This window comes from Notolepis coatsorum, assembly GCF_963971535.1.
Source record: "Notolepis coatsorum genome assembly, chromosome: 2".
Lineage (NCBI taxonomy): Eukaryota > Metazoa > Chordata > Actinopteri > Aulopiformes > Paralepididae > Notolepis > Notolepis coatsorum.
Window position 1 is genome coordinate 148,501,340 of NC_140166.1, and position 144,179 is coordinate 148,645,518.

General features: G+C 43.6%; 1 protein-coding gene across 1 annotated transcript; it reads right to left on the bottom strand.

The window, feature by feature from the left end:
• Positions 1-40,318: 40,318 nt before the first annotated feature.
• LOC311224037 (uncharacterized protein) lies at positions 40,319-101,332 on the bottom strand. The gene is made up of 4 exons (XM_084308839.1): positions 101,240-101,332; positions 77,139-77,363; positions 55,853-56,009; positions 40,319-42,224 (listed from the first exon to the last, which is right to left on the bottom strand). Exons 2-4 carry the CDS (start codon positions 77,262-77,264, stop codon positions 40,729-40,731), a joined length of 1,779 nt encoding a protein of 592 aa, XP_084164965.1. The 5' UTR covers positions 77,265-77,363; positions 101,240-101,332; the 3' UTR covers positions 40,319-40,728.
• Between the last annotated feature and the right edge of the window lie 42,847 nt (positions 101,333-144,179).

The following is a 144,179-nucleotide window of genomic DNA, read 5'->3' on the forward strand; positions in this document are numbered from 1 at the left end:
CATGTGAGAGAGAGGAAAGTTGGTTAATTTCCACAAACTACCAGTGAAAAAAACAGTGTTGTTGACATGTTGGCTCGGGCTGCCTGCACCCAGACGGCGCGACCAGCCTGCTGGACAGGGAAGGAGGATCTGCAGCGAACACTTCATTGCCTCGGATTATGTTGTTGGGGTGGGAGGTTTGTCCAGAAGACCACTAATCAGCTGAAGCCCGATGCGGTTCCCTCTGTCTTTGACAGACAGACGCAGGCAGTTCAGCGTCGGGATCATTTAGCCTGCTGGCTACCTAGCTCCACTTCAACCAGCGTTGGGAGCTCCAACGTTAGCTTGCCGATGCTACCAGCACATCGACAAGCTAGCGTTGGGAGCTCCAACGTTAGCTTGCCGATGCTACCAGCACATCGACAAGCTGCTGGAGCCAGCTAACGTTAGCTTGCTGATGCTACCAGCACATCGACAAGCTGCTGGAGCTCCCAACGCTGGTTGAAGTGGAGCTAGGTAGCCAGCAGGCTAAATGCTCCCGACGACATCGACAAGCTGCTGGAGCCAGCTAACGTTAGCTTGACTGGTTGCTGGCTAACTAACGTGGCTACTCGTCCCGGGAGATAACGGCGCTGCCTGGCTGGTTGTTGGCTAACTAACGTGGCTACTCGTCCCGGGAGATAACGGCGCTGCCTGGCTGGTTGTTGGCTAACTAACGTGGCTACTCGTCCCGGGAGATAACGGCGCTGCCTGGCTGGTTGCTGGCTAACTAACGCTAACCAGCCAGGCAGCGCCGTTATCTCCCGGGATGAGTAGCCACGTTGTCGTCGGGGAGCATTTAGCCTGCTGGCTACCTAGCTCCACTTCAACCAGCATCGGGAGATCCAGCAGCTTGTCGATGTGCTAATAGCCTCAGCAACCTAACGTTAGCTGGCTCCAGCAGATCGACAAGCTGCTGGAGCCAGCTACCGTTAGCTGCTGGCTACCTAGCTCCACTTCAACCAGCATCGGGAGCTCCAGCAGCTTGTCGATGTGCTAATAGCCTCAGCAAGCTAACGTTAGCTGGCTCCAGCAGCTTGTCGATCTGCTGGAGCCAGCTAACGTTAGGTTGCTGAGGCTATTAGCACATCGACAAGCTGCTGGAGCTCCCGATGCTGGTTGAAGTGGAGCTAGGTAGCCAGCAGGCTAAATGCTCCGCGACGCTGAACTGCCTGCGCCGGTCTGTCTGTCGAAGACCGAGGGAACCGCGTCCGGCTTCAGCTGATTAGTGGTCTTCTGGACAAACATCCCACCCAACAACATAATCCGAGGCAATGAAGTGTTCGCTGCAGATCCTCCTTCCCTGTCCAACAGGCTGGTCGCGCCGTCTGGGTGCAGGCAGCCCGAGCCAACATGTCAACAACACTGTTTTTTTCACTGGTAGTTTGTGGAAATTAACCAACTTTCCTCTCTCTCACATGGTAAAATTAGTTTGAACAGCCAGGAGCAATACAAACAGAACCACCGCGGTCCCGTTGTTTTGTAGGCAACATTTTATTTGCTGACCGACCCATTCAATATAGGCAGCTAACCAGAGTGTATACACCCAAGCCACGGTATGACGTCAGCCATGACGTCAGCAACAAAATGGCGGCGCCCATGTTGAAAACAGGGATATTATATTATATTTTTCAGACAAATAAGATGGATTTCACATTTGATTATAGAACCCTGTCTTACACAAGGTACACAACAAACAAACTAGGATCACATTGCTCACTGCTTCATCTCCACTTTAAGCCTACTGCCAGCAGGCACATTTAAAGAAATATAATCTGATTGATTGGGGTAATGAGGGACTTAAAGGGGAACTATTTTACTATTTCTTTCACTATTTGGGCACTTTTACACAATTCCTGTGAGTCTATGGAACACCTCTGTAATATATATATTTTTTTTATTCATTGTTTTGTATTTCTAATCAAGTCCTCAAAAACAGCATTTTTCTACCTCAAGATTTCGAGCTGTTTTGCAGCCGCAGCTGCAGGTGCCACCTAAACCACTGTGCAGCGTCGTGTTCGCCTGAACATTAACATGCAGCAGTGACTATATGACATCACATATAGGCACATTTTCAAACGACTCAGTTCAGTGAGGGTGAATATTGTGAGAGGAGAATTGGAAGAATGCGCCAATATGAGAATTTTGAGACATAGATCATATTAATATAAGTTCACATAGCTAGGAAACAATGCTAAACACTCAAAAAGGCCATTTATAAGATAGTTCCCCTTTAACATTTGCCTATAGATATGCATTTAACTTGTCGGCAAGGATATTGAGCCGTACTGTATTGTACCCATTCTGCAATCTGTTAATAAAGTTTTAAATCAATCAATGCCGTTAGAAAATCAGAATTTCTGCGATCGACACCTGCTGTCTTTTCAGGTGAGGCGGCCACGCGCAATTATCCTGAGTATCAAGTCTGGTTCGAATTAACGAGACTGAAACAGCGTTCGAGGAACGGGGAAAGCCTGGATTCAAACATCGGGTTAATTGAATCTGGATAATGGGACTTTTGATCTACTTAGTTGAACCAGGTACGGGGAATAGGGCCCAGACTTGGGATTTGTAGGATTTGTAGTTCTGACATACACAACCTTTTCTGACATAACGTTTCACCTTTTAAACCATGCTGCCATCTACTGGACTACAGAAAAGTACTGTATGGAAGTTGATTTGTAAATAAAGGCCCCCACCAGGCCACGTGAGCGGATCGGCGCGGCCGAGAAATCCGCTCTTCGCTCTTTAAAGCTTGGTCCGCTCCGCTAATCGCTCATGTTGACCCCGCCCCCAAGTCGCTCTCCGCTCGCTCCCCGCTCACCTTGAATTGAGCGCTCCCCACTCCCCGCGCCAGATCGCTCAGCAGTTTTTTTTTTTTTTTTTTGGAGCATGGTGTAAATTAGCTCAAACTACAACAGTCTACACCCCCTGGGCCCCTTAACAATTGTTTGTATTGAGCCGCATTGTAATTGTAGCCATTCTGCAATGTTAAATAACGTTGTTTATCCATTCACTAGTTCTATTAAGCGATGATAGGCTAGCCGAGCCACAATGCTATGGTCGCTGCCATTAACGTTAGCATGTAAGCTAACGTCAACAACAATGGCGTCGATATACTTTTTCTAACTGGAGTGAGTGTGGGCGTCTCTACAGTGACAAAGCCTGAACAGGCTAGCCTATCACAGGTTCACCCTTCTCATTGGTTGAAAATGGCCTTCATGTTTGTACATCGCCATCTGTTGCTTTGGCATTGTACTGCATGTATATATTACATCAGTGTTAAACCACTGTGAGCGGCCTGGAGTGGATTGGAGCGGAGGAGAACTCTCGCTCCGGACGTCGCGCCGACTCATTTTAAAACCCACTCCTCGCTCACGTCAAAACCGGCCGCTCCGCGCCCCGCGCCGCTCACGCTCCGATCCGCTCACATGCACTGGCCCCCACAGGCCATTTTCAGTTCAAACCCCAAATGTACTGTATATGGTTTTTTTAATTACTTATTTTGGTTTCAATGGTAAATATATATATTTTTTAATGGTAAATGATTTAGATTCATCACTGCTAACACTGAATTAAAGGAAAACTCCAACATTTTGGGAAATTAGCTTATTTAACATCTTCCCTGGAGTTAGACAAGAAGATACATACCTGCATGCATTAGGCTTAGGGAACGCCTGCACCGTTAGCGTAGCTTAGCTTCATCACTGGAAGTGGGTCAGACTTTTACCCTGAAGTCCCCTACAGTCACGAAATACACTCCAAATACAACTCCAAAACGTTCCTGTAAACATGTTGTGACCTGTGTATTTACCACGTGGAGAAATAAAAAATAATTGAATTCGACATTTACGTTTTCTAAGCAAATATACTCTGAACGATTTTTTGCCTAACCACTCCTCTCTGGGCGCAGTGATTTCACGCAACGCAGTGCTACTTTCTAACGCTAACGCCAGTGTTTGTTTACATTTTCATTTCATTCAAAGGATACGAACCGATTGAATTTATGGATACCATGACCCCTAACCCTAACCGCTAGAGGATTGAGAGGAGCTCAGAACTGTGTGTGAAGGCTGCAGAGGGGAAATATGATTCCGATCACAGATTTTTGAAATATTGATATCAAAGACGAGTTACGGCGTCCTAGGCAACTTGAGCATGGCTAGGAAAGACGCCTAAACACGTTTTCGGCAAGTGTTAAGTACAACAACAACAGTACTGTCATTTATATTTTCTAACAAACGAATACTAATCACAATCACTTAAGTCACATTAACATTAAAGGTACGTGTTTCGAAACAGCCAGCACTTCATAACATTTTATAAACATAAACAATTGAAAACAATATAAACGATTTACAACACAATACACCATACATACATTTATTCATTCATACTCATTCATCCAAACACCAATAGCACCAAAAGTCTTCGTCCTCCTCCCACTGTCACAGTTGTCACACTGGACCCACGACACTAATAGTCCATGGGCCAGAGCCCAAAATTTCACTCGTCAGTACCACTCAAGGTGACGAAACGTCATAGATTTTAAAGATCTGTCTGTAGATGATATTTTGGTATGATAGCCCTTCCTGAGTGGTAGCTGTATCATAATGATCAAGTCATCAAGTATACTCACCCCCTCAGGAAATTGCATTTCAGATGCTGGTGCATATCCTGCTTTAGACTCACGTAGAGGACATCTGTCAATGTTTCACAATATTGTCTTTGGTATCATTTTAAAGGGGACTGTCATCTTTCATTCAAGCTAATATGTGAATATTTCTGACCAATATAGAGGTCACTGGAGCTCTTTGAACAGTCAACAACACACATTTTACACGATTTTCGCCTAAATGATATACTATATTTTAGCCTTGTGTCATCTAGGAGCAACAGGGACACAAAATACAAAATCTACAACACTCTCAGGACCATAAGGATTCAGGAAATGCATAATATGCCTATACTATTTCTTGTCAGGGGTGATTGTGAGCCTTAAATTAGAAGAGCAGTACTAGGCTCCTATTAAACTATACAGAACAGCCACTAGGATAATGTCACAAAGTGGTCTGTCTTTATCATACATATAAAGGACACCACAATGAGATAAGGAACCACTTAGTTTTATAAACAACCTATTACAGAACAACATTATAAACTAAATTAACATTGAAAGTGAATTATACATTTAATCCCACAGTATACAGTATCGTTATTAATGGGAATAGGCCTATGTCAAGATCTGATTATAGTCAGGCTATCACGATCTGTGTGTACTTAAGATAGAGTTGAGATGGGTAAAAAAAAAAAATCTTTTAAAAATTGCGCTAATTTTCATAACGCAATAATTTGCTGTGTAATTAATTAATCTAATTAACGTGATAAACTGACAGCCCTAAAAATAAGTGTCAATTTTGTTTGGTTTGGTAAATATTGCGCTATGAACAGTCAATCAGTGTACTGTATGTGTGTAGGGGCAGGTACAATAAGAGTTTTCTTCTTCCTGTTCCTTTCGGCCATGGAATTTAGTGGATGATATTACGTTTTTTATTTTTTATTTTTTTAGAGAGAGTTGTTCATTTGCACTAATATTTGTGTACCATCTTAGACCAAAGGAATAACATGTATTAATTCTGAAATTGGGCGTAGTTCCCCGTTACCTTGTTTGTAACATATCTGTGTAATTTGGATTCATAAAACGGATAACTGAAGCCGTCCATAAAATAATTAAGTGACCGACTTAAAGTGACCGAAGCTAAAGAGATTGGTTTTATCGGGTATCACAGTGGCTAAAAAGCTGATAGCATCCGGAAAAAATGTGCCAAAAGGTCTGGATTATTACATATCTCGATGTGATCTATCAAGAAATATCTACAGCAAGAATTTTGGGTCTCAATGAATCCAAAATGACATTGTGGTTAGAAGTGGTGGAGAAAATAAAAGCTAGCATATAATGGTAATGTCTGGTTAGGAGCGAGGGAAAATGGATGGATTATCCAATGGGGGGTCCGGGAGGGGGGGTACGAGCTAGAGCATATGTGTGTAGGTTTTTAGATAACAGGTATTAAGGGTATATCCTGTATAAGACAATTAACTAAAATGTGATTTCATTGGATGTGCACTGTCAACTAATGCTTGTATATCTTATCGTGTGTTGTCATGTTTGTTTATGTGTTTGTTTAAAAAATAATAAAAAAATAAAATACAAAAAAAAATTATTACGTGACATTAATAGCTTATTCTATACAAAATATCACCACACATACCATGGTGAAAGAGCGGGGCAGTGGGCACGGCTCTGAAGAGGGATAAGTACATTTTGATTTAGCATATATACATTTAAAATGACAATGCACGACATATTTAAAATGATAGTGTCCCCCACAGTTACAGCATGTTTGAAAAGCTTACGTGGGAGGGAGAGGGAGTTTGCTGAGATCTTCGGCGGCTGGACTGCGGTGGGACTGCAGGCTCTGAGAAATAGTTAAGAAAAGACGATTAACATCACTACATGACAATAAAACATGATTATTTATTCATATGAAAATTAATACTCTTTTGCTAACTGAGAATGCTGTCTCCCAAATAACTGTTAAGCGAAAACAAATAAATAAATAGCATCCATTATGGCTGTTGAGGAGGAAGAGTTGGAGGGGTGGTGGTCTTCCCCTCTCAAAGCAGGCAGGCGAGTGCTGGTGTGACTGGTGTGGAGGCTACAGGCGGGCAGCAGACTGGAGGCAGAAGAGGGGGGCATGGAGGCTGAGGGACCGGCGATGGCAAGACCGGAGCTGGTGGTGGGCGCGGCCCCGGGGGACACTCCTCTTCTGCGGCTGGGGAGAGAGCCGCCACGTGGCGTACGGGAGGAGGCTGTGGGAGTCCGGGTTCTTTGTTTTTCGCCCCGCTGCCGCTGTCTGTCTGCCCTGGCCAGAGCTCCTGCCTCTGTGCGGGCGGCACAGTCCTCTGCCTCTTCGATGACATCCGTCATCTCCTGTGGGCGGTGAGCAGGCGGGCCTTGGTGGTGTTCCTCCTGACCTTTCCAGATCTTCGAGTGAACTCTATCTGGGCCAGGAGTTGTCTCAGGTCCGCCGTGATCCTCCCTGCTGTTACAAGGGGCTGGTTGAGGTAGGGGTTGGGGGGTGAGTCCTGGGCTGGAGCACAGGGGCTGGGTGGGGGGCTAGGAGCACGGGGGCTGGGTGGAGGGCGAGGAGCACAGGGGCTGGGTGGGCGGCTAGGAGCATGGGGCTGGGTGAGGGGCTAGAACATGGGGGCTGGGTGGGGGGCTAGAACATGGGGGCTGGGTGGGGGGCTAGGAGCACGGGGGCTGGGTGGGGGGCTAGGAGCACGGGGGCTGGGTGGGCGGCTAGGAGCACGGGGGCTGGGTGGGGGGCTAGGAGCACGGGAGCTGGGTGGAAGGCTAGGAGCGCGGGGGCTGGGTAGGGGGCTAGGAGCACGGGCTGGGTGGAGGGCGAGGAACGCGGGGGCGGGGTGGGGGGCTAGGAGGTGTTTATGACTCTGGAGGGATTTTCTTTCATATTCTGTGCAGTTTGCGTACCATGCTGTGATGGAGTATGTTAATGCTCTCAATAGAGCAGTGGTAGAAGGCCTTAAGCAGCTCAGCAGACAGGTTGATTTTTGTAAGTGTCCTTAAAAATTAAAGACGCTGTTGGGCCTTTTTTTACCAGTGCAGTGGAGTTGGTGGTCCATGTGAGGTCCTCAGTGATGTGGGTCCCTAGGAACTTAAAGCAGAGGACTCTCTCCACTTCCTCACCTGCGATGAGTGGCCGAATTTGGCTATGGGCGTTCCCAGACAAAGAGAGGGACAGAGATTGGCTTATGTTCCTTTACTCAATAGGATCCCCATGTACTTATACTAAGCAGTATACTCAATAGGATCCCCATGTACTTATCCTAAGCAGTATACTCAATAGGATCCCCATGTACTTATCCTAAGCAGTATACTCAATAGGATCCCCATGTACTTTGTTTTAAGTTGCTCCCCGCCACTGCGGGGCACAGGCCGATTATGAGGTAACTATCACCAGAGCCAGACTCAGAGGATTTGGAGCAGCTGTCGTGTATTAAGCCAGTGGTTCTTAAGGATTAAAGAGATTATGCAATATATCAAGATACAGAAGATACAGAACGGTCTGTTTTGAGATTGTATGCAATTTGGCAACCTTTCTTGACATTTGTCGAAAAGATTTAAGCAGAGAATGTAACCCCATGTTTATTTCTGTATGTGTGTCTCCTCATCAATTGTGTAAAATGACTTACTTTAATTGAGTAAAACCAGGAACCTTCTGATTACCAGACGACCGCTCTACCTCCTGAGCCACTGTCACCATGTTTTGATATTAACAGCAAACCCGAGGAAATTAGATGCAGTCATACAGCTGCTGCCTAGAAATGGTCTATAATATCTATATCATAAGGGAAAGCCAATCAGGCAACATCTGTTGCTGTCTATCGCTTTATAGTACACACTCACGTGTTATTTTCATTCATCAGATAATACCTACAACTTCCAGAAGCAGGACACTAATAACCTGGACTTTCCGTATGACTACTCCTCCATCATGCACTATGGAAGGTAAGATGAGGAGAAAGGTAGAGAAAGGCCTACCGCTAGGCTAAAGAACAATCTACATGTTTCTCAATCTCAATTCACATAAGAAAGGAATGCCTGTTCTTCTCCAATCATCTTGGTCTCCATCTCTGCAGGACGGCCTTCACCAACAAGCACAGAGAGGAAACCATAACGCCCATCCCTGACGCCACCGTTCCCATTGGACAGAGGAGGAGCTTGTCTGACCTCGACATTATCAAGCTCAACAAGCTCTACAAATGATGTTAGTGTGACCAGTGTAGCCACAAGTACACACAGACCATGTCTAATGTCAAATGCATAGTTTGTCCCTAGTATAGCTTCAAGAACACTAATAATATAATGTATACTAATTAGGGTGTAGTGATTAAGACCCCCTATCTCTGGAACCATAAGTACAGCCCTGCTGGGCTGGCATGGAGTCCCGTCAGAACGTTGTGTCTGTGTTTCTGCCTACTCTGTCTCCCACTTCCTTAGCCTTCCAAACTAAATAGACATTGTGCAACAATAACATTCAACTTCATTGTGTATGCATGCACTGCATATAGAAGAACAATAATGCAGAATAGTAGGGGTGGGAATCACCAGAGTCCCCACGATCACAATACTAGACTCATGATACTGTAATATCACAATGTTTTACCTTTTTTGAAAATATACATCTGTTTTATCTAATATGATACAGTAAGGTTGTTAGTCTGTTCACCTCACTCCAATAATTCTTATTGCAGCACAATGGAATTGATACTTGCCATCAGTGTATCGATATAATATCGGCATGCAAAATATCACTATCAAATTGTTCCCCCACCCCTACAGAATAGAATGTAGCACGATCCAGGACCGTATTGCCAAATGTACCTCACACACATTGTAGCTGAGGGGTACAATTCCCTGACTGTATTGTTAGATATGATATTTAATACCACTACCTCATGTACTTTAACTTCTGGCCACCCAGTACAAGATATAAGTATGATGAACACTTTCCCACCTGATGAAACGAACCAACACAAATGGACCAAATCGAATATTTAATACAGCAAAGGGTGTACACAATATTCACTTAATTACATTTATGATTTGAAATGTTAAGTATGCACTTTTATGGCAAATGAGTATTCGTAGGTAAATCAACATTGAATGTCCAATCTCTGGTTGCGCAGGGAGTAAGTATACAACCTGGAATATTTAGGAAACGATAGCGATAGTACTTAAATAATTATAGCTGGATACACTAAGGGGGGGGGGGGTCCCGCTGGTTGTAATACAGTAGGAGGGGGGGGGGGGGGGGAGTCGCTGGCGGTATCCCATCTGGCCGACGGTGTCTTGGGAGAATCCAAAGTCTTAGACCCAGTGCCCACAGAACCTCGGGCCGTAGACGAACACAGCTGGACCCTCTGTGGAACGGTATCTGCCGGTCCACAACGGAGAGACGTGGTGCGACCTCACGTGTAGAGCGCCGCCTCACCTGTAGTCCTCTCCGGGGGGTAATTCCAACACTCGACAGTGTTGGCCTTTATCCATGGAATAATCAAAGCACATAAAGCATAATCCAAGAGCCGTGGAAGGCTCGCCGTCGTCGGGTAGAGTAATCCAATATACAGGTCCAGTCGCTCTTGACCCGGAGCTCCTCGGATGCAATCACCACTAGGGGTCTGACCAGCCTGGATAAGCGTCCAGATAACGTCAGGAACGATGGGGGTACTGATAACTGTAGAACTCGAACCGAACGATGCACCATACATAAATAGACTATTATTAGCTTAATAGAATACGTCCAACTCGACGGTATGGTGCCAAACTATGACCATTCAACTATTAATCTACACGATATCTCAATGCCTATTCTGGGCCAAGTAGGCCCTACTACACCGCACGTGCTTCGTGGGGAGGCTTTTGCGTCTGTCACTCTGTTGGAGGGTAAAGAACTGGACTAAAAGAAGTTCTACTTTACGAGCGTCATATATATATGCGCTATGAACAAATAGTACCACACGTATTTCGCCCGGCATATTACTGCGCGGAACCGGGGGCTGCCTCGACATGTTAGGCGGCACGATTGAACTTGAACCTAGGGGTATGGCAACCTGGCGCCAGGTTCTAGTCCAATGGTAGAATGAAACTATTATGGGCTGTTCAGTAGAAACGGGGATATTCAATGCATATTGTACAAGGAATATACAGGGGATATCAAACGATATACAAATACAATTAAATATATATATATAAATAAATATACATATTCGGTTTAATCTGATCCTTCACAACAGCCGCCCCCTAATTAGTCCCACCTAATTAGCTAAACAGAGACAGATTAACCGCACTGTCTTCCACTCAAGGTCCGCTGTAAGGTCAGTCAACTCACAAAGTCATAGGGTCATGGTCATCATCGATAGTATCTGGGAGTCGGGGCAGTTCTATGAGCCTCGCCACGGGCCGTGTGTAGGTGCGCCCTTGGACGAGTACTTCAGCTGCTCGGACCTTGCCATCGGCACCGGTGATCACTTTGCTTACGCGGCCAGCCGGCCACATAGCTCTGGGGAGTGACTGGTCAACTATCATGACGACTGTTCCTTCTGTCAAATTGTCTCTCTCTTTTACCCACTTCTGGCGGGTCTGTAGAGACGGTAGGTAGTGAAGTAGGAAGCTGCTCCAAAACTTGTCAGCTAGTACTTGGCTGTACCTCCACATTCTTCGGCCATTCGCTTCTTCGGGCCTGTACATTGTCTGGGGTAGCGCGGGGTCCAGCCGCCCCATTAGGAGTGTGTTGGGGGTGACTGGGTCGACATCTGCTACATCACTGGAGACGTAACCGAGGGGTTTGGAGTTCAATACTCCCTCGATCTCCGTGAGGACTGTCATTAGGACTTCCTCTGCCACAGTCTGGGCTCCGAGTACGGCATACAGGGCTGTCTTTATCGAACGTACTTCTCGTTCCCAGGTTCCACCGAAGTGGGGTGCGTTCGGGGGATTAAACTGGAAGTCAACCTGGGCTGGAGCGAGGTGGGTCTTAAGTTCTGGGCCCATAGCTTGGAAGCTCTCTCTCAGCTCTCTTTCTCCGCCTTTGAAGTTGGTCCCGTGATCAGACAACAATGTAGACGGTTGTCCTTTTCGTGATATGAATCTCCGGAAGGCCATAAGGAATGAGTCTGTGCTCATGGTCGGAAGGAGCTCGATATGTATCGCTCTGGTGGTCATGCATTTGAATACAATACCCCACCGCTTCTCGGTGCCTCTTCCTCTTTTTATATACAACGGGCCAAAACAGTCCATGCCTGTGGAGTGGAATGGCTTGTCGCCGATTCGGAGGCGACAGGGGGGTAGGTCAGCCATCCGTGGTATGCTGGGCTGCGCGCGCCACTTACGGCAGTCTAGACAGGTTCGCTGGAAGCGCCGTACTGCTTCTCTCCCTTGTAATATCCAATAACGACGTCTGATCTCCGCGAAGACTCTCTCTGCTCCGGCGTGGTGCACATCCTCGTCGTATTTCTTTATGATCAGCTCTGTGACCTTGTGTCGGCTGTTCAAGACGATCGGGTGCTTAATGTCATCTGGTAGATCGGGGGCTCTCCGCAGGCGACCACCCACTCTGATGAGATTATGTGCGTCACTCTCTGGTGCCAGGTGAATCAGTCTGCTGTCTGGTGGGACGGGGTTTCCTCCCTGTAGACAGTCTAGCTCATCGGGAAACGAGTCTCTCTGGGCTCGTTGTAGTAGAAGAAGTTCTGCTTCTTCGTAGTCAGCTGCTGACATGTCAGTGGTGGACTGAATCTCTGGGTGGTGCCGCAGGAATGTCCTTTGTTGCGCACTCTCTAGGGTAATGCAGTCATCTATGTTCGGGTCTGTGGAGGCGACAGTGCTCAGTCCACAGAACATAGGCTTCTTGTTCTCAGCCTCCTCTCTACTTGCTTCCCTCGGGGTGGGCGTAGGCCAATCTCCTTCCGGGAGCTGGAGGAATGCTGGTCCGTCACTGTAGATGTTGTGACGGGTTAGGTCATCCAGGGACATTCCCCGGGTGATGACGTCAGCTGGGTTGTGTTTGGTATCCACATATCTCCAGCTTGCTTCTTCTGTTAGTTCCTGAATCTCGGTGACTCTGACTCCCACGAAGACTTTGTATCTGCATGAATCAGACTTAATCCATGTGAGTACTGTCGTGGAATCTGACCACAAGATTGTTCTATGCACCGGAATGGTGAGTTCACGTTGGATTAACGTGGCTAGATGCGCTCCTGCGAGGGCTGCGCAGAGCTCTAGACGTGGGATAGATTGTTGCTTACGTGGGGCTATCCTTGAGCGGGCCAGTATGAAAGCAGTGTGTATCTCTCCTCCCATCTCTTGGGCACGCAAATAAGCAACCGATCCGTAGGCTACTTCGGAGGCATCGCTGAAGACGTGTAGCTCAATCTCGCATGTCTCTGGCCTCACTGTGGATGGGAAGTAGCTGCGGCGTATGTTGACACCTGGGAGTGAGCGGAGTTCCGTCTCCCACTCTCTCCATGTTGAGGCAAGGTGTGCGGGTATTGGGTCGTCCCAGCCCTGGTCCTTGTCCCATAGTGCTCGTACAATCATCTTTGCCCTGGTGGTGTAAGGTAGAATACATCCCAACGGGTCATATTGTCTGGCGAGTGTTCTGTACACACTCCGTCTGGTGGTCGGTATCGCCGCCGACCTTCCTTGCTCTGGAGCCAAGGGTTTGTGTCTATAGTGGAGCGAGTCTGTTTTGAAGCGCCAGACTAATCCTAGTGTCATTTCTTGGGCTTCTCCTGGGATTGTCGCCATCCAGGTCTCGCTGCTGGCAGCCTTGTCTGCGGAGGAGAGGCTGCGCAATACGTGCGGGTCACTGCTGGCCCACTGCCTGAGATCAAAGCCTCCTTTGATTAGGGAGGCGCGTAACTTGATTAGGAGAGCCTCGGCTTCTTCTTGAGTCGAGACGCTTTGTAGACAGTTGTCTACGTAGAAACTGTTCTTCACACTGTGTTGGACCTCTTCATCTGCTGCTGGGTCCTCTGTGACGTGTTTCTGTAGTGCAAATGTAGCACAGCACGGGCTGCATGTGGTTCCGAAGGGGAGTACTTCCCACTGGTAGATGGATGGGTTCTCATCTCCGATCTTCTCTCTCCATAGGAACCGTAGCAGAGGCTTGTCCTCCTCTACTAGTCTCACTTGCAAGAACATCCCTTTGATATCCCCGCTTATAGCCACCTTGTCCTGGCGGAAGCGCAGTAGCACGCCTAGTAGGGAGGGGCCGAGTGTGGGGCCGGGCAAGAGCTCTTTATTCAGATTTTGGGATCCGATCTGGTAGCTGCAGTTAAACACAATGCGATCCTTGCCATTGTGATGGACCTTGTGATGCGGCACGTACCATGATTCGGTCGTCTGATCGGCCTCTTTAATGTCAATCTTTGTTACGTGTCCCGCTGTGATTAGCTTCTCAATCTCAGCTCGGTACACACTCTGTTGAGCGGGGTCTTTGGCTAGGCGCCGCTCTGTGTTCAGTAGATAGCGCTCCGTGGCGTCTTTCTTTGCGTGAAAGGGGGGCATTCCCTCTCTCCTCAGGAGTGGAGTTGCGTATCTCATCACTCCGCCGACTGTGACTCTCTTTGTCCCCTGCTCGAGTAGGTGGATGGCGTAAATGTCTTCTTTAGAGCGAATGTCTTTGTTTTCGTTCTTAAAGGGCATTGTCTCTAGGGTCCATAGCCTCTCGACATGCTGCAGGAGAGTGGTGTCTTCTTCTGTCGTTCGGGAGTGGAAGCAGCTAGTGGCTGCGGTTCGGTTGAGAGATTTAGCGAGGGGGCCTTGTAATGTCCATCCTAAGCGGGTCTCGACGGCTGCAGGACAGCCTCCGGGACCGGTATGGACCCGGTCAATCGGGACTATGAGTTCTGCATGGTCGGAGCCTATCAACAGGGTCGGGGTAGCGCCGTCTATGAGCGGGATAGGTAATTGGCGCAGGTGCACATATTTATCCATCAACTTGGTGACAGGGTAGGTGTACTGCGAGAGTCCTATTTCTTGGCTGGTGAAAGCATTTGTGATCTTGTACTGTCGCTCTGGCTGCCCGTTGGCTGCGATAGTGAAGGAGACATTCTCGCCCTTTATCGTCTTTAAATCTCTTCTTATTGTCCGAATCGTCATTTCGTTCTTGCTCCCCCGCAGTCCCAGTTGAGTCGCAGCGGAGGCGAGCAGAAGGGTCTTCTCTGACCCGTCATCAAGGACGGCGTAAGTGTCCATGACTTTATCCTGGTAGCTCAATGTCACACGGACTACCTTTAAGAGCACTTGAGCTCCGTTGCTGCTGGCGGGGTCAATGTACATGACACTTGCCTTGGTGCCGCTCCGTGGTGCAGGTGTAGGCCGTCTTCCGTTACTATCGTGTAGTATATCTAGATGGGCTCCATCGCACCGGCTGCACCTTTTCTTTAGGCGGCATTCGGCTGCCATGTGGGGCCGCGCACATCGATAACAGCGCCGGTTGGACTTTATCCATTGGCTCACTTCTTCTGCATTCATCTTTGTGAATGTGTCACATTGTGACAGCCAGTGTTCTTTCTCACAGTAGGGACACGCTATCTTCCACTTCTCCTTCCTCGAGGGGGTGCTGTGACTCTTACTGCTCGGTACTGACTCTGATTGGTGCATGACAGTCACCGATCTTCTTCCATCATTTATTCTCCTGGGTCCCTCTCTGGAGCTTGGCGTGCTCCGCCCGAAGGTGTCCAGTCGTAAGCTGCTGACCTCTCTCGCCAGGAAGTCGGCCAGATCAAGGAGGGATGGCTCGGGGCCGTCGGGATCTCGGTAGTCCCTCTGCCGCCGAAAGCGCTCCTGTCTTGCGGGTGGCAGCTTCTCCAAAATCCTCTCAACGTTAGAGTTGCCGTACAGCTCATGCCTGCCCTTCTCCCGTTGAGCTCCCAGCATCCCCACCAGGGACTGCACTTTGATTGACAGGTCATCTAGTGAGCGATTGTCTGTGGCTGGGGGTAGGCGGTCAATATGCCTTATCTCCTGGATTACGTAATCCCATATACGTCCATATCTTTGATCCAGCGCTGCAAGGGCCGCTGTGTATGGGGTCGAGGAGGTAGCATAGGCTAGCGCTATATTGTGTGCTCGCTGTACTTTCAGGTGCTTCAATAATATTGCATACTTGTGGCGTTCATCAATGACATCCGCCAGCATTGTCTCTAAGCACATCCGGAGCTCTGTGTACTGTGCTCGACTCTCATAGGCGAAGTCTGGGATTGATGGCGTGGCGTTGTATGATGCCGTGGATGGCGAATACATCGGCGAGCGTTGGGGGAGAGACCTCCTGGGCGAGTCCCCTCTTGCGCCTCGCTGTGGGCCGGTACTGGCAGGGTACCATGGCCCGCTGGTCCAGGTACTGTTCCTCGGGGCTGGTCGTGCGTCGTGCTCACCCGTAAATAGAGTCGGGGGTCTGTAGCGCAGCGCCGCGGGGGTATAGCCTGGACTGTATGGGACCTCCTGGTCCGGTGGAGTACTGTGCTGTCGTCGGGCTTGGTTCTCCTCTTCTCCCTCTTCTTCTTCTATCAAATCTTCCAGATCTTGTAATCGTTTATTTAGCTTCTCCGCAGTGTAGGCCGCTCCTTCCTTGTAGCTGGATCTCGCTTGGACCGGTATGGGAAGGGGGTCTGCGGGGGGTCTAGACTCGGTCTGTTGGTCAAGTTCAGGGTCGCTTGCTCGTTGCGGTGACGCTGCTCTTGACTGCTGTCTCGACGAGTTCCTTGAGCCCCTGGCGGAGGGAGAGGGAGTTGTCCTTTTGATCAGCTGCTCTATTAGTTGCGCTTGTAGTCTGTCGCGCTCTGCGTCTCTTTGGGCACCGGCAGCGGTGCGCTGGGCGTCGGCGCGGTCTCTTGCCATATTCTCTTCCATCTGGAAGCGTCTCATCTCCAGACTTGTGCGCTGTTCTTCGCTCCGTTGCTGTGCTTGGAGGTGTTCGCGCTCGCTGGTCGCCTGGGCTTGGAGACGTTCGCGCTCGCTAAGCGTCTGTGCTTGGAGCCGATCGCGTTCGGTAGAGGCTGTCAGGCTGACGAGGAACGCCTGTTGTAGTATCCTCTCCGCTTCGCTGGGGGAAGGCGGTAGTGGAGGTGAGCCGCTCCTGCGTGAACCGCTCCTGGGGGTACTCGTTGGGGAGTCCTGGAGCTCTAGTTCCTCGGCGCTCTCCTCTTCTTCTTCCGTGCAGAGTTCTCTCTCTGTAGGGTTGTCTTCCTCCCGGGACGTGTCGGGGACTACTTCTTTAGTAGTGGCGGGGGGTAAAGGCATGTCAATTCCCTCCTGGTCTCCACCGTGGGCTTGGTCAGTTACATTAGGACCTACTAGGGCCTCTGTGGTCGGGGAAACCTGGTCGTTAAGGTCAGACATAATTTTACTTTCTACTTTTACTACGTTTACCGTTTGTCGAAGGCTAGGTAGTTGACTGACAGTGTAAGCCTCTAAGTACTGAGGTGTCTGTCGTCTGCGCCGCGGGCGTTCTAGGTTAGGAGGATCGTTTCGTGGAGTGTTCATCATAGGCCATTTCGATATTAATAACACTATATTAATATTACACTAGTTACCCTCCGGCTCGAAGGACCAATTGTAGCTGAGGGGTACAATTCCCTGACTGTATTGTTAGATATGATATTTAATACCACTACCTCATGTACTTTAACTTCTGGCCACCCAGTACAAGATATAAGTATGATGAACACTTTCCCACCTGATGAAACGAACCAACACAAATGGACCAAATCGAATATTTAATACAGCAAAGGGTGTACACAATATTCACTTAATTACATTTATGATTTGAAATGTTAAGTATGCACTTTTATGGCAAATGAGTATTCGTAGGTAAATCAACATTGAATGTCCAATCTCTGGTTGCGCAGGGAGTAAGTATACAACCTGGAATATTTAGGAAACGATAGCGATAGTACTTAAATAATTATAGCTGGATACACTAAGGGGGGGGGGGGGTCCCGCTGGTTGTAATACAGTAGGAGGGGGGGGGGGGGGGGAAGTCGCTGGCGGTATCCCATCTGGCCGACGGTGTCTTGGGAGAATCCAAAGTCTTAGACCCAGTGCCCACAGAACCTCGGGCCGTAGACGAACACAGCTGGACCCTCTGTGGAACGGTATCTGCCGGTCCACAACGGAGAGACGTGGTGCGACCTCACGTGTAGAGCGCCGCCTCACCTGTAGTCCTCTCCGGGGGGTAATTCCAACACTCGACAGTGTTGGCCTTTATCCATGGAATAATCAAAGCACATAAAGCATAATCCAAGAGCCGTGGAAGGCTCGCCGTCGTCGGGTAGAGTAATCCAATATACAGGTCCAGTCGCTCTTGACCCGGAGCTCCTCGGATGCAATCACCACTAGGGGTCTGACCAGCCTGGATAAGCGTCCAGATAACGTCAGGAACGATGGGGGTACTGATAACTGTAGAACTCGAACCGAACGATGCACCATACATAAATAGACTATTATTAGCTTAATAGAATACGTCCAACTCGACGGTATGGTGCCAAACTATGACCATTCAACTATTAATCTACACGATATCTCAATGCCTATTCTGGGCCAAGTAGGCCCTACTACACCGCACGTGCTTCGTGGGGAGGCTTTTGCGTCTGTCACTCTGTTGGAGGGTAAAGAACTGGACTAAAAGAAGTTCTACTTTACGAGCGTCATATATATATGCGCTATGAACAAATAGTACCACACGTATTTCGCCCGGCATATTACTGCGCGGAACCGGGGGCTGCCTCGACATGTTAGGCGGCACGATTGAACTTGAACCTAGGGGTATGGCAACCTGGCGCCAGGTTCTAGTCCAATGGTAGAATGAAACTATTATGGGCTGTTCAGTAGAAACGGGGATATTCAATGCATATTGTACAAGGAATATACAGGGGATATCAAACGATATACAAATACAATTAAATATATATATATAAATAAATATACATATTCGGTTTAATCTGATCCTTCACAACACACATAGTGAACAGTGTATTCTTGGTACTGTATGTTACCTGCCACTGCATGCCATAAAAGAGAGAAGAACAAGAAATATTTTTTGTTTGTTTTTTGTTTTATAGCCCTATAAATAATATAAACATGTTTAAAATTAATAATATTTACTCATTTTAAGTATGTTTGTGTTTCCAATGCACAATATAACGTTAATATATCAAATATAAATAATCGTTTTCCTGAACAGCAAGTGACTCACTGTCTGTAGCCGCATTTCTCCTAGCCGTATTTCTCTCATCTCGGGCTAGACGCATACATTTACATTCACATTTAGTCATTTAGCTGACACTTTTATCCAAAGCGACTTACAAGTTCTGTACAACAAGCCATCAGGAAGGGCACAACTCTATCAGCTGAGTAACAATGTTCATCAAAGTGTTGAGTGCTACAGTGTAGGTTAGTTTATTAGGACAAGTGCATGACAGTATGGTTAGTTAGGGTTAGATTTTTTTTTTTTTTTTTTTAGATAATGGTTGAAGAAGTGCGTCTTTAGTCGACGGCGAAAGATTGGACGTGTTTCAGCTGTCCTAACTGGGGTGGGTAGTTCATTCCACCATTGTGGGGCAAGGACTGAGAATAGGCGACTTCTCTTTGATGACCCTCCCGGAGCTTGGATAGGAGTAGGTCTGAGGCGGCCAGAAGATGCAGAGCGTAGGGGTCTTGAGGGTGTGTAGTTAGAGACCATTGACCGGAGGTAGGCGGGAGCGGTTCCCTTTGCCGCACGGTATACTAGGTCGAGGGCCTTGAAGCGGATTCGTGCAGCAATGGGGAGCCAGTGCAGGTCCCTAAGAAATGGGGTGACATGGGCCGACTTCGGTAGGTTTGAGATCAGGCGGGCCGCTGCGTTCTGAATGAGTTGAAGAGGCTTAGTGGCAGTGGCCGGGAGGCCAGCGAGCAGTGCGTTGCAGTAGTCGAGGCGGGAGATGACTGTTGATTGGACGAGGAGTTGGGTGGCTTCTTTTGTCAGGAAGGGGCGGATCCTTCTGACGTTGCTCAGGAGGAATCGGCAGGTTCTGGTTGTCGCTGCGATGTGAGCAGAGAAGTTCAACTGGTCGTCGAGGACAACACCAAGGTTCTTGGTGGTCGGGGATGCGGTCACAGCTGCATTCTCGACTGTGATGGAAAGGTCGGTCAGGGGGGAGGATTTGGCCGGCAGGTGGAGCAATTCTGTTTTGCTTAGGTTCAGTTTGAGGTGGTTGGTCGTCATCCAGGCGGAGATGTCGGACAGACAGGCCGAGATCCGCTCAGAGACGTGGATATCTGAGGGAGGGAAGGAGAGGAAGAGTTGAGTGTCGGCATAACAATGGTAGGAGAAGCCATGAGACGTGATAATGTTACCCAGTGATTTAGTGTAGAGGGAGAAGAGAAGAGGTCCTAAAACCGAGCCCTGGGGGACACCCGTCCGCAGGGGGCGGGTGGCCGACAGGGTCCCTCTCCATGACACTTGGTAGGAGCGGTCATTGAGGTATGATGACAGCCATGTCAGCGCAGAGCCAGCCACTCCCATTCCTGTGAGGGCCGCGAGGAGGATCTGGTGGTTGACTGTGTCGAAGGATGCAGATAGATCTAGGAGAATCAGGACAGAGGCGAGGCCTTTCGCTTTTGCTAAGTGAAGTGCCTCTGTGACCGCAATGAGGGCTGTCTCTGTGGAGTGACCAGTCCTGAAGCCTGACTGATTAGGGTCTAGGAGGTCATTCTGTAAGAGATAAGCAGTAAGTTGGTTGGATACAGCACGTTCAAGTGTTTTAGAAAGGAAGGAGAGAAGAGAGACAGGACGGTAGTTGCCTATGACGGTAGGGTTCAGGGATGGTTTTTTTATGAGGGGCGTGACTCTGGCTTGTTTTAGGGAGGTGGGGACCACCCCCGAGTTGAGTGAGGAGTTGATGGTTGCAGTTAGGAATGGGAGGATGTCTGGTGCTATGGTCTGGAGGAGTGGGGAGGGTAGCCGGTCCAGCTGGCATGTATTTCACTCCGACGTTCTATTTCTCGTTCATCCATTCTATTGTTATTATATCCAAATGATCTAAATGATCCAAAGTTCCCTGGTTTCGGCACCAACATTTTTGAATAACTACTTTCCAAAATAATAGATTGTCCAATACGTCGGATTCCAATAGGCTGTACTTTATATAGAACCTTCAGCGCACGTTACATTACAGTTGAATTCTCATCAGTTTCATTCATAAAAACGCTCTGTGCTGTCGGCAACTCAATCACCTAAAAGGACGCAGCTGGTAGCAGGTGCAATGCATCCTGGGACTTGTATTTCTACTAACGTGGCAACTAATGTAAATAATAGTATCTCTAACTAGAATAAACAAACACTCTTCCACTTCCACTTCTTCTTTCAAAGGTAAACAATAATCGATATTAACATATATGAAATATAACTCATAATCATAACCTGGCCTATTAAGTTACAACATTCTCCCCCCCGATGAACTGCTAGTTCATCCTAGACCTCTAAACAATATAATAACTGAATAGGTCTCCTCAACAAAGTTCCTGAGGTAGTGCGAACTGTGCACGACCTCACAAGTCCATCTCGGCTTGGGAACAGTTCCTTGATTCTTCCCAGCTTCCAGGTTTGTCTGGGAGTGTTACCCTCTCCGATGAGTACAATGTCACCCTCTTTCAGAGGGGTGGGTGACGGCGTGTCACAGCGATGTGCTGATTTCAGATCCAGCAAGTAATCCTTACGCCAGCTATTCCAGAAGCTGGTTGCGAGTCTCTGCCTGTACTTCCATCTTCGGTTGAGCTCTTTACACTTAGGATTTGAGCGTTGTGCGTCAACTGGGAATGTCTTGGGCGGCAGAGACGTGAGTCTTTTACCCACCAGGAAGTGGGCTGGGGTCAGCGGCTGTCGTTCATCCACTTCATTGTGCACAAAGGTCAGAGGCCTAGAGTTCAGGATAGCCTCAACCTCCGTTAGGACTGTGAACATCTCTTCAAAGTTGAGTGAAGCTCTTCCAAGCACCTTCCTTAGGCATGTTTTTACGGATCTGACGAGCCTCTCCCAGAATCCGCCCCACCATGCAGCTCGCTCGGCTATGAACTTCCAGGTGATGCCCTTTTCTGAGAAGAACTCCAACAGCTGTGGGTCTTTGATGGCCTTCCACAGCTCCTTCAAGTCCAGCTCAGCTCTCTTGAATGTTCTTGCGTTGTCCGAGTAGATAACTTTACATATTCCTCTTCTGGCAATGAATATTTTCAACCTGGCCTATTAAGTTACAACATTGCTTTTAAGTAGAGAGAAAGACATAAGCCTTGGCCAATGCTAGAACCTAAGCCATACAAAAATAGCGACCAACACAATTTTCACACAGCACACGTCGTATCTCCCAATGCAGTGAAGTAACATATGTTTAGTTAAACAAAGACATCGTTATTAACCAAAAACATTCGGGAGGGGGACACCTACCTGCACCTAGGTACGCAGGACGAAATGGCCGCAAACACAGGTTTGTCTACCACGTTGACGAGGCCTCTCGCTGGCGGGGCCAGAAGCGGCGATGGCTGGAGCCTCGCTCCGGCGCGAGGCCCCCCTCCTGCGGCCGGGCATGACATCTTCTGCCAGAGATGACGCCGTAGTCAGTGTTGACTGATAGCATCAAGCTAACGTTTCTAGCCTATCGTAGTAGCTAGCTAACGACTTAGCCTAACAGCTAACTGGCTAACAGTTAGCTTTTACCGGCTATCGATAGCCACCAGCTAACGCAGTAGCAAGCTAAGGAGCTACTACTGTAGCTGTATAACGTGAGGAATAGCGATACAGGCCAACACTTTAGACAGCCGCTGTCTCTTCCTCTTTTTATCCAAAAGAAAAAGGGAAAAAGGCAACACACGTCCCTCTCTCAGAACGGTGTTTACCAGACACAGCGGCATCGGCAGCAAGCCCCGTTGTATGCGGGCTGCAGCCGTCTTGAGCTCGGAGATATTCTCATAATAAGAATCACACATAAAGTGAGTTATCGAGAACACACAAATACATTATTTATTAAATCTAGAATAATTAAACTTGAAGACATGGTTAAGTTTCAAACAATGTTAATTATGTTTAGGGCAAGAAATAATACACTGCCAGAAAAACTACAAAATCTTTTTCATTTAGAAAGTGAGTTTAGTAGGAGAAAATACAATTTTAAACATCAGTTTGCACGTACCACACTTAAACAGATGTGTCCTTCAGTTATTGGTGTAAAGTTGTGGAATTCTCTCCATAGCGAGCTTAAGGGATGTAGTAGTGTTTATCTATTATAAAAAAGAAATATTTACTCAGTATGAAAATCAAATGTGATCTGAATAGTGAGATCTTTTCTTTTCTTTTTTTTCTCTTTTTCTTTTATTCTTTATTCTTTATTATTATTATTATTTAATTTTGTCCTTGTTTAACTGTGAATTGTGAGTTTCTTGTATAATGGTATAAATTATTATTTGTATAAATTAGGTTGTACGCCGACCATTAAGAAAATACTTCTTTAGTTTAGGAATAAGGGGCAGGTAACTATAAGATTTATTCTTCTTCCTGCTCCTTTTGTCCATGGAATGTTATTTATGATTGTGTAATGAAGAAACTCTGATTGTATGATTCCATGTGGCAAATAAAAACTCTGAATCTGAATCTGAATAATGAAACACCAAGCCTGCATCCTCCGTGCCGGGTGTTTTCGTCTTGAAAAGCGGGGCCAGCGCGGTGGCAGAGGGTATCCGTTTTTCAGAGACCCGGGGACTTGAACCGCAGACTCAGAATCACGGCCCCAGGAAAACAAAGCTACGACTTCACTGAGGAGGAGCACTGTGTTATCGTGGGGCATCAAACTAGAACCCCCTCAATGCCGCTATGGAGAGGCAACAAAGGGATTCTAGCCTGGAGCCGACCTTACACAAGCTGCGCAGTTGTCCCCTCACAACTGCACACCTGCGGCTCGCGTCGCAAAACATCACCCGTCCAGAGAGACCATCAGCTCTCACACAGCCGACCGCCTCTCAAGGCATAGTATCCAGCTGCCTCTAGAGCCGGAGACAATGCCGGCGAGGATTGCTCAGCGACGCGTGCCCCAATGCGAAGCGCCGGTGGAGGTCAAAATGATCATCATCTTCTAGACTCTCCGGTGGTGAAGACATTATCGCTTTATTTTCTCGAAAATCTGTGAGAGAGAAAAAACAAAGATACAATGTCAACGTAGCTCCTTTACTAACTAACTACTTCAGCACTAAACTAAAGTGGTGTATACAGAAAACTTCTCGTGGTGAAAGTAGGGAAGGAGCTGATTGTGTGGCCACAACCCCGCTTATATAGGAGCGGATGTGGGTGTGGCCAGGCGGAGGTGAATAGGGGTGTACATTGGAGAATGTTTTTTCATTATTAGAATGGAGAATGTTTTTTCATTATTAGAATGGATAAAGGGATAGTTCCACTAAGAGCAGAGCGTAAAGCTATACGATCTTTAACTTGGACTAATTGGGGGAGGCTTCAGGCTAGATCTTTCCCATATGGATTGGCTGGTGTGTTTTGAGATAAATCGACCTGGACGTAAAAAGTGGGTGGTATGTGCCCAGACAGAGTGGACAGACAGAACGGGTGCAAAAAAGTAAGAATCGTTATTGACAAATTGAATACAGTAATGCAAGCACAGAAACAATGGGAAATGTTGGCGGCCAATGGCTCTTCTGGTTTAGAGGTGTCAGGAGGCTCTCTGGCTCCGTTACGATATCACTCTCACTACTTGCACAGCAGGGGTTAATCAACTAGCATTAGTCTTGGTGTCACAGTTACATTAGCCACTCGCCATAGGTGGAACACACACAAAATCACTACAATTATAGTATAACCGTCTGTAGGCCACTCTGACACGTCCACACACACTATAGGCCACAAGGATTATGGTCCAGTTTTTAAAGGGGTAGTTCAACCAAAATAATGAAAACAACCGGTGTGCTATGAATCCATCCAGATACATACTGTACACAATGGAGCTGAATGGCACTCAAAGTGCTAACAAAATACATTTGAAAAACTCAACAGTAATGTCTTTTTGTGAACAGTTTCATTTAGGAACTATTTTATACTGAAGTACAGATCGTTCATTCCCACAATTAAAATTTTGAATGCAGAACTTGTAGAGTATTTCTACATTTTACTTACAGTAAGTAAAAGATCATTCTTCCACCACTATTAATGATTAATGAAATCAGCAATGAACCGGAGATGAGAAATTCTTCAAGAAATAAGCATATAAATCGACTAATCAACTTACAGTTTTGGTCGATCCAAGACCAAACTGACCTAATAATTGACTATGAGGGAGGAACCCTAATGGCTGTACAGCATTTCAGATTACAACACTCATGATGAGTCAATACAAGGATATAATCAGAAATGTTATTGACTACATAAAAATAGGAGGTACAGACACTTAGTATTTAATATGAATGAAGATAAAGGTCACAAAAGAAAAACAAGTCAAGACTAAATAACATTAACTGTTCACTGTTGACAATATGTTATTGTTGAGACATCTTAGTCATTAGGTAGATATTAATGAACAAGGATCCAGAATTATATGCATTCAAGATGACAAAGAAGTTTTCAAAGATCCTTTGTGTTTGACAGAGCAGTTGAAACCCTCTGCTCAACAGAAAGGTGGTTAATATGAAACACAGTTACCTATTTTGCTTCCATATAGCATATTTGCTTTCTCTTTCTGCAGCTTTAAAAGCGGAATAAATAAAGTTACAGCACAAAACTGATGGCCTGAAAATACACACTCTGGAGTTTCTTTGCCCATAATATTTTATGTATTTTGACGTGCAAACTATGTGGCATTGTTTCAGCAAAAGCCAATGTACGCCACAATTAAAGGAAAGCCACACATCTCTCTCTCTCTCTCTCAACATGACAATACAAATCATTCTACATTTTTCCCACATTCACAATTATGCCTAATGTTAGCATGTAATTCTCAATTTAGAGAGCTGTAAAAACACCTTTCATCCTATGGATTTTGGCACGTATTTCAGCACCATGGACAGAGAGCGGAGTTCTAATTATCATCATTAGTCATTTGTTTAAACTTCACAAAAATGTAAGATATGGAATTACATCATTTCTAGTAGGTAAGCAATGGGTGTTCAAACAAGTCTCTTATCTCACAAGCCTATTAATGATTTAATCAAATGACCCAGTCCACGTTCCTATTTCTTTTGTCCGCAGGATCATTTTGCAATAAAGATAAGCAATAAATGTGAAAATATACTTGACAACGTAGACATTCTTATGTCCTGTTGCAGCGTTTGCTAATATCAATAACTGACAGGAAATAAACTTGAGCCCAAGCTGTTCCTATAGCAACACAATTCCACTGAAAAACTCAATAGGCATATGTATTTATAATGAGTATGTATATTGTCAGTTCAAAATGATCAGTAAGGCAAAATGACAATAACTGGTTGAACATTTGTCCAATATGTTTATTAATGTGAACAAATATATTTAATCACTACATGTTTTACAGGCATAGTCTGAAATTAACCAGTTTGGCTCACCTGCAGGCGTGTAGCATAATGACAAGCAAGCAGTGCAAAAATGCGGAAGCATTCGTCACCGCACGCCACTACGGTAAAGCGCCTTTCTTTTCAGGCCCGCTTTGGGAGCTGTCGCGCGGAAATAGGCTGTCTATTGCCATTCTCTTTGACAAACTCTAACCTTAACCAGCTCCTTAACAGCGCCTAAACTTAACCGTTCTAACCTTAACCAACTCCGAAACAATGCCTAACCTTAACCTTAACCATGCCTAACCTTAACCATAGAAAGAATATTGCCATTCTCTTTGACAAACTCTAACCTTAACCAGCTCCTTAACAGCGCCTAAACTTAACCGTTCTAACCTTAACCAACTCCGAAACAATGCCTAACCTTAACCTTAACCATGCCTAACCTTAACCGGCGAAAGAATACACGTTAAAAAAAAAATATTTGATGGGATTCGAACTTGCCAGCAAACGAGCCGTAGGATCCACAGCCATGGAGTCTTGCCAATTGAGCTATTTCTGGATACTGAATAAGGGGCGGTGACTTATATATATTGAGCTCCGCTCGTGTCGAACCAAGGCGGGATCTCATGCGCATGCGCGGGCACCTCGCGCGAGCACGCCGGCGCACGCACGCACGCACCTGAGCGAGCACGCCGCCGCCGGTGCACGCACCTGGGCGCTGGGCGAAGGAAAATGAAAGGCGCATTACCGCACGCCACTACGGTAGAATGCTTCCGCATTCTTGCACTGCTTGCTTGACATTAAGGAACAGGCCACCTGCAGTAGGCCTTCTTTCCATAAGTGTATTGTGCGAGTAAACAAATAAATGGTGGTATGGTGGTTCTGTTTCATTGTTTATACGTGGCTTTTAAATAAACAGGTAAATCCCCACCCTAGCTGCAAAATAATAACTGTCACCTTTAGCCTAAAGGCAGTCTGTTGTCATAATGAGTCAAGTCAACTTCCTCTTGTAGACTGGACTGATGATTGCCCTACTTTTTACAGCTTGGCTTTTGCTCAAATATTGGTGGAGTTCCTGGAGTTGCCTCTATAATTCCTAGCATTTATATTCTGAATAGGAAACACACGAGGGAGGCAAGAAGCGAATAATCAGTTTAAGTGACACTCGTTAACTATCTTGAAGGAGACTTGCTCTATTACAGGAGACAGGGAGAGCCCTCAGTCAGGGTGTCTCCAGGTTAGGAGACAGCTGTACAGGGAAATCCCTCAGTCAGGGTGTCTCCAGGTTAGGAGACAGCTGTACAGGGAGAGCCCTCAGTCAGGGTGTTTCCAGGTTAAGAGACAGCTGTACAGGGAGAGCCCTCAGTCAGGGTGTCTCCAGGTTAGGAGACAGCTGTACAGGGAGAGCCCTCAGTCAGGGTGTTTCCAGGTTAGGAGACAGCTGTACAGGGAGAGCCCTCAGTCAGGGTGTCTCCAGGTTAGGACAAAGTTTGAGAACATGAATAGCAAAAACCAAAGACTGTAAAGTGATATCGAACTCTTATAAATCTTGTAAACATTTACTTTACAGGCATTTGATGCTTGGTGTTAATTTTGGACCCTGTTTGTAACACTCAATAAATAAATAAATAAATATAGACTGAATTATAAATATTAACTTAATTTAAGACTATTTCATGATTTTTAAGGCCTTTCATTAGTAAATGTTAATATTCAAGAGTAAAAGTACTATTAAATAGTAAAACTTTTTAATGACCCGTGGACACCCTGATAGAGCAGAACATGTCTAAGAATGATCTTAATTTGCGTGCTGGAAACAATCTTTAGAAAATGCTCATGTCGGCAGATGGACATCCGGTATAGGATGTGGTAGACGTGTTTCTCCACGCTGCAACTCCCCTACTTTTCAAACCTACGCTAAAAAGCCTTGTTGATACTCTTAATTTTATTATTATTTTTTTTTTTTTATACTTCCTTTCTTCGGATATTTTGCTAATAATTAATTTTTGACAGGCATAATGGCATCGAAATGGCCAAAGAACAAGGACACTAAGGTCGCGGATCCACCATCCAAAGACGACGCGCCGACGGATTTGTCGAGTATTGCCATACTAATACAGAACCTCACGCTCGAATTCAGAGTTTCCGCCGCCTCGGCCGACTCCAAACTAGATAACCTCCAGTTATCCGTAGCTGACCATGCCAAGCGTCTGACATCCGTGGAGGATGGACTAAATACATGGTTTTGATTGATTGATTGAAAACTTTATTAACAGATTGCAGAATGGGTACAATACAGTACAGCTCAATACACACAATTGTTAAGGGGATGCAGACCAGAGAAAGACTTTCGTCTTGTTTACATCAGGGTCCCCCATTTTCAATTCATCAGGACATATATGACATACATGACATACAGATAGTCAGTACTGCTACATCTATACATTTATGACATACCAGATTTGCAAATACAGTACTGTTTGTGATACAGAAGGAGTCAAGAAAAGGGAGTATATACATTTGACGTAGAAACTGTACATTGGAGGAGGTTGGGTGGGGGGGGTTGGGTACGTTGGGATATTGACAACCATACTGGGTAATTTACATTGGAGGTGGTTGGGGGGGGGGGGGGGGCACACTGTATAAACAAGCAAAACTGTACATTGAGGGGGGGGGGGGGAGACACTGTACAAACAAACAAAATTGTACATTGGACTATTGACAACCATACTAGGTAAATGACTGTACATTGGAGGGGGTTGGGTTAGGATATTTACAGGGGCCAGTGTTGAATTGCAGTCTCCCGTAGGTGTCCCTTGAGGGAGGTTTTGAAAGTGGGTAGTGATCCACATTCCTTTACAGCTTTGGGTAGGGCGTTCCACATTGATGTGGCATAATTGCGAAACGTGTTTAGTCCCTTATTTGAGCCGAATCTGGGTTTAACATGATTTGTGGAGCTCCCTCTGGTGTTGTGATCGTGGTATTCACTGACCTTTGTGAAGTATTTTGACATGTACATGGGTACCTTGGTCGTGTAGTGTATCTTGTAGACCAGGCCCATTGCAAGTTGCTGTACTCTGTCGTCTACTCTAAGCCATCCTAGGTTGTCAAAGTGGGCAGGGGTGAGGTGGGTTCTAGGAGTAAGGTCAAGCAGTAGTCTGACCAGTTTGTTTTGAGATGTTTGTAATTTTGTTTTAAGCGCCTTTGAGGTGCTTTGGTACCATGAGGTGCACGCATAGTCGTAGTACCCTTGAATGAGTGCTCCTGCCAGAGTCTTCAGGGTATTCTTGTTTACCAGAGAGGAGATCCGGTACAAGAAACGAGTTCGTTGGTTGACTTTTTTTATTACATTGGATGCCATTTTGTCACAGGAGAGATTAGCCTCTAGGATGGAACCCAGGTAGGTAATTTCATCTTTCCTTGTTACAATATTGTCACCCACTGTAACCGAGAAGCCGTCGGTCTTGCTGAGTTTGTTATTTGAACCGAAGAGAATGGACTCTGTTTTGCCCATGTGTAATGATAGTTTGTTATCAGCGAGCCATATGCAGATTCTGCCTAGTTCCGAGCTGAGGGTTTTTTCAACCTGTAACTTGTTCTTGTCAGAGACCAGCAGGGCTGAGTCGTCCGCAAACAGGAACAAGTTGCAGTCACAAGCTGACGACATGTCATTTGCATAAATTAGGAACAGTAGCGGTCCTAGTATGCTTCCTTGTGGAACACCACAGCTCACTGTGAGGGGGGGGGATAGGGTACCGTTTACCTCCACCATCTGTTCCCTCCCCTCAAGGTAGGATTGCATCCAGCTCACTGATAGACTATCAAAACCAATTGCTTTTAGCTTGTCAATCAGAATGGAGTGATTGACCGTGTCAAAGGCCTTTTGTAGGTCCAGCATGACCATGCCGCAGTATTTGCCTGCGTCCACCTCTTGTTTGATGTGGTCATTCAAATAGAGAAGGCATGTGTCAGTGGAGTGGGATGTTCTGAAGCCAGATTGGAATTCGTAGATTAGATTTTTTTCCGCTAGGTACTTTTCGACCTGTTCGTAGACTATTTTTTCCATGACTTTCGAGATGGAGGTGAGAATAGAAACAGGGCGGTAGTTGCCTGGGTCTAATTTGCTGCCCTTTTTGTGCAGAGGGGTCACCCTCGCAATTTCCGATAGGATGGTGAACTTAGAGAGGTGTTTGACTCTGGAGGAGAGCAACGCCAAACTGAAGAACAAGCTTATCGATGTTGAGTCCCGTGGCCGTCGGTCAAACATACGCATATAGGACTAGACGAGTCTATCCAAAGCGACCGACCCAATGATTTTTTTGCCGAGGTGCTGGTGGAAATTCTGGGCAAGGAAGTGCTTGCTACACCACCCGAACTCGATCGCTGCCACAGGGTGCTGACGGCCAGGCCAGCCCCCGGCTCCAGGCCCAGGGCGGTGATCGCCTGCCTACACCGATTCAGAACCAAGGAGACTATTATTCGGGAGGCTCGGAAGAGGAGAGGGTCGCTGACCTACAGGGGGAAACCTGTGCTAATATTCGAGGACTACTGTCAGGAAGTGATCGAACAACGTTCCCGCTACCGTGATATTATGGGATCCCTCTACCAGCAGGGATATAAACCATCCTTACAGTACCCAGCGAGACTCTTCATCAAAGACAAAGACGGTGCAAAAAGACATCTTGCTTCACCTAAGGACGACGCTAGTCACGCTACAGACTTTTTGAAGAAACAACACACATCGACTCCAGCAGAGTGAAACTTTGGGTAACACACCAAGCACCACGACTCTATAGTTATATCTCCGTGTTTTCATCCTTAGACGGCTAAAGTTGGGACATATGTCGCTGGGGAGCCTCTTCTCTCATTTACTTTTTTTTAATCGTTTTGTTTACATCGTTATATGGATAATTGTATCTGCTATTTGCCGGGGTACTAGCGCTATGCTCTCCGTTTCAAATAAATTGTACATTTGTATTTACTCTGAGCTATGCTTATCGATATTATTTATATTTTGTATTGCTTTTGTGCATGACACGGTTTATCCTATCCATGTTTACTTTGGGTAACACACTAAACATCACGACTGTCTGTCTATCTCCGTTCTTAGATGGGTGATGTTGGGACATTGTGTGTCGCTCGGGAACATCGCCCCTTATTTACTTTTTTTTGTTATTTATATAGTTTCCACTGTTTATCGGGGTGCTGACGCTATGGTCGCCGTCTCCAAGCAAATCGTGCATTTTGTTTACTCTAAGCTATGCTTATCGATATGATTTCTATTAGGGCTGTCCCCGACTAAGGATTTGGATGGTCGACTAGGATTGGCCAAAATTTGCCGTTATTCGACTATTGGTCGACTAAAAAAATAAATAAAAAAAATAAAGTATAATATTTTAAAACTTTTTTTATTTTATTTTTTTACATTTTTTATCATTCCATTTGGGCTGTGGGGGGTGCTTAATGTCTGAAGGAGTCGACTGAAGGCTCCTTGTCCTCTGCAAAAGCATGCAATTGGTCCACTGATGGATACATCTTGATATTTGTCTAGTCTAGTGTGTTCATTAGATGGGTGAAATCCTCTTTCAGTGCCTCTGTGCCTGTTTTCGTAGGCAGTTAGCCTCTGGTATGCGTGCCATTAGCGTTAGCCACGCTTCTAGGCCTCTTTTCTTTTGGAAAAAATTATAAAAAAAAATTTAAATAAAAAAAAAATATATATATACATTTATTTTTAAAAAAATTTTATTATTATATTCGACTAAGAGGTTGGCCAGTCGACTACGGCTGCTTTCGACCGATTAGTCGACTAATCGATTAATAGGGGTCAGCCCTAATTTCTATTTTGTATTGCTCCTGTGCGTGACGTGGATTTATCGTCTTGTTTATCATGGAGGTATATGTATATCTATGATGTTTATGACCGCCGCCGAGTTGCTTCTGCTTACTTATTTCATGAATGGGGGTCTTGTCATTTCATTGGCCATGCTCTTTCACTATAAGTTAAACGTCACGCACAGCACCTGACTGCGTCGGCGACCAGACGCGTCACTATCTGCTCATTTACATGTTGAACTCTGAACTCGCTGTGATGGCGGACGAACTAATGCACATCGCCCCACCCGGTGCGGCAGACTAATTGCACTACCCCCAAGCTGCAGGCAAAGGTTTGATTGATTGGTTGGAAGTTTTGCTGACGGATTGCAGAGTGGGTACAATGCAGTATGGCTCAATGGTTGTTGAGGGGATGCAGACCAGAGAAAGACTGTGGTCTTGTTTACATCAGGGCCCCCCTTTTTCTTTTTCATTTTCATTTTCAATCTTAATTCATAACATTTGTTACATGCAGATATATAGTGCTGTGGCAACCATGCATTTATGACATACAGGAGAATACATACATTTGAGGGGGAGGAAACTGTACATTGGCAGGTACCCTCTGCTCTGAGTTTTAAGAGTGAACTTTAAGAAATAACAGACTAATAGTCAATGTTGCGCCCTCCCCAGTTTGCAGGATGTGCTGCCCTTTTGTTATCATTCTGCTATCATTCAGTTGTAGGTGTGTGTGTGTATGTGCATATATGTTTATGTATCTCTATCTTAACATTAACATTACTATTGATCCTGTTCTAGGACTCTTTGTTTAAACTTAATTAAACCCCTACGGTTTAACAATAATGATAATAATTATTATTATCGTTATTATTATTATTATTATTATTTTCTTCTACCTTTAAGAGGCATTTAATTATAAATGTTTTGTTATTGTTGTGGGAGTGTCGCGTGTAGCTACTGAGAAGGAAGTCTGCTTTTTACCTGGCTGTTTGCGTTTTAGTTTGCAGACGACCAGGTGGGATGCAGATTAATCTCCGGATAGGAGAAGTTATAGTAGTGGGGGGAGGGAATGGGGGATTGTGTTGTTTTTTGTTTTTCTTTTCAGTCGACTCACTCTGTTTTATTTTTGTTTTCACGCTCACGCTCGGTACTCAATGGAACCTTAACAAGTGAATATGTATCTATTATAGTTTTTTACTCCAAACGAATTACATTCAATCAGACTGCATCCTTTTTAGACTATGGCTAATTTGAATATCCTGATCTGGAATACAGGGGGTCTCAATATACCACATAAACGCACAAGTGTACTAACGTGGCTAAAAAGGAAGCAAGTGGATCTGGCTTTACTGAGCGAAACGCATCTTTTATTGGCGGATAACGCAAAATTGGCAAATACATTTTATCATAACATAAGTTCTTCTTCTTTTAGCACCAAGGCCCGAGGGGTAGCCATAATAGCGAAGACCATTTTTAATATTAAACTGTTAGATGTGTGGTCTGATACAAATGGTCAAATCACTATTGCTAAAATAGAATGCTCTAACCGAAAAATTGCGCTGATTTCTGCATACGCCCCTAATTTGTATGACGCTAACTTTTATGCTGTACTAAATTCAGCTATGTTGAAACTACCTGATTACTCTTTAATAGTAGCAGCTGATTTTAATGCAGTTTGGGATCCATCGATTGATAGATCCAATCACGTGGAAAACTCTGATCAGAAGCAAGCTACCACAGCCCTACAGGCCTGGTCTAAGGACACAGGGGTAATTGATATGTGGCGTTCGCTCAACCCATCCGCGAGGGATTACTCCTTCTTCTCGTCGAGACATAAGACCTCTTCCAGAATTGATTATGTTTTTTCTTCCCCACATCTCTTTGATAGCTTTGATGTTGACTTATTGCCCATAGCACTTTCAGACCACAAAGGTATCCTCCTCAAAGGTTCACTCAGTAAAATAACATCCTGTGCCCCTAGATGGCGTTTTAACTCAACACTTCTGAAAAACGGAGAGTTTAACTTGCAATTTAAAGAGAAGCTCACTGAATTCCTGCAGTTTATTGTTGGCTCTGTACAGGACCCCAGAATTATATGGAATTCGGTTAAGGGTTTTATCAGAAGTAACACTACTCTCTTTGCATCCAATCTCCGCAAGGGACGTCTCTCCAAGCTGGAGGAACTGGAAAAGCTTCAAGCCATGTTGATCTCTTCCTTGCAGCACAACTACTCTAGTCGACTGGAGCTTCAAATTAAGGTAGTGAAAAAAGAGATTAACTCCATTTTAAGACAACAATCTGAATTTCAGATGCACAGAACAAGACAGCACTACTACTTTCACGGCTCCAGGCCTAGTCACCTACTAGCTATGAAGATACGTGCCAGTGAGCAATTTGCGGATATCCCTTCCATTAAGAACCAACAGGGGGAGGTAACCACCAACCCCAAAAAGATTAATGATACATTTCGCACTTTTTATTCCAACTTGTACAAGTCAGAGGTGGTCTTTGATCATACCAAGCTGGAGGTTTTTCTTGATCAAATCAACCTACCACAGATCTCAGAAGATAGTGCTAGGTTGTTAGCCGCACCAATCACGCTGGTTGAACTTAGAGAGGCGATTGCGAATATGCAACAGGGCAAGGCTCCCGGATGGGACGGCATTCCACCGGAACTCTATCTGGCATTTTGGGATGTACTCGGTCCCTTATTACTCTCAATGATTTTACACTCAATCAAAGAGGGCAATTTTTCTAGAGATGTCAATATGGCACTTATATCTGTTTTACTTAAGAAGGATAAGGACCCCACCGAATGTGGCAGCTACAGGCCCCTAAGTCTCCTCGGAGCCGATCTTAAGCTATATGCCAAGGTTCTAGCCACCCGACTTCAAAAGCACATGACATCTCTAGTTCACCCTGATCAGACCGGCTTCATAAGAGGCCGCCTGGTTACTGACAACATCAGACGGTTACTGCACGTGATTAATGCCAGCAAGGATATTGCAATCCCTACAGCGGTCATGTCCTTGGACGCAATGAAGGCATTTGACAGATTGGAGTGGTCTTATTTATGGGCAGTTCTCAGAAGGATGGGGTTGGGTGAGGGTTTCATTCATATGATCAAAGTTCTATACACTGGGCCTTCGGCCATGATCTTAACGGGAAAGTTATGTTCACCACTCTTCTCTGTCCCGCGCTCTTCTAGACAGGGTTGTCCTCTTAGTACCGGACTCTTCGCTTTATCCCTCGAACCTCTAGCTCAATACATAAGACAATCCCAAATTATATCTCCTATTTCAATTCAGGGCACACATCACCATATTAGCTTATACGCAGATGATGTACTCCTGTTTATGCAGAATCCCTCCGTCTCTCTACCTCATCTGCTCGGCGTGATAGATGAATTTGGCAGCCTGTCCGGCTTTAAGATCAACTGGCCAAAATCTGCTTTTCTTCCACTTAATGAGCCTGCGAAGGCTACCATCCTACCGGCAAACATACTTATGGTGGAGCACTTTAAATGTCTCGGGATTGAAATATTCCCCACTATTAGCCAGACGGTAAGGTATAATTACTCCAGCTTGGGTGACAGGATTACGAATGACTTTAACAGATGGTCCAAATAAAAAAATTCATTACAGGCCTGTGCGTCAATAATAAAAATGAATATTTTACCCAGAATTAACTTTTATCAGCTCCATGCTCCCGTTACCTCCTCCTGCTGGTTACTGGCAGAAATTGCACTCTGCCTCATATAAATTTGTTTGGAACAATAAACGCCCGCGCTTGAAGAGATCAACTGCCCAAAGGAGTAAACTCGATGGGGGCTTAGCATTTCCAGACTTTAAATATTATTTTCAAGCTTTCTCTCTGAGACATTTGATCACTTGGTTTGACGCTCAAGCAGCTGTATCTTGGCGACCATTGGAGGAGAAGTTGGTGTCACCATATAGACTTCAGGATATTGTGTATACCAACATATCAATTAAACAATGTAAATTACGATTTGGCCCCCTTACCACACATGTGATCCAGACTTGGCGTGACACTCAGAAAGTGGGTACAAAACGCCATCAATGGCACACGCATTCCCCTCTATTTAATAACAATCTTCTCCTTATTGGACAACAACCTATTAGATACCCTAGATGGGAAAAGAAAGGCATACACACATTGGGGGATATCTTCGATAACTCTGGTCTCTGCTCTTTTCAGGATATATCCAATGGATATGATCTCCCCGGAACCTCCTTTTTCTTTTATTTACAAATAAGAGCAGCTCTGAAGGCTCATGGCGTGCCATGGGACGCTCCACTAGTGCATCATCGCTTTCACAAATTATTTTATGACAAAGAGACATCGAGAGGCTTCGTTTCTGACTTTTATCGCCATTTACTCATGTCCTCGTATAAAGACCTTCCCCTGGAAACGATTTGGAGAAAGGATGTCATCCCGCGGGATGATTCTGACCGGCCTGCGAAAGATTACATGATAATAAAAAAAATAAAACAAAATAAAAGATTTTTTTTTTTTAATATTTTTTTTTTTTTTTTTTTTTTACTTTTTTCTTTTCATGTCAACGTTTACACGCACAATATACGCTTACCTAGGATTTGACTTGATTCAACAACAAAGCAGTCGGGGCAAGCCGAAAACGGTCGAAAGTGTGGTTATTTGAAGTTTGGATTTCTTTTTTCACAACTGAGGTAGGTAGATAACATTTTTAGAGACTAAAGTACAGAAAAAGGGTACCGTTGGGTACCGGTATCGATTCACAGGTACCGGTACCGTATCGGTTCAAATGTGAACGGTACCCATCCCTACTGAACACACAACTGCAGGGCAAGGGCATTTTTGCTCATGAAATGCATAGCCATGTGAAAGCCTTCATGACAAAGTTGCAATTAATTTCAAGGCAACTAGGCAGCAACAATCTCAAACACATGAAAACCCTGAAAGAAGGCACAGGTACTCATCCATGTTGGGAGCACTGCATGATGAATTTTCAAGGCGTTTTCAAGATTTCAAAAAGGTTGAGGATGAAATGCAGCTGGTTTCCTCTCCCTTTACCTGCAGTGTTGATAGTGCACCCACTGATGTTCAGCTTGAACTCATTGACCTGCAGTCTGATTCACTACTGAAAGAGCACTTTAAGTCAGCAGCACTGCTAGAGTTCTACTCTGCTCTCAAGGAGGAGAACTTTTCAAACATGAGGAGACATGCTCAGAAGATGTTGGTTCTCTTTGGATCCACCTATATGTGAACAGACATTCTCAGTCATGACGTTTACCAAGTCCAGGTACAGATCCTCTCTCACTGATGAACATCTGGCAGCTGTGCTTCGCATTTCCACCTCAGACATGCAACTTGACTTTGATGGACTTGTTAAAGCTCAACAGAGACTGGATTTATCACACTGAATGAAAAAAAAAAGAGCCGAAGAACACTAAAATGTGGAAATATAACAAGTGAAATGGGACACTAGATATTTTCTTTTTTTTGCACAGTTCTGAAAACATTAAATGTTTAATATAGGCATGTAGAGTAAAAAAGGCTACTGGGACACTTTTCTTTACACAGTTCAGTGACATGTCTTGTTTATTTGGGCTATAAGATGATGTGATGTCTTTAGAAAGCTAAGAAAATCCTTGTTTCAATAGTATATGAAACTCAAAATAATAACTTTATTTGTATAGCACTTTTTCATACATGCCCTTTGTTATTAATGTTTCACATTTTGTTTATCATTTTGGAAATAAATTCTATTTGAATAAATGATATTTTTGAAAGCTAACCTCACCTTTTAATTGCCAAATAATAACACATACACATAAATACACTCTTACCAGGGGTCAAAACAATGCCATTTACTGCTTTTTATATAGAAATTAAATGTATATTATGCATAATTGAGTTTGGAATTTTGGCCCGGCCCTCCAACATATTTTCAGTTGCTCATTCGGCCCCCCGGGAAAAATAATTGCCCACCCCTGCCCTAGACGATTGAATTCAATGGGTCTCAGACCTGACTCTTTATGTACCTTGTGTCCAAATGGCGCCACAGGTACATTTATGCATATGTACTGGGAATGCCCTCCTGTTGTGAGTTTTTGGGAAAATGTTACATATCAGCTCTCGGACATTTTCTCTTTAACCATACCTGTATCTCCTTCTGTATTGTTATTGAATGATCTCTCTCAATTACCGACCTCTATACAGGTGAAAAGACTCAGTTTCTAAAGTCTATTATCTAACAAATTCCTCATACATAAGAATGATACATAGCCTAAATAGGAAATTCATGTGCTGTTTTTGCATCATGTCCACCATCAAAAGATATATTTAGTTATATGTTTCTTCTTGATTTGGAGTAGTGTAAGTAGTTGAAACTATGTGTGTCTGGAGAAAAAGGGGAAACAAATATTATATATAGCATATAGAATATGTGTCCATCTCATTATCTGTGCTTTCCAGAATTAATATTTGTATTCTGGCTCAATCCCAGTAAATATTGTGTGTGTGTGTGTTGGTCTGATAATTAGACATCCTCTCTCTGTCCATGGTGCTGAAATACCTACCAGAATATAGGATAAAAGTTGTTTTCACTGCTGGGCATTAGGCTTTGTATTGTCATGTTAAGACAGATAGATGTGTGGCTTTATTTTAATTGTGCCATACCTTGGCTTTTGCTGAAATGCCACATGGTTTAAACGTCAAAATACATGTAATATTAAAGGCCTGAATATACTTCCCGCGTCCGCAGATGCGTGTTGGTGCGTGTGACGTAATTTTCATCATTACGAGAGTATAAAGATAGCCGGGTCACACTGAACTCGTGCAACAACTCTTGTTGTTGTCGAGGGGTAGCCATTTCAATTTCTACTGGGCTGGAGTGTGATTTGATTTGAAATCTTTATTTAGAACATGTAAATACAAACAATATAAAGCAAAACAGATCATTGATCTCTAGAAATTTAATTGAAAAAAATAAAAAAATAAACATACTGTAACTCAATTTACATGTTCGAAAAGGAGTAGGAAGTATACACTTATTTAATCCTACCCCTTTTCCACTACTCAAATGTGTACTAATTTAAAACCTTACAAAACATATATATATATGCAAAACAAAAAACATACATGTAAAACATGAAAGAAATAAAATAGAAAATGTAAACACCCATGAATGTCAAATCCCTTCCTCATCCCTGTACCTCGTGAAAATAATTTCCTTATAATTCAGTTTGAATCGTCACATGTTTGGACATTGCTTTAGCTCCACATTCAGACTGTTCCAGTTTCACTCCACATATTGAGATGCAGTGCCTGGTAGTGCGTACACTAAGAACTTTTAAATTGAGTTCTCCCATCAGATTATAACCCCCCTCTCTATCAAAGAACAGTTCTTGAATGTTTCCTGGAAGTAAATTACCTTTTGCTTTATACATTAATTGTGCTGTTTTATATCCCACAAGATCATTTAACTTGAATGTTTTTTACTTTAAAAATAATGTTTGTGTGATCACGATAACTTGCAATGTGAACTATCCTCGTGGCTCTTTTTTGGAGTATAAAAAAGTGGTTGTAGTGTAGAATTATAAATGTTTCCCCAGACTTATGTCATAAATGTCTTGATGAATTGAAAATGAGGGACCCTGATGTAAACAAGACAAACGTCTTTTTCTGGTCTGCATCCCCTTAAGGGCAAAAAAACTGCAAGGGTTCCTACTGAGGTATGAACTCCAGTATAGTATGAGTTCTCATGTGTTCATTCAGATCCCCTTTCTGACCAAACGCTTTCCCACATACTGAACAACTACATGGTTTCTCTCCTGTATGAGTTCTCATGTGTATCTTCAAACCTCTCACTGAACCTTTTCCCACAAACTGAACAAATATAGGGGTTCTCTCCAGTATGAGTTCTCATGTAATGTCAGATTTCCCTTAATACTGAACAACTAAATGGTTTCTCTCCAGTATGAGTTCAGACCTGTTTTCTGACTGAACCTTCTCCCACAAACTGAACAACTAAATGGTTTCTCTACAGTATGACCTCATGTGGCTCTTCAACACGTTTCCATAAACTGAACTAAAGAGTTTCTCTCCAGTATGAGTTCTCATGTGTATCTTCAGATTTCCTTGCTCACTGAACCCTTTTCTACAAACTAAACAACTAAATGGTTTCTCTTCAGTATGAGTTCTCATGTGTATCTTCAGACCTCCTTTCTGTTGTAATGGGGAGTTTAGGAGAGGTGTAGGATTCAAGCGCAGGACAGTGGAGGGTGAGAGAGATGAGGCACGAGTCGACGTTGCAATTGACAAGTTTTACTGGAGGAATGGTACACAAGGATACATGTTACATAGGGACCAAACAAAACCGAACTTCAAAACACGAAAACCTCAGCTGTGCTGGAAAATGTGGCTAGAAAGCAGGAACGGACTCAAGGGGAAATACAGAATAACAAAGGGCAATTCCGCGGAAGGCAGGAATGGCATGGAACACTAAGGCATAGGATACACAGAGACACAGGGTGAACAGAACAGCACAGCAGGATACAGGGGTAGACAGAACAATGGCGCAACACTGTTAACAGGGGGGCGGCACGTATATATACAGACACTAATTATTGACAAGAAACAGCTGGGGGCTAGGACACATGAATAATAATACAACACTGGGAATACAGGACTAGACGAACATATGAATATGAATACACACACAGGGAACAACAGGGCTAGACTAGGACATATGGACATACTGGGGAGCACACAGGACCGATAGCAAATACACAGGGAGTACAATAGAAATTACAGTCAACAGGCTCCAGACAATAGGTAACCACAGGGTGGTTGCCTGTAGTACCGCGGTCAGGCCGCCGGAGGGCAGCAGAGGATTGTTCAGAGAGTTCCTGAGTCCAAAGGGCAGATTGTGACACTTTCTCACTGAACCTTTTCCCACAAATTGAACAAATATAGGGTTTCTCTCCAGTATGAGTTCTTATCATGTGTATCTTCAGATTTCTTTGCTCTCTGAACCCTTGCGCGCAAACTGAACAGCTAAATGGTTTCTCTCCAGTATGAGTTATCATGTGTCTCTTCAGATGTGCTTTATCACTGAACCTTTTACCACAAACTGAACAACTAAATGATTTCTCTCCAGTATGAGTTATCATGTGTGAGTTCAGACCCGTTTTCTGACTGAACCCTTTCCCACAAACTGAACAACTAAATGATTTCTCTCCAGTATGAGTTATCATGTGTCTCTTCAGAACTGCTTTATCACTGAACCCTTTACTACAAACTGAACAACTAAATGGTTTCTCATCAGTATGACTTATCATGTGTATCTTCAGATTTCCTTGATGACTAAACCCTTTCCCACAAACTGAACAACTAAATGGTTTCTCTCCAGTATGAGTTATCGTGTGTCTCTTCAGATTTCCTTTCTGACTGAACCCTTTCCCACAAACTGAACAACTATAGGGGTGTTCTCCAGTATGAGTTATCATGTGCCTCTTTAGAACTTCCTTCCTACTGAACCCTTTCCCACAAACTGAACAACTAAATGGGTTCTCTCCTGTATGAGTCATGTGTATCTTCAGATCTCCCTTCTTGCTGAAGCCAGGACTACTTCGTATTTTCTGTGTCTTCTTTGGTTTCAGAGTCATCAAAAGTGGTCCTCCATCAGTGTCATCAGTCTCAGTTCCAGAACCCTCATCATCACTGTCTTCAGTCTCAATTAGAGAACAGTCTGAAGAAAGGGGCTGGCTATCCCTAGTTGGTTCTAAGTCACCAGCTGGATCTAAGTTACTGGCTGGTTCTTCTCTGTTTATCTCTCGACGGGTTTGAAGAAGCTGGAAAGGCTGAGCGTTCTCTTGACCATCTTCACATTTCACTGGGTGTCCTGTGATCTCGGAGCCACCAGCTTCTTCCAGCCCTTGATGTAGTTCATCTTTACTCTGTAGGGATTCTGGGTCCTGGGTTTGGTTAAACCATGAGGACTGAGGTTTCTCTTCATCATGTTCACTCTTCACAGAGACAGGATTGAATGTGAACTTTATGATATCAGCCTCCTCCAGACCTTGAAGCTGCTCTCCCTCCTGACTGGTCTTGAGTTCCTCCTGTTCCTCTTTAATCTGTAAGGGCTCCGACTCATCTTGGCCCATACTGGAGCTCCTCTCCTGCTGCTCAGGGGGAACCTCCTCTTTACACACAGGGAGCTGTGGGGGGTCTGGAGGGAGGAATAATAATAATATGAGTAACAAACATAAAGATACAGTAGATAACTTTTCAGCATTAAGTGAAACTCTGCAACTGAGAATAAAAACACAAGTGCTTTCAATCAATTACTGCTTGGCTACAAAATGTGCCTATTTAATGGTGAGGACATGTCCTCATCACGCTGTCAATCACAACTTGGAGGTTGATCAGATGTTGTCAGGAGGTGAAAATGTAAACAAATGGAGTGAGACTTGAGGTTCTCCAAACTAAACAAGGGAACTATGGATATCTGAAATACTTATGGATTGTTTGCTTGACCAATTACTAGGGGTGGAACGGTTCACAAAATCCACGTTTCAATTCGTATCACGGTTTTGGGGTCACAGTTTTCGGTTCGGTATACGTTGTTTTTTATAAAAAAAATTATTTAACAGTATAAAATATATAGCCTAAAAATAATCCAACTTTTCAGTTATTCTCAAGGACGTAGTCATGCAAAAACTGAAAGAACGAGGCAGTTTGACATCAGGCACATCATTTTGACAGTGACCGGTTAGAGCTAGGAGAGATTTTGGTACAGCAAGAGGGGAGGCATTGCCGATTTACACATGCTTCTCATTTATTTGTTAAAAAAAAGGTTTACAGCGGTTTGCCTTAAATAATGTTTGGCACACAAAGAACGAACTGACAAATATAGGCTACATTTGTCAAAGTATTAACTTCGTGCAAACAAAGTAAATAATTAAACCCTTATTTTTCTGGCCACATTATAGACAAAGGCCATCAACATAAAGTATACATATGCTCAACCAGCACTAGACTTTCCTTTCTTTAAAATAAACACAAAAAAACAATGTCAACAATGTTTAAATTCCCCGATTGTCAGTTCTTAACTCTTTCAGCGCCGGCGGGTATAGCCATCTTTTTTCCTACTGCGCCACCGCTCTAAGAGATAGGGATGCATGGTGGCATTTACAGGGCTATATCTGTAGTTTCCAAAACTCGTTGATGCCATAAGCTTCAGACGCTCTCAAACTTTGAATTCTCCCGTTCCACATCCACGCACAAGAAAGCCACTGACCACGACGTAGTATTAACTATTTAATGTCCAATTCGGGTTACACTTTCAAGTTTCCTAATTACATATAGAGCGAGATTAAATAAAGTTTATCCAGGGAAATAGAGAGAGGTCTAAAAACTGTCTGGCTCCACTCTCTCTTCACTCGGCCTGACCGCCGGTACAATCTGCGTTATTTTCTTTCTAAACAAATTCTGTCACCCTGCCGCACCTGACAGTAATCAATGACATCACGGTTATCCTGTCAAACTAAAAGTCCCTCGGCCTATCAGCCAAATATCACATTAGAAACAAACTAACAACAAAGAAATCATTCTTACTAGGGGTGCACCGATGTATCGGTCGGGTATCGGTATCGGCCGATAAGTGCCTTGTTGACTGAAATCGGCCTATCGGCCGATAAGCTCAAATGTGCCGATGGCAGTAGCCGATAAGTTCAGTCGCATCCTGCACAACGCCGGCCCCGCCCCAGTCCCCCACACACACAAGCTACTGCATCAAAGTTACTACTAAATATTCAACATTCTCTTTTGAGACTCCGCTTCAGATTCTTATCATTTGGCACTAAAAGCTAAACATTGTCACCGATATGGCTGTCCGCAACATGTCATTAATTGTGTACGCGAGGTGGTCGCTCAGTGACGACGCTAACATGAGCTAGGTTAGCTAGCATTAGCTACCGGAAGATGCAAGACTAACGTTACTGGTGAAAATATGATTTACGTTGGAATACTCCTTTGCCAACTTGCTGTACTTTGCTTGCAGGTCTGCAGCCATTATTGCTGGATTATGAATAGCCCCAACTTTAGCCAAGGTAACGTTATGGCTAAACCTTTAACAATAGTTAACGCTAGCTTTCGGTTAGCTGTTCAATGCTATTAATAACACAACTCCCCGTCAACACCCTCTCTCGGGAAGATGGCATTTAAGAAAGTATCTGCTGTTAAAATGACACAAACATTCGTTTTGTGGCATTAACGTTATATAGTTAGTGTTACACGTTCAATAACAAGCATATTATTTATTTACCCGAAGATAGCAGTAAGCAAGGCATTAGTCCGTTCATAGCTCAGTTCCATTCCGTTGCTCATTCCGTACCCAACTACCCATTCTGCAATCTGTTAATAAAGTTTTCAACCAGACAAATGTATAGAAAGGCTTTGTTTTATTATAACATTTGTTGCAGTACAATCATTATGTCTCATTTGGTCATGCTGTGGAGCGCTGGTCGGCGGGCCGGGCAGCTAACGTAGCTACGTTAAGTTTGTTGTGCTCTCGCAAACAGAACAATGGCGGCATGCCCCGAAAGTAGAAAATGAATAAACGCTTGCCGATTGGTGGTAAGAACAGCAGGAGGTGGGTGCTAGCGGTGTGGCGTAATTGGCCGAATCGACTGTCAATCAAAATGGTTCTATTGCATTGGCTGAGAGCTCTGGTTGAGAGAATAGTATCCATCTGCAGGCCGCCAGACGATACTGGGAGAGATAGTGCTACATGGCATGGTGGAATTAATACCATAAACATATTTTCTTGATGTTTCCTTTTTTTAAGTAAGTAAAGAGGCCTACAAAATACAAACACACATACAAATATACAGTAGTTTCATTAAAAAAATATATATTAATAAAAAAAATATATATATAAAAAAAAATTACAAATACTATACAAATAATACACAAATATCGGTATCGGTATCGGCCGATTGTGTTACTTGAACAATCGGTATCGGTGGCCAATTTTCATATCGGTGCATCCCTAATTCTTACCAATAAACATGAATTGTCTTAACATTTTAACTTCTGTACTAATAATAATATATATCTATTTATCCATCTATTTAAACACCATGAAATACAGGTCCAAAATACTTTTCTATTAACTGAAATTACTCTTAATTACCAGACTAGGCATTTAGGCACCTACAATATCTATATTCTATATTATAGCTATGGAGACAATACTATGGCTCATTTGACATCAACTATTCATCGTTCAACATGTGAAAAAGAATAAATGTTTTCATGTATACGTTCGCGTGTTATACTGTGGTGAATATTGTATAGTTTAGGAGTGATCCGGGTTCATTCCTGAAAAGCGGAGTTATAGAGTGCTACATGAATTCTGCTATAAGCGTTGGCGTTTCTTGCCTGGACACGCTACTATTTCCAAATCAAATGTATATAATAGGTATTATGTTTCATCATGAATGCATGAAAGGGGGGGGGTAGTTTTTTTATGCTTTGATCGTCACCAACGGCATACATTTTGGAGCATGTTACATATGATCATTGCGATCGATGTGAAATCATGGTTGGATCAAAGCACGATTGATGTCATATAGTCCTTACCTTTACTAGGAGGTATCCTAAAAAGAATATTCCAATTGTCTGATCGCGATTTCCAGTATTGGTGTCGATCGTGTCCCCAACATAATCCACCACAACACATGCATCGGGGGCATTGGACGTGTTTCAGGGTGATTATTTGATTTTGGGCATTTTCATGTCCCTGGGATATATTTGAAAGAAAAAAAAAAATTTCCAGATTCTTTGCTATCATTGATTAGTATAATTAATTACTTACCTAGACTTAATTATTCAATTTAAAACATACATTTTTTATCTTATTTTTTGTTGTTTAATGTTGGAATTTGACCATTTTCACCTTGTCCCAATCCAGAGTTTTAACGTTTGGTCTTGTATTTCTCTAGAAAAAACTATTAAAAAACAATACTTTTAGGTATATATTACTATAACTACATTTGAATCAATGATTCTCTGCCAAATATTTAACTTAAGTACAATATGTGAAAAAAATAAATATCAAAATAGGTTTGTCCCTTAATATCTGTGTCATTACCATCACGTTGAACTATTTGCAATACAATGAAGTGTTGGCTACGCCCCTTGCTTTGGTACCCATTACAACCTGTAGTGACAGTGAAGCACATGGCTGTCAGAGTGGAAGACTGACATTTTGATCACCAGGAATGTAAGATATTTTCACATTTACTTACTCATACTACAGAATATGTTTATTGTGTGTCATTACCAAACACACTATAATTTGATAATGCTTTTGAATCTTAGTCAAACTTCTTCATATTTGTAGGTACATTGAGTACATTGCTAGCTAGCTAAGAATTGAATATAAGCAAGTTTGATGTTATGCTAGCTGTTAGCTTAAAAGTAAGAAAATGTCATTACCATCACAGTCATTACCGCCACACAATGAAGTGTGGTGGTAATGACAACGTGTGGTGGTAATGACAAAGATATCTGTTTATAGCTTTTTTTTTGGATAACATTACTTGTATGTATATGTATATGTAAATATATGTTGTCTCATTTATAACTGATATTTATTGTTATTTATTTATTTATTTATTGGTTTTTGTATTTGTTTATGCTAGTGTCTTCACCATGGCACCTAAATCAACAGGCCAAAGGTCAAAATCATACAGAGACAGACTTAAAGATGATCCAGAACAATATCAAAGATACTTTCAAAAAGAAAAAGAGCGGTATAAAAAGAGAAAAGAGACGGGTAAGCTGCAATGCATATCTCAGCTGCCCAAATGCACACAAAGATATAAAAGGCATCAATGGCGAATCAATCAAAGAAACAAAAGAACAAACGATAAGCAAATATGAAATATGGATGACTACCTAACAGTGAATAGGCCACCAGTGTCACCAACACAACAACCTGAGCAACACAATGCTGTCCCTATTGCCAGATGTGAAAGTCCCAATCAGCCTACACCACAAGAAACCCCACAACAAAGAGGACGAAAAAAGGTCCTGCCCATTTTGGATAGTGAGGCCAACCGTCCGTGATAGGGACACATGCTTGTGTAAAACACATGCAAACACTCAACTGATGGCTGACAAACTGCTCCATCACAAAGTGCTAAAGACTAGCAACATTAAGGGCTAGATCCACAAAGAATGGATTGCACAGTGCTAGTTGCACCCTACTTACAATTCATTATAAATAGAAAATGGGGGACCTGGTGTAAACAAGACGAAAGTCTTTCTCTGGTCTGCATCCCCTTAACAATTGTGTGTATTGAGCCTTACTGTATTGTACCCATTCTGCAATCTGTTAATAACATTTTCAATCAGTTAAGACTGAGGAGATGGTGTTTGACCCCAGAGGTGTTGGGGACCACAGGTCTGTGGTCATCCACACACAGTCCATCTCGCCGGTCTCTTCATATAAATATCTTGTGATTTTTGTCGATAACACACTAACCTGGAACACCCATGTAGATAGCCTGTGTAGCAGACTACAACAACGACTGCACTTTCTACGTCGCCTTAGAGTTCATGGTGTAGATAAAAAATGTTTGTTACTTTTCTACCAATCTGTATTAGAGAGTCATCAGATACGGTATTACAGCTTGGTTTGGTAACCTGTCTGTACAATTAAAGTCCAAACTGGTCCGTCTGATGCAGACTGCATGGAAGATCATAGGGGTGAAAGGTCACCCATCCCTGCAGTCTATTTTTTAACAGGCTACTCTAAGGCAAGCCAATAGAATAGTCTCGGACCCCTCCCATGTCTTACATGCCGAGTATGAGCTACTGCCCTATGGGAGAAGGTTTAGAGTTCCACGCTCTAGACTAAATAGGTTTAAAAACTCCTTTATTCCGATCTCAGTGAAACTTTTAAATAGTGCCAGATAAAGGGCAACTATCGAATAACTGATATTTGGTTGTTATATTATCGATATTCGATAACCGATATTTGGTTTTTTTGGGTATACTATTATATTATACTAGTATATTTGTGTATACTATTCTAATGTGGTGTTGCCAGACATCCTGCTGTGCAGGTACTTTACTAGACATGTTGTGTAGGCTATTATTGTTAGGCCGATTTATTGTGTTCTTATTTTGTTATATAGGATGGCCTAAAGATGTGTTTCCTGTTTATGTTCATTGAGATGCATTAAGTTATGTATTTGTCAACTTGTCAATGCAATTAAACTTTCAAATTTAGTTCTGCCTTCTTGTCTATTCTCAGTCCTTGCCCCACAATGTTGGAATGAACTACCCACCCCAGTTAGGACAGCCGAAACCCATCCAATCTTTCGCCGTCGACTAAAGACGCACTTCTTCAACCATTATCTGAAATCTAAATCTTGTCTTCTTTTTAAGATTTTCCCATTAAAAGTTTTAAAACACATGGTGACAACCAACCCCATAGTGTGTGACAACCATCCCCATGATGGGGTTGGTTGTCACAATGTGTCAGAGTGTCTTTGATAGGTGATTAACTCTTTGTTACAATACTTTGGAAAATGAGAGGGATACACATTTCAAGCCAACATCTTAAGCTTCAATTTAATGTAGGAATGACTATTGAAAGATGTTTTGATTATGAGCAATTCACACTAGAGTAAAAAGTGTGACAACGTCCCCCGTTCTCCCCTAATATGGTATAGAATGGAAATTGTGCTGGTCCCAGAGCCCCAACTGATTACTAAAAGACATATGATGCTCAATGCCTCTGTCTGGAAACAAGTATGCTCCCTCATGGAGAAGGTGTAGGCATGTTAAAAGAACAAACCTCTTACTGTTAAAGTATGTTGTTTGAAACCATAAAGGTTGTCAGTGTTTTTTTTAGATGGTTTCTTAGATGTTCCTATCCTGTTGTAACAGTTGTTGATAATACCTATGATTCTGATGTTGTGTTACTGTATCCATGAATGAATTCAATAAGTCTATCTAAATGTCATTCCCATCACATTTCGTCATTACCACAACAGTACGTCATTACCAACACATGACATATTTCTTAACAAATTTGTAACAAATAGTTTAAATCTGACATTTTCCTACATGTTTTCCTATATTACAAGCCCTCCCTTAACATTTTATGTATGAAAAACAAGAGTCATGGACCTGTTGTTGTAGTAATTGTATCTTTCTTGACAGGATCTAGCAATATATTTAAAAGGCTGCATATCTAAAGATCTAAAGCATGTTTAAATTCAAGTAAAATATTTCAAACCACTAATACATCAGAAGTAAGGTATAATGTTATAGGGCTGGGCGATATAACGATAAATATCGCGATATATTTTAATAATCGATATCGAATATCGAAATTAAAGAAAAAATCGAAAAATCGTTTTATTTTTTATTTTTTTACCTGCAACAGGGCAGTTTTAAAACCAGAGACAGTGGACAGACTTGTCTTTCTTGCCTGCAACTTAAAGTAATGGCTTTGCTTGTCCAAATGACAATACTGACCAAATTCAGATTTCTTTTTCTCTTGTCCATTTATTTTGTTTGCTTTCTAATTTAAAATACATTTTGAAACCGTCTGTACACAGTAGGCTATGTGTGCTAGCAGAACTAGACTCCAGTCACGAGTCACAGTGTCCACCAAAAAAGCGCCAAAAGATCGAAAATAAACTAGCAGAGCCAGAACTGTTCAACTCCTCTGGAGCTACAGCCAGCAGAGAAGCCGGTTTACTTTAGCTTTTAAACCAGCTGCAGCCTGAGAACTGGAGTGTGAGGGGATGTAACACTAAAGATGGCGGCAATGACAAAGAATTGCTGCAAAATAAACATACATCTGTTGTTAAAAAAAAAAAAAAAAAAAATTATACTTATAACAATTCGATAATTATCGATATCGAGAAATAAAATAAAATTATCATATCGTTATCGCGATATGATTTTTTTCCATATCGCCCAGCCCTATAATGTTACATAAATGCCTTAAAAGCACAAATGTTTTACTTTTTTTTTTACATTTTAAAGAGTTATTTGGTAACGTGATGGTAATGACAATGTTCTCTGACATTCTAGGAAAAGTGTTAAATATATTAAATTCCATAAAGTGATGTTTACAACAATGTTCATATTATGATTCCTGACAAAATGACTATAAAGCTTAATTGATAATTTAAGGTTTTATGCAATTTTATTTTTGATAAATAGATTTTCCCAAAAGTGCCCAAAATCAAATAAACACCCTTCAATGTGATCGGGTGAACCGCTAGACTCGCCTGACCCAAAAAACTGCGCCCGGAGGTAATTAAATGTAACACCGGGTGTGAAAAAAAAGGTTTCAAAGGGTGGGCGATACTGCCACCTAGCAGGATGCGGCCGGTATTGCACTCTAGCGATCTCAGGATGATTCCCTATGGTAACCCCGAGGTCTGTGTGCCTGAAATGAATAAAAAATCAAATAAAAGAAATAACGATGAAAACCAGAGTATACTATCCTCGGGTCTGGCGCTGATTCAGTTAATGGAAAGATTAGTTTTCCACTTGAAATTAAAGTGCAGTATTTGAAATACAATGAAAGGAATATGGCTGGATTTCTTATAAAAAAAGAAAAGTGTCACTGTTATTTAAAATAAATAAATCATGTGTACTAAATATATATATATTTACTTTTTAATTGCATGCAACATTATGAAGTATTCTCTTATGCTGCTTTTCCACTGCAAGTCTGCATGGTACCACTACCTACTCGACTCAACTCTCTTTTGCTTTTTGAGCGTCTTGGTAGCCGTATTTGAAGTGACGTCATACGAGGAAGTAAATAGTCAACAGTAACACGGCATTAGTCTCCGGGTCTGCAGCTGGCCCCTACTCGAGAAGCCTGATGCATGAAGCAATATATAAACGAACAGCCAATAAATGTGAAGTTATCATTGAACCTATGTTGTCAAGCCTCGTCAATATACCCCCCCCCCCCCCCCCCTCTTCCCCACTAATGGAACTGGTGTCGTGGAGTCACTTCGCTGTGAGCGTTTCCACGGTTAGTGGCTAACGTTAGTTCGAATGCGTACCGTTCCACCCCTAATGCCTATCATTAGGCATATTGTAACTATATTGTTAAAATGATTATAGACTCCACCAACACCAGGCTGGATGCTAGGGATGTGCATGACTGACAAATCTTTTTCGAATAGCAGAGTACCTTCTGGCTAAGGTAAGGTATATTCTATGTCTATTTTACTGAACCTGAAACATGTTTCTGTAACGATCAGTGTCATATTTTACCGGACCTAAACCAAGCTTTTTGTAACGATCACATTTTCGGGGTAAGACTAGCCCCCCCCCCCCCCCCCCCCCCCCTTGATGATTTTGTGAAGGCACATAATGTACATGGTATATACCTTTAATTTGGGAGTATTTGGGGTTTCAGGCGATCAACCAGAACGATTTGGGCTTAATGCATATAACGCGTCATATCTCGCGATCTATGGAAAAAGATTGGATTATTTTGGAAATGGGCGATGTTTAGTGTGTAATAGACTACAAACTACAGTGTGTGGAAACAAACTTTTTTTTACATTTTGGACTAGAAAGTGTCTGTCAAATGAGCCATACTATTGTCTCCATAGCTATAATATAGAATATACAATAGCTCCGCAAAGATCGTGAAATATCGTGAAAATGGTCAAGAAAATATGGGGAAAGCTGGTGGCGCTCAAAGAGTTACAAATATATTGTTCTTTTCTGTTTCAGTTTAAATTCTGTTAAAATGTTCAGTTTCAGTTCAATTCAGTTATTATTTTTAATAGAATGGATCATTAAAATCAAAGGGTATTACACATAAATATATTTTTTGTAGAATCAGATGGCGTCTACTTGACTAAGCCACTTCAGATCGCAAATTATTTTAATGATTATTTTGTCAACAAGGTCTCTAAACTTAGAAAGAATATGGACAGTACTGTCAATTCTAACTCTGATGTGCTTATAAAAAAGCACATCATGAATAATAAGATGTGCACTTTTGAATTCCACCAGATTTATGCTGGAATGGTTGAAAGGTTGTTGAGCTCTCTACCTGTTGGCGGGCCTGTTGGTACTGACCTCTTTGACAGCAAGTTGTTAAGAAATCTGCGGCATATGTTTCTAAACCAATCTGTCATATTTTAATAGATGTTTGATTAGTGGCGTGTGTCCAAAATTGTGGAAGGAGGGAAAGATCATCCCACTACCTAAAGACACAAAAGCAACTTTCTGTGGTCCCAATAGCAGCCAGTACTTAGCAAACTGTTGTGTAAAAATTGTGTATGAGCAAATACAAGTCTATTTCTCTGCTAATGGTTTAACTACTTTATTCCAACATGCGTATAGGCCTGGTCATTCCACCTGTACAGCCATCACTCAAATGTCTGATAGTTGGCTCACCTCTATGGACAACTCAAAGCTCATTGGTACTGTATTACTTGATTTTAGCGCAGCCTTCGATGTAATCGACCACGACATTTTAACGTCTAAACTTGTGTGCTATGGTTTTAAATCCTCTGCAATCCAATGGGTTAGGAGTTATCTGTCGGCCAGGTCGCAGAGAGTTTGTTTTAATGGGGCTCTATCGAGCAGTAGGGCCCTGGACTGCGGGGTCCCGCAAGGAAGTTGCCTAGGACCCCTCTTATTCTCAATTTTTACAAATGACATGCCGTTTGCAATTAGTAGAGCTAATTTGACAATGTATGCAGACGATTCCACTATTTATTATGCGGCTGCAACATGTACAGAGCTTAATCAGGTTCTGTCTAGTGAGCTGAGCATTATATATAACTGGATAAAATCAAATATCAAACTTATACTTAATTTATCAAAAACAAAGTGCATAATATTCGGCTCTAATTATAGACTATCACACAATCCCAAATTGAATTTACAGATTGAGGGTCAAACCATTGAACAGGTAAAGACTGTGAAGCTTTTAGGACTCTGGCTTGATGGCGCATTGTCTTGGTCCGATCACATCAACAAGGTGGTTGCCAAAATGGGCAGAGCGGTTGCAGTCACACGGAAGTGCTCACCTTATCTCACATCAGTGCTGTTTCGTCAAGTTGTGTGCTCTATGGTTTTATGTCATTTAGACTACTGCTCTGTAGTATGGTCATCTGCATCCAATGGTCTACTCAGAAAACTACAAGTAGCTCAAAACAAGGCAGCTAGACTGGTCCTAGGCTGCTCACCTAGGGCTAGTGTAGTTGACATGCATGCATGTCTCTCATGGCTCAGTGTTGTTGTTTATGTGTCTATGCAACAAGGACGCTACTAGCATGGCACTTTTGTAACTCCACTTCCCATGTGTGTGTGAAATAGTATCTAGAAAGGGATTTATTAGCCAGTTTGACTTTTTCTTCACCGTTATCTTTGTTACAAGGAGCATGAGCTGCTAAGCAGCTGTGTCCATAGAGATGTATTATGTCCGTGGGTTAGGAATACCGCAGCCACACACACTCGCATCTTTTCCACAATGTTCTGTGACTGGACACATAACTACAACATTGAAAGTGGGCAGGACCAAATAAGGTGAATAGGCCACATCTGTCGAGTAGATGAGAAGATATACACACATGGATAAAGAGATCTAGCGCTAAGCTCAGCTCTACACTGACATTAGTAGTAAACAGTCAAATGACACAAAGAGAACCCAACATCTGGATGTTTAGAAGGAATTCCAGCTCAACCCTTCCTCCTGTTACCCCTTTTCCTCACTCCATCCCAGCATTCGCCCCCCCCCCTCCTCCCGTTACCCCTTTTCCTCACTCCATCCCAGCATGCCCCCCCTTCCTCCTGTTACCCCTTTTCCTCACTCTATCCCAGCACCGCCCCCCCCCTCCCGTTACCCCTTTTCCTCACTCCATCCCAGCATGCCCCCCCTTCCTCCTGTTACCCCTTTTCCTCACTCTATCCCAGCACCGCCCCCCCCCTCCCGTTACCCCTTTTCCTCACTCCATCCCAGTACCGCCCCTCGCTGCTGTGTTGCAAAAGAGCAGCATTAGTAATACCTGTAAAGACAACAATGCAGTAATTACAGCTGACACACGCACACACACGTTAGTAATACCTGTAAAGACAACAATGCAGTAATTACAGCTGACACACGCACACACACGTTAGTAATACCTGTAAAGACAACAATGCAGTAATTACAGCTGACACACGCACACACACGTTAGTAATACCTGTAAAGACAACAATGCAGTAATTACAGCTGACACACGCACACACACGTTAGTAATACCTGTAAAGACAACAATGCAGTAATTACAGCTGACACACGCACACACACGTTAGTAATACCTGTAAAGACAACAATGCAGTAATTACAGCTGACACACGCACACACACGTTAGTAATACCTGTAAAGACAACAATGCAGTAATTACAGCTGACACACGCACACACACGTTAGTAATACCTGTAAAGACAACAATGCAGTAATTACAGCTGACGCACACACACAAACACACACGTGTTAGTTTCCATCCAGAGACATTTATACAACAAACAGACACCTTTGAAACACAACACAAACCGGAGATAGAGCTTCACTATAAACATTAATTATGGTAATGAGTGGGTTTGACTATATAATTATCAATACACAGCAGGCTGGACTGAACCCTCGTCAGCCAAGCTGTGCGTGGCATATAAGACATGTATGCTAAGCTCTCTTGCCAACGACCTTGACCATGGTAGAGACATTACAACTGACCCATCTCAAGCCCTGCCCTCTTTTCTTGATCCTCCCATCACAACTGTTGCTTCCCTCGCTCCCAGACAACTGGAAGCAACAGTTGCGATTGGAGGATCAAGAAAAGAGGACAGGGCTTGAGATAGGTCAATTGAAGTTGGTCCCACGGGTGTCTGTCTGTGGCTGTCAATACTCCTGTGGTTAGGATGTAGAGAATCATTTCCCTACAGCAAGGGTCTCAAACTCAATTTACCTGGGGGCCGCTGGAGGTAGAGTCTGGGTGAAGCTGGGCTGCATCAAATATTATATATATATATGTGTGTGATCTTTTTTTATTTTTTTGCTAAATCAACTCTGCCTCTCTTTGTTAATTACAACAAGCAATGCTGTTTGTTATGATGAGGTCGGACTCGGCACTGACAGATTTGTGTTCATTGTGCTGCTTTTATAAAGCCTCAAATGATGGCTTACAATATTTCATGAAAGCAAAGTGTTTCGTTTGTCTAAGATTTTAAAAGGTTTAAACTTTACAGCACTGACAAAGTTGAACAAAGTGCTGTACAAGTCCTGCAACATAAAAAAAGAAATAATAATAATAAAAAAAAAATTTTTTCTTTTTACTTTGACGTCAAGTAGGGGGCCGCAACATATCATCCAGCGGGCCGCAATTGGCCCGCGAGTTTGAGACCCCTGCCCTACAGGGATTAATAAAGTTAAACATGACTTAATATGGTACCCGACCAACTGCACAGGTCGTCCAGGATTTAGCAGATTCTCTGTAATTAAACAATGCTTGCTTTGCAGGGTTTTTATATATAAAAGTGCACGGCTATAAATGCAAGTCATTTAAATGCAATCTACTTGTTGGCAAGAGATTTTATTAGGCCATTAGTTGCTGACTGAATGAAGAAAGCATCCACACTCAGATCTATGCTATGCAACAATCGCTTTTTTTATTGCAAGCGTTCAGTCAGAGACCTTCTTCAAAGCAACGGGTGCGAGAGGTTTTCATTTTGCAATCTCAAAAGGGACTGAATGTAGTGTAATGTCTCAATCTTCCTAAGACACACACACACACACACCTCTCCTCTCCCCAGTGAAGGGCACTACATCCTCTCTGTCCTCGTGTTCCAGAGCTTCCTTCTCCAGGTAGCTGAGCAGTCGTTCCCTGTCGTAGGTCCCTGTGTCTTTCTTTACCGTCTGGTCCTTCTGACGCATGCCTGCTGGGAGGAGTGCATTCTGTAGGAGACAGTTAAACAGCAGGACAGTTAGTTGGTCAAGAGATGTATATTCAGAGTATATACTAACTGGTTAACTGTGTTAAATGGATACTTTTAAGAGGAGTTTACAAAATCTTTCACAAATGGGAGTGCTTTAAGTCCATGCAGAAAGCACAACCGGTGTGTTTTGAGATATCAAAAACAGTAGTATTTGTTAGTGATGGGGAACCAAAACGCTCCCAAACATCCTCCCCGTTTACTCTGCTACGAAAACCATTAGTAAGCCATTTGGAATGTGGGATAACTGAAGATATATAGGTTTTGCGCTTGGTATTGTGTGGAGAGAGACAAAAGAAAAGAACAATGTGTTCCAACCACTGCTTGAGCATTTTCCTTCAGGGTTTGTGTGGTTACCCTGTTGGCCATGTCACCCCTCTGTTTAAACGGAAAATAAATAAACCTCCAAGAGCCCAGGAGAGATTTCATTCTACTCCACTGCTCTGCTCACAAATAAACACACAAACACTTGGCAGCCTGTTGACGGGAGCCAAACTCCCCCCCCCTCTCCCTGGAACAACAGAGATGTTCTCTGAGCCAGGGGCGTTGGAGGACCGACGGCGGCTGCTTTGATGTTAAATGCTGATAAGAACAATATGTAGTCTGTTTTTCCTCAAGTATGATACCTTCCGTCTTATTAGCTTAAAGCCATGGTTAGACTAGTGTATTCCTGGCGTTTTTTTATATGTTTTTGAATACGTTTCATGTCCCTATTACACAGAAATGCGTTTTTTGGCGGTTAGGTGGCCGAGCGGAGATTGCGTTCGTCACCAGCCCCGGAGCTGTGAGCTCGATTCGCCTGTTCGAATCCAGCTCACAGCTCCGGGGTTGTCACCAGCTTGGCTGGCCGTCTGCACTGATACAATTGGCTGTATCAGAGGGTGGGAGAAGCTGGCGGGGTGGGTCCGGGTCGTTGTAAACAGCGACTCCTACAGTTCGGTCGGGGCGCCTGCTAAGCGCGGATTGGACGTGAGGGGGATAGTGTGGTCCTCCCACACGCTACGCCCTCTCAATGAGAATCCGCGCTGCCAGGTGAAAAGAAGCTGTGATTGGCTGGACGTGTGTCGGAGGAAGCACGTGGTAGCCTCCACTCTCCCAGATGATCTGACTGTGGGGGGTAAGTGCGCAGCGATCAGGAAGGGACTGGGAATTGGCATACGACTAACATTGGGATGGGAGAAAATCGGAGGAAAATGGAGGGGGAAAAAGGGAAAAAAAAAAAAAAAAAAAAAAAAAAAATCGTTTTTTGGCGTTTTTTTGTGGATACAGCTGAAACGCAAAATTGTGTTTGCGTTTTGGAGAAACGCAAAAAAACGCGTCGACAACAGCGTGTAGTCAGCACGGAGCCGTTGTTGCGAAAACGCCCATGCGCAGTAGATACCATCTGCGTGCCCTTCCGGTGACAACAGTGTGTGTGTTTGGGACATAGCTCCGTGTCCCAAATAGCTTCAGCTACCATGTGTTGTCAAGTTATTGTTATAAGGACCCCAGTCCAAGCTACAACAGTCTGCATTCCCTTAACAATTGTTTGTATTGAGCCGTATTGTATTGTACCCATATGCAATATGTTAAATAAAGTTTACATCCATTCTTTCTGCTAGCATTACCGATTGCATGAGCAGCTGGCTAACGTGAGCTATCAGGATTCAGACCCCGTTAGCTCAGAGCTCCTCTTTCAACTTAACAAGCATTAAACAAAATGGCCCAGTCATCTATTCACCTTTGTTTAATACACACAGCGTTGTCTCTAATGTTATCTAACTACTGATAGCTCGCGATATCATCAGTTTGGTGCTGGCTAAGTAGCGTGAGCTAACGTTAGCTTCTAGCCACAATGCTATATTGTTATAATGGCATACTCCATTGACGTTAGCATGCAGCTAACAATGCTACCGATCTTTTTTTAGACTAAACTATCCGCTCTTGGTGGTCACTTGTGTTGATGTTAGTTTTGTTTCATCAACAAATGACAGGCAGAACACACAGTGAATGTATCCGTTTTGTTTATTGCACTTTTATTAGGCTTTGCTGAAAAAGAATTGCTGCATTGGGTAACTAGGCAAAAGATGGTGGCCGCCTTGTTGACATTTGCTTTGCAGGCACATTCAAGTTCTGATTGGTTGAAATTGCCTTCATGTTTGCCACCTACTGCCACCTACTGCTTTGGCAGTGTACTACATCAGTGTGCTCGGGTGACAAAAACGAAGAAAAAAAACGAAAGTGTGACTCGAGGCGCACGACGTCGCGGCGAAACGCATATGACGACGATACGAAAATGAAACGAAAGGTGTAACCGCACCCTTAGTCTGCCTTTTATCTCTCCACATGACCACCAAATAACTTCCACCTTCAACCCTCTTTCTAACTCCTTCTGCCCCTTGCTCACCTTCAACCTTCTTTCTAACTCCTTCTGCCTCTCGCTCAGCTTCAACCCTCTTTCTTCTTTTTTTAAGATAATTTTTTTTGCGTTTATCGCTTTTCCTGGTCAGACATGACCGACAGATGCAGTGAGGGTGAAACGGGAAAGAGAGCAGGGGAAGACATTCAGCAAATAACGGTGGGTCCGGGAATCGAACTCGGGTCGGCCGATCCGCGACGCAGCGCGGTACATGGTGTGCTACTGGAGCGCCCCTTCAACCCTCTTTCTAACTCCTTCTGCCTCCTTCAACCCTCTTTCTAAAGGCCTCTACATGCTACAGCAACTGCGACGCGACACAACATCGACAACGCAACAATGTTGCAGACACTCTGCCTTTATGCTTCTGCAACATCCCCACGCAGCCTATGCAACATTGTACCCCGTATGTAGCTATGTTCCCTAGATAGATGACACTTCCCTTCTCAACCAACCCATTGATAACAACCCATATAATAGCCGTGTTTGTTTGTTTTTGCTCGTGTTCATGTATATAGTGTAATATACTTATATTTAGTTTGTTTGTTACGTTTGTTAGTTTGTTAGTTTAAACTTTAGGTTTGTTGTAACGTTAGTTTAGGTTAGTTTTAACGTTAGATAATGTACAAAATAAACGTCTTTCCGGTGTTTTAGACGTCGCTCTTTTATTTTGAAACCCCCCCGACTGGAAGTATTATTGATGCTATCGCTAGGGGCTTGTGTAGTCCGGTTCTGTGTTTTTGAACTAATGCTAAATACAAATGTTGAGATTGTTGGTAAACAACTAACTTTAGGTTAGTTTTAACGTTACCTAGCAGCAGGGATGGACGCTAGGGCTGGGCGATACAGGCTCTAAGGCCCTTGTTACACAGTGTTTTTGTGCTCGTTTTTATACGTTTTTGAATACGTTTGCTGTTCCTATTACATAGAAATGCCGTTTTTGCCGGAAACGTTGTGGCCCTACTGAAAACGCTAAATTGTGTTTCCGTTTTGGAATAGCGCCAAAAACTCGCCGACAACATGTCGTGTAATCTGCGCGGAGCCGTTGTTGCTCAACGCCCATGCGCAGTAGATACCATCTGCGTGCCCTTCCAGTGACAACAGAGCTGTCCCAAATAGCTGCAGCTACCATGTGTTGTCAAGTTATTGTTATAAGGACCCCAGTCCAAGCTACAACAGTCTGCATTCCCTTAACAATTGTTTGTATTGAGCCGTATTGTATTGTACCCATTATGCAATATGTTAAATAAAGTTTACATCCATTCATTCTGCTAGCATTACCGATTGCATGAGCACTGCCGCTGGCTAACGTGAGCTAGCGTTAGCTATCAGACCCTGTTAGCTCAAGCTCCTCTTTCAATCTTAACAAGCATTAAACAAAATGGCCCAGTCATCTATTCACCTTTGTTTAATACACACGGCGTTGTCTCTAATGTTATCTAGCTACTGATGGCTCCCGATATCATCAGTTTGGTGCTGGCTGGTTAACGTGAGCTAGCGTTAGCTTCTAGCCACAATGCTATACTGTTATACTGGCATATTCCATTCACGTTAGCATGTAGCTAACAATGTAGCTAACAACATCGCCGATCCTTTTTGAGACTAAACTATCCGCTCTTGGTGGTCACTTGTGTTGATGTTAGTTTTGTTTCATCAACAAATGAGAGGCAGAATACACAGTGAATGTATCCGTTTTGTTTATTGCACTTTTATTACACTTTGCTGAAAAATAAGTGCTGCATTGGGTAAATAGGCATTTAAAGATGGCGGCGCCTTGTTGACATTTTCTTTGCAGGAAGTGTATTGGCACATTCAAGTTCTGATTGGTTGAAAATTGCCTTCATGTTCGCCACCTACTGCCACCTACTGCTTTGGCAGTGTATTACATCACTGTACTCAGGTTGCAAAACGTATGTCTCACTCGGCTACCGCTACGTTGCGACCTGGAAAAGCTAAACTCATCTGAAAACGAAACTAAGGTGTAACCGCAGCCTAAATGATATCACGATATGTTTTTGCTTCATCACGATACACGATATATATTGCAATATTTAGATATTTCCTCTAAAGCACTTAAAATGCTTGATTTAACCCTTTGATGGATACAGTCACGCAAATATGATGATTATATAAACCTCTGTTGTCAAGCCTCGTCAATATAACCCACCCCACCCCCCCTTTTCTCACTAATGGAACTGGTGTCGTGGATCACTCCCCTGTGAGCGTTTCCAGGGTTAGCGGCTAACGTTAGTTAGCTTAGTTAACAGCTAACTTAGTTACCACCTCTCTAGGCGTGTGTGCGTGTATGTACGTGACGTAAATTGGGCGAGTGTGTGTGTCTGTGTGAGGGAGAGAGGAAAGTGCTGCACTAAAGTAAGTCTCATCTCAGCCGCGGCGGCTTAGAAACTGGCGTGAGGTTTTGTGCAAAACATCACGATGTCCACGATATGTTTAAAAAGTGTATCGTTAATGAATTGTACCCAATATTTATTTAATATCGTCATATTGCCCACCCCTAATGGACGCCGTTGTGCAAATGCAGGCAGCTACAGGCACTTGAGGAAAAGCTGCTGAATTTAATCGGCAGGAGAGAGAGAGCTCGTCAAAGCCGTGTATCCCTGTGGCTGTGGTGTGGTCGTATAGGCCTGCACGAAAGTGCAGCTCGAACTACCTGTTGTATTAAATAAATGTATTGCTGTTTAACTGGTCCGTGCCCAGTCCTTTTGGTTAACCCACCGTTCATTGTAAACAATGATGCATGTAATTATATTAACGTTACTGTGTGTTGTTGTAGCTATGTTAATAAATTCTGAATGGCATTAACATTAATTGGGTATGATAGCATTGAATAGCATCAACGCTAGCTGGCTGGCTACAACGAATTCTCACAAGCTGGCATCGTAAAATATCAACACCAGCCATGGGTATACTGTTTATTAAATTGTGGAGGCTTTTAATCGTCAAGGTAAGAGGATTTGAAGGCGTATGCTATGGAAGTCCCCTGCGGCCACTTTGTTGAAATGATAACTAGGGCTATAGGATAACCACCGGTTAATTCGCGATTTTTTATTGGTTTGTCATGACAAACCAATTACATAATCCAACATATGTGTAAGAAACTAACATATTCCAGTTAACGGTATATTTTTTTTAATTAATAATTCGTTACGACGAAATCAATACTTCCATTTGTATAAATTACGTTAACTATCGAGGACAGTATTCCTGCAGGACCAATATTATTATATGACAGCCCCGCCCCCATTCACTAACCAACCAATCAATGCTATGCAACATCAACGCAACGGTTGTTCAGATTAGATTTGGGTGAAAGGTACGCAACATCCTCACAACACACTCTACAACACCCTCTGCAACATCTGCAACCATGTTGCGTTGCAGTCGCGTTGCAGTCACGTCGCAGTTGCTGTAGCATGTAGAGCCCTTTACTCCTTCTGCCTCCCGCTCACCTTCAACCCTCTTTCTAACTCCCTCTGCCTCTTGCTCACCTTCAACCCTCTTTCTAACTCCTTCTGCCTCTCGCTCACCTTCAACCCTCTTTCTAACTCCTTCTGCCCCTTGCTCACCTTCAACCCTCTTTTTAACTCCTTCTGCCTCTCGCTCACCTTCAACCCTCTTTCTAACTCCTTCTGCCTCTCGTTCACCTTCAACCCTCTTTCTAACTCCTTAACTGCCTCTCGCTCACCTTCAACCCTCTTTCTAACTCCTTCTGCCTCTCGCTCACCTTCAACCCTCTTTCTAACTCCTTCTGCCTCTCGCTCACCTTCAACCCTCTTTCTAACACCTTCTGCCTCTCGCTCACCTTCAACCCTCTTTCTAACTCCTTCTGCCTCTCGCTCACCTTCAACCCTCTTTCTAACTCCTTCTGCCCCTTGCTCACCTTCAACCCTCTTTCTAACTCCTTCTGCCTCTCGCTCACCTTCAACCCTCTTTCTAACTCCTTCTGCCTCTCATTCACCTTCAACCCTCTTTCTAACTCCTTCTGCCCCTTGCTCACCTTCAACCCTCTTTCTAACTCCTTCTGCCTCTCGCTCACCTTCAACCCTCTTTCTAACTCCTTCTGCCTCTCACTCACCTTCAACCCTCTTTCTAACTCCTTCTGCCTCTCGCTCACCTTCAACCCTCTTTCTAACTCCTTAACTGCCTCTCGCTCACCTTCAACCCTCTTTCTAACTCCTTCTGCCTCTCGCTCACCTTCAACCCTCTTTCTAACTCCTTCTGCCCCTTGCTCACCTTCAACCCTCTTTCTAACTCCTTCTGCCCCTTGCTCACCTTCAACCCTCTTTCTAACTCCTTCTGCCCCTTGCTCACCTTCAAACTCTTTCTAACTCCTGCCTCTCGCTCACCTTCAACCCTCTTTCTAACTCCTTCTGCCTCTCGCTCACCTTCAACCCTCTTTCTAACTCCTTCTGCCTCTCGCTCACCTTCAACCCTCTTTCTAACTCCTTAACTGCCTCTCGCTCAGCTTCAACCCTCTTTCTAACTCCTTCTGCCTCTCGCTCACCTTCAACCCTCTTTCTAACTCCTTCTGCGTCCTGCTCACCTTCAACCCTCTTTCTAACTCCTTCTACCTCTCGCTCACCTTCAACCCTCTTTCTAACTCCTTCTGCCTCTCGCTCACCTTCAACCCTCTTTTTTTTCTTTTTTTTTTGGTCTTTTTCCCCCTCCATTTTCCTCCGATTTTCTCCCATCCCAATGTTAGTCGTATGCCAATTCCCAGTCCCTTCCTGGTCGCTGCGCACTTACCCCCCACAGTCAGATCATCTGGGAGAGTGGAGGCTACCACGTGCTTCCTCCGACACACGTCCAGCCAATCACCGCTTCTTTTCACCTGGCAGCGCGGATTCTCATCGAGAGGGCGTAGCGTGTGGGAGGACCACACTATCCCCCTCGAGTCCTATCCGCGCTTAGCAGGCGCCCCGACCGAACTGTAGGAGTCGCTGTTTACAACGACCCGGACCCACCCCGCCAGCTTCTCCCACCCTCTAATACAGCCAATTGTATTAGTGCAGACGGCCAGCCAAGCTGGTGACAACCCCGGAGCTGTGAGCTGGATTCGAACAGGCGAATCCAGCTCACAGCTCCGGGGCTGGTGACGAACGCAATCTCCGCTCGGCCACCTAACCGCCCTTCAACCCTCTTTCTAACTCCTTCTGCGTCCTGCTCACCTTCAACCCTCTTTCTAACTCCTTCTGCGTCCTGCTCACCTTGGCTAATGACGCCCACTAATGGCTATGATAGGGGATTGATTGATTGATTGAAAAGTTTATTAACAGATTGCAGAATGGGTACAGTACAGTACAGCTCAATACATACAATTGTTAAGGGGATGCAGACCAGAGAAAGACTTTCGTCTCATTTACATCAGGGTCCCCCATTTTCAATTCATCATAACATATATGACATACATGACATACAGATAGACAGTACTGCTACATCTATGACATATGAGATTTGCAAATACAGTACTGTTTGTGATACGAAAAGTGTCCAGAAAAAGTGTATCAGGGCTGTACGTTAACTTTTTTTGCACATAGCACTGGTGCTACAGAGGTTGATAGTTTTGTAGCACAGGCCAAAATCTTGTAGCACAAGTATAAAACGTGTTATATTTGTAACCTATTGTATTTGTGTTATTTAGTTGCAGTGCCATGTTTGGCTGTCATTTTCATGCTGACAAGTTGACGTCACACAGCCAGACATGTTACGTGTAAGGAATTATGGGATTTGGTGTTGGTGTACTGTATGGACTCTACTAGGGGTGGGTGTTACAAAGGGTCAGATTAAACCGAATATATATATTTATTACATGAGATACCTTGTATAATATTTGTATATCGTCTGATATCCCTTGTATATTCTTTGTATATATACACGGAATATCCCTTTACCTAGGTACAAGCCAGACCATAATATTCGTTCTCCTATTGGACAGCGACCCCTAGGCGCCAACGGCCATACCCCCAATGGCAAGTTCAAAGCCACCGCCAAGGCATGTCTCAACATGTCCAGGTTTGCGCAGTAATACGAGACAGAACTGAGGTTGGCACTAGATTATTCACCTTACGTATAAATACGTCGCAGGTGGATACAGCAGTAGTCTTATCCTAAAAGTTGAAGCCTTCACCACGATACAACGTGCTGTGAAGTGGGCCTCTTTGCCCCTGAATAGAGCCTTGAGAACCGCGTGCGAATAGATAGCTAAAGTGTCAGAGTTTAACGCTGTATCGTCGAGTTCGACTTATTCTATTGTGAAGCAATAGTCTATTATTTATAGTGTATCGTGCGGCTACCGTTCTCCGTGACCATCATTACCACCGGTTCGTCGTACCTCTAGCTAGTGCACTTATCCAGGCTGGGCGGCCTAAACTCGCGCCACCACCCGAGGAGTCCTAGACGAGAACCGTTGGATATGTACACCGGAGAACCTACACCGGCGAATGCAGAGCCTTTTCCGGCTGGATTATATTGCTTTGGTACTGTGGCTGCTGGAGCAGAGAACCGTCTACCCCACTGCTGTGTGGGATCTACCCTGTGAGGAGCACCATCGAGCCCGCCTCTAGGACCACAGAGGCTGGCTAGCTTTCATCCATGCTGTCGTGCATACTGGAGTATAGCTGTTGCTTTGTCTACGGACCAAGGGAGTATTGCACTGGCTCCTGTATCTGGAGCCTCGTTATTCCGCGTTGATCCAGACTTTGCTCCCGAACATTCCTCTACCCTGCTGGCTTACAACCGGAGGGAACCCCCTAGTGTCTCCAGCTGACTACGAGTGTGCCTTATGTAATTCTTATGCTACAGGTGGCGTCAGTTATACCCATCTTACTATTCTCATGGACTTACGCTCTTGACCTACTTAAGTGTTCTTCGCCTTACAAGCGCAATCATAATTCTCAATCTGTAACCTACCGTTGCTGCTCTAATAATAAATACCTCTAACTAGAACTTTCTTTGTCATTGCCGTATTCTTATGTGGGTGTTCACCAGATATACCATGTACTCTATGGCCAGTAATTAAAGTACATAACTAAGTAGTGGTTTAATGATACCATACTCTCAATACAGTCAGGGAATTGTACCCCTCAGTTACAATTGGTCCTTCGAACCGGATGAATATCAGTGTAATATCTAAATATAATATTGATATTAACCATGGCCAGCGGTGAACACTCCCCAAACGGCTCTCCTAAGCTAGAACGCCCGCAGCGCAGACGTCAGCCACCTCCCTACCTAGAGGAATACGCTGTCAGTCTAATACCTAGCGTTATACAGACGTTAAATGCGGAAAAAGCGGATAGTAAAAGCATGTCAAATCCTACCGACCAGGCGACCTTGCCAGTAGAGACCCTAGTGGGTTCTAACGTAACTGACCAAGCTCACGGGGGGGACCAGGAGGGACATGACATGACTATACCCCCAGACAACGTCAACGGGACGGTCCCCGGAGAGCTCCAGGATAAAGAAAGCGCTCCAGGGACAGAACCCGACCCACTACCAGAAGAGAAGCGCGCCCAGGAGATAGACCTCGGGGCGCGCCAAGAGAACAGATCTCCAACGAGCACTGTCAGAAGCCGATCACCTCCATCAGTGTCTTCCCCCAGCGAAGCGGACAAGATGCTGGCGCAGGCATTCATCGCCACCCTGGCAGCCTCCACTGAACGCGATCGACTCCAAGCACAGACGCTTAGTGAGCGCGAACATTCTTCCATGGAACAAGAGCGCCTCCGGGCGCAACAACTAAGTGAGCGCGAACACTCTACCATGGAAAGAGAACGCCTGCAGGCTCAACAACTGAGTGAGCGCGAACAATCTGCAGACCAACGAGAGCGCCTTCACGCGCAACTCCAAGCGCAAGCCCTTAGTGAACGCGAACACTCTGCAACCCAGCGAGAGCGCTTCCAGGCGCAGCAAAGGAGTGAAGACGACCGCATACGCCTGGAGACCAGACGCCTCCAGACGGAAGAGAATATTGAAAGAGACCGCGCCGATGCACAGCGCGCCGCCGCCGATGCACAGCGCGACGCCGCCAATGCACAGCGCGACGCAACCCAAGCCCAGCGCGAAGCAGAGCGCGACATCGCTCACATCAAGCGCGAAGCAGAGCGCGACCGGCTACAGGCGCAGATAATGGAGCAATTGATTGCCAGGGCGACACCCCCTCTCTCCGCACGGAGCTCCAGGGCATCATCACGACAAGGGTCTAGGGCACCTTCCCCTACCCGACCAAGTGACCCGGAGCCCGGCCAACAGAAAGATCCTATCCACGTCTCCGAACCCCCTCCCCGACCGGTCCATACGAGACCCAGCAACCGGGAAGAACCGGCCTATGCCGCAGAGAGACTGAATAGACGACTTCAAGACCTAGAAGACCTAGCAGAGGAAGAGGAGGAAGGTCAAGCCCACCAGCAGCAACGTACTCCACAGGACCAGGAGGTCCAGTACAGCCCAGACTTCACCCCCGAGGCACTGCGCTACAAACCCCCGACTCAACTCAAGGGTGAGTTTGACGCACAGCCAGCACCGAGGAACAGCACCTGGGTACCCGGGCCTTGGTACCCACCAAGTACCAGCCCACGACAACACGTACGGGGAGACTTGCCCAGGAGGCCTCTCCCCCAACGCTCACCGATGTGCCAGCCATCCATGACATCGCACCTTGGCACACCGACGTTCCCGGACTTTACGCACGAGGACAGAGCACAGTACACGGAATTACGGATGTGCTTAGAGACTATGATGTCCGACATCCCTGATGAGTCGTACAAATATGCTATCCTCCTCAAGCATATCAAGGTGCCCAGAGCGCATAATATAGCGCTGGCATATTCCAACTCAAGTACCCCATACACCGCGGCTCTAGTAGCCCTCGACCAGCGTTATGGACGCATATGGGACTACGTGATACAAGAAATAAGGAATATTGACCGTCTCCCCCCAGCCACAGACAATCGATCATTGGATGACCTCTCTATCAAGGTACAATCCCTGGTAGGGATGCTGGGGTCTCAAAAGGAAAAAGGGAGACACGAACTGTATGCTAACTCTAATGTAGAACGAATATTAGAGAAGCTCCCTCCAGCCCGCCAAGAGCGCTTTAGGCGGCAGAGAGACCACCGTGATCCCGACGGTCCCGAGCCATCCCTCCTAGACCTGGCCGACTTCCTCGCGAGAGAAGTCAGCAGCCTACGACTGGATACGTTCGTGCGTAGTGGACCAAGCCCAAGAGATGGACCTCGGAGATCCAACGATAACCGCCGGTTGGTGACCGTCATGCACCAAGCCGAATCAGTACCGCGGCACAAGAACCACAACACCCCCTCGACGAAAGAGAAGTGGAAGATTGTATGCCAGTACTGCGAGAAAGAACATTGGCTGTCTCAATGTGACACTTTCAAGAAGATGACCGCCGACGAGGTGAGTCAGTGGATCAAAGCCAACCGCCGCTGTTACCGCTGTGCGCGCAGCCATATGGCAGCCGAGTGCCGCTTGAAGAAGAGGTGCAGCAGGTGTGACGGCGCCCACTTGGACGTCTTGCATGACAGCAACAGGAAGAAACTTGCACCCCCAAGCAGCACCAGAGTAAACGTCATGTATATCGACCCCGCCAGCAGCGGGAGCTCCCGAGTGCTCTTGAAAATGGTCAGAGTGATATTAAGCTATGAAGACAAGGTCATGGACACTTACGCCGTCCTTGACGATGGGTCAGAAAAGACTCTCCTCCTCGCATCCGCTGCAGCCCAGCTGGGTCTGCGGGGGAGCGAAGAAACAATGACAATTCGTACTATAAGAAGAGACCTGAAGACAATAAAGGGTGAAAACGTCTCCTTCACTATCGCAGCAAGCGGGCAGCCAGAGAGGCACTATAGGATTACTAACGCTTTCACCAGCCAAGACATAGGCCTGTCACAGTACACCTACCCCATCCCCAAGCTGATGGAAAAATACGTGCACCTACGTCAACTACCTATACCGCTCATCGACGGCGCCACCCCGACCCTGCTCATAGGATCCGACCACGCACACCTCATCGTCCCAACGGACCGGGTCCACATCGGGCCCAGAGGCTGTCCAGCAGCAGTCGAGACCCGCCTAGGATGGACACTACAAGGCCCCCTCTCCAGGTCTCCCAACCGACCAGCAGCCACTCGCTGCCTCCACTCCAGAATGACAGAAGAAGACACCACCCTCTTACAGCACGTCGAGAGGCTATGGACACTAGACACAATGCCCTTTAAGAACGAAAAGAAACACATTCGTTCAAAGGAAGACACTTATGCCATAGCCCTCCTCGAGCAGAGGACAAAGAGAGTCGAGGTCAATGGAGTGATGAGATACGCAACTCCACTCTTGAGGCGAGAGGGTATGCCCACCTTCCACGCCTCAAAAGAAGCGACGGAGCGATATCTACTGAACACCGAGCGGCGTCTAGCCAGAGACCCCGCTCAAGCCACTGTGTACCGCGCTGAGATTGACAAGCTAATCACAGCGGGACACATAAAGAAAATTGACATTTAAGAGGCCGAGGCCCTCCTACTCAAGCTCCGCGCCTCCCTGATCAAAGGCGGCTTTGATCTCCGGCAGTGGGCCAGCAGCGACCCTCAAGTACTGCGCAGCCTCTCCCCAGAGAACAAGGCAGCAAGCAGCGGGACCTGGATGGCGACCATCCCAGGTGAAGCCCAAGAAATGACATTAGGACTAGTCTGGCGCTTCAAAACAGACTCGCTCCATTACAGACACACACCCCTGACCAAGGAGCAGGGAAGGTCGATTTCACTACCGACCACCAGACGGAGCGTATACAGAACACTCGCCAGACAATATGACCCGTTGGGATGTATCTTACCTTACACCACCAGGGCAAAAATGATTGTGCGAGAGCTGTGGGACAAGGACCAGGGCTGGGACGACCCCATACCCGACCACCTTGCTTTCACATGGAGAGAGTGGGAAAAGGAACTCAACTCGCTCCCAGGTGTCAACATACGCCGCAGCTACTTCCCACCCACAGTGCGGCTGGAGACGTGCCAGATGGACCTGCACGTCTTCAGCAACGCCTCAGAAGTAGCCTACGGCTCGGTGGCTTACTTGCGGGCCCGAGAGGAGGGAGGAGAAATACATACCGCCTTCATCCTGGCTCGTTCAAGGATAGCCCCCCGCAAGCAACAATCGATCCCGCGTCTAGAGCTCTGCGCAGCCCTAGTAGGAGCGCAACTCGCCACGTTAATCCAACGTGAACTCACCATCCCGGTGCAAAGAACAATCCTGTGGTCAGACTCCATGACAGTACTCACATGGATCCAGTCCGATTCGTGTAGATACAAGGTCTTCGTGGGAGTCAGAATCACAGAGATCCAAGATTTAACAGAATCAGCATGCTGGAGGTACGTGGACACAAAACAGAACCCAGCAGATGTCATCACACGGGGAATGTCCCTAGATGACCTCACACGTCACAATATCTACAGTGACGGTCCCGAGTTCCTCAAGCTCCCGGAAGAAGAGTGGCCTAACCCCACCCCACGGGAGGCTAGTCAAGAGGAAGCAGAGATGAAGAAATCTATGTTCTGTGGGTTGACGCACACACCAGTCCCCACGGACCCTAACATAGACGACTGCCCCACCCTTGAGAGTGCGCAGTTAAAGACATTCCTGTGGCACCACCCTGAGGTTCCCTCCACTACTGACATTAATGCAGCTAATTACGAAGAAGCAGAACTCCTTCTGCTACAGCGAGCCCAAAGAGACTCGTTCCCCGACGAGCTAGACTGTCTGCAGGGATCAAAGCCAGTCCCGTCAGACAGCAGACTGCTCCACTTGGCCCCTGAGTGGATCTCATCAGAGTGGGTGGTCGTCTGAGAAGGGCCCCGGACTTAACGGATGATGTCAAGTTCCCTATAGTTCTCAACAGCCGACACAAGGTCACAGAGCTCATCATAAAGAAATACGACGAGGATGTGCACCACGCTGGGGCAGAGAGAGTCTTCGCTGAGATCAGACGTCGCTATTGGATACTGCAAGGAAGAGAAGCAGTACGACGCTTCCAGCGGACCTGTCTAGACTGTCGCAAGTGGCGAGCACAGCCCAGTATACCCAGGATGGCTGACCTACCTCCCTGTCGCCTCCGACTTGGCGACAAGCCCTTTCACTCCACCGGTATGGACTGCTTCGGCCCGCTGTATGTGAAGAAAGGAAGAGGGACGGAGAAGAGGTGGGGTATTGTATTCAAATGCATGACCACCCGAGCGATACACATAGAACTCCTTCCAACCATGAGTACGGACTCATTCCTTATGGCCTTCCGGAGATTCACAGCGCGGAAAGGAAAACCGTCTATATTACTGTCTGATCACGGGAAAAACTTCAAAGGCGGAGAAAGAGAGCTGAGAGAGAGCTTCCAAGCTATGGGCCCAGAACTTAAGACCCACCTTGCTCCCTCTCAGATTGACTTCCAGTTTAACCCCCCGAACGCCCCTCACTTCGGGGGAACCTGGGAACGAGAAGTACGTTCAATAAAGACAGCCCTGTACGCCGTGCTTGGGGCCCAGACCGTGGCTGAAGAAGTCCTCACGACAGTCCTCACAGAGATCGAGGGAGTATTGAACTCAAAGCCCCTCGGTTACGTCTCAAGTGATGTAGCAGATGTCGACCCAGTCACCCCCAACACTCTCTTGATGGGGCGGCTGGACCCCGCGCTCCCACAGACGGTGTACAGACCTGAGGAAGCGAACGGCCGAAGAATGTGGAGGTACAGTCAAGTATTGGCTGACAAGTTTTGGAACAGTTTCCTCCTCCACTATCTACCGTCTCTACAGACCCGCCAGAAATGGGTAAAAGATAGAGACAACTTGACGGAGGGCACAGTCGTCATGATCATAGACCAGTCACTACCCCGAGCTATGTGGCCGGCCGGCCGCGTAAGCAAAGTGATCACTGGTGCCGACGGAAAGGTCAGAGCGGCAGAAGTTCTCGTCCAGGGACGGACATACACCCGACCCGTGGCGAGGCTGATAGAGTTGCCAAGGCTCCCTGACTCCCTTGATGACGACCATGACCCACTGACTTTGTGAATTGCCCTACTCCCCACAACGGACATTGAGTAGTAGACAAGACGGTTAATCTGTCTCTGCTTATCTAATTAGGTGCGGACTAATTAGGAGGCGGCTGTTACAAAGGGTCAGATTAAACCGAATATATATATTTATTACTTGAGATACCTTGTATAATATTTGTATATAGTCTGATATCCCTTGTATATTCTTTGTATATATACACGGAATATCCCTTTACCTAGGTACAAGCCAGACCATAATATTCGTTCTCCTATTGGACAGCGACCCCTAGGCGCCAACGGCCATACCCCCAATGGCAAGTTCAAAGCCACCGCCAAGGCATGTCTCAACATGTCCAGGTTTGCGCAGTAATACGAGACAGAACTGAGGTTGGCACTAGATTATTCACCTTACGTATAAATACGTCGCAGGTTTTTTTTTTGGGCCCCCCCCCAGTGCTGGGCCCTTGGAATCATCCTAAGCTACCCCCCCCCAGCTACGCCCCTGGATACAGCAGTAGTCTTATCCTAAAAGTTGAAGCCTTCACCACGATACAACGTGCCGTGAAGTGGGCCTCTTTGCCCCTGAATAGAGCCTAGAGAACCGCGTGCGAATAGATAGCTAAAGTGTCAGAGTTTAACGCTGTATCGTCGAGTTCGACTTATTCTATTGTGAAGTAATAGTCTATTATTTATAGTGTATCGTGCGGCTACCGTTCTCCGTGACCATCATTACCACCGGTTCGTCGTACCTCTAGCTAGTGCACTTATCCAGGCTGGGCGGCCTAAACTCGCGCCACCACCCGAGGAGTCCTAGACGAGAACCGTTGGATATGTACACCGGAGAACCTACACCGGCGAATGCAGAGCCTTTTCCGGCTGGATTATATTGCTTTGGTACTGTGGCTGCTGGAGCAGAGAACCGTCTACCCCACTGCTGTGTGGGATCTACCCTGTGAGGAGCACCATCGAGCCCGCCTCTAGGACCACAGAGGCTGGCTAGCTTTCATCCATGCTGTCGTGCATACTGGAGTATAGCTGTTGCTTTGTCTACGGACCAAGGGAGTATTGCACTGGCTCCTGTATCTGGAGCCTCGTTATTCCGCGTTGATCCAGACTTTGCTCCCGAACATTCCTCTACCCTGCTGGCTTACAACCGGAGGGAACCCCCTAGTGTCTCCAGCTGACTACGAGTGTGCCTTATGTAATTCTTATGCTACAGGTGGCGTCAGTTATACCCATCTTACTATTCTCATGGACTTACGCTCTTGACCTACTTAAGTGTTCTTTGCCTTACAAGCGCAATCATAATTCTCAATCTGTAACCTACCGTTGCTGCTCTAATAATAAATACCTCTAACTAGAACTTTCTTTGTCATTGCCGTATTCTTATGTGGGTGTTCACCAGATATACCATGTACCGTATGGCCAGTAATTAAAGTACATAACTAGTAGTGGTTTAATGATACCATACTCTCAATACAGTCAGGGAATTGTACCCCTCAGTTACAGTGGGAATCACCAGTTTCATCACGATACGATATAGATTCTTTGGACAACAATACGATATTTGCTGATATATACCACGATATGATACGATGCAGGTGCCTGCAATCGATATGAGACGATATCATAATATAAGCCCATTTAACTCTTTCAGTGCCACTCACGAGATTTCTCGTGTTTTTTTATAGGTGGTTGCGTGCCACTCACGAGATTTCTCGGAATTATTATTTTTTTTTTTTTTTGCCATCTGAAAAATTATTGCATCACCCGAGCCTACCCGAGTATAGCCGAGCTGCGCCGGTGATAACTGTGGAAAAAAGCGCCCCCTGTCGTCTCCCAGATGACATAAGTGATTTTGGAATGGACTCAATGAAAATGAATGGGGAAAAAAAAAATCCGGTACTCCACATTTTCCAGTTCACTGATCCAGCCGGGGTTACCACAGTTCATTCTGGAGCCTCAGATCTCCGCGGATCATGGAGATCTACTGTGTCGCGTTGGATCCATACACGTATCGATTTTTTCGAATGGTGATCAGGAATTGGAATATACCAGTTGGATACCATCTGATGTCAGGTAAGGACTCTATGTTATCAGTGGTAGGATAATCGGAGTAAGTTTGATGAAGTTATAAGCTGTTTTGTGAAATGTCTTCTTTCGGTTTCACTGTAAAAGTCTGTGAGGAAATCAACGGAGCGATTATCAGTGCGCGGCCGTAATGTGCTTGCGTGCACGTATAATATTGATCATCTAGCGTTTATTTGAAAACGATTCATAAAAAGGCAGATGAATATCAACGTTGTGGAATATTCCACTAAAAGACGATTTTCATAGAATGCTCCAGAATTAGCTGTTTTTTATATCAAAACGGGGGCTTTTCTAACTGCTCTGAAACGGAAACGACGCGATAAAAAAACAATCTGTCTTCACAGCACTGACTGGAAAATAGTCTTTGATAATGCGATGGGCAGATTAGACACATAGCCATAATTTAAAACATAGATTAGGCGATATTAACGTTAACATTGGCGCCGATGGTGGCATTCAAGCGGTAAAACGGAAAACCAGGCGTGGCACTGAAAGAGTTAACACCATCTGTAACATTTAGATCAACTCAAAAAAGGCAACGGAAATATCATTTGACATTTTTATTTTTGACCTCTTCCAGACTTTTAAAGGAAAAACAATCTATTGTTTTTAATACACATAGACCTCCTGTTCACTGTAAAGTGCCACGTTTTGATATATTGAGCATTAAACTTTAAGTTAAATGTTTTGGAACTCACAACACGCAACCGTTTTATGTTGCATGATCATGAATACATTTATTATGTATTGTATTTTTTATGTTTAAATATCAACATTATCTGTCCACCCTCAGTATATTTTCTATCAATATAATATACACGTCCGACTTCATCTGATCTTTCCAAACGCACACACACAGAGAAGGGAGAATGTCTGCCCCCCCCCTCCTCCTCCTCACTCTGCCCGTCTGCTGTTCTCTCTATATGGCTCTGAACAGCTTGTTGTTAGCTTATGCTAACGTACGTTAATTTCGGACTTTAACACGACGTGGTCATAAAGGAATGGCGAGGATTGCAAAGCATGTTATATGCATTTGACCCGTTGCGGAATAAAACAGCAGGGATTTGTTTTGGGTCGCGAAAACACTATCCTTGGCTGCTCTGTTTCAATGTCCGCGTTCCAGACGCTACTGCTGCTACTGAGACGAGTCCTGCTGTGTTGTGAGCTGAGCCGAGCGGATATGAGTCACGACACACAGGATTTTCAAAATAAGAGTATCGAAACGAACTGAACGTTGCTAGCTGTCGGAGCATAGTTATTATAGCTGAAGCTGTGCTTGGGCAGAAATGAGACCCGCGACAGGATTTTCAAAATAAGAGTATCTATATGAACCGAATGCCTATCGCACCAGTGCTACTGAAGTAAATCCATTCATCGCACAGACGGATGTTGCTGTAGCACGTGCGATATATGTCGCACTGTACAGCCCTGTGTATATACATTTGACGTAGAAACTGTACATTGGGGGAGGTTGGGTGGGTGGGGGCTGTACATTGGAGGTGGGGGGGGGGGATTGGGTAGGGGGGGACACTGTACACTGTACATTGGAATACTGACAAAGCCATACTTGGTCATTTACTGTACAACTGGGTTAGGACATTTGTAGGGGCCAGTTTCGAATTGCAGTCTCCCGTAGGTGTTCTTTGAGAGTGTTTTTTAAAGTGGGTAGTGATTCACATTCCTTTACAGCTTTGGGTAGGGCGTTCCACATTGATGTGGCATAATTGCGAAACGTGTTTAGTCCCTTGTTTGAGCCGAATCTGGGTTTAACATGATTTGTGGAGCTCCCTCTGGTGTTGTGATCGTGGTATTCACTGACCTTTGGGAAGTATTTTGACATGTACATGGGTACCTTGGTCGCATAGTGTATCTTGTAGACCAGGCCCATTGCAAGTTGCTGTACTCTGTCGTCTACTCTAAGCCATCCTAGGTTGTCAAAGTGGGCAGGGGTGAGGTGGGTTCTAGGAGTCAGGTCAAGCAGTAATCTGACTAGCTTGTTTTGAGATGTTTGTAATTTGTTTTTTAGTGCCTTTGAGGTGCTTTGGTACCATGAGGTGCAAGCATAGTCGTAGTACCCTTGAATGAGTGCTCCTGCCAGAGTCTTCAGGGTATTCTTGTTTACCAGAGAGGAGATCCGGTACAAGAATCGAGTTCGTTGGTTGACTTTTTTTTATTACATTGGATGCCATTTTGTCACAGGAAAGATTAGCCTCTAGGATGGAACCCAGGTAGGTAATTTCATCTTTCCTTGTGACAATATTGTCACCCACTGTAACCGAGAAGCAGTCGGTCTTGCTGAGTTTGTTATTTGAACCGAAGAGAATGGACTCTGTTTTGCCCATGTGTAATTTGTTGTCGGCGAGCCATATGCAGATTTTGCCTAGTTCCGAGCTGAGGGCTTTTTCAACCTGTAACTTGTTCTTGTCAGAGACCAGCAGGGCTGAGTCGTCCGCAAACAGGAACAAGTTGCAGTCACAAGCTGACGACATGTCATTTGCATAAATTAGGAATAGTAGCGGTCCTATTATGCTTCCTTGTGGAACACCACAGCTCACTGTGAGGGGGGGGGATAGGGTACCGTTTACCTCCACCATCTGTTCTCTCCCCTCCAGGTAGGATTGTATCAAGCTCACTGATAGACTATCAAAACCAATTGCTTTTAGCTTGTCAATCAGAATGGTGTGATTGACAGTGTCGAAGGCCTTTTGTAAGTCCAGCATGACCATGCCGCAGTATTTGCCCGCGTCCACCTCTTGTTTGATGTGGTCGTTCAAATAGAGAAGGCATGTGTCAGTGGAGTGGGATGTTCTGAAGCCAGATTGGAATTCGTAGATTAGATTTTTTTCCGCAAGGTACTTTTCGATCTGTTCGTATACAATTTTTTCCATGACTTTCGAGATGGATGTAAGGATAGAAACAGGGCGGCACGTGTAAATCTCTTATAGGCTACTCTTTTTGACATTATCTTCAACAATCCTGATGCAGAAACAGAGATCTATCTATTTTGTTCAAAAGGAAGATAGATTTGTATTTATATAATGGGCTATATATATACACAGTATATATATATATAATATTTCTATATCTCAATATCTTCTAAATATTATTTTAAACATAAATTGTGAAAACTGTGAGACTGATATTTCCTCAGACAATAATCGTATCATCAAAATCTCAAATCATGACATCCCTAGTCTGTGGCGACACTGATGGTTGTCTGAAAACAAATCTAGGGAAACACTTGTCTAACACAGTCTCTGGAGCGTAACAGTAAGAAGCATTTTGTATAAAAGTATTCTGTACTTCTGTATGACAACTATTAAAGAAACTTGAACTTGCACTGATAGCTGCCTGCTATAAACCTTAGGGTTACAAAGCCTTCATATTGTGTGAGTCTTTCTGCTCGGACAAGCTGTTGGATTTAGCAAGCTACCTGTGGATCGATTTATAGTAATACAGTCATGAGTTGAAAAGTTGAAATCATATCACAAGACCCAAAAAACCTGTGCCAGGCAGCTGTACCGAGCCTTTACCTCAGGGTCCATCTCCTCCAGGGCCGTCTCCAGCTGTTTGAGCTCCTTTGCACACAACTGGTTAAGGATCTCATCCTCGTCAATCTCCTTGTACTTGTCCAGGTCCTTCTTGTAGGACAGTGCCATGGTCCCTGCTACAGCTAGCTCGCTACGTACTACTACAGCAACACGCAGAACAGAACGTCTACTGCTCCTCAGGATCCCAGCTTCAGAACCAGAGGCTACCTAGACAGAAGATGAGAGAAAAACTAATTTTGTTTAGCTGCATTTAAAACATAATAAAAACACATTAAAAAAGTAATGAGTGATTACAACAAGAGCACAATAGCGGTCTCTCAGTCAACATTAGACCTCATAGTATGCTGTAGGCTGAACATATAATTTAACAAATTATCAACTTGAAAAGAAAACAAAATCAAGACGGTAGTCCGACTCTGATCTGATCAGAACTCACAATAGGCATGGATAGTGGGGGACTAATGGAAGCATAGTAGGTTAATAATACAGCGTAAAAACAACAGCTCTGATGAATGAAGGAGTCCTGATAAACACAGTGGAGAGAGAGAGGCTACACCCATAGCTTCTCCTCCCATGACATGAATAACACACATGACCTCATGGTCCCCAGAGTCCCTGCACTATGACCTCCTACACAGTGTACCCTAACCCTAACTACCCCACACAGATGAGATGCCCTCATTCCTCATCACTCATTCTTTTAGAACAGAGACCCTGCACTACCTCACACAGATGAGACGGCCCTCATTCCTCATCACTCACCCATTTAGAACAGAGACCCTGCACTACCTCACACAGATGAGACGGCCCTCATTCCTCATCACTCACCCATTTAGAACAGAGTCCCTGCACTACCCCACACAGATGAGATGCCCTCATTCCTCATCACTCACTCTTTTAGAACAGAGACTTGCCTGAGAAGAAGGCTTCTCAAGAAGCGCTGTTATTCCAACACGCTGCATTCTACTAGGGATCCACCGATAGCTATAAGCAGCAGAGCAACATCACAACAGTGCTTCACGGAGCGTAAACAATAATAGGCGTTCATAAATCAAGCGTCCCGCGCTCTCCGCGACACAACCCGGTGTTGCTGCAGCCGACAATCGCATACGGTGTCTCAGACATACTGTAGTCGACATGTGTCAACAAATGTACATGCCCGTTTGAATTTATGTTGTGCCGTTGTTACTGTAAAAATGTAACGATTGTGAATGATTGTTTAATGAGACGATGAGCTGTATGTGTATGTCACTTGAATTTCCCGGTGAGGGATCAATAAAAGTTATCCTTGTCCTTATATGTGCTCATTACACACCTCCTTTTCATGCGGGCTCTCCGCTAATCTATCTCGTTATTCTGTTTTCAACACACATTTTTTTACTTTGGCTTTAACACACTTTAACGTCACTGCTCTTCAGTGGGCTGTTACTTGGGAGTTCACTTTCCCGACAGCCACCGGGTGCGTCACAACAAGTGCTCTAACCCTAACCCACGCCTCAAGCATCTTCTGCCTCAAGCACAATACAGTTGAGTAGCCTATACTCTACTGGTCACTCCACACTACTAGGTCTACTACACTATACTATAGGCTACACTACTAGATCTACACTACTAGGTATACACTAATAAAATCATTCATTAATCATTCACAATTGATTGAAAACCTTTATTTATCCCAGAGGGGGAGATTCAGGTGTCCATCACAGCATCAACAGCCATTTAAAAACAGTTAATACATAACATACAATTATTTTAGTACGTGTTAAAAACTATTTAAGATGGACAAATACGTAGGGCTAAGAAAGAGCTAAAAAGAAGAGCTAAAATAGGGCAAAATAGAGCTAAAAGTGATGAATAAAAAATGTAAAGAGTCTAATCATGATATTAATTAGTTACAGTCCACAAATCAGCTCCTCCAGACCACGGCAGTTAGCCCGTCCTGGCCCTGCCTGGTTGTGGAGCCTGATGCCCCCCTGGAACTTTTTTTTTTTTTGTACATTTTAAAGTTAAATACATCAATCTGGTCCACTTTGAGAGCAAAATAAAGAGGCTAGATCTATGATGAACTTTGTGCTCAAAACACAAAATCGGCTAGAGCAGTGCTTCCCAATCCTCTCCTCGAAACACCCCAGCCGTTCAATGTATTTGTTAAATTCCACCACCAGCACACCTGATTCAACTTAACTAGCCCTTTATTACTTGAATCAGGTGTGCTGGTGGTGGAATTTAACAAATACATGGAACGGCTGGGGTGTCTCGAGGAGAGGTTTGGGAACCACTGGACTAGAGCATACATTTGAGCCATCAAAGAAATGAAGCAAAAGTGGTTACCTGTGTTGAACTGGTTTATTTTTTAGAAAATAAAAAAATATAGTGGATTACTATTACGACTACTACCACTGCCAATACTACTGATACATCCCTATTTAGTAAGGGCATTTTATCAGATATTTGACCGATCTGCAAACTAAATCCTTACCAATCAATTTCTTCACTAATGTGTTTGTAAAGGTGTGTAGTAAGATGTATTAAAAAGTTGAAGTTCAAATCCTGTATGTTTTTTCGTAACAACTGCTCAAAGTTGAGGTACCGAATAGAGATTTTTCGAAAAATCTAAAATGTTCAGTTTGGCCTTGGGTAACTTGTGAGGGGTCAAACTAGGGGTTTTCATGATTCTTGAGTTGATTGCAATCATTTATTTTTCACTAAAATCATTCCTTTGTGGAAAAACGCCCACGCCCACCTTTCCTGTGAGTTCCCACACTCCAACTGGAATGGCTGGATGAAGAGTATCCATGCAGATGATGTCAAGCAGCGCACACAACTTCCTCCCAATCATTGAAGGTGACCCTAATGACCTCAACACCATCTTCACCACTCTCAAAAAGTGCACGCGGCTCTCTGCAGACAGAGTCACTATAGTGACATTCGATCTTCCGATCTGGCTGAAGGCTGTGGACATCATAAAACAGACAAATCTACCTATCATTCCGAGGTTGGGTGGATTTCACCTGCTGAAGTCCTACCTTGGATCCATTGGAAACATCATGGAGGATTCTGGACTACTGGAGCTGATCCAGCTGATCTATCCAGGAAATACGACAGCCAACCACATCCTGGATGGAGGATGTTTTGACAAGGCAATCCCTGCTCACCTCCTCATCGATGCAGCCATCTTATCAGCACATCATGAAACATGCCTTCACCGAGGAGGAACTTGGTGAAATGAGGACTTTCATGGAGAAGGTAGCTGATGGGAAGATGGGAGCCAGACACACAGATCCAGTAGTGGCACTGTTTGAACAGCCGTTTGAAGAAACCTTCAAAAGACTTGCTGAAGGAGGAAGAACGCCTGCTCTCTGGGTGCAGTATCACTACATGGTAGATGTGATCAATGTCTTCATCAGAACTGAGTGGCTTGCAGATCACAACGGCCACCTGTGCTGCATTGTTAGCAGGATGCTGGACATCTTTGCGGCTGCAGGACATCATCAATATGCCAAGGGTTCACGGCTGTACTGTCAACTCATGAAGCAACTCGAAACTTTGCCTGCTTACAAGGAGACATTAGAAAGTTTCACTGCCCATGGAAACCACGTCATCCGTTACTCCAGCCATGATTGGTCCGGCACCTGGTGTGACATCTGTATCGAGCAGACATTGATGAAGGCAGCCAAGTCAGAAGGTGGACTGAGCAGAGAGAGGATGAGACAGTGATGCTGGGTGCTGCTCACCCTCAGTCACTTGTCACTTCTCCAATGTCAACCAGCGCATGGAGGAAAGTGTCAAGAAACATGCTCCGCTCCACAGAGACCTTGGCAAAACACAGATTAAGAGAGATGCTGAAGCAATTGAACTTGCCCTCCAATGGTTTGAGGAGAACAACCCATTCGACCCCCATTGAGACAAGGAGCTTTAAGTGTCTTTCAGGAGCACAGGAGATGACCCCGTCAATAATGAGAGAGCAGCAGAAATAGGGAGAGAGATGCAGATCAAGCTTAATGGACAGTCAGTGACATCGACCATGGAAGTGAAATCAAAGGTACAAGCCCTGTCATCACTCAGAAAGATTCCCAAGATCAACGAGAAGAAGATACACATTGACTCACTCAAGTTGTTCAACCGACTGATCATTTTTGCCCAACGGGATATGACAGTTGAGACAAGCTTGGAGTATGAGCTGACTCCCTTCCCATTGTCCCTCTTCAGCAATAAATATCAGAAAATGAACAAGGCGAACAAGGCTTTCCAAGACTAGCCTGAAGGAGTTAACTGATCCGCTTAACCTCACTAACCAATCCTGCTCTACTCTTATAGTTGATGGCGGATGGCTTCTCTACATGGTAAAGTGGGAACAAGGTCAGGAGATTGCCAACAGTTACTTGAGCTACGTACAGTGTCTTGGCCGCCGCTCTCAGAAGATCATTGTGGTCTTTGATGGCTACAGCCAATCACCAAAAGATCATGACCACATCCGGCGCACTAAGAAGTCATGCTGCCTGTGATCTCCACATTTGACCGGATATGATACACTGGACACCAAGAGCAAAGTTCCTGGACAACACCAATAACAAGAGTGAGCTAATCCACCTCCTCTCTTCAACATTCAGAAAACATAACATCACAGTGGAGCAGTGTGACATGCTGACACTTCGATTGTGAGAGAGGCATTGGCCACTGCTACAGATGACTGCTTTGCTTTGGGTGAAATTCGACACAACATGTTCTCACGGAAGGCAGCGGCAGGGCTGATCAAACCAGAAACTCTACCTCCAACAGAGGGTGCAGCTGCACAGCATTCTCTCCGTGCCTACCTACAAACCCAGGACTGGATCCTTCTGCAGAGTATGTCTCTGAACCCCAGTGACTATGGATGGACATTAGGTGTACATGGCTATGAGCCAGTCCCAACACTAGACCCCATGGCTCCTGAGGAGCTACTGCAATTCACAAGCTGCAACTGTAACAGAGATTGCAGCAACCGGCGGTGCAGCTGCAAGAGGAATGGCGTTAAGTGCATCTCAGCATGTGGAGTCTGTAAAGGAATTTCATGCAAGAATTGTGGTCATGATGGTGGTGAGTCTGGAGAAGACTCAGAGATTGACTCCTGAAGTGATCAGCACTTGTAACTACAAATAAAGCTACTTTCGAATTTAAATATAAGAGTGGGCATGGCCTTTTTTCAACCAAGGAATGATTTTAGTGAAAAATACATGATTGCAATCAACTCAGAATCATGAAAACCCCTAGTTTGACCCCTCACAAGTTACCCAAGGCCAAACAGAACATTTTAGATTTTTCGAAAATCGGTATTCGGTACCTCAACTTTGAGCAGTTGTTACGAAAAAACATACAGGATTTGAACTTCAACTTTTTAATACATCTTACTACACACCTTTACAAACACATTAGTGAAGAAATTGATTGGTAAGGATTTAGTTTGCAAATTTTCATATATTTCCCTTACTATATTGGCAAACTTTAAATATTTAAAAAAATAGTAAAAAAAATTAAAAATAAACATTTAGATTATTTTTTTTGGTTCATTATACAACTGTGGCGGGACTAATTAGACGGTGGCGGGCCGCCACAGTCTAGGTCATTAATGGGAAACCCGATAAGTCTGTGGTTAAACATGGACCGCATTGCGGTCAGCTCATCATGGAGGGGGTGGCAGGGGTTCTCAAGGATAGCGTACAGCAGTGGTGCCAAACCATCGACCGCGATCGACAGGTAGATCGCGGGCTGATTTCAAGTAGATCTCGCAGTTCTCTCCTACAGCTTCTCTCCTTGTTGACACACGCACACACACAATAGCATATATCTGCAGAGCCCCGGCTTGTACTGTGTGTGAGGGCTCACACACAGTACAAGCCGTGGCTCTGCGGCTCTGCAGATATACCCTACTCCACACACACGGTGCTGGGGCATTGCCCCTCCCCCTCCCCTCACGGACCCCGTCTTGTCGACACAATCCTCAGGCTCTCACTCGCTCCAAGTGCAGAGCCTCGATAGCTCTTCTTTCAACATCACTGAATCATTAAACAAAATGGCACATTAAACGATTGACTTTAGTTTAATACATGATAGGCCGTATGGTGAAGGCTGAGAAGTGGCTAGAAAACGATTCTCGTTCCCACCTCTGCGAATTACACAATTTTCACTCTGGGTGAAAGTTCGATTGGTGTAGATTTAGGAACAAAAAGTTCTCCATTGACAAAATAGCACAGTTTGCGCAATCATTTTCGTAAAGTCGGGACTAGATCTTTCCTCGCGAACGGATATTTGGTCACCGCAGAGTTTTATCTGACGCAATCGCTAGACCAATAGCAGCTCTCCTTGTTGCCAAGTTACAGACAACAAGAGATTTGTGTAAACAGTAGTAATGGAAGCAACTGAAAGGCAGTACTCATCAACGAGTACAGAAGACGACGAAAATGGAGAAAAAACACCTTCTAAAGTTTGCAAAAAGGTTTAGAAACAATGTTATATGCATCTCACGTCCGTTCAGAAAGAAAGTGTACAAGATTTTACACAGACACGGTGGGATAGATAGGAAACTCCGTCGAGTGGTGGCTTAAGTTGCCAGGAGAGAATCGTATCATTGCAGATGCATACAAACATTGTTTAGAGATCAAGTTTGCCAATGTTCCCGGGGATGCTGGTTCACGCTACTTGCTATAGGCGTTTTTATTGACAAAAAAACGCTTGGATGGAGCTGCGAAACGGGCTGTGTTCTGCAGCTCAAGATGTGGAAGCAGAGCCAGAGCCATAACTTACAAGTGAAAGTCCTCTGAAGAAACTTCGATCCAGGACAGGCTTACCAGCTTCTGTCGGACCTGTACTTCCAGTCTTGTGCATCATTTGCAAGAAAAGGGACAAATATGTGACTAGGAAGGGCACACGCAAGAGGGACCATCTATCTATGGCTGAAACATTGTGTCGTGGAATATATTATCATGTCATTAGACAGCTTGACTGGTGTCATTAGATCAGCTATATAATGTGCTCAGATGTGGCAGACACATACTGTCCCTTAAGTATTTTTCTCTGTTAGCAAGACTGTTTATCATTCCAGTTGGGAACATCACCGCCTAGCCAAGGTTGATTCTCCTAACTGGGCCATTCTCATCATCATATCTGATATTATGTTACGTCTGACAACTGTGTATTTAACATACGTCTGAACAGAACTCTTGGTCAGTCTATGGCCAGACGCTACTGTGTTAACATGTTGTCTCCGACTGTAAACTGTCCTTTCATTGTGGCCACAGTGAAATAAACGTTCCTATTATTATTAATAATGACTCAGAATGATTTGTAAACGGCTCATCGTTTAGTCCTTTAATATTTCCCATTACAATTGTCTGCAGGTATGAAAAAAAAGCCTAGCTACTAATGTGAAAAATACACTATTTGATGCTGTGCTGAGATACAGTTTAGCTGTGTTTTTATAGTTGACATAACTAGCATTCTAGTTTTCTTCAGATACTGCATGTAGTTTTACTACTAAATCTCATAGTGATTGTCATGTACAAAGGTCCGATGACCAGGCGGTTAGGTGGCCGAGCGGAGATTGCGTTCGTCACCAGCCCCGGAGCTGTGAGCTGGATTCGCCTGTTCGAATCCAGCTCACAGCTCCGGGGTTGTCACCAGCTTGGCTGGCCGTCTGCACTAATACAATTGGCTGTATTAGAGGGTGGGAGAAGCTGGCGGGGTGGGTCCGGGTCGTTGTAAACAGCGACTCCTACAGTTCGGTCGGGGCGCCTGCTAAGCGCGGATTGGACTTGAGGGGGATAGTGTGGTCCTCCCACACGCTACGCCCTCTCAATGAGAATCCGCGCTGCCGGGTGAAAAGAAGCGGTGATTGGCTGGACGTGTGTCGGAGGAAGCACGCGGTAGCCTCCACTCTTCCAGATGATCTGACTGTGGGGGTAAGTGCGCAGCGACCAGGAAGGGACTGGGAATTGGCATACGACTAACATTGGGATGGGAGAAAATCGGAGGAAAATGGAGGGGGAAAAAGAAAAAAAAAAAAAAAAAAAAAAGTCCGATGACCACAGAATAGAAACTGGAGCAGGCTGCACATGAACAAAAAACAGCCCCTCTCAGTAGATGCTTTTAAAGCACAGTCCCGGGCAGGTAGGAAACAACACAAATGCGCTTTCAAAAGGTAAATGATATTTATTATCTGTGGCAGGGATTCAAACCTCCACATGCAATATATATATAAAGAAGGGAAAAACAACCCACAAACAATTAACAAACAGGGTAAGGGGAGAACAAACAAGTAATATAGGTAAAACACAAGTGTTGGCAAGGGCCAACACAGTATAAAGTTCCCTTGGGGAAACAGTGGCAAAAATGGCCTAAAGGCCAACAATATGTATGTGTATATATAGTAATCCCTTAACACTTTCAGTGCCACCAGGGGGCGCACGATTTAGTGCTTGAATGCCACCATCGGCGCCAATGTGAACGTTAATATCGCCTAATCTATGTTTTAAATTATGGCTATGTGTCTAATCTGCCCCTCGCTTATGAAAGAATCATTTTCCAGTCAATGTTGTCAAGGCAGATTGGTTTTTTATCGCTTCACTTCCGTTTGATAGCATTTTGAAAAGCACCCGTTTTCAGGTGAAAAACAGCCCATTCTGTGATAATCGCCTTTTACTGGAATATTCCAGAACGTTGATATTTGTCGGCCTATTTATGAATCGTTTTCAAATAAACGCTAGATGATCAATATTATACGTGCACGCACGCACGCACATTCGAGCCGCGCACGGATAATCGCTGTGTTCATTTCCTCTTGGATTTTTACAGTAAAACCGATAGAGCCCATTTCACAAAACAGCTTATATCTTCATCAAAATTAGTTTGATTATCCTAACACTGATAACATAGATTCCTTACCTGACATCAGATGGTATCCAACTGGTATATTCCAATTCCTGATCACCATTCGAAAAAATCGATAAGTGTATAGATCCAACGTGATACAGTAGTACACATGATTCCGCGGGGCTCAGAGGATCCAGAATGAACTCGGATAACCCCGGCTGCATCAGTGGACTGGAAAATGTGGAGTACAGGATTTTTTTCCCCATCCATTTTCATTGAGTCCATTCCAAAATCCCTTATGTCATCTGGGAGACGATAGGGGGCGCTTTTTTCCACATCTGATCGCCGGCGGTGCTCGGGTAGACTAGGGTAGGCTTGCGTGATGCAATATGATTTCAGATCGCAAAAAATTAAAAATTAAATCAGAGAAATCTCGTGAGTGGCTTTCAACGAGATATTAATAATTCCGAGAAAACTTGTGAGTGGCATAGAAAGTGTTAAGGGGATGGGAGTGCGAGGACAGGCGTTCCGACAAGCTGTCAAAACACTGTCAGAGGCTGCCGAACGAAGCAGCAGATGGCTATGGATTAAGAGAAAGGACCCCAACTGGGCTGCAAAATGACCATCAAGGGGTAAAAGCAGAGGGGGGCACACCTGGGACGCCAGGTGTTGCCGTTGAGCCCTTCGGAGGTGTCGTGGGCCTGTCAACGAAACACCAATGAAGGAGGGTGCCCACCTGAAGACCCCAATGAAGCTTTTACCACTACCCCATTCAAAAAAGTGCTGATTATCTAAGGGATTGTAATATCTAGTCCTATAAGCTCAACTACGATATGCACTTTTTTTACTCTACTTATTTTGCCCCCTGCCTGGCATACCTTTGCTAAATGATTTGCAACACCACAGGACCTGCATGCTTTGCCATATGCTGGGCACTGATCTCTGCCTCTCTTGTGATTAATACCACAGTATTTACAGTCAATGAGCAAATTTGTCACCTCATGTCTCGTTGTGGAGCTCTCCTGAGCTCTGTATCGCCGCTGCTTGTCCGTTGCATTTATTGTGTCCATTTGTATTCCGTCTATCGTCCTCAGACGTTTCTCAGTCACCTCAGCCAGGCGACATATTTCCAGCTACTGGCAATGTCAAGTCCTGTTCCCGGAGCAACCTGCGTCTGGTTCCTTCACTTGAAATGCCCAATACGAGCCGGTCCCGTAGCATCTCATCCCGTAGCCCACGGTACTCGCACGTAGCCGCTCTCTCTCGCAGCCGGGTGATGAAACCGCCAATCGGCTCGTCTGTCTCCTGCTTGCAGCAGCCGAAAATGTACCTCTTGTATATAACGTTTTTCGCGGGCTTAAAATAGTCCTCCAAAGCGTCCAGAATGGCAGCTGGGTCCTTTTTCTGGTCAGCAGTCAGTGTAAATATAAATGCAATATAAGTGCATGTAAATATGGCGACACTCACTGCCAGGGAGCGAAATTAACTTTTTGACTCACCGGCCAGTGGCGGGTAGATGGGAAGAATCTACCCGCCAAGCATATTTCTTACCTGCCAACTTTTTTTTTGATAAAATTTTTTTTTTTATTATTTTATATAAAAAATTTTTTTTTATAAAATATATATATTATATAATCATACTTGTGATTGTGTTATCTGCGAGACATCGCCACCTCGCTGTCTGCAAACAGCTCCACTGTCTGTGTGTATACTCGAGTGGCCTCCAGCTCCAGCAAGGATTCTCCGGCGCTGCAGCTGGACTAGGGCTGGGCGATACGGCCTAAATATGATATCACGATATTTTCTGACCTTTCGGCGATACACGATACGCATCACAATGTTTTTCTTTTTTTCCCCAAACAATTCATTATGAGGCTTACCAAGACAGTATTTGAGTTTGCAAGCTAACATTAAAGACAAAATAAAATACCCATGCATTTAGCATTTTTATATTATATATTAGATTTAGATTATTGGATTATTAGATTATATATTGCATATATTTAGCAATGAGATATTATATGATTTAGATATGAAATATGATGAATTGAAAATGGGGGACCCTGATGTAAACAAGACGAAAGTCTTTCTCTGGTCCGCATCCTCCAGTCCACTGTTGTTGTATTGAGCTGTACTGTATTGTACCCATGCTGCAATCTGTTAATAACATTTTCATTCATTCAGACGGCAAACAGAATCATTTTGATTGACAGTCGAGTCTGCCAATTACGTCACACCGCTTGCACCCGCCCTGCTGTTCTTAGCACCAATCGGCAAGCGCGTATTAATCTTTTACTTCCGCCATTGGAGAGCTCAATGACAACAACAATGGTAGCGGTAGCTCCCTGCGGCCGACGTTTAGCTTTTAGCTCCGCAGGATGACTAAACGACTGGAGGCATAATGATTTTACTGCAACGGATGTTATAATAAAAGCCTTTCCATACATCTGTCTGATTGAAAACTTTATTAACAGACCGCAGAATGGGCACAACTGAGTCAGCACGGGCTGAGATATGAACGACTAATGCTTGCTATATCTAGGTCGACCTCGGACGTTGCTATGTAAATACGCTGATGTTATTGAACGTGTAACTATATAACGTTAATGCCACAAAACGAATGCCTTTGTTATCATAAGTAGTAACTTTGATGCAGTAGTGTGTGTGTGGGGCGGCGCTGTTCAAAAGTTTCAACGTGTGGACCAGATTGACGCGACACAATCCTCTTGGGCAAAACATCACGATATCCACGATACGTTTAAAAAGTGTATCGTTAATGAACTGTACCCGATATTTATATAATATCGTCATATCGCCCAGCCCTAAGCTGGACCCTAAACGCTACATTCAGCATGCAAAAGGATTCTCCTGAGCTACAGCTGGACCCTATTCAGCAGCCCTCACTCATGCGATGTAAGCCAGGGACTCGAATACGCATGGTGTTGTTGTAGGACATTGATGTCAGGAGCTATCTGTAGCTACTGCTGGATGGCGTTGGGACAACGCCTCAGTGAACTATTTAGTTTACTGCGACATTTCGTAGTGACTAGTGAGCTACCTAGCCAACGGAGGTATTATGCACTGGACTATTGCTGCAGCAGTTGTTGATGTCGGAAGCTATCCGTAGCTAGCCGGCTGGATAACATTACACAATGCCTCATGTATTAAACTAAGTGAATAGTTGACTGGGTCATTTTGTAACGGTAGCTAACGTTATCTCACGAAGGTCCCACACTGACTAGACTAATGTCACGGTGACTGTCGGAGGCAATAGCCTCTGTTTACATGCAGGCATACAGAAACAGGTGGGGAGGGGTAGGAGCAGCAGCAGCAGTGCGCGGTCTCAGTGTGCTGAGACAGCGAGTGAGAACTCAGAACTCCGCTAAAGAATTGGATCATGATTTTCGGTTTTCACATGACTATTTGATTGCCCGCCACACGGCGGTCAGATCTCTCAGTGGGAGGCGCCAAATGTAAAAACTGAGCGCAAATGGCGGGTGGCGCTCTCTAGTTTCGGTCCCTGCTCACTGCCCATTATTCTTATCAGCGTGGCGGCTTGTATCTCTGCGGATTTCTCTGTCAGACCTGTTGCTAGCGAAAAGTCCTCAAACTCGGCTCGGAACATTTCCCAGTTTTTGCAAGAATCTCCGGACATCTGCATGCCCTCCGGAGCGGGGATATTTCTGAAAGCAGCCATAATTACTTTACTTTCTAGCGTGTTAAGCTAGACCACTTCTGATCACCATGTTTCAGTAGATTACTTTATTGTTATGCTCTCAGTAATACATCCAGCTGCTAGCCTCTAGCTCGCGCTAAGCCTTCTACCAGTCAGGGCCGCGTGTATCCTTTCGGCAACTTGCTTTTCCTTCTGCGTTGCTCTGATTGGCCAGCGATCTACGCTAGTTTTGCCCCTACGCCGGTATGAGCGCGCATGCGCATGACCCGCGATAATGCCCATAATAATAATAATGCGAGAGCCCTCGCACACACGCAGGTTTTGCCGGTAGATAATAATAATAATAATGCGAGAGCCCTCGCACACACGCAGGTTTTGCCGGTAGATAATAATAATAATAATGCGAGAGCCCTCGCACACACGCAGTGTAAATTATGCATTAGTCACTCAGTTTTAACATCGACGCACTTAGCTCAACTCGTTCGTCAGCTCGCTGTGGAGCCTATGGTCACAAGTTCAAATCACTCTTAGTTCAATTATTATTTTTTTCTTTTTACATTTAATTAATTTATCATCTCTCTATATTAACATAACTAGCTATTCATATCAATCGAAATAACGTTCATCTCTCTATATTAACGTAACTAGCTATTCATATCAATTGAAATAACGTATTGTATTGTTTTCATCTCTCTATATTAACGTGGTTCCATCAACACATAGGTAATATGCTCTTGCGCGTGACGCGACTTTGGGCTTCATTATTCAGCCACAGTGTTGATGGAATCACGTTAATATAGAGATGAAAACAATACAATACGTTATTTCAATTGATATGAATAGCTAGTTACGTTAATATAGAGAGATGAACGTTATTTCGATTGATATGAATAGCTAGTTACGTTAATATAGAGAGAAGATACATTTATTAAAAATTATTTAACTAAGAGTGATTTGAACTTGTGACCATAGGCTCCACAGCGAGCTGACGAACGAGTTGAGCTAAGTGCGTCAATGTTAAAACTGAGTGACGAATGCATAATTTACACTTGTGCCAATTGCGTGCGTTTGTCTAAGTATTATTATTCTAAGTATTATTATTATCTACCGGCGTGGGGGCAAAACCTGCATTATTATTATTATTAAAACCTGCGTGTGTGAGCGTGTGGGGGCAAAAACTAAATGCGCATGCGTGCTACCGGCGTAGGGGCGAAACTAGTGTAGATCGCTGGCCAATCAGAGCAACGCGGAAGGAAAAGCAAGTTGCCGAAAGGATACACGCGTCAGGGCTGCGTGATTACCAAACATAGCCGCATTTCTGGCAGACGCTCTCTGATTGGCCACTGACATGTTTGACCAATCGCGCGACGAGCTGTGTCTTTGCCCATTTCCACGTCGAACAGCCTGCAAACTACCTGGCGTTCTATCGCCATGCTCTAAGATAAAAACTCTAACCTTAACCTTAATCTCGCTGATAACAAACTACCATTACACATGGGCAAAACAGAGTCCATTCTCTTCGGTTCAAATAACAAACTCAGCAAGACCGACGGCTTCGCAGTTACAGTGGGTGACAATATTGTCACAAGGAAAGATGAAATTACCTACCTGGGCTCCATCCTAGAGGCTAATCTTTCCTGTGACAAAATGGCATCCAATGTAATAAAAAAAGTCAACCAACGAACTTGATTCTTGTACCGGATCTCCTCTCTGGTAAACAAGAACACCCTGAAGACATGAGTGGCAGGAGCACTCATACAAGGGTACTACGACTATGCTTGCACCTCATGGTACCAAAGCACCTCAAAGGCGCTAAAAACAAAATTACAAACATCTCAAAACAAACTGGTCAGACTACTGCTTGACCTTACTCCTAGAACCCACCGTGACCTCACCCCTGCCCACTTTGACAACCTAGGATGGCTTAGAGTAGACGACAGAGTACAGCAACTTGCAATGGGCCTGGTCTACAAGATACACTACGCGACCAAGGTACCCATGTACATGTCAAAATACAGTGAATACCACAATCACAACACCAGAGGGAGCTCCACAAATCATGTTAAACCCAGATTCGGCTCAAACAAGGGACTAAACACGTTTCGCAATTATGCCACATCAATGTGGAACGCCCTACCCAAAGCTGTAAAGGAATGTGAATCACTACCCACTTTCAAAAACACTCTCAAAGAACACCTACGGGAGACTGCAATTCGAAACTGGCCCATGTAAATGTCCTAACCCAACCCGCTCCAATGTACAGTAAATTACCATGTATGGTTGTCAATATTCCAATGTACAGTTTTGCTTGTACAGTTGTACAGTGTCCCCCCCCCACACACTGCAGCACCCACTCTCCACACTTTAGATCACCTAAACACACTTTATATTTATTGATAAAGGATTTGCACTACAACTCGTACACCTTACTGTAAATTGTACCTAAATTGTACCTCATCCCATTTCTGCTTTGCACTATATAGTATTGTATATTAGTACACTGCATAGTATATTGTATATTATATGGTAACTCAGTTACTTCTATTCTGCATCGAACATTGTACATATGTCTATACTGAACACTGTGACCTAATTTTTTACTTCTAATTTACATGCTATACTATTTTATTTCATACTTATCTTGTCTAGCACAGTCTCTGGAGCGTAACAGTAAGAAGCATTTTGTATAAAAGTATTCTGTACTTCTGTATGACAACTATTAAAGAAACTTGAAACTTGCCCAACCCCGCCCCCCCCCCCCCCCCACCCACCAAACCACCTGCAATGTACAGCCCCCTCCCCCAATGTACAGTTTTTACGTCAAATGTATATACTCTTTTCTGGACTCTTTTTGTATCACAAACAGTACTGTATTTGCAAATCTGGTATGTCATAAATGTATAGATGTAGCAATACTGTCTATCTGTATGTCATGTATGTCATATATGTCCTGATGAATTGAAAATGGGGGACCCTGATGTAAACAAGACGAAAGTCTTTCTCTGGTCTGCATCCCCTTAACAATTGTGTGTATTGAGCTGTACTGTATTGTACCCATTCTGCAATCTGTTAATAAAGTTTTCAATCAATCAATCAATCAAACCAACTTCGAAAGAGTGCCTAAGCTTAACCGTCGAAAGAACTTGCCGTCACGCTCTAAGACAAACTCTAACCTTAACCAACTTCGAAGAGTGCCTAGCCTAAGCTTAACCAGTGTAGAAACTGCCGTCGGCCAATCAGAGAGCGTCTGCCAGAAATGCGGCTAGGTTTGGTAATCACGCGTCAGGGCCGTGTGTAGCTTATTACCAGCGGAAGAGTGCAAGAATGCTTCCGCATTCGTCACCGCACGCCAGTACGGTAATGCGCATTTCCTTTTCCTTCGCCCAGGTGCACCGGCGTGCTCGCGGGATGCCCGCACGCGCATGCGCATGAGATCCCCGCTTGGTTCGACACATATTAACACGCTATTCACTATTATTTTACAGATTACTTTTGTTTTTCTACTTTAAGTGTAAATGCCATACAAATATAGTAAATTACCTTTTATCAAAATATTAACCATTAAATAAAGGTTGTAATTCCTTCATAGTTAAAGACAGTAGAGGTTATACTTTATTATCTAAACATGGTAAGTTAGAGTGCTGTGTTCACTCATAGTTAAATACAGTAGAGGTTGAGTACTTCATTATCTAAACATGGTAAGTTAGAGTGTTGTGTTCAGTCAGACAGTAGACAAGTAGAGGTTGAGTACTTTATTATCTAAACATGGTAAGTTAGAGTGTTGTGTTCACTCATAGTTAAATACAGTAGAGGTTGAGTACTTCATTATCTAAACATGGTAAGTTAGAGTGTTGTGTTCACTCATAGTTAAAGACAGCCGAGGTTGAATAGTTTCTTCTGATATCACTTTCAAACTCCAAGTGATTTAGATCCAAAACATTTTCTAACACAGATTCATAATGGTTCTTCAGTGCAAGGGTTCAATTTACAATCAATAATCCATTGTAGGAAAATCCAGAACACTGTTTAGTCTGTGACGACGCGTCGCGATAATATACATGTATTCCATAGTAAAGTACAGTTGACAGCTGCGTTAACGTTACAATGTGTTGTGTTCACTCATAGTTAAAGACAGCCGAGGTTGAGTAGTTTCTTCTGATATCACTTTCAAACTCCAAGTGATTCGTTGCAATGTACGCGGAAATGCTGCGTTGTGTTGCAATGTACTACATGCAATTGTCTGAGCGGGGCGAAAGGAAAGGCGCATTACCGTACTGGCGTGCGGTGACGAATGCGGAAGCATTCTTGCACTCTTCCGCTGGCAATAAGCTACACGCGTCAGGGCCATATATACGAAGACGCACCATCCGGTAGTCTTCAAACCTAGATGACAGTTCCTACATATTACCAGCAGGAGGGGTAATAACATCACCATAACAGCTACGACTCTGCGTTTTGTTGTATTTTTCCAGACAAAGATATTCATGTTCATCTTTAAGTGAAACTAGTGGTGTATTTATGTTCAGCCTGTTAGGTAATAAAGACAGAAACAATGCAGCAGCATTAGGGTACAATGATGGCGTCTGCAGCTAAGGCCCAGCCTGACAGCCTGGTTGATTGATTGATTGATTGATTGATTGATTGAAAAGTTTATTAACAGATTGCAGAATGGGTACAGTACAGTACAGCTCAATGCATACAATTGTTAAGGGGATGCAGACCAGAGAAAGACTTTCGTCTTGTTTACATCAGGGTCCCCCATTTTCAATTCATCATATGACACACACGACATACAGATAGACAGTACTGCTACATCTATACATTTATGACATACCAGATTTGCAAATACAGTACTGTTTGTGATACAAAAAGTGTCCAGAAAAAGAGTGTATATACATTTGACATAGAAACTGTACATTGGAGGAGGTTGGGTAGGTGGGGTGGGGTTGGGTGGGGCTGTACATTGGAGGTGGGGGGGAAACCACTGCAAGCGGCTGGTAATATGCAGAATAAAACATTGATTGATTGATTGATTGAAAAGTTTATTGCAGAATGGGTACAGTACAGTACAGCTCAATACATACAATTGTTAAGAGGATGCAGACCTGAGAAAGACTTTCGTCTTGTTTCCATCAGTGTCCTCCATTTTCAATTCATCATATGACACACACGACATACAGATAGACAGTACTGCTACATCTATACATTTATGACATACCAGATTTTCAAATACAGTACTGTTTGTGATACTAAAAAAAAATCCAGAAAAAGAGTGTATATACATTTGACATAGAAACTGTGCATTGGGGGAGGTTGGGTAGGTGGGGTGGGGCTGTACATTGGAGGGGGGGGGGGACACACTGTACATTGGAATACTGACCTACATTTGACATAGAAACTGTACATTGGAGGAGGTTGGGTAGGTGGGGTGAGGTTGGGTGGGGCTGTACATTGGAGGTGGGGGGGGGGGGGTACTGTTACATTCAGGGACCGAAACTAAAGCCTGCCGCCCGCCAGGGGCGGTCTGTTTTTACCTTTGGCGCATGACACTTAGAGGGCTGCCCGCCGTGTGGCGTGTAGACGTGTAGTTCATAAGCAGGCCCCTAAAAATATTTGTATGCGAACGGTAAAAATCAATTACGCGCACGCTGTGCGAATACAGATTATAGCCTCTCTCGTCTTTTTTTTCCTCCGCTGCGAGATCGTTAAAAAACTATAAGTCCCACATTGCACTCAAGCCAACGGTCCAATCACAGTAGAGTGAAGTGACTGGTTTCATGGGAAATAAAGCAAATGACCAATCGGAAGCTCTCATTTTTCTTGTTTACTTCCTGAAACTCCGCGATCAGGGCTCTCGTTTTCCGAGACACCAACTTATTATAGTCTCTCTTACCAATAGCAATAGATTTTAGAACACCTAGATTTATCGATAGCAATAGTAATATAACGTTAATGCAACAAAACGAATGCCTTGCTTTGTTAATCATAACGTTGATGCAGTAGCGTATGTCGGTGTGTTGGCTGTAACGGACATGACAATAACATAACGTGTACACATAAAAATTGCGATAATCTATTCTAACATTTTCAAATCGATGCAGTTGAATTTCCCCCTTAGGATCGATGCATTGTTACACCCCTACACCAAAGTCACTGGCCCACTGTGTATCTGTGTGTATAATAACTTGGCTAGCGTTATCAACAGCAGAGGTGGGCAATGGGTCCAGCTGCAGCACCGGAGTGCAAGCGATGTGATGTAATTGGCAGACTCGACTGTCAATCAATGGTCTACCTGACACGCAAACTCAAACAATGTTTCTGTACTGGAGGTGTGATTGATTGATTGATTGAAAACTTTATTAACAGATTGCAGAATGGGTACAATACAGTACAGCTCAATACACACAATTGTTAAGGGGATGCAGACCAGAGAAAGACTTTCGTCTTGTTTACATCAGGGTCCCCCATTTCAATTAATCAGGAAAGTGTACAGTAGGAAAGTGTACAGTATTTCAATAGGCAACCCTGAAAGGATTATTTTTCTAGAAGAGCAACACAGCCAAAACAGACAGTGGAGCTGTTTGCAGATAGCAAGCATTTTGACTTATTGCGTGGAGGCGATGTCTCGCAGATAATACAACTACAAGTATGATTATATAATATATATTTTATTTAAAAAAAATGTATATATAAAATATATATTGGCAGGTAAGAAATATGCTTGGCGGGTAGACTCTTCCCATCTACCCGCCACTGGCCGGTGAGTCAAAAAGTTAATTTCGCTCCCTGGTTACATTGGAATACTGACAAAGCCATGCTTGGTCTTTATTGTACAACATTGTTAGGACATTTGTAGGGGCCAGTTTTGAATTGCAGTCTCCCGTAGGTGTTCTTTGAGAGTGTTTTTGAAGGTGGGTAGTGATTCACATTCCTTTACAGCTTTGGGTAGGGCGTTCCACATTGTTGTGGCATAATTACAAAACGTGTTTAGTCCCTTGTTTGAGCCGAATCTGGGTTTTACATTATTTGTGGAGCTCCCTCTGGTGTTGTGATCGTGGTATTCACTGACCTTTGGGAAGTATTTTGACATGTACATGGGTACCTTGGTCGTGTAGTGTATCTTGTAGACCAGGCCCATTGCAAGTTGCTGTACTCTGTCGTCTACTCTAAGCCATCCTAGGTTGGCAAAGTGTGCAGGGGTGAGGTGGGTTCTAGGAGTCAGGTCAAGCAGTAGTCTGACTAGTTTGTTTTGAGATGTTTGTAATTTGGTTTTTAGTGCCTTTGAGGTGCTTTGGTACCATGAGGTGCAAGCATAGTCGTAGTACCCTTGAATGAGTGCTCCTGCCAGAGTCTTCAGGGTATTCTTGTTTACCAGGGAGGAGATCCGGTACAAGAATCGAGTTCGTTGATTGACTTTTTTTATTACATTGGATGCCATTTTGTCACAGGAAAGATTAGCCTCTAGGATGGAACCCAGGTAGGTAATTTCATCTTTCCTTGTGACAATATTGTCACCCACTGTAACTGAGAAGCCGTCGGTCTTGCTGAGTTTGTTATTTGAACCGAAGAGAATGGACTCTGTTTTGCCTAGGGATGGGTATCGTTAGGATTTTATCGATACTACTACTCTTATCGATACTGCTTAACGGTTCGGTACTTTATCGATACTCTTATCGGTTCTTTTTGGTTCTTTTTTTGCAAGAAAAAAAGACAATTAATTAAGAACAGAATCAACATTGCTTTATTATTTATAAATACAACTTTATAAATAAGTATTATAAATAAATATAATTTCTTCAGCAACAGCAGCAGCAATGTTCTTTTATATAACTTTATAAATAAATATAATAAATTAATATAATTTCTTCAGCAACAGCAGCAACAATGTTTTAAATGTGTCTGACTCTGAATTATAGACTTTTTATAATAAACAACAAATGCAAAAGGCTAACAGAACTGTGACACTGGTTCACCCTATCCTCTGTCATCCTTCCTCTAGCTGCTAGGGAGAAAGGACTTTGGGTGGTGGAGGGAGGGAGGATGTGTGGTGGCCCTGGGCTCACTGGCCTGGGACATAGTGGCTGACGCCTCAGCTTGACGATCTATAAAAAGTTTAGATTGTAGTATTTGTAGCTAAACAATTGTTTTGTTTATTAGCCTATTTGTAATAATTCGTTATTAGCCTAGGCAACTCCGTATCTTGGCTTACGGTTACGGCTGCAGTGGATGCAGATGGAACACTGCGCGCAAGGCAGTCGAATACGCGCATTTCTGCACACTAATATCATGTTTTGCCAACAGATGTTTTGATAAATTGATTTGCTCGTATTGCCACCCTTACTGGCAAATGTTTTGTTGCACTTGTGGCAACGTGCATTGTCGGCATTGACCCTTGTAAAGTATATCCATACTTTAGAACGCTTCGCTCTATCCGCCATGATCACGACTCAGTGGATGCAGAGCTGCTGTCTGTGTGCAGAGCGCTATAGCACGGGGCGTCGGGGCACTTTCATTAAGGAGTACCCGTATGTAGTACCCGGATGTCTATGTGTAGCACTAGCGAGCGACTCGCGAGGAGTGTGTGTAATAATTGACTCGCTGGCTGCGGCTCGCTTCTCGTGCAGAGACAGAGAGGATCGTTCGCAACTTTTAAATAATAATAATAATAATTTCTCTAGAGTATCGATAGCAGTACCGAGGACGTCAGAGCTTATAAATACTCCGGTATTTTCTAATATAGTACCGGTTCCCGTTTAAAACCGGGGTCCGGGGGGCATCCCTAGTTTTGCCTGATAGTTTGTTGTCGGCGAGCCATATGCAGATTTTGCCTAGTTCCGAGCTGAGGGTTTTTTCAACCTGTAACTTGTTCTTGTCAGAGACCAGCAGGGCTGTCGTCCGCAAACAGGAACAAGTTGCAGTCACAAGCTGACGACAAGTCATTTGCATAAATTAGGAACAGTAGTGGTCCTAGTATGCTTCCTTGTGGAACACCACAGTTCACTGTGAGGGGGGGGGGATAGGGTACCGTTTACCTCCACCATCTGTTCTCTCCCCTCCAGGTAGGATTGTATCCAGCTCACTGATAAACTATCAAAACCAATTGCTTTTAGTTTGTCAATCAGAATGGTGTGATTGACAGTGTCGAAGGCCTTTTGTAGGTCTAGCATGACCATGCCGCAGTATTTGCCCGCGTCCACCTCTTGCTTGATGTGGTCGTTCAAATAGAGAAGGCATGCGTCAGTGGAGTGGGATGTTCTGAAGCCAGATTGGAATTCGTAGATTAGATTTTTATCCGTAAGGTACTTTTCGACCTGTTCGTATACTATTTTTTCCATGACTTTCGAGATGGATGTAAGGATAGAAACAGGGCGGTAGTTGCCTGGGTCTAATTTGCTGCCCTTTTTGTGCAGGGGTGTTACTCTCGCTATTTTGAAGTCCTTGGGGACGTGTCCCTGTTTTATGGAGAGGTTTATTATGTGTGTGATGACTGGGGTGATGGCGGCTGCTGAGTCTCTAAGGAATTTGGAGGGGATGTTGTCATGGCCAGTGGCCTTGTTCGGTTGGAGGGCGCTCAGTTTATTGAGTACCTCATCTGTAGTTACCATTTCCAATTTGAAATCGTCTTTGTGGACGCCTAGGTTCTTGTAGTATGCTACTATGTGTTCTACCCCATACTGCCCTGAGTGGGAGGGTAGTTTGTTTACCAGTGTTGTGGCTATGTTTGTGAAGAAAGTGTTTAAGTAATTGGCTACATCCAGTTTGTCTGTGATGAGCGTGTTGTCCGTCTTTATGTTTATTTTTGAGAACCTGGTTGAGTTTTTTACTGCAGCCTAGTTGATTATTGAGTAATTTCCAAAGTTCACATGGTTTATTTTTGTTTTCCTCAGTTTTGTCATTGATGAAATTTTTTTTTGCAGTTTTTATCATGGAGTTTACGTCATTTCTTAGTCTGTTTCTTTCTAGTTTGAGTTCAGCTTGTGACTGCAACTTGTTCCTGTTTGCGGACGACTCAGCCCTGCTGGTCTCTGACAAGAACAAGTTACAGGTTGAAAAAACCCTCAGCTCGGAACTAGGCAGAATCTGCATATGGCTCGCTGATAACAAACTATCATTACACATGGGCAAAACAGAGTCCATTCTCTTCGGTTCAAATAACAAACTCAGCAAGACCGACGGCTTCTCAGTTACAGTGGGTGACAATATTGTCACAAGGAAAGATGAAATTACCTACCTGGGTTCCATCCTAGAGGCTAATCTCTCCTGTGACAAAATGGCATCCAATGTAATAAAAAAAGTCAACCAACGAACTCGATTCTTGTACCGGATCTCCTCTCTGGTAAACAAGAATACCCTGAAGACTCTGGCAGGAGCACTCATTCAGGGGTACTACGACTATGCTTGCACCTCATGGTACCAAAGCACCTCAAAGGCGCTAAAAACAAAATTACAAACATCTCAAAACAAACTGGTCAGACTACTGCTTGACCTTACTCCTAGAACCCACCTCACCCCTGCCCACTTTGACAACCTAGGATGGCTTAGAGTAGATGACAGAGTACAGCAACTTGCAATGGGCCTGGTCTACAAGATACACTACACGACCAAGGTACCCATGTACATGGCAAAATACTTCCCAAAGGTCAGTGAATACCACGATCACAACACCAGAGGGAGCTCCACAAATCATGTTAAACCCAGATTCGGCTCAAATAAGGGACTAAACACGTTTCGCAATTATGCCACATCAATGTGGAACGCCCTACCCAAAGCTGTAAAGGAATGTGGATCACTACCCACTTTCAAAACCTCTCTCAAGAGACACCTACGGGAGACTGCAATTCAACACTGGCCCCTGTAAATATCCTAACCCAACCCCCTCCAATGTACAGTCATTTACCTAGTATGGTTTTGTCAATAGTCCAATGTACAATTTTGTTTGTTTGTACAGAGTCTCCCCCCCCTCAATGTACAGTTTTGCTTGTCTATACAGTGTGCCCCCCCCCCCCCCCCCCAACCACCTCCAATGTAAATTACCCAGTATGGTTGTCAATATCCCAGTGTACCCAACCCCCCCCACCCAACCTCCTCCAATGTACAGTTTCTACGTCAAATGTATATACTCCCTTTTCTTGACTCCTTCTGTATCACAAACAGTACTGTATTTGCAAATCTGGTATGTCATAAATGTATAGATGTAGCAGTACTGACTATCTGTATGTCATGTATGTCATATATGTCCTGATGAATTGAAAATGGGGGACCCTGGTGGAAACAAGACGAAAGTCTTTCTCTGGTCTGCATCCCCTTAACAATTGTGTGTATTGAGCTGTACTGTATTGTACCCATTCTGCAATCTGTTAATAAAGTTTTCAATCAATCAATCAATCAATCAATCAATCAATCAATTCAGTCACGTGGGCTTGGAGTTCACTGCTCGTGCTTTTGGTAAGCTTTGACTACATTTGCTTTGACTACATTGTGCAATGTCGTCATCTCAAATGGGAGCCTATTGATCAAGAGGGTGACGACATTAAAGTTAAAAGGACCTTCTGATTTAACAAACCTGCTTTGTGTTTCTTCATCTCAGTTTCAGCATCAAAACATTCAGTAGTTTCACGGTGAAGAATCTGGCGATCAGTCTCTCCTCTAGTTCATCCTCCTCCACGGTGCTCCACCTTAGTCCGTTCAAACACTTCACATATATCTTCTGCAGCTGCAGTTAGTCCATTCATTACACCATCTCTGCGTTATAGTTCTAGATATGATCAGAGAATTAGATTAGCATTAGTTTATTAGCCATAGTTCTAGATATTATCAGAGAATTAGATTAGCATTAGCTTATTAGCCATAGACAACGAGGTGAAGCTACAGTACACAAAGAGCGCGTGCTGACGTCATTTCCGCTGGGGCGGGGCCTGCCAGGAGAGGACCAGCTCTCATGCTGCCAGTAGAGGGCGCTCGAAGCGCAGTCATTGTAATTGCGGGAGGTACACTAAATGGGAGGTTTACACAAAACCACTATTATAACTAACAAAAATACGTTTTGGAGAATATTCTTTCTTCTCTCTAAATGCATTCCATTGAAGTGGGAACTAGGATACATCGGTGTGGTCTCTGTAAACACTTTTAAAAAGCAGCTAAAGACAGTGTTGTTCAAACAGGCTTTTGGCTAACTATGTCTGTGTAAATCTTTTGTCTTTTTATCTTGTTTTTTTCTTTCACGTTTTTAATTACTTTCTTTTTAACATGCTGCTATCCTTGCACTTTAAATTGATGTTTTTATATGTGAAGCACTTTGTGACCCCATGGTCTGTGAAAGGTGCTATATAAATAAACCTTACTTACTTACCCTGGTATGTATGCCCTCTCAGAACACATACTGTATGTGAGAATGCTCTTCATTGATTATGGCTCAGCATTCAACACCATCATTCCCTCTAAACGTGTCTCTAAGCTCGTTGATCTTGGACTGGAGACCTCCATCTGCAGCTGGATATTGGACTTCCTGACAGGCAGGCAGGCCCCAGGTGGTGAGGTGCACCACAGGGCGGTATGCTAGGCCTCCTCCTGTAGTCCCTGCTCACCTACAACTGTGCTGCCAAGCACAGCTTCAATATCATCATCAAGCCGACAACATGACCATCCTGGGCCTCATCACATACCAGCATCCTCAGTGCACCATTGAGAGCTTGCTGAGGGCCTGCATCACAGCCTGTAGTACGGAGACCTTTCTGCCTGCATCACAGCCTGTAGTACGGAGACCTTTCTGCCTGCATCACAGCCTGTACAGAGACCTTTCTGCCTGCATCACAGCCTGTACGGAGACCTTTCTGCCTGCATCACAGCCTGTACAGATACGTTTCTGCCTGCATCACAGCCTGTACGGAGACCTTTCTGCCTGCATCACAGCCTGTACAGAGACCTTTCTGCCTGCATCACAGCCTGTATGGAGACCTTTCTGCCTGCATCACAGCCTGTACAGATACCTTTCTGCCTGCATCACAGCCTGTACAGATACCTTTCTGCCTGCATCACAGCCTGTACGGAGACCTTTCTGCCTGCATCACAGCCTGTACGGAGACCTTTCTGCCTGCATCACAGTCTGTACAGAGACCTTTCTGCCTGCATCACAGCCTGCACGGAGACCTTTCTGCCTGCATCACAGCCTGTACGGAGACCTTTCTGCCTGCATCACAGCCTGTACAGATACCTTTCTGCCTGCATCACAGCCTGTACGGAGACCTTTCTGCCTGCATCACAGCCTCTTTTCTTTTTTTTACCTTTATTTAACCAGGAAAAAGTCTCATTGAGATAAAAAATCTCCTTTACAAGAGCGTCCTGGCCAAGATAGGTAGCAGCACAGTTACAATTTCACATTTACAGATGAAAACAATTTAAGAAACAAACATATAGAAATTCACAGAACCATTTATAGTCAGTCAAAACATCTGCAGCCAGATGTGCTGGATTCCATATTGCTTAGAAGGGTTTTAAAAGCAACCAGTGAGACCAGCTCATGCAGGTTCAGGTGGTTTTGTAGCTGATTCCAGGTGGAGCTGGACTCCTTCCCCTGCAGGGGAGGTCACCACAACCCAACCTGTATGCCAGAAAGGCCGTCTTTGATCGACAAGAAAGTCGTCGTCATATGATGTTCTCAAATCAATGCGTAATCGTGTTTAATAATCGTGATTTCAATATCTATCATGATAAGTGTAATTATTATTTTTGCCATAATCAAGCAGCCCTAGTATCACCTACGCTGGGCATGTGCTTGCCGGTGTAAACAGGAAGCAGACGGTCTGCGGTTCTTGAGAGACATTACGCCTCCCGTCGGGCAGACGCTACCGCTCTATTTTAAGATTTAAGATTTGTTTATTAAGGACAATGCAAATTAATGAACATCATTTACACAAGTGTATGCATAACATCACAGCATGATAAGGACGTAAATATGCCGGGAATAGCACAGGGCTAATTTCCACCCGTAGTCCTAACATAAAACAAACACAAAGCGGACCATACAATGTTCATTCATTAAAACTGACATCACTGACATGACCACACTAACATGACATTCAGTCAGTACAACATCACTAACATCCCTAATGAGTGCATATTTGGCTGTCTAACAGCCATTTCCTGAGTTGGCCCCTAAAGGTGGACAGGGTGGTACATTCCCTTAAGTTAAGGGGACCGGAAGGCTGTTCCATGTTCCACTTCCCTTTATCGATTGACATTTTTTGCTGAAGGCGGTCTTTCTAAAATGGACCTCACAATCCCCTCTGGTGTTTGACCTAGTGGCTAATCCAGTGTTCCTTTTCTCGTGGATAAACTCCTTGAGAGGGGGAGGGGCTAATCTGTGCAGGCATTTATATACAAAGCAGGAACTTTTATAACGTCTGAGGTTTTCAAAATTTAAAATTTGATGCTTATCCAGGATTTTACAGTGGTGGTATGAGTACTGTTTCCTGTCATATACCTTCAATGCTCTGTTGTAAAGTTGTTCTATGGGTTTCATGGCTGTGGCCCCAGTAAATGACCAGTTTAGAAGGCAATATTCAATGTGTGAGAAGACCATACAGTGTAGGTATGTCTTTGCGGCTTCAAGTGTTAGGGAGGGCCGTATTTGTTTGAAGTTGGAAATGTTGAAGTTGATGGTGTTCCTCACTTTCTTTATGTGTTTCTTAAAGGTCAGGTTTGAGTCCAAGACCCCAAGGAATTTGAAGTTGGAAACAAGTTCTAGTTCTTCCTTCCTTCCCTCCTTCCTCAGGAACACATTGGACTGCTTGATGGTTTCTGGACGCTTGCTAAAGAACATGCACACAGTCTTTTTCGCATTAAGTAGGAGACAGGTGCTGTTTAGCCAGCATTGTACCTTGTCTAGTGCGCATGTGAGCCTAGATGTAATCAACTCTATGTCCTTGCCCTGTGTGTAGATGACTGCGTCATCGGCATACATCTGTACATTGAGTTTGGGACACACATTTGGCAGGTCATTGATATACAGGGAGAATAGCAGGGGCCCAAGGATTGATCCCTGAGGGACACCTACATGGTTGTCTAGATATGGGGACTTGGCGCCATTGACCGTGACACATTGTTTTCGGTTTGATAAGTAGGATCTAAACCATTCTATTGTAGCAGCTGAGAAATTGAAGTGAGTTAGTTTGGTTAGGAGGATATTATGGTTGACACAGTCGAAAGCCTTGCTAAGGTCTAAGAAGACAGCACCAACATACTTGTTGCTATCTAGTGCACTCTTGACCTTTTCAACAAACAGACAGTTGGCTGACTCTGTTGAGTGAAGGTCACGGAATCCAAACTGCATTGGGTTAAGTGGGGTGGGGCCCAAGTCGAGATGTTTAGTCATGAGATTCGACACCCACTTCTCTGCAACTTTGGATATGACAGGAAGTATACTGATGGGCCTATAATTCGTCACCAGTGCCTTGTTGCCAGATTTAAAGATAGGGGTCACCGTGGCCATCTTCCAGGATGATGGAACTTCCCTGGAGGTGATTGATTGATCCACTAGTAGAGTGATGGGTTTAATGAGTGCATCAGAGTATGTTTTGAGGAAATCAGTGTCGAGCCCGTAGGCGTCCTTGGCTTTGGAGCCTTTCAGAGCCAGAATGATCTTTTTCACTTCAGGCTCTGTTATCTCCTCCAGTTCAAAGAGGGGCTGGGTGTTGGTTACTGTGTTTGGTAGGATACTGGAGGGGGCAAAGTGTTTGGTGCTGTCTAGATCACTATTTAAGAAGTGTTCGTTGAGGGTGCAGGCCAGTACTGTGGGGTCTTTAACTAGTATGTCATTCACATTCAGTTCTAGGGGGTCTTTTTCCCGATTGTGGTGTTTGCCTAGGAGTTTATTCAAGGTTTGCCAGATTTTTTTGCCGTTCCCTTTTCCTGCTTCAATTATACTAATAAAGAAGTTTGCTTTGGCCTTTCTGATGGTCTGTGTGACCTTGTTCCTAGCATGCGTGAATCTCTGTCTGTCGATAGACAGTCCAGACTTTAAGCTCTGTTTGAGGAGTGAGTCCCTGTCTTTCAATTGCTGTCTGCAGCTGTGATCTAGCCATGAGAGGTGGGTTTGTTTTTTGGCTCCCCTTCCTAGAGAAGGAGGCCATCGTCTCCTTGATTTTTGCTGTGAAGAGGGTGCAGTTTTTCTCTGTGGTATTGGAGGATAGTATCTCCTGCCAGTCAAGCTTTTTCACTGCATCCTCAAAGCTCTGTTGCAGGTTTTTTGGGATGTAGTTTGATGAGGTGGCAGATTTTTTGGATGTTTTTAAAAAGCAAGTTTTATTGAGTTTCCTGGTGAAACAGATGAAATTGTGGTCAGATATACCGGTCAACATGTTGTTGATCTTAGTGATTCTATCCGGTTGGTTGGTGAAAACTAGGTCTATTTTGGTCTGGGAGGTTTTGGTAATTCTAGTTGGCTGTTTGATTATTTGTTCAAAGCTGTGGGCATCCATGGATTGTTTTAAGTTCTTTCTAGCCTGTTTACTGTCCCAATTGACATTGAAGTCACCTATGATTATTGTTTCCTTGTTGCAGGATTTTAGGACATGTTTTAACTGGTCGTAAAACTCAACTTTTGCATCTGGTTTTCTGTAGAGACATGGGTAAATGACATTTGTTCAGCGAGAGTGATTTCCACACCAACAGATTCTACACCAACACATTCAAGTCAGTGGACCATTCCAGTTTTTTACAGGCAATTGTGTCTCTGATGTACAGTAGGACTCCCCCACCTCTTTTCCCAGTCTTCCTGTCATTCCTAAATACATTGTAGCCTGGCATGGATACTATCACATGCTCTACCTCTCGGTTTACCACTGAGTTTCTTCCCCAGTGCTGTGCGCAGCCTGAATAACTCCAAAGGCTAGATTTGTATATTATCCTATTTTATTTTGGTGTGTTACTAGTCAGCTTGTGGAAGTGCTGTCTCTGTGTGTCTGTGCATCACACACTTTGATTATATGCACTTTTACTGTAAATTGTGCCTCTATGCATTATGCACTTTACTATGATATGCACTTTAGGGGATGTTGATATCAACCTTAGCATTTGTCTTTTTATACTGTCTGTGTTTTAACCAAATAATTCTGTACTGTTTCTACTCTGCTCCTGTATTGGATTAGTTGTAGACACACAGTGTTTGCTCTGTACCTGTATTCCAATGTGGATTCGTCCACATGGCAAATAAAATCTCTGACTCTGACTCTGTACATTTTGTGAATATATATATTTAGTCAGTATGAAATTCAAATGTGAATCTGAATAGTGAATCTTTTCTTTTCTTCTTTATTGTTATTAGTATTATTATTATAAAAAATCTGTGGATTGTTTGTTTCTTTGTATATGGTATGAATTATTATTTTGTGTAAATTAGGTTGTACGCCGACCATCAAGTGATACTTGTTTAGTTTAGGAATAGGGGGCAGGTAACTATAAGAATTCTTCTTCTTCCTGCTCCTTTTGCCCATGGTAGAACGGTATTTATGATTTTTTTATGAAAACTGTATGATTGTATTGTTTCCATGTGGCAAATAAAACTCTGAATCTGAATCTGGGAAAGAGTTGTTTATTGCTTATTTAAACTGTCCCAAGATCAAACATGAGTTCTTAAACTGAGCAGTTCACATATTCTGACTCTAGAGGGAGCTGGTCTACCACTGATTTCTCACAGTGCTCCTCTGAGCAGCATGGCTAGAATCACTTGGAATTGCCATAGTAGTGAGGTCATCGTGTGGGTGAATTGAATAGATGCCTTTTAGTGCGGTGGCTTAGCAAACAAATGTGGACGCGCCGGACAAAAGCACAAAATATTTCCTACGTGTTCCTCATCATCATAGCTTTCATTTTGGGGTAGGGCCCGGGGGCGCTGCCGGCCAATGGAGAGCGACGTCACTGAACCGCCGCCATCTTGCTCCAGTTAGCCTTGAGTGAGAGTGAGTGAGCTGCACAGACAAAAATACTCATAACTCGCTGAAATATTGACGGATTTACAAACGGTTTTGGTTTATTACAAGCATTATTAACGTGGCTATGATTCAAGCGGTTTGTAAAAAAAAACATCTTTAAATTTTTTTTTTATATAAGTATGCAGTATCATAACTACATCTTTGATGTTTATAGCAAACCAACCCGTTTGTAAATCCGTCAATATTTCAGCGAGTTATGAGTATTTTTGTCTGTGCAGCTCACTCACTCTCACTCAAGGCTAACTGGAGCAAGATGGCGGCGGTTCAGTGACGCTGGTGACTCCGCCTTAAGCTATCTAGTGTTCTATATATATCTATGCCCGGGGCCACGTCATCATGATGGATTTCAAGATGGCCGCCATGTAAAATCAAGGTTCTGCCCATTAATAAATATCTTGGTCCATAGCGCGCTCAATATTTGAGCGAACACAACGGTATTGGTATCCCTGTAAACTAGAGAAGCTAAGCTTTCCATTGGTATCATTTTCATTAAGCCCAACTGTTGGGAAGGGGGTTTTAATGATTCAAAGTTATGTTAAATTTTCGCCTAGAAAAAACTGCCATGCTCATCTTCCAAAAGGTCCCTTGGCCGTTCACATGAATATATCAGAGTGAACATTGGTTTTATAGGTACCCACAAGCCTCTTCTTTCCAGACATACCCACTTTGTCCAACTTGCATGCTATTTGGGGCAATAATCAAGCAGGTTTGTGCATGTGGTACAAATGTGTTGAACATTCTAACAACTGCCAAAAATGTTAATGTTGGGTTAGGGTTTGTTGTTAGAATGTTGAACATAGAAGATCAATTTTGGTGTCAAACTACACATTTTCTGGGTCAATAAATGTGTTCATGCTATGAAGAATGTCACCAGATGAATATTTGTACCATTCTAACAACATATTTACATCATTTTTTACTTGTTTAACAGTCAGACATGCATGAATCGAATAGACATTTTATTAGGATCACTTGTTACTATAAGAACAAATTATCTCGTAAAGTTATGGCGGAGGGAGGTGGCACAGAGACATAGGAATTTCAATAAATTATATGTATTATTATTATTATCATCATAACTCTATTAACAGATTGCAGAATGGGTACAATACAGTACGGCTCAATACACACAATTGTTAAGGGGATGCAGACCCAGAGAAAGACTTTCGCCTTGTTTACATCAGGGTCCCCATTTTCAACTCATAATGACATTTATGACATATACGACATACAGATATACAGATATATATCATGACATTTATGACTATACATGACATACAGATATACAGATATATATCATGACATTTATGACTATACATGACATACAGATATACAGTACTGTTACATTTGTGACTACAAGATATGCAAATATACAGTACTGTTAAACAGAGATCCTAACAGAAAATATATACATAGACGAGGTGGAGGAAACTGTACATTGGGAGGGGGTGGGTTTGGACATTTACGGGGGCCAGTTTAGAATTGCAGCCTCCCGTAGGTGCTCTTTGATCACATTATACCATTCTGAATAATGTTTTCGCGAGATGATTTCCAGAATGTATTGATTTCATAGAATGTGTGAAATAGGCCTATAATTAAAAACAATTAAAATACATTAAAATACAACATTACAATACATGCTGCTAATAAATCATATTCAGCCTATGGATTTCCTACATACTGCACGACACCTGTTTGAGCTGCGGGATGAGGCGCGCTTGTTTCTGATGGAGAATGCCTCCCAGCTCGCTGCACACATCCGATGCCGACTGGATATCAATTGAGGGGGAATACGCACAGCTATCCGCCATTTGGATCTACCTACCTATTCGAAAAAAACATCATATATATCTTATATAAAAAAATAAGTACAGATCACGTCTGAATGAATGTGGAGGATGATCTCTGAGTCGCTGTCTCCAAAATTAAACCCAGACTGGACTCCAAGGATATAGTGCCCATCCATCTCATTGGGTGAGTTGAACATTATAGCTTTCTAAATGAAACACGCTATATGTATTCATTTTATGGTTGTTTAATTATTGTGTTATTTTGTGTAGTTATTGTGCATGTTAAAAGTCTTCAATGCATGTGTGCGTGTGAATGTTTGCATGTTTCAACCACCTCCTATAATAGTGGGGGTTGCGGCTCTCTGACACCGTTATTTCGGCCTGAAAACTTTGGGAACCATGTATTTATATAGTACATGATACCTACGCGCATACAGTACATATATCCTCATAAGTATCTATTAATTCGTATCAATTTCATACTCTTTGGGTTTTTATCTTATTCTGAAAAAGTTGAAGTAATTATTTTCGCTAGCAAGATCTCATTCGATTATTAGTTCCATTAAGCCTACTGCCAGCAGGCATATTTAAAGAAATATAATCTGATTGATTGGGGTAATGAGGGACTTAAAATTGTCCTATAGATATGCATATGAATTTAACACTAGCACAGCCATGGAGAAAATGACACTAATTCCCGCCGGGAATGGGTCAGATGACCCGACAGCCTTTAGAATGGAGATGGGAGGGAGAGAAGGGAGAGAGGGTCAATGAGGGAGGGAGAAGGAGAAAGGGAGAGAGGGAGAGAGAGAGGGAGGGAGGGAGAGAGGAAGGGAGGGAAGGAGAGGGAGAGGAAGTTAGACGGAGGGAGAGGGAGGTATAGAGAGGGAGAAAGAGAGAGGGAGAGAGAGAGAAGGAGGGAGAGGGAGGGAGGGAGAAGGAGAGAGGGGGGGAGGGAGGGAGAGAAAGGGAGGGGGGAGAGAAATTTCAGAAACCGTGCTAGATAAAACGGGTACTTTTAGGAAAAGTCATTGAGTGACAGAGCTGGAGCTCGACCGAGTGACGAGGATACATTTATTGAAAATCCCTAGGGGTCATGTGACCCCTTGTCGGCTGTGCTAGTGTTAACTTGTCAGCAATATGTTGCCATGCTTCCTGTCTTGCTCTCGCAGCGGTGGCGCTGTTTGATTTTGCCATGATTGTCTTATATTCTTCAAAGGTGTGCATGAGCATTTCCTGCTCGGCAGCGTTGAAAAATTGCTTTCGCCATGCTTCCGTTAGAAAATCAGGATTTCGGCGATCAACATCTGCCCCTTTTCAGGTGAAGCGGCCACGCGCAATTATCGAATTAACGAGAGTGTTTGTGACCGGATCAGCCTTCGAGGAACTGGGATAGCCTGGTGTCAATCATCGGGTTAATTGAATCTGGCTAATGGGACTTTTGATCGACTTAGTTGAACCAGGTACGGGGAATGGGGCACTGTTCCAACAGGCTTATACACACACACACACACGCACACGCACACGCACACGCACACACACCGAACTACTCTAGGCTCCAGCCAATGGCCCCAAACGAAAAAGAATATCTTGCTTTCATAACTTGTGGGGACATTTAAAAAATTTGCATGTGCACGCATGCACGCACACACACACACACACACACACACACACACACACACACACACACACACACACACACACACACACACACACACACACACACACACACACACACACACACACACACACACACACACACACACACACACACACACACTCTCTCTCTTTCATATTTCCCAGCTAATCCTGTATTTGTACAGGTGTGGATTCCTGTCTATCTGGGAAGCAGCTGATAAGATTTCATCAACACTTCGTCTGGACAGAGAATCCCAGAGTTTACAGTATGTCAAAAGGTTGTGGTTTCTGGTCCAAAACAAACTCAAACACACATCTCTCTCTCTCTCTCTCTCTCTCTCTCTCTCTCTCTCTCTCTCTCTCTCTCTCTCTCTCTCTCTCTCTCTCTCTCTCTCTCTCTCTCTCTCTCTCTCTCTCTCTCTCTCTCTCTCTCTCTCTCTCTCTCTCTCTCTCTCTATGTATCACTCTCTCTGTACTCTCTGTATCTCTCTCTCTCTCTGTATCCCTCTCTCTCTGTATCCCTCTCTCTCTTGCTCTCTCTCTCTCTCTCTCTCTCTCTCTCTCTCTCTCTCTCTCTCTCTCTCTCTCTCTCTCTCTCTCTCTCAAGCAAGTTCAGTACAAACTCTAGGTGCTTGAAGTATATATCCTATATCCTATATCCTATTATATTTCATCAGGACAGACTATGTTTACAAATTTGAAATAGGGGTGACAGTGGCTCAGGAGGTAGAGCAGTCATCTGGTAATCCGGAGGTTCCCAGTCGAATTCCCGCTCCTTGCGGTCAGCCTGTTGAAGTGTCCTTGAGGAAGACACTTAACCCCTAACTGCTCCCGATAAGCAGGTTGGCACCTTCAAGATTCAAGATTATTTATTGTCATGTGCACCGAGCATCCCAAATCTGAGCCTTCCTGAAACTGAACTTCATGGGTTTGTTATGGAATATGTGTTAGTGGGCATGTTCAAAGTACCTCATATATGGTACCATATTGAAGATAACAACCAGGGCTTTCAAATTATATAAAATATGTGTATGATTATCATGATTATTATTGTAATTTATATTTATATGTAATTTATTATTATATGTACAGCAAATATTTTGAGTTGAACTTGAACTTCAAACAAACAAATGCATTTTAACCACTTTACTTACATGGGATAATACAAATTAGAGTGTATGGAATAATTTAGCCTAAAGGTTTCAGCGGAAGGCGTTTCTGCTACGCGAGGCACGCCGGATATTCCATCTATCTCCATCTCCGGCCTGAGTTGATAAAATAAAAAAATATATACATAGAATATGAGCAATAATCAGGCAGCTGGGTGGCGCAGCGGACATTGCCCTCGTCACCAACGCAAGAGACACCGGGTTCGACTCCGGCCGACAGCGTTAGCGGGTGGAAGTCGATGGGTGGTAATCTGGACGTTGTGGACAGCGACTCCTACAGGTCGGTTGGGGGACGCCTGCACAGCAGAGACAGGACATGGCGGGGGCAGTGTGAGCCTCCCACACATTACACCTCGCCAATGAGAGTCCATGCTGGCAGGTGAAAAGATGTTCAGGCTGTCTCCACGTGTATCGGAGGGGACACGTGATGCAAGGCTTCTATCCTCCCTACAACCGACCAGTGGGGGGCATATACGAGCAACATTCAAGACAGGGGAGGGAGAATTGGCACGAGAGGTAAATTGGGATTGGGAGAAAATCACAAAGAAAAAGGATGAGAAAAAGTAGATACAAAAAAATTAGAATATGAGCAATAATCAATACATTAATAACAGCAAATACACTTTTTAGAAAAACATCCTTACGCTCCGTCAATTGACGGATGCGCGGGGGCGAGCGCCAGCACGAGGCCCTGCACGAGCGCCGTATACGTGTGCTGTTTCCGGGCTAGTTTTTATGTAGCCTAGCAGCGCATTGAATTGTTTGCTGAAGCGAAACAGATTCACCAAAATCACTGCAAAAACATTTCACAAACACTAGAAACTGTCGGAAAAACTGAACGAATGCTATAATATGTCCAACAACAACGTTTAATTGATTCAAATATGTACTTAGACCAGGGGTGGGCAATTATTTTTCCCAGGGGGCCGAATGAGCAACTGAAAATATGTTGGGGGGCCGGGCCAAAATTCCAAACTCAATTATGCATAATATACATTTTATTTCTATATAAAAAGCAGTAAATGGCATTGTTTTGACCCCTGGTAAGAGTGTATGTTATTATTTGGCAATTAAAAGGTGAGGTTAGCTTTAAAAATATAATTTATTCAAATAGAATTTATTTCCAAAATGATAAACAAAATGTGAAACATTAATAACAAAGGGCATTTTGAGTTTCGTATACTATTGAAACAAGGATTTTCTTAGCTTTCTAAAGACATCACATCATCTTATAGCAAAAATAAACAAGACATGTCACTGAACTGTGTAAACAAAAGTCTCCCAGTTTTGTAGCCTTTTTTACTTTACATGCCTATATTAAACATTTAATGTTTTCAGAACTGTGCAAAAAAAAGAAAAAAAAATATCAAGTGTCCCATTTCACTTGTTATATTTCCACATTTTAGTGTTCTTCAGTTCTTTTTTTTTTCATTCAGTGTGAGAAATCCAGTCTCTGTTGAGCTTTAACAAGTCCATCAAAATCAGGTTGCATGTCTGAGGTGGAGATGCGAAGCACAGCTGCCAGATGTTCATCAGTGAGAGAGGATCTGTACCTGGACTTGGTAAACGTCATGACTGAGAATGTCTGTTCACATATGTAGGTGGATCCAAAGAGAACCAACATCTTCTGAGCATGTCTCCTAAGTATATATTGTGCGTGTGAACATTGACATGAAAAGAAAAAAGTAAAGCCGTACAATGCCCAGGTCTGACTTAGACGGTTGCCTCAAAATGGACAGTCCACTGTCTATTCCTGGGTAGAGTTTAGTAAATTCCCCGCTCCCTGTATTGGTCACTCCAAATGTCAACTTTGACTTTCCGACCAATCCCATTAAGCCGCCCCTGGGATTTCCAGAACGAGGCTAACATCCTCGTAAAGGGGAAGTCCTTCGCTTTAAGAATCTGTTGAAATGTTGTCAATCCGACAAAAAATTAAGCCATCAGCCTTAATCTGCATGACAACAGAGCTGCGGTGTCACAGGTGACACGCTCGTTTTGAGAGGGTTGTCGTATATTCCTATATGAATCTACTATTAATTACAGCACAATGAGGTTGCTAACTAGAGGGAGAGAAGGAGAGTGATAGTAACATGGTCCTCGTCTGACTTCCAAACACAGTCAGTAGCGAATAAGCTTGTATAGCCAGACAACCAGGAGCTATGGTCCAATACTCATTTATTTGCAGAGCGGCCAAAAGTGGATAATGCATTAGTTACATACAGGAATTAATTCAGCATAATACATGATTGTACAAAAGGATTGATGAGGTAAATCACAATAGCCCTTTCACGTTGGCTCTCTACATCAAGACAGTATTGCACATAAATATTAGTCATGTTATGTTAATGAACTGAGAATGTACTAAGCCATACACATGGGCACAACCTGGTCTTAAGGTAGGAATCTGTACATGTTACTCTAACCAACAATAAGAGTCCATGATTCTACTCACATGTATAACAGCACTTTCTCTGGTGGATCGATGGAGGCTCAGCCGGACCCCCCTGGAGACGGGTCGGTGGGCTGGCCTCCCAACTAACTGCACTGCTCCTATACTTATAGGCCCAAAATGACCTTCCTATCTTTCAACTGGTTCAACCAATCACAAGTATCTTAAAAACAGGCAGTCCTCTTTGGTGTCTTCTTGCAGGCGGTCCCAGTCAAATGATCTCCAGTGTATGGTTTTGTTTCACAGTTGCCCAACTGTCTTCAAGACTCCTTGAATGTGTCACAAACAGTTTTAGCATGAGGGGGCTTTTATGACCTGTGTCTCCAACTGTTCTTCTAAATCCAGCTGAGTAAGTAGTTTTAGCATGGGGGTTTTGCCTGAAGGCTCTCCAGAATGTCACACAACACTGCCACCTGCTACTGTTTGTTCCATCACTCTGAGAGTCCATGTTAGGAACTATTCCCACAGATATTTTCAGTTTTCAGGGTTAATCTAACATTTTGATTATGAAATCTCAGTCAAGGGTACCACAATTCCTCCCTTTGACATTTTACTAATGTCATATACACGTACCTTGACTTGATTTCTATACATACTAGCCATACAATTTAACATAATAACAAAATCATACATTTTGAATTTTTCTCAATTTTTCTTCTCAATTTTTTCCATTCTTCTTTCGTACATCTCATCAATTCTGGCCTTCTTGTCTTCTTCTTTTCCCACATTTGCCCCTGACTATGATTCCCTCCCGGGAGTCCTGGTGACCCATTCATCCAGATCCCCATTTAACCTATTCTGCCTTAATGAAACAGTGTTTACCACTCTTTCATCAGGCCTTGTTCCTCTGGGCACACAGCCAGAGGTCATTTGTTGAAAACAATTAAAACAATTTAATCTAAACATTACATATTAAAGTATAATCAATCACAATCTTTAAAAAAAAAAACAATTTCCTTAAGTTACAGAATCCTTTCACATGATCTGGGGGAGACAACGTCATTAGTATCATAATATTTTCATTTTACATTCATTCTCTGAAATAATCTCTTCTTTCTGCTAATTCTTTTCTTAAGATAGTACAATCACATTTGCATAATCAATCAATTGCTTCCCACCTATCCTCCCCCCTTATGACCCATATAATGGTCATAACCTACCACCTTGTTTCCACAGCCCAGTCCGGTAGAGGAAAGCAGAATTTCAACGAAAATTTCTCACCTACTCTGGCCATAACCTCACTATGTGAATGCACCATTACCTGACCCTGCGTTGTGTAATTCATCCGCCCTTTGTTTGCGCGTCCTACCAAATCAATGTGCACAAAACAAAGCCCATCAGTAGCTATTTGTACAGTCATGTCCCCGTCCCCTACAGTCCAATCACAACTTCACAACTCCCCAGAGAACCTTGTCCACACATTCTCAGCTCAGCCCTCAGACCGGCTCCGCCCCCCCAGGCCAGGTCACATGCCCCAGGTCTAGTCATCTATTATCTCATGACAACCCGTCGTCAGACGACTCTTTTAGCGTGGAAGTTCCTCCAAACTACGTCTGTTCAGTTTCTACAACCTGGCCCCCCCTGTATGGGGTCTGTATAGCCGGGGGTCTCTGTGTACAAGAATTCTCTCACCACAATTTGTAATTGACCACCCTTGGACTGCAGAGTAACAGGGAAAACGAAATCCTACGTTACCGCCAATGTTCCCCCTAAGGTGCGCCCGTGCGCGCGCGCGCACATGGCAAAACGCTCCTGCGCACATCTGAAATCGGTCGCACAAAAAAAAGATTTTTTTTCTTTTTTTTTTTCCTTTTTTTTTCTTTTTTTTTCTTTTTTTTTTCTTTTTTTTTTATTCAACAAACATGACCATGTTCACGTCTTAAACTCATACTGAGGCTTTAGTTTTGGTTTTAAATTGCATATCATCATTCATTTATTTATTGTCACACAGAGCAGAAGAATTTTGCCAAAACAAACCAATAGTATCCAGCATCAGAACGGCAGACCAGCCACACTCTCAGACCCAAACGCATTTCCTTTGATTTAATTATACATCAAATGATTTATGTCAAGGATTGCAATGCCTTGCTTGAATGAAGTTAACTTTTCACCTGGATAACGTCAACATTTAGATTTTTTTTGATCGGATCGGGAAAGATCGGTATCGGTAGATACTCAAAATTACATGATCGGGATCGGATCGGGAGCAAAAAAATGTGATCGGGACATCCCTAACCATACCTAACCCTGTTGCGTGTGACGTTACCAAGAGAAGCCCCGCTTTCAGTGCTTTGTGGGCAGCGCTACTGCACGCTCACACAGACACACACAACAGATGAGGAAGTGAACAGATCCGACCAGCATTGCTGGCTCCTCACAATGCAAACGCGAAAATGTACATTACAGATGAACTGCAGAGAAAACTTCCAATTTATCATCCCGGTCGAGACTAATTGGAAGCGGAGTGCAACGCGTGCAAAGCTTGACCATATGTTTATGTGTCTAATAAAGGTGCTGGCAATCTCAAAGCTCACATGGACACAGCAAAACATTACAAACAAAGCAGTGCGAGGCGAGAGTTTGATGGCAAAGTTGACCGAATTGATTGAAGAATGTAGCTATACAGAGAGAGAAAGAAAATCATTTAAAACTATTTTGATGCTTCAAAATTATGTTTTGGTTTGATAAGATGCTTATGATACAATCATTCTAAGGATTATGTGTGTAATAAATTAGTTTAGTACACTAATTGCAACAAATCTGAAACTGCATAGTGCACTTTTAAATTAGTATCTTTGTGAGGTTACTGTTTTATAATTTACATTACATTGAAAAGATAAAGATATATTCTTTAAAGCTGGATTTTCTAATACAGAAGAGGTATTATTTAGAACATTACATCATATTTTTCTTGTTATTTATTTTGTCCAGTAAGACTTGAAAATATATATTATTTTGTCATAGGTTGATTTAGTTATTTTCTTGCGATTTGTCAGATAGATTACTTTAGGCATAATACAGCATGTTGAGTAACTTTGGTTATAGAGAGATATTATTTTGTTATATAAAAGAATATAAACAATAATTTTATATCCATACAGAGGAGGTATACTTTAAATATATTATAATGATAAGGCATCTTTGAGTAAACTTTGATTAAGTATCTTGAGGCTGAAGGCAGAGTGTCCTCTTTAAAAAAAATCACAATATGGTCACCCTTGAAGTCGCATTATAATTCACTTAATAAAATAATGACGAGTCAGCCTCCTAAAAAGACAAAAGTTAGTGACACGACTCACACCGCCGCCGCCAACCCAGCCAAAGTAAGGACTATGCTCTGTATCATCAATCAATGGTCAAATAAATATTTGATTAAGGAATATAATATGCCTTTTTGTATTATTTCTCTGTGTATCAGCAAAATGTATATATTTTTATGTTAGACATTAAAGGAAATTAAGATTCTCAGATTTTTTACAAACCGCCGCATATCAACTAACCGGTTAATCGGCAGGTGACGTATGTTGCTCAGTAGTTGCTGATGTCTGCTCAGGAGGTTTGAGTGTTTGCTCAGACCAAAAAATAATTAGAGGGAACATTGGTTACCGCTCTAAAATTTCTCACCTACTCTGGCCATAACCTCACTATGTGAATGCACCATTACCTGACCCTGCGTTGTGTAATTCATCCGCCCTTTGTTTGCGCGTCCTACCAAATCAATGTGCACAAAACAAAGCCCATCAGTAGCTATTTGTACAGTCATGTCCCCGTCCCCTACAGTCCAATCACAACTTCACAACTCCCCAGAGAACCTTGTCCACACATTCTCAGCTCAGCCCTCAGACCGGCTCCGCCCCCCCAGGCCAGGTCACATGCCCCAGGTCTAGTCATCTATTATCTCATGACAACCCGTCGTCAGACGACTCTTTTAGCGTGGAAGTTCCTCCAAACTACGTCTGTTCAGTTTCTACAACCTGGCCCCCCCTGTATGGGGTCTGTATAGCCGGGGGTCTCTGTGTACAAGAATTCTCTCACCACAATTTGTAATTGACCACCCTTGGACTGCAGAGTAACAGGGAAAACGAAATCCTACGTTACCGCCAATGTTCCCCCTAAGGTGCGCCCGTGCGCGCGCGCGCACATGGCAAAACGCTCCTGCGCACATCTGAAATCGGTCGCACAAAAAAAAGATTTTTTTTCTTTTTTTTTTTCCTTTTTTTTTTCTTTTTTTTCCTTTTTTTTTCTTTTTTTTTTATTCAACAAACATGACCATGTTCACGTCTTAAACTCATACTGAGGCTTTAGTTTTGGTTTTAAATTGCATATCATCATTCATTTATTTATTGTCACACAGAGCAGAAGAATTTTGCCAAAACAAACCAATAGTATCCAGCATCAGAACGGCAGACCAGCCACACTCTCAGACCCAAACGCATTTCCTTTGATTTAATTATACATCAAATGATTTATGTCAAGGATTGCAATGCCTTGCTTGAATGAAGTTAACTTTTCATGTGTCTCCCACCGCTGATCTGCAATTCCCCTCCTTGACTGAGCTGTTGAAGAAACAAGCACAAAGCAAATCTTTTCACACCATATGCCAACACACTTTATAAGGGAAGCCATTAATTCCATATGCAAATCGTGGTGGCACTACTCATCCTTCATCGATCCGTTCCAATGCATCCCAGCCTCCAACAGTCCTCTCCCGCCAAATCATGTAAAACAGTTTGGAAAAAACAAAAAACAAACAATTAACCAAATATTTAAATATATCACATCCTTCTACCACCCGTCTTGCAACTCCATTCATACCTAAAACAGTAAATCAATAAAACCAACAAGCTCCAAACTTCACATCAAAAGTTATCAGAAAGAAAATAAAAAACCATGTTTTCAAAACCATCCATCTACCTCTATCATTCCTTCCCACACACACCCTCAATCGGAACAGCATCCTGTCCCTGTGACCCGACACCTAACGCTTTGCCCTATTCAACCTCCTTTCAGTCCACACAACTACAGATCAAAAAATTTAGAAAATAAATCTAAAAAATGTACATTCACCCGCACACATTCAAAAAAATTAAACTTAAATGAAAGTAGTGTATCCGTACCAACACCACCACTGTTCCTAAAATAAAACTTTAAACCTTGACACTCAACCAAATAATATGACATAAAGTAAACGCTTTCATCCAATTTCTCATAGTTTCACAACACATTCAATCCTGACCTTCAGAGTCCTCAGAAAAGAAAGAAAAACAAAAAACCAATCAAACATCACAATTCAACATCCACACATTCTGAGCACACCACAGTGGCTGTTACCTTAAACAAAACAAACTCTTTCATTCAAATGATATGAACTGAAATAAAAAATTACACAGCCAACCCCTTCATACAACATAATCTCTCAACCACACAAAATAACCAACACTCTCTCAATCATTCTCAGCCACTCTGATCATTTCAACCTTGTCCTCGCCAACACACATCCTTCATATTATAAACAAATACTTTCACGCTGCTCCCACACTTGTTAATCACCCACAACCAGACATACAAAGTTAGTTCCTTCCTCCCTCTTCTACTTCTAAACCAGTCTACCCTCATTTCAGGCTAACACAATCTATACTTAACCTCTGCACTCAAAGGGTCTAGCAGAACCCCTTTTTCAACCTGAAGTCACCCCAGCCTGCTAGAACCGTGATAACTCCAGGTTATTCCTTCAATCAAACAGGCCGCCCCAATCAATGTAAATAACCGCATCTGACTTGGCTCCTATCCAACCTACTCCTACCCTCTCTTCTTAAATTAGCCGCTTCCTGTCTCAATCTCCATGTCCCCCGTTGTAAAAATAACTGTCAACTGTTATCTCACTTTACAACTGTCTTCTGCAATCTTCACCTCTGACCTCTACTTCCCCTGCATTTAACTGATTAGCTCCGCTCCGTCTTCCTGTCGTATAACCGCCCCTTGTAACAGCTGCCTCTTCTTGACCCCCCTTGGGCCGTTTCAAATTGCTTAGTAAAGATAGCCTGGGTCCCTCCTGTGAGTATCCGTGACCTTTCCTACATTTCTTTACCACATGACCCCCCTGTAACTCAACAAGAAGTTAGTCATTACACACAAATCATTTATAATAACTGCTAAAACACAATCTTACATCAAAGCAGCATCTAAACAAATCCCCTGTCACTAAATTATCCCATTGTGACCCAAGGATTTGCAATCAATCTTAATATAAAACATCAGCCTATGTAAACCAATGGCATTAAAGATATAACAATCTAACAGTATTTCAACATAGCAATGCAACAAAATACATATGCCAACAAGCCTAAAGACTTGCAGCAACATTAATCCAACAGTGTATCAAAATCTGACATCTTAACATCAATGCATTCTATACAAGCATCATAATTCAAGCTACATAATAAACTCCAGTAAAACACAACATCATTATTCCAAGCTTACAATTGTACACGTTACACAGATTTAAAAACTACCACTTTAACACAACGTCATCCAAGTAATAAAATTACAAACCTAAGCATTCTATTTCCAACAACACAACATTCCCAGAAGTGGTCTCAAACGTTTTTACACCAGGTCTGCCCCGAAGGACACCCTGTACACACATGTTTTTTGCAGTGCACACAGTATTTCCCTTCCTAAATAATAGTCACTGATAAGGTTAGTTTTGTGAAATCCAACCTATTACCGGCTATGTCCATCAAATCTAATCATCATACCTAGTGGTTAGTTCTAAATACTTCCTCATACCATACACATGTGACAAACCGATTCTACATGTATTTTACTTTGTAGAACATTTTACCCAATTCAGCCCATCTCATTTTCCTTGTACTCTGTTCCCTGGTCTCCGTCTACATTCCCTTAACAATTTGTATGTATTTAGCTGTACTATTTTTAATCAATCAACTACTCAATCCCCCCTGGTTAAAAATATCCCTGTATATTAAAGACAACAATACAATATACCCAGTTCAGCTGGTTTTATGAATCCCAGTTTATAGGCAATGCATATTAAATCATCCACACTTTGACAGGCACACTGCAATGTTTGCAGTCTATTCTCAACTTCCTCCCCTAAACCAACCACTAACAATGTTACATCTCTTCCCCTGTGTACACACACTCGTAGTAATAACAACCATAAACAGAACCACTTCCAGATCACCTTTACAACATAAAGCAAAAATATAAACACTCACCACTGTCCCCCGAGCGAAAATGAACGAAACAGCGACCCGCACATGCGCAGTAGCAACCGATGCGACTACCACCATAAAACACTTCGTTTCAACACTGCCACGACATCCTAAAAAAATTTGCCACGACATCCTAAAAATGCCACGACATTTCTAAAAATGCCATGACATCCTACCGCGTCCTCCACTACTCCCCAACCAATATATCCCATACTCTAATCATCCCATATGTCGCCCGCAATCTCACAAAACAGCCGCATGCAAGCTAATAGCCTAGCCAGCCCTGCCGCTGCTCCCCTTTCTAGGTCCCACAATATGACGTCAGAAGCGACCAACTTTTGCAAATAACTCCCAATCAACGTTAATATCACACAATCGCTTCACACATAAACATCGCTCACTTAACGCCACCATGCCGCTTCTAACCATAATATTGCACGAGCCCTTACCACGGCGCTATCCCCCAAACTCTCATACCAGCTACACAGCTAGCCAACCTAATGCGACGCTCAACGCCCTTCCGGGAGCCGTGCTGTTCGAGATCCGTACATTCATTCAATCCGCTCAGTACCAATCCAACTCCAAACAACTTACACATTTCTAAATACCTACTTTAAAAGAACAAACTATCGTAAAAGAATTTAAAAACATTCTCATATATCAACGCCGTTACACAGACCAACACGAATCCTTTCTCCTACCCTTCTCTCCGCCTGGCTCCATGGGCGCTTTCACACTCTCCACGCAACACCATGACGTGATCATCATGCGACTCCTTTCATTCACCCTACTATCATAAACAATTGTTACCTCATCATACATAACCACTAAAACGGCCACAATCACCTCAACGAACGCCTCGACTCGCTTCTTAACAACAATTGCTCTCACAGTGTTTCGTAAATTTTTTCACACCGTCGCCCTAACATCTCTAGAATACCGCAGCTCCTCCACAGAGCTAAGCTAGTTAGCCCCAACTTCCAATATGATCCACAGACTAGTATTGATCTGATCCATGTCACAACATAACAACCTTCGTCAAGCTTGCTACTAATCACATACATTTACACAAATACATAAATACAAAAATACAAACAAACCGACCCCCCGTACGAGACATCGATTACATGGCGCAACGCTATTAACCTTGGATTCTTGTGTAAGCCGACTTTTCATCTAAAAATTGATCACTGAACATCCTCTAGTGTCCTTTTCCTAAATACCCCATATTTTCCTAATCTCCCGCGTCATACACAGTCCCTCCGAGCGGCGAGCCCAGTCATATACTTAATAATACAATTTCGTCCCACTAACAGGGTATATCTCCCACATTTACACACTCCTCACACCTTTCACCTAACCCTACACTACATTCTTTTCTTTAAGATATGTCTGACTACCCCGCATTATCCATCAATTTTCTAGCCACTCTCAGTCCCGCTTCCTGCATCTCTGTGACTTAATCCACGTTCTACCACTCCACGCCGTCTCCTTCAAATATTTTACCTAAACTAAACCATACGCTTTGGATCACCCAAGCTTTCCTTTCACCAGACAGACATACAGATCCGTATACTTTCCCTCACTTAGGCCTGCTCTTGCACGTAGCCTCCTAACTCGACATCTTGTCAATAATTTCCTCAGCGCCTCCTAACATCAGCCCTAGCTTGTCCCTACAATATGACTAATAACTCTTCGTCGGGCCGCCGCTTTTATATAATCAACAAAAAATTCGCAAGTTTCATCCTCCTGCTCACAATGGCATGGCACAAATACGCTGCTCGCATTTACTGCAAATGAAACCCAAAACAAGCAGGTCGACAGCGGCCTCCTGTTTCTAATAACAACACAACCATCAAAAAGCTCATGATTGCCCCTTTACTGAACAACAAGCGCGCTGCCTTTATTTTTGGACAGTCTAAGCCTAACATCACACCACCAGTCCTGTACGCAAATAATCCATCCACCCTGGGCCCTACTGTGGCTACACGACCAATATTCCTATTCACCCCACGTTTCCCTCATCCTCCAGACAGCCACCTACTGTACTGCAAATCCCCAACTCCCGGCTCTTTTTCTGCGTGCTCATTATGTGAACAAATCAGAACGGGTCTTCTCACGGCACCAGATTGTCGTATATTCCTATATGAATCTACTATTAATTACAGCACAATGAGGTTGCTAACTAGAGGGAAAGAAGGAGAGTGATAGTAACATGGTCCTCGTCTGACTTCCAAACACAGTCAGTAGCGAATAAGCTTGTATAGCCAGACAACCAGGAGCTATGGTCCAATACTCATTTATTTGCAGAGCGGCCAAAAGTGGATAATGCATTAGTTACATACAGGAATTAATTCAGCATAATACATGATTGTACAAAAGGATTGATGAGGTAAATCACAATAGCCCTTTCACGTTGGCTCTCTACATCAAGACAGTATTGCACATAAATATTAGTCATGTTATGTTAATGAACTGAGAATGTACTAAGCCATACACATGGGCACAACCTGGTCTTAAGGTAGGAATCTGTACATGTTACTCTAACCAACAATAAGAGTCCATGATTCTACTCACATGTATAACAGCACATTCTCTGGTGGATCGATGGAGGCTCAGCCGGACCCCCCTGGAGACGGGTCGGTGGGCTGGCCTCCCAACTAACTGCACTGCTCCTATACTTATAGGCCCAAAATGACCTTCCTATCTTTCAACTGGTTCAACCAATCACAAGTATCTTAAAAACAGGCAGTCCTCTTTGGTGTCTTCTTGCAGGCGGTCCCAGTCAAATGATCTCCAGTGTATGGTTTTGTTTCACAGTTGCCCAACTGTCTTCAAGACTCCTTGAATGTGTCACAAACAGTTTTAGCATGAGGGGGCTTTTATGACCTGTGTCTCCAACTGTTCTTCTAAATCCAGCTGAGTAAGTAGTTTTAGCATGGGGGTTTTGCCTGAAGGCTCTCCAGAATGTCACACAACACTGCCACCTGCTACTGTTTGTTCCATCACTCTGAGAGTCCATGTTAGGAACTATTCCCACAGATATTTTCAGTTTTCAGGGTTAATCTAACATTTTGATTATGAAATCTCAGTCAAGGGTACCACAGGGTTTAAACAGTTTGCCGTACAATGAAAATCTTAGTTTGCTAGTCTGCCCTTCACACAAAATCACACAGATCACACAATACTTTTTTTTTATCCACTTTTTCTCCTTATTTTCCCAATTTCGTGTATCCAATTCTCCCCTCCCCTGTCTTGAACATTGCTCGACTATGCCCCCCACTGGTCGGTTGTAGAGAGGATAGAAGCCTTGCATCACGTGTTCCCTCCGGCACACGAGGAGGCAGCCTGTCACATCTTTTCACTAGGGCTGTCAGTTTATCGCGTTAATTAGATTAATTAATTACACAGCAAATTATCGCGTTATGAAAATTAACTCAAAATTAATTACGATTTTTTTTTTTTTTTTTTTTATAAATAATATTTTTTTTGTATCTCATTCATTCCATAAGAATGTAGAAAACACATTTACAGACTTTTTATTTTTTAATATGGTCCATTTGCATGTTCTTGGTATCTGATTCTAGGGACATCTATGAATCTCAGGGAATGTATTCCCAGTGTCAGAAATACTGTGGGCTAGATCCACAAAGAATGGATTGCACGGTGCAAGTTGCACCCTGGTCTGCATCCCCTTAACAATTGTGTGCCGTACTGTATTGTACCCATTCTGCAATCTGTTAATAACATTTTCATTCAATCAATCAATCTGCGCGGTGATTGATTGAATGAAAATTTTATTTTGAGTAAATTGTAATGAACCAAATGAGAATATCAATACATTTTTTTGTATCTTTGACTGTGAATAACACCATGCTCAAATTGACCAGACCTGAAAAATCTAAGCAAATTAATAGATGGAAGATGATTAAACAGAAGGTTTTGTAGATAAAGTACTGAATTCTGCCATCCGGACACATGCAATTTGAAATATGATTATATAATATAGAATATCAGGCATAAAATGGTTATGCGATTAAAATGCGATTAATTAGATTAATTAATTACAAATCCTGTAATTAATTAGATACATTTTTTTTATCGCCTGACAGCACTACTTTTCACCTGCCAGCACGGACTCTCATTGGCGAGGTGTAACGCATGGGAGGCTCACACTACCCTCGCCACTTCCTGTCTCTGCTGTGCAGGCGTCTCCCAACCGACCTGTAGGGTGATGACCGGAGTGTCGGACGTCCCGTGATGAAGACCGGGAGGATGCGACCCTCTCTGCGTGCCCTCCTGTCTCCCTGTCTCTGACTGTCTCGTAGTGATGACCGGAGTGCTGGACGTCCCGCGATGATGACGGGGAGGTTGCGACCCTCTCTGCGCCGCCCCCTATCTCCTAACACTGATAACATAGATTCCTTACCTGACATCAGATGGTATCCAAATGGTATATTCCAATTCCTGATCACCATTCGAAAAAATTGATAAGTATATTGATCCAACGTGTGTACAGTATAACCCATGCTCGCCGCGGCTCAGAGGATCCAGAATGAACTCTGGTAACTCCGGCTGCATCAGTGGACTGGAAAATGTGGACTGGAATATTTTTTTCCCCATCCATTTTCATTGAGTCCATTCCAAAAGGGTGATTTACCATCTGGGAGACGATAGGGGGCGCTTTTTTCACATCTGATCGCCAGCGGCCCCTGGATTTCCAACGGTAGGCTCGGGTGATGCAATATGATTTCAGATCGCTAAAAAAAAAAAAAAAGCTGTGACGTGGCTTTCAACGTCACTATCGGTGGCTTTCAATGTCACTATCGTAATCCCGAGATTAGCCATGAGTGGCGCTCAAAGTGTTAAAGAAGACGTGTCCGGCCCATGGGGACATTAACGTGTGTTGTCGGGCCTTACAAATACATTTGATTTGATTTTGATTTGATTTGATTTAAGTACTGTTTTGGGGAATTTGTACTTTACTCAAGTATTATTAGGTTTGTATACTTGTACTTTTACTCAATTACATTTCAGAGAAAAAAAACATATGTTTTACTCCTTACATTTAAAATCCAGACCTACAAAGTACAAAGTACAAATCTCGCAGGTCCAACTATTTGAATTAGTATATTTTAGGGCTGTCAAAATTAATGCTTTAACTTTGGAGATTAATTAAAATTATTTAAAGCATTAAAATAAATTAATCTAGATTAATCTATGGAGTGAAAAATCTTCAATCTTAGCGCCGCGGATATAAGAAAGAGGTCTAGCTGAGTCAATGTTGATGGTTTTGTTGAACATTTGTATTTCACAGGAGAGAAACGGTATTCAAAGAAAGCTATTAAAATAGTCTTTGAATCTAAATACACTTTTTTTGTGTTGATTTTACATTAACACTTTGAGTGCCAGCGCACGATTTATCGCTTGAATGCCAGCCTTTTTAGACTGATTTTCCAATATTTCATGATTTTCACGGAGCTATTTCTATATTCTATATTATATTATGGCTATATTATGGTGTCTAATATGCCCGTCGCTTATCAATGACTTGCTTGGAGTCAACATGTATGAAACGGATTGTTTTTTCATCTGTACATTTCCGTTTTATACCATTTTGAAAAACGCTTGTTTTTGGAAATTTCCAGGAAATAAAAAAGATTCTGTGATAATAGAATAGAATAGATCTTTATTTGTCATTGTTGGTACAACGAAATTTTTTTAGGAACATCACCACTGGCATACAAACATATGATATAGCATGTGCAAAATAATAATGTCAATAATAATAGTAATATAATAATAAAGTATCAATGTCCCAATGTTCTCAATAATAATAACATACCACCCAAGTGCATTTAGTGCTAGTGCAAATAAATAAATCTAAATCTAAATATTTCAGTGACAGTCCAGTGAGTTAATGGAAGAAGGGGGGGGGGGCGTTGACTTGCAATGGATGAAATAGTGTATAGTGCAGCAATGCAAGTCCGGTTCACAGTTATTGTTGTAATGTGGAAGTGGGAGTTATGTCACCGGGGGTTGGGGACGGGGGGTGCGCCCTTTAGTGGAATACACAAAACATGTTGTCATTTTTCGGCCTATTTATGAATCGTTTTCAAATAAACGCTACATTATCGATAGTATATGTGTACTTATGCACGCTAGAGAAGCGGGCTGAAAAATCGATTATCTATTTCCTGGTCAGCACACACACACACACACACACACACACACACACACACACACACACACACACACACACACACACACACACACACACACACACACACACACACACACACACACACACACACACACACACACACACACACACACACACACACACACACACACACACACACACACACACACACACAGATAGGGGACACGTTGAGATATATGTGAAAAAAACTCTGATTACCCCAAGACTGGTAAAATAGATTCCTTACCTCACATCAGATGTTCTGCAAAAAGATTATTCCAATTCCTGATCGCCATTCCAAATATCGAACGCGTTTATTGATCCAACGCTGGGTACTCGAAACACATATTCCACGCTGTTCTGAGGGTCGGCGATGACTGCAATTGTGATGCCCACTAGAACTGGTATCACGTTAATATCATTAGATTATGTGTCAAAACGTTGTGAACATACTTACAGTATTACTTCCATCAGAAATAAGGTAGAACAGTCATGTCAGACTTAATAGACAACATTAATATAATTTGGTCAATAGGTGGCAGTATAGGACTTGTGTTCTGTAACTTCGCCTTCTAGGGAACCGTACCCTGCTACCTACGGGCGCACGAGGCGAGCTGATTCTCACAATTGAGAGGATTCAGAACCAGTAACATCATGTCCGCGCCTCCTTTTGTCCATGACTAACTACAACCATGGCCGTAGCCAGCTATGAGGTCACCGAGGTCCGGACCTCAGTAACTATTTGCGCGTGGGCCGTTTTGGTCAACGACCGGCCCATTTGGTACTGACTGACACTGGGCCGGCCCAATAATCACATCTCTTACTAAGCCCCTCCCCCACTAGGCTGGGAACAGCGGCCCATTATGCTGCGGCCCAATCACATCTCTTAATAAGCCCCCCCCCTCTCTCACCTGTTTCTCGTGTGAGAAGAACAGATGCGGAAACAGGAAAAAATGGAGAAACAGAACAAACGTAAAGGGGGTGCGGAGAAATTGCCGGCGGAAAAAAATCAGAAAACTAGAGGTGGATGCTGAAAAATATAATAAAATCATGTTTGCTGCTTCAACGTCGTCATCCACAATAATACTAGTGCAGCAACAAGTTCAACACAGCCTCAGGTAGCCAGCCAGGCAGAAGGGCCGAGGAGGGACAATGAGCTGGAGGAGGAACCTAAGGTAGTTTGTGTGTGCCATCTCTGCCATGGTGATGTCGATAATAATATGAATGATAACGTTATTTGGTCAGCATCGCGTGTGAGTGACCGTCACATCTAAGCTGATCAGCACTACTAATGAGACGCTGCCCCCTAGTGGCCGGCTGTAACAAACAAGCACACCATTGATTTAATTGCCATATAAATCACACAAACATGAGCATGAATATAAAACAAACAGGTGATCTATTAACTGTGTAAACCTTATGCAATATTCATCATTGATATTTGGATACTTGAAATCTGTATGAACTGAGTAGTTAGTACCAAATGAATGAATGAATGAATGAAGTTAGTATAAAATGGAATAGCTCCATGCATTAATTGAATAAACAACTATTTGCTCATTACCAGTATGGTATTGTTTAAATTGTACAGCTTTTTGCACATCTTTGTCAGGGAATTCCAACAATTCTGGACCTGAATGTACCAGTTCATTGTAATCATCTCTCTCGCTCCTTATGCCTAGTCAAGCCAGAAATAGACCTCCCTAATTTCTAAACCCTGGCTGGGTGGTGTCCGACCGATTATAGTGGGCCGGTCAGGGCCAAAAAAAATAAATGGACCTCCCTAATTTCTAAACCCTGGCTACGGCCCTGACTACAACCTGTTTCATAGGTGGGTAATACATTACAAAACACACATAGAGGTTAACAATGATACATGCAATGTCGAGAGCCCAATGAGGTGATGTTTGAGTCAAGTTTAAGACGACGAGTAAAGTGGTTTAGAAGTTGACCGTCAATTGAATTATAATGGTTATGTTTGCGAAATATGTACTGTTTGAGTTGAAATGTTGTTTGGTAAATGATATTGACATATTTGGTATAAGTGTTAAAAGGTGGTTTATAGTCTAGACTCTAGAGGACTAGAATTAGCCCACGCTAGCTAGAAGTTAGCTAGGCACTGGAGCTGTCCCTCGTGCTCTCTCTCTCTCTCTCTCTCTCTCTCTCTCTCTCTCTCTCGCCCTCTCTCTCTCTCGCTCTCTCTTTCTATCCCGCTCTCCGTTAAATGTAAATATAAATCTATTCCTTTGGGTTTCACCATGGCCACGGTTTAGCAAATTCCTAGTAAGGCTGAGATCGGCCATATACGTATATATAAATGCACTTTCGATGCACATTGATTAAAGGTTCAAACGAACTTGAGTTGGAACATAAATATGAGTGTCACAGAGGTGGTGAGGTTATTCCTGTGCACTATAGAATAGTGGATATGACTGATGATAAACGAATGATGATAAAGGTAATAGCTATTGATGATGTAAGGAATTGTTTGACAGACAATTAGAATGACAGTGTTATTAAAAGAAGACAGATACAATGTTCTCTTCCAATATGCCTAGACTGAGGTTAACAGGAGAATGCTCCCTTTTCACATGCTTATATTTAAGACACCAAATATGCATAAAGACATAATTAATTACAATGTACAGTATATAATGCTGGATAACTACATTTGAAAGGAAAATGCTACCGGAGTGAACCAGGGTATCCTAGAATGTGTACTGTAATGATGAATATGCTTTTGAATTGATGACAAGAACAGAACTATGGAATGTATTAAAAGTAATGTAAAATAATTTTACTAATTGATGGAATAATGTTAAGATGATTGATTGAAGATTATTATGACTAACTGAATGATGTTGTAATAAACACAATTGAGAGGATTCAGAACCAGTAACATCATGTCCGCGCCTCCTTTTGTCCATGACTAACTACAACCTGTTTCATAGGTTGAACATATATCTGCTATCAGGTGCCATATCCTAGTACCTGTAACACAATCGGCTCGGGTTACATGCCTGGATTCCGGATCCCCCCCCCCATGCATTTTCATTCAGTCCAATCCAATGCGTGCATTACCATCCGGGAGACGATAGGGGCCGGAATTTTCCCTGTTCGAGCTCAGAGCCAGTCCCAATGGTAACGTGAGGCTAGATTGATGAAAAATTTATGGAAATCGCTAATAAAAGAAATAACGATTAAATAACGAGATTTCTCATCCTTGGCACTCAACGCATGGCATGAACTAACGAGATTTCTCGTGGCTGGCACTCAAAGTGTTAATTCCATGATTTTACTCAAGTAAATATCTGTTACAAGCTTCGGTCTTAAGTAGAAAAATGCTATTTTTAATCTAGATTAATCTAGATTAATTACAGAAAATTGTGAGATTAATTAGTTAAATTTTTTTAATCTATTGACAGCAATAGTTTATTTGTTTCTCTGGCCGAACTAACGTTAACGTTATTAATCCCGCGGCCGCACTTTATTTTAAAACAGCCAATCAAATCCCCATCAATGGAAAATTAACCCACCGATACCCATGCTGATTGGTCCTTGTGCAAGACTAGAAAGCAGAGATCTTTGATTAAACACCTGCTATCAGAAGAATATACAGTCAGAGTGACACGCTACAGAAGATGGCCACAAGATAGTACGAGTGATGAAGAGAACGAAACGGAACATTTCATTGCCCTGGAATGAAAACAACGTTTTTACTTTTACTTTTTAGTACTTATGTACATTTAAAAGTAGAAACTTTTTTACTTTTACTCAAGTGTGTTTTTAGCCAGGTACTCTTACTTTTACTTGAGAAAGATTTTGAGACGGTACCCATACTTTCACTTAAGTATAATTTTTGGTTACTTTTTACACCCCTGGCTGTATAACCTGCCTTCAGCGTGTTCAGCTGTTTTGAGTTTGTCTGAATCGGGGGTTTAGCTTGAGTTGAGCTGAACCGAGCTGAACTGTGATTCGTTGAGCTGAACCGAGCTGAACTGTGATTCGTTGAGCTGAACCGACCTGATCTGTGATTCGTTGAGCTGAACCGAGCTGAACTGTGATTCGTTGAGCTGAACCGAGCTGAACTGTGATTCGTTGAGCTGAACCGAGCTGAACTGTGATTCGTTGAGATTCCTCTCCTCGTACTAACGCCGCAAGGGCTGAACCTCCGGGTCGCGGCGCTCCCGCTTGACAGCCAGCTTATTCTCCTTCTATTTATCCAGCTGCTGTCGGAACACACACTACCTCACATCCTTCCTCCACTCTCACCCCAGAGACAGAACCTTCTGGTAAATGCTGGAACGCTATTGGGTAGGGTTCGGCTGAAGGCCGGGGCTGTGCTGACTGGGTTTGGTGGCTGGTTTGGCAGTAGTACACACACACACACACACACACACACACACACACACACACACACACACACACACACACACACACACACACACACACACGCACATGCAGACGCACACACACACACACACACACACACACACAGACACACACACACACACACACACACACACACACACACACACACACACACACACACACACACACACACACACACACACACACACACACACACACCCAAGCTTACATAACCTTCCACTGCACAATTAACCTCAAGGCACTTCCAGGAACGACTGCAGAGAGACAACCAAACGGTCTCCCATTAGCCTCTCTCTGCAAGTCCGTCCCCACAAGTTATTTTCAACAAAAGGTATTCATTGACAATTTCGAGTTTTCACTGTACACTTATTTTAAGTGTGTCTGACTCTTACCACCTAACCTGCATGGACTACAACATATAATGTATGACGTATATCGTGCCAGTTGTATACCGCACCGGTGTATACTGTTTACTTTACTTACTCATAGTATATATCCAGATTCTAAGTGTTTTATTGCCCATATTTATTATAACGTATAATATAACTGATAAGGCATACAGACCCTCATCTGCACTCATATTCCTATATTCAGAGTTAATAATTCTTTATCTTTACTATAATTATTGCCTATATTTATGTATTTCTACAATTACCCTACCACCCCCCCATTCCCCATGCTGCAAAATTCCCCAAGGGGATCAATAAAGGAATATTTTAATTCTGGATATATTGAATTTGTGTGTCATGAATTTATCAAAAGATCATTTCTATTAGTTCTTTAACCCTTTCACTGCCGCACTACCAAACAGTTAACCCTTTCACTGCGACAATACACAGAAGGTTAACCCTTTCACTGCCACACAACAGCAGGTTAACCCTTTTACTGCCACACTACCGGTAACCGTCGGTAGTGTGATAGTAAAGGGTTAACCTTCTGTAGTGTGGCAGTGAAAGGGTTCATCTTTAATCTGATGGTCTGGTCAGAACCAATATCTTGGTCAACAAGGTCAATGGCAGGAGTTTGTACCTACAGGTGTGGGTGGAAACCGGAGCACCAGGAGGAAACCCGGGGAGATCATGCAAACTCCACACAGAAAGGCCCCCTGCCGAGGGTTCAAACCCAGGACCACTGCTCTACCGTGCACTCGCGCACGTGTATGTATATGTAGACTTTTTTATTATTGATTATATTTGTTATTTCAATGCTGCAGTATTTCATTAGTGTTTAGACATCTCAGTGACAATAGAGAGACTAAAAACTAAGAAGCAAGAAATTCATACTTGGAATATTAACTATATTATATTGGGACTATAATAATATAATACACTATTAATTAAATACAAACGTGTAGAGGAAAGAAACTATTAAAGGGATATTGCACTGAAATATTTTAGATGTCCCATTTTCATACTCAAATCAATATCAGATATTTTACATTACTCTCACTTGACCTGCTGTTGTGCATTAACCCTTGATATTAACCCTTTCACTACCACACTACAGAAGGTTAAACTTTCACTACCACACTACAGATGGTTAACCTAGTGTGGTAGTAAAAGGTTAACCTTCTGTAGTGTGGTAGTGAAAGGTTAACCTTCTGTAGTGTGGTAGTGAAAGGTTAACCTCCTGTAGTGTGGTAGTAAAAGGGTTAACCCCCTGTAGTGTGGTAGTGAAAGGGTTAACCCCCCTGTAGTGTGGTAGTGAAAGGGTTAACCTTCTGTCGTGTGGTAGTGAAAGGGTTAATGACTTGGGATTCGACTTGAGACCTTTGCCTCGTGACTCGACACTCGACTCAGAGACAAGGTAGACTCTCTGGCCACACCTCAGTGTGTGAATGTGAAGCAGAGGGGATGTGTTACTGATAATAACAGATCAAAATGTGCCTCCCTGAGCGTATAAAGGGTTCAAAAGAAAACAGTCTTTGTGGATAATGGACACAGCGCTCTTCCGCCGGTGCCAAGAGCAGCACAAAGGGCTTTGGGACGCAGCCACGAAACAGCTGAGCGAGGGAGCAGCAAGGAGGAAACATAAGACCTGGCCAAGGAATACTGCCTCTCATATTCACCACCTGTTTCTCCCATATTACTGTTCCCCTGTTTGTCCCTGTTATTTCTCTGATATTACTGTTCCCCTGTTTGTCCCTGTTATTTCTCTGATATTACTGTTCCCCTGTTTGTCCCTGTTATTTCTCTCATATTACTGTCCCGCTTTTTGTCCCTGTTATTTCTCTCATATTACTGTTCCCCTGAATTGATATCATGCCCGATTTCCCCCAAGAGGATCAATAAAGGAATATCTTATCTTATCTTATTGTTCGTCCAATAGTGATTTAATCATCACACTGTAAATTATGCTCCATAGTGATTTAATCATCACACTGTATATTATGCTCCATAGTGATTTAATCACACTGTATATTATGCTCCAACGTCTCTAACCGAAAGGTCTTCGTCAGGTGCCGTGCTGAGGAGCACCATTTACATAAAGCTCGTATTAAAGCTGCAATAATAATTATCTGACCACTAGAGAGCAGCACTGTGACATAAATAAACAAACCTCTCTGGTTGTAAATAAACATGTAAATATAACATTGCCTTGCTAGCACACACTTGTTGAGAGTGAGAAATAAATAATAATTTACACATAGTTTTTACTAGGGATGTCCGATATTATCGGCCGATATTGGCATTAAAATCGGAAATTATCGGTATCGGTTTTCAAATTATTAATTTTTTTTTTAACCTTTACCCAGGCAAGCAAGTAAGAACACATTCTGATTTTTTTTATTGTCAAAAGTATGCATAATGTTGTGTTAATTCCACAACAAGAGATATGTAATGTTAATTACCTGAAATTATTCCGTTTTTTGGGAGGGGAAAGCCTGCATATATCGGTATCGGTTGATATCGGTATCGGAAATGAAGAGTTGGACAATATCGGTATATCGGTATCGGTAAAAAAGCCAATATCGAGCATGGCTAGTTTTTACATTACGCATAGTTTATTAGATTAATTGTCTCTTGGGTAATTTCCTGGTTGTTGAACATGGTAAAAATGGCTAAAATGGTCAATAGTAAACATCACTGAACATAAGAAGATAATACTGTTCTGACCACAATAATGTCATTAACCCTTTCACTACCACACTACGTAATGTTAACCCTTCCACTACCAAAGTACATAAGGTTAGCCATTTCACTGCTGTGGTAATGAAAGGTTAACCCTTTGTAGTATGGTAGTGAAAGGGTTAACCTTCTGTAGTGTGGTAGTGAAAGGTTAACCGTCTGTAGTGTGGCAGTGAAAGGTTAACCTTCTGTAGTGTGGTAGTGAAAGGTTAACCTTCTGTAGTGTGCATTCATTAATTTATTTTGCATTTATTTAAAATTTGTTGGACCTTATGGTGTTCTTGTTTTGTTCTTGACTTATTGTTATGTTTCTTCTTGACTTGTTTAAAGAAGACGTGTCCGGCCCATGGGGACATTAACGTGTGTTGTCGGGCCTTACAAATACATTTGATTTGATTTGATTTGATTCTGTAGTGTGGTAGTGAAAGGTTAAGGGGATGCAGACCTTTCGTCTTGTTTACATCAGGGTAATTTCAATTCATAATGACATTTATGACATACGCAACATACAGATATACATATACATCATGACATTTCTGACATACATGACATACAGGTATACAGTACTGTTACATTTGTGACATACAAGTACTGCAAATATACAGTACTGTTAAACAGAGATCCTAACAGAAAATATATACATACGAGGGCGAGGAAACTGTACATTAGGAGGGGGTGGGTGGGTGGGAGGGGGGGTTTGGACATTTATGGGGGCCATAATAATAATAATAATAATAATAATAATAATAATAATAATAATAATAATAATAATAATAATAATAATAATAATAATAATAATAATAATAATAATAATAATAATAATAATAATAATAAATTGAATTTGTATTGCACTTTTTGTTCACTGGGATCCCAAAGTGCTACAGGGTTAAAACATAGTTAAACTATATATATTAGTAAAAAATTAAATACAGAATAAAAATAAATAAGATAAAAATAGAACATAGTTAAAAACATAGTATAAACAGAAAATTAAAGACAACAGCACAAGAAAAAAATTATATCACAAGAAAACATTTTAAATAAAAAGCTAAGAGTCAAAGGCCTTTTTAAACAGCTTTAAAAGAGTCCTGGCTCAGCTGGATGGGGAGGCTGTTCCACAGGCGTGGTGCAGCCATGCAGAAGGCTCGGCCACCCATGGTGCAGAGCCGGGTATTTGGGACCCGAAGGAGCAGGCTACCTGCAGATCTGAGGGTACGGGTGGAGGATTGTGGAGTGATGAGTTCCTGAAGGTAGAGGGGTGCGTGTCCGTTTATGCAGTTATGGGTGAGCATCAGGATTTTGTAATTGATCCGGGATGAGACGGGGAGCCAATGTAGTGAGTGGAGGATGGGGATTTTGTGATTGTGTTTATGGACTCTCATCAGGATCCTGGCAGCGCTGTTCTGGATGTATTGCAGCTTTTGGATGCTCTTGCCAGGAATCCCAATGAAGAGTCCGTTACAGTAGTCCAGTCTTGAGGAGACAAAGGCATGGACAAGCTTCTCTGCGTCTGACAGGGTTAAAGTGGGACGGAGTTTGGATATATTTTTACTGGTACTGTTAAACAGAGATCCTAACAGATAATATATTCCACACGAGGGGGAGGAAACTGTACATTAGGAGGGGGTGGGTGGGTGGGAGGGGGGGTTATGACATTTAGGGGAGCCAGTTTCGAATAGCAGCCTTCCGTAGGTGCTCTTTGCGAGCGGTTTTGAAGGTGGGTAGGGATTCAATTTTTTTTACGGCTGTGGGTAGGGTGTTCCACATTGATGTGGCATAATTGCGAAACGTGTTTAGACCCTTGTTTGTGCCGAATCTGGGTTGAACATGATTTGTGGAACTCCCTCTGGTGTTGTGGTCGTGGTATTCACTGACCTTTGGGAAGTATTTCGACATGTACATGGGTACCTTAGTGGTGTAGTGTATCTTGTAGACCATACATTTGCATAAATTAGGAACAGTAACGGTCCTAGTATGCTTCCTTGTGGAACACCACAGCACACTGGGAGGGGGGCGATAGAGTACCGTTTACCTCTAATATCTGTTCTCTCCCCTCCAGGTAGGATTGCATCCAGCTCACTGATAAACTACCAAAACCAATTGCTTTTAGCTTGTTGTGACGTACGTGGGTTGGTCATTATCATTATTACTGAATTTGGAAGACCATGTGAACATCAGATTAGTATCATTTGTATGTGTGTGTGTGTGTGTGAACATGAGAGCTAATGATATCTCTTCTTCTCTTCCTGTCAGGTGCTGCCCGTCCCTACACTGAAGGGTGCTGATGGCCTAATGAGTGACAGCTGATGGCAATCACATCCAGAGGGACGGGTGCACAAGTAGCTGACAGCACACACACGTCGTGGCGCCTCATTGTGTCACTTTCCAGTGACCACCGTGTATGAGGTTTCCTTTGTTTGCCACTGCGTGTGGATATATATATGTATATACATATAGTGTGTGGGCGAGTATGTATATGCAGTTAGCCCTATTGCCATATACCTGATGGACTGATGATTGTGCCAGCCTTTTCTGCACATTGTGTATGGATCCGTGTGCTCTTTGATGTTCACACGGCCACATAGTACAGTAGCCTCAAGGTTTGTCTATCTTGGCTTGAGTTGCCTATATGTATGTCTTGTTTGTCCTCCCCTACCTTTTTCCCTGTGCACCATGGAGGAGGTTTAAATCCCTACCTCCATGCAATACATAATTTACTATTTGGAAAACGTCTTGTGTTGTGTCTTTTTTACCTACCTGGGACATTGTTTTGAACACATTTACTGAGAGAGGCTGCTTTTGCTCATGTGCAGCCATCTCCAGTTGTTATTCTGTGTGGTCCTTAGACCTTCGTACATGACATGGGGGCTCGTTAGTTTGCGCAATTGTATGGTTCCTTGTTGGTTATATAACATGGTGACTTGTCGATTGGAGCATGTCAGGTAAAATAAGATAGCGTTTTCTCATTGGTAAGTTAGTGTGTTTCCATTGTCCGTGCTACACAGTTTGATTGATGTAAACCATTGTTGTATGTGATGCTCTTGAACTAATCTGTTTTTTCTGCCACATAGGTAACAGGGGGATCGCCTACTTGGTTAGCGGGTGGGGGGCACGCGTCGTAATTCCGGTGGAGCGCGCAATGAAATCGGTAAACGACTGAAGATATGTGTAGACCTCATCCCGCCAGGGGAGTAGTTTAGCTGGGGTATGCTAGAGTGACGTAGGTGATCCTAGTTAGATGGTTAGACCAACGTTTATTGTTTTCATGAATGGTAGATGTGGGCATTAAATCAGATTGGTTGAATGGTATACTGCGGAATGTGGCGATTAAATGTGTTACGCACGGATATTGTGGAGTAGGTGAGTGGCTATTTCCTGGTACCTGGCTGGTAACGCGGGTTGCTACGGGAGCACAGGGTAATTATACGTAGGTTATTTGTGGCATAGTCATATTCTGCAAGGGCTATGGCTGGGACGGCTTTTACGTTGGATTTTTTTTTGACAGATCCTACGAGGGATCAAATTGATGTCTGCACAAAGATAGATTTGTGTAGTGTCGCCAAACATTATGGCATTACTGTCCAGAGTTCGAAAAGTAAAGAGGAGTTAAAAGCAATCGTGCTGGCTGGGTTGGTGGACAAGAATATATTTAGTTTGCCCATAGCCCAGGAGGATGGCTCTGTGAACGCTGCGCGCGACGAGGCGGCTGATAAGACTGGTGAGGCCACTGGTGGTTTAGATCAAAACGCAGGTGCGGTGCGGAAACGGAGAGGTGGCATTACCAATGGGGAGGAAAATGACAGTGATAGCTCTGTACACTCAGCGCGTGCCTCTGTTTCTTCTTCCGCTCTTAAATCGCGTGCACGTTGGGGCCGTCTCCAGATGGAGGAGAGAGCGGCTATACGAGACAGGGAGGAGAGAAAGGAAGAGAGAGAGAGACAGGGAGGAGAGGAAGGAAGAGAGAAAGGAAGAGAGACACAAGGAAGAGAGAAAGGAAGAGAGAGACAGGGAAGAGAGAGAGAAGGACAGAGTGCTCCAGGTGACGATAAGGAGGATGGAGTTGGAGAGTGGTGGCTCTTCCTCTCCCTCATCTGAAGGTTACCAGGGCACTTTTAATATTGGGCAGCATATTTCTGTGGTTCCCCTTTTTCGGGAGTCTGAGGTGGAATCATATTTTTCTACTTTTGAGCAAATAGCGTGGGCTTTGCAGTGGCCAAAGGACCAGTGGGCACTATTATTGCGATATAGACTCACGGGTAGGGCTCAGGAGGCATGCCAGTCATTATCGAATGAGGACAGCGTGGTATATGAGAAAGTGAAGAGTGCTGTCTTGCGCGTATATGAACTGGTGCCGGAAGCGTATAGGCAACGATTTAGGGCACTAAGTAAAGCTCCCTCTCAAACACATGTGGCATTTTCCCGTGAACAACGGACGATGTTTACTCGTTGGTGTGAAGCATGTAATGTGGATGGTGTCGAAGCTTTGAGCGAGTTAGTCCTCATTGAACAATTTTAAAAATGTGTGCCCGAACGCATGATAGTGTATTTAGAGGAGCGAAAGGTTTCTACCCTCCAGGAAGCTGCAGTTTTGTGTGACGAGTTCGCATTGATCCACAAAAATATTGCGGTACGAAATGATGTGTATGTAGGAGGGGGCGCGTTTTCTCCGTCTGAGCCGCCGTATCGGGGAGGTGACGGGCGAGCATTCCGACCTCGCTCACCGCCGTCTTGAAATGCCTTGGGTGACGAGCGAGCATTCCGACCACGCTCACCGCCGTCTGAAAAGGCCACCTTTGTGTGTCATTATTGTAGGAAAGAAGGGCATTTCGTGAAGGACTGTCAGGCGCTAAGGGATCGACAGGAGACCAGGGAGTCAGCCCAGGAACCGAAAGGGGTGGGGTTGATTGGTACGGTGTCATGTCCTGACCAGCATAGCTCTTTTGAACCCTTTTTGTTTGATGGTTATGTGTCCCTGTCGGGTAAAGTTGGGGACTACCAACAGGTGAGAATACTCCGTGATACAGGAGCCTCTCAATCGTTCATCCTGGCTGATGTATTACCATTGGATGTGGACTCCTGTCAGTCGAGTGAATTGGTGAGAGGTATTGACATGGGGTGTGTGCGCGTGCCATTGCATAAGGTGCATGTACAGTCTGTACTGATCACAGGTTGTTTTCCGGTCGCGGTTCGCCCATGTTTTCCCGTAAAGGGCGTGGATTTCGTCATGGGGAATGATATCGCTGGGGGTAAGGTCGTCCCTGTGTTGGAGGTTGGAGACGCTCCATTTACTAACTCATTGTGTGATGCATTGATTGATAATCACCCCAATGTCCCTTCTATTTGTGCTGTCCCTAGGGCACAGGAGCGGAAGCGAGACCAAGGTCTAGCGTTGGGTGACTCTGTCTGTGGTGAGTTTTGCAAATTGGCGGTGGCGCAGCATTTTGAGGCGGGGGATGAGGTGTTTATTGTGCTGCCCACACCTAGTACTGTGCTCACTGCCCGGTTCTCAGGACCTTATGTGGTAAAAGGGAAGGTGTCTGCCACTAAGTATATGTTGCATACGCCCGGGCGGCGGAGGAGGACACGCTGGTGTCATGTGAATAGGCTAGTGAAAGGTTCTGCCCGCGTCTCGTCGGAGTTGGGATGTGACGGGGTTGTTGGTTCACATGCTGGGGTGTGTTCTATTGTGCCTTGCAGGACGCATAGTGCTGATGTTGGGAGTGCACATCCCGGTAAGCGGTTCGCGTGTCGGGGTCCGGTGGCGATGAGGGAGGTCGTGGGGAGAGTGGCTATGTGCCCTGACAAAAGAAAAAAAAAAAAGGGGCTAGCTTCAATTGGCCATGGTCCCTGGGACTCTCCTTGCTTTCTAACTCCCATGGCTAATGTGTCTCTCCGTTCTTTTTGTGCTACAGGAGGGTGAACGTAATGGCGGTGGTTATGGCCTCGGTAGGAGGAATGCACCGGCCCCATTCTGACGGCTGATGCATGTGGTATTGGGAGAGTGTTGTTTATTTATTTCTGTTCTGTTGGTGCTAATCGGATGTTGGTTGATAATAAGTGATAATGTTTTGCTAACCCTGCGGGTTCGCTCTTATGGGGGGAGGTGTGACGTACGTGGGTTGGTCATTATCATTATTACTGTATTTGGAAGAGTTTGTGAACATCAGATTAGTATCATTTGTATGTGTGTGTGTGTGTGTGAACATGAGAGCTAATGATATCTCTTCTTCTCTTCCTGTCAGGTGCTGCCCGTCCTTACACTGAAGGGTGCTGATGGCCTAATGAGTGACAGCTGATGGCAATCACATCGAGAGGGACGGGTGCACAAGTAGCTGACAGCACACACACGTCGTGGCGCCTCATTGTGTCACTTTCCAGTGACCACCGTGTATGAGGTTGCCTTTGTTTGCCACTGCGTGTGGATATATATATGTATATACATATAGTGTGTGGGCGAGTATGTATATGCAGTTAGCCCTATTGCCATATACCTGATGGACTGATGATTGTGCCAGCCTTTTCTGCACATTGTGTATGGAACCGTGTGCTCTTTGATGTTCACACGGCCACATAGTACAGTAGCCTCAAGGTTTGTCTATCTTGGCTTGAGTTGCCTATATGTATGTCTTGTTTGTCCTCCCCTACCTTTTTCCCTGTGCACCATGGAGGAGGTTTAAATCCCTACCTCCATGCAATACATAATTTACTATTTGGAAAACGTCTTGTGTTGTGTCTTTTTTACCTACCTGGGACATTGTTTTGAATGCATTTACTGAGAGAGGCTGCTTTTGCTCATGTGCAGCCATCTCCAGTTGTTATTCTGTGTGGTCCTTAGACCTTCGTACATGACACTTGTCAATCAGAATGGAGTGATTGACAGTGTCGAAGGCCTTTTGTAGGTCCAGCATGACCATGCCGCAGTATTTGCCCGCGTCCACCTCTTGTTTGATGTGGTCGTTCAAATAGGGAAGGCATGTGTCAGTGGAGTGGGATGTTCTGAAGCCAGATTGGAATTTGTAGATTCGATTTTTTCCCGCAAGGTACTTTTCGACCTGTTCGTAGACAATTTTCTCCATGACTTTCGAGATGGAGGTAAGAATAGAAACAGGGCGGTAGTTGCCTGGGTCTAATTTGCTGCCTTTTTTGTGCAGGGGGGTCACTCTCGCAATATTTTTTTTTGTATCCACTTTTTCTCCTTATTTTTTTATTTTGCTCCGATCCCAATTTCGTGTTTCCAATCCTCCCCTCCCCTGTCTTGAACGTTGCTCGCATATGCCCCCCACTGGTCGGTTGTAGGGAGGATAGAAGCCTTGCATCACGTGTCCCCTCTGGTACACGAGGAGGCAGCCTGTCACAACTTTTTTGGTTTTAATTTGTTTGCTGCAGCCTAGTTGGTTGTTGACTAATTTCCAAAGTTCACAGGGTTTGTTTTTGTTTTCCTCATTTTTGTAATTGATGAAATCTTTTTTTGCGGATTTGATCATGGTGTTTACATAGTTTCTTAGGGGCTGTCTACACAAGCGCTGGGTTTAATGTAACCGTGATTGTATGTGCGCAGTTGCACTGTTCGCCCACACACAACCGGGGTTTTGCTACACTGCAACCGCGGTCTTTGAAAACCAGAGTCCAGGGTGAAGTTTTGCGCACATCCCGGTTGCAGTGGTTGCGTGTGTGCATAGAAACCGAGGTTATTTCCAGTGTTTACAGCAGAGCTGTCCCAAGTAGCGTTATATGAAAATGATTGTAACAAACTTTTGTTCGAAACGTATCGTCTGTGTTGAAGAGTGTTGTGATCGACTGATGATGTCTGTTGTCGCATTCCTGACCTGACGCTCAGAGTAAACCTGTAGCTGTGGCTAAACTAAACTCATGTGTTGTCAAGTTATTGTTATAAGGAACCAGTCCAGACTGCATCCCCTTAACAATTGTTTGTATTGAGCCGTATTGTAATTGTACCCATTCTGCAATGTGTTAAATAACGTTCTGTGCCACACTAGCTCACGCTCAGCGTCTCATGCATAATCTCGCTTCAGCGTATGCACACTGAATAAATTTCAAATGTACCTTTAAATGCCAGCATTCATCTGGCCACACCCCCATCCGCCTACCTACATAAGCCGGGATGGGCCACACACTCATCTCCTTCGCAAATTTCATCACAAGCAACGTGTTGCTATATGCCCACTTGACGTGGAGAAAGTATTGTTCTAAGGAAAGGAAGAATAAGGAGAATACGTTGACATCATATCTTTATTTTCTCTCTCACTATTTTAAAACGAGAAAATACGGCGATATTGTCTTCGTACTGGAGTGTCTGGAAGATGGTGATCATTCCACAAACTCCACCGGTTTCGTATTGGGGGTTCACGCCGCTACATACCTCCCAGCTACAGTCTTCTTTGATGCGGCTGGACGGAGTGAAACCCTCCGGCGGTGCAAGGACTGTAGTGGCGCGCCGCTGTTGTGAGAAGCGGTGCGTTCCAGGTTGGGTGAGTAGTGTTTTTGCTGGC

What these genes read in the sequence shown, in the direction of transcription:
- LOC311224037 (XM_084308839.1), bottom strand. Translation starts at nt 77,264, where the DNA reads ATGGCACTGTCCTACAAGAAGGACCTGGACAAGTACAAGGAGATTGAC. An exon ending in TGGAGGAGATGGACCCTGAG is followed by an intron (nt 56,010 to 77,138) that starts GTAAAGGCTCGG and finishes TGTCTCCTACAG; the next exon opens with AATGCACTCCTCCCAGCAGG. An exon ending in CTTCACTGGGGAGAGGAGAG is followed by an intron (nt 42,225 to 55,852) that starts GTGTGTGTGTGT and finishes TCCTCCCTCCAG; the next exon opens with ACCCCCCACAGCTCCCTGTG.